Source organism: Ranitomeya variabilis, chromosome 4, assembly GCF_051348905.1.
Source record: "Ranitomeya variabilis isolate aRanVar5 chromosome 4, aRanVar5.hap1, whole genome shotgun sequence".
Lineage (NCBI taxonomy): Eukaryota > Metazoa > Chordata > Amphibia > Anura > Dendrobatidae > Ranitomeya > Ranitomeya variabilis.
In genome coordinates this window covers 521,103,788-521,247,966 of record NC_135235.1, presented here as the reverse complement: position 1 = coordinate 521,247,966, position 144,179 = coordinate 521,103,788, and the positions used below count along the sequence as shown (strand labels likewise).

Here is a 144,179-nt window from a genome sequence, read left to right as displayed (position 1 = left end):
TGCATTGTGTTTACCTGGTGAAGAGATCTCCTTTATTGCCTTCAGACGTAACATCACTCCTCCTGGTGGAAGAACGACATTACAGCAACGACCAGGACTCTGGGGAGCTGCATCTGTATAGAATAATCGGCTACACTATTCTATACAGCAAGAAATAACATCCACTAAAGTATACGGTCTTGGCAGGACAGTCCTGACATCCCTTGGGGAAATGTTTGATGTGTTTGGGCCGTATACACCAGGAGCTTTCCTGGCGCAAATGCAATTTGAATTCTCCCTAATCCCCCCCTTTTCTAATGGCAGATTTCCTCCATTCCTTCGCCCCTGCTCCTCTATAGTTCCTGTGCATGTGTTGGCATGGGAGCATAATACAGATAGTAAAGAGACAAATCTCCATAGAACAATGGCTTTCTATGGAGCTGTAATGGACGCTGTGTTTTCACTCAGGATCGCACATATATGATCTTGAGAAAAATTTTCAACAGTTACCACAGTCTGGATGGCTGCTTTGGCATCTGTTCATACCTGCCATGCACATTATTTTGTCCTTGGTATGGTCAATAGGAGCCTATAAAGTATGTTTAAAGGGTTTTTCTACTTTTAGGAAAGTGGACCCAAAATGCTTGCAGGCATGTACAATAACAAAGGCAGAGGTTACTTGCCCTTCCCTGTTCCAGCCCAGAGCATCCGCCGCCATCCTGGTCCCTGACTTTGTGCTGCAGCCGTGACGTCACGTAGACTTCATGTTGTAGCCAGTCGCTTGCGTTCAGTGGCACGTGCGATCTACATCGGCAGAGCGGTGACGCATGATGTTGCCGTGATGTTACCAATGCAGCCAAAACAGAGACCGGGGCAGTGGCGGAGAGGGGTGTACCATCCTCCTTTGTTTTACATGCCTGCAAGTGTTTTGGGTCCACTTTGCTGAAAGGGAATAAAAAATAAAGTATATGCTAAGTTTATCAAGATACAATATATTTTCAACTAGCATACGTCGTGGTGTGTACTGGGTCTTATTATTGTGACCCCCCTTGTCTTTATGTGATGGGCGAGGCATTCGAATATACTGTAATTCTTTCAGATCGCTTGGCATCACTGATTAGAGGAGCAATGGCTTCCCTTCAGCAGCTTCTCTGTAGCCGGAGTTGGTGCTCTTGTGAAAGTTTGGACTAGCTGTTTGGTATCACTGCTGCTCCAGACTGTGCTCTGAGGCTGCTTGCAGAGGTAACGATACGTCTGCAGCATGGGGAAAGCGCAGAGGGACTGAAAGTGGCCTAATCTAGATAGCTTCAAAGCAGTACCAGTGGCTTATGCATGTTACCTAAGTAACGGGCCTCTCTGAGACTGCAGGGTGGCTGGTAACTTTAGAAACGAGCTGTACACTATAAGATTAAAAATCTCGCCTTTCTTAAGAAAAGATTATTCTTAATAAGAGTTCATTGCTAAGTTGCTTGTTTTTACACTTGAGACAACCCTTTTTCCAAGCTGCTGTTTTTCTCTTTTCCCCACAGAAAGGAGTCAGTGTGGCCCGGTTTAAGCAGCACACGGCCCCGATCACCTCTGTTGAGTGGCATCCTACAGACAGCGGGGTGTTTGCCGCTGCTGGTGCTGATGATCAGATAACTCAGTGGGATCTTGCAGTGGAGAGAGATCAGGATCAGGAGGGTGACACAGAAGACCCTACTCTACAAGCCATCCCACCACAGCTGCTGTTTGTTCACCAAGGCGAAAAGGACATTAAGGAGTTGCACTGGCATCCACAGTGCCCGGGGGTCATCATCAGCAGAGCTTTGTCTGGTTTCAATGTGTTTCGTACCATCAGCGTGTGACGCCGTTCACCACCCATCACCATCGACAACTTGGCAACTTGTGAAGCAATCAGTGGTGTAAATGACACGACGGCCGGGTACAACTGATCTCTCATCTGTGGGTTTACTGAAAATTCACCAATAAGTGTGGTCTTTATATAAGTCTTATAACTAGTTGGGGATTTGGCCAGGTGCCCAAAATTTATCTAGAAAGAAGGCGTCTGCCTTCGGTCTTCTGCCTTGCATTGATGGATGCTTACAAACACTGTGTGTTTTCTTAAAGTCTTTTGGATCAGATGTAAGAGGGTGGTGCTGTTATGGACAGTAACACGCTGCCACTTTAAGAGACAGCACCCCCTTGTCTGGTGTGATGGAATGTTATGCTTCCCCCTGCTATAGACTGTGAAGTTGAACTGCCCTAGAAAAAGGGGATGAGTTGAGCCTGAACTGTGTGTGTGAGGTGAAGCTGCTACAGAGAGAACTTTGTGCTGTTTTCTACAAGAAAGGTCCCACAGCCTGGGACAGAGTGTACTGGTGAAAATTGCAAGACTTTTCCGGGTACAGCAAAGGTGGCTGTTCTGTGCTAGTTTGTGAAGCCACGAAGATACTGAGAAAGGGACTTACAGTTTCCAGGAGCATCCCTAGGACCCAGAAGCAAGGAGAAGACCACGTTTCACAGAGCTGACAGAAAGCCGGGCGCACCACCATATTAGACTGCTGGGGGCCCCCCTTGGACTGGATCTGATTCCCCAACATCACCGTGAGTTTGTTCCTGTTTGGTGCACCTGTTAGGGCCTAGTGTAGGCTTCAGTAGTCAGTACACGGCAGCCGTGTGGCCTGCTTAGTAAAGTCCAGGGAGGTTATATGTAGAGTAGCATCGTTATTTGTTTAAATTTGCTGGTTAGACATATTTTGAGTTGGAGCACCGTGCTATTTTAACGGGAAAGATAACGTTTATAACTCTTGTAAATTGTCTCTTGCCATTGCATACCCGTTTGCATCTTCCTCACCCACTTCATTCCTTGCCTCCCAATAAATCTACTCTTTGTTGTTTGCACCTCGTCTTGTGTACAGTAGTCTTCCTGCACCGTGGTGGTCCCCCGGCCATCGCTTCACAGATATGACCTTAAAATATATTGTTTTGTCTCTTTTCTATGTACTAGCATCCTTGATCAGTCTGACATGCTTGATTGCAGATTTCTTTGTGAACATGATGCTATTTAGAAGAAAGCACTGAAAACCTTAATGACTATATATATATATATATAATATATATATATATATTCAAAAAAAGAGGAACAGCACAAGTCTTTACTTATCCTTGCGTGCAAAGCCTCCAGGCAACCTGTCCAATGGTTATCCAAAGTCCACAAATTCAAAAAAGAATAAATTAAGAAAATGGATTTTTTGAATATATATATATATATATATATATATATATATATATATATATATATAAAATAACAAATAGAAAAAAACAAGAAGGCAGCACTCCAAATCCTTTTCAAGTGAAAAAGTGCATGGTTTATTAAAAACCCACATCTCTGTGCGACGTTTCGGCTCACTGAGCCTTTCTCAAGCAGTGGGTGTTAACAACAGTTGTGTTTTTATAGGCATAATCCACAATCATTTACATATTATAATAGTCATAAATATACATATTTGCATGATATCTTTCAAACTTACATCTTATCCAAAATCCTCTGTGCAATTCCTAACATATAGTAAAGTGCAATATGCTAAACTGCTGTAATATATTGCTCTCCACAGTTCTCTCATTAATAATGCTCTATTAAACTTCCTTCTGTAAAGTGTCACGTGCTGTAGTGTATATTATAATTTATATCTCTTACCCTGCTCCGGATTAAGCCAAACCACATGGAAGACGCTGCTTTTGCCGTTTCCGGCGTTCTATAATTCACACTGCGCATGTCACAGTATAGCTCTGCCCTGTCATGAGCTGTCAGCCAATTACAATGCATGTGCGGCTCTCCTCTCCTTGCGCACGTGCACTATTGTTTCATCCATATCGTGAATCCATCTTAGATGTGGCAAGGATTTGTTCTTATGTGCTGTTCCGTTTTTTTCTTATATATATATATATATATATATATATATATATATATATATACATCTATATATATAATTGTCTAAGGGTTTTTCCGTCTGTCTGTCTGTCTTTCTGTCTGTCTGTCTGTCTGTCCTGGAAATCCCGCGTCTCTGATTGGTCGAGGCCGCCAGGCCTCGACCAATCAGCGACGGGCACAGTATCGACGTAGATGTCATAATGGTTGCCATGGCGATGATGATGTCATAAAGGTTGCCTCGACCAATCAGCGACGGGCACAGTCTGCTGCGAATTCTGGAATCATCATTGTCCATATACTACGGGGACATGCATATTCTAGAATACCCGATGCGTTAGAATCGGGCCACAGTCTAGTATATATATATATATATATATATATATAATGATATGAGTCCATAGTTAGGCCTTGAAGGAGTTGTCCAGGTTCTTCACAAGTCTGCAGTTGCTCTGTGTGACTAAGGATTTTCTGGGCCAGGAGCGAGCATGTGACTGCAAGTATTTTTTCTTTACTTGTTAATATAGCACCATTAATTCCAGCCCTTTACAGACATTATCAAGTTTGTGATATGCAAACTACTGGCCACATTCCGACTAGACGTGCACCACCTTGTTCAGTACAAATCAATTGAGCGAGGCCACGAACGTCTAGTCGGAATGCATTGGAACCAGAGAATCCTCTGTCTTGCCACTGACACTGGAAAATTCATACATAGTGACTGCAGACTTTTGTGATAAACCTGAAAAACACCTTTTTGAAGTGTACTTTTTGGTTTTGTGAGAAAAAAAAAGAATGGCGTTGTGTCCATCATACCCCCTTAACGAATTAAGGTGTACCTACAATTTATAGAGCACTTATCATCGGACTCTTGCTGAGCCCCACAATGTACTTAAGCAACATTTAGGATCCACATGTTTGTCATTTCTGTTGCGATGAGAGCCTGCCTAAAGGGAATCTGTCAGGTCATTTTTGCATGTCATACAAATACTATCCTGAAATAGAGCTTGGGCAGCCTTTTCAGGATAAGTAACCTTTATTGCTGTATGTTGCCCTGTTGTGTTACTCTAAGCCCCAGAAAATGTATTTGTGCACCAGCTAACCAAGCATGTTTAAATGTCAAATGAATATTCACCCCTTCCCTCGCCCATAATCCCACCCACCCCTCTGCATCGGTGTCAGTGAATCAGTCAGACTGCCGAATTACTCACCCGAGGATTGCAACTTTCAATTTTCCAGGGCTTACAGCAATAAGTTACATATACTGAAAGGGCTGCCCAAGCCCTATTTCAGGATACTATTAGTATGGATGTAAAAACGACCTGACAGATTTACTTTCAATTGACAAGTGCGTGTCTTTAGAAGCATAATATACTGGTCACTACAACGTACAGGTCAGTACAACATCAGATTTGCAATTTTCACTCAGCAACATCCACCTCTGCTTGTTTCTGGAAAATGCCCATGGAGTCAAAATGGCCACTACATCTGTAAATAAATTCCCAGAGGGGTGTAATTTCCAAAATGGGGTCACTTGATGGGGAATTCTGTTCTTCTAGCACTTAGGGGTTCTGTGTATAGATTCTATGGATTCTGTAAACTATTCTTGGAAAATCTGCGTACCAGAAAGCAAATAGCGCTCAATCACTCCCAAGTCTTCAGATAGCTAAGTAGTACTGTACAGACACATGAATTTCCACATTCAGCAGAAATTAACAAATTTTGGTGCCCTTTTTAGCGATTTCAACGGTGACCAGAAAAATGCCCACAGGAAAAATGCCCACAGGAAAATTGCCCACAGGAAAAATGCCCACAGGAAAATTGCCCACACGGAAAATTGCCCACATGGAAATTTGCCCACACGGAAAATAGCCCACATGGAAAATTGCCCACACGGAAAATTGCCCACACAGAAAGTTGCCCACATGGAAAATTGCCACACGGAAAATTGCCCACACAGAAAGTTGCCCACATGGAAAATTGCCCACACAGAAAATTGCCAATTGCAGCATCACAAAGTTTCAGATCCATAATATTTGAGTTGCAAGGTGAAGAATGCCCACAGAAAATTGCCCACAGGCTGAATTATAGGTTAGATGCTCTGTAGGACAGGGGGATAGTATATGCATGTATACATGAGATGCTCTGCAGGGCAGAAGAATAATATATAATTATAGGTGAGATGCTCTGCAGGACAGAGAGTAGCAAAGACCTATAGGTTAAATGCTCTGCGGGATAGGGGAATAGTATGCAGGTATACGTGAGATGCTCTGCAGAGCAGAAGAATAATATATAATTATAGGTGAGATGCTCTGCAGGACAGAGAATAGCAAAGACCTATAGGTTAAATGCTCTGCAGGATAGGGGAATAGTATGCAGGTATACGTGAGATGCTCTGCAGAGCAGAAGAATAATATAGAATTATAGGTGAGATGCTCTGCAGGACAGAGAATAGCAAAGAGATATAGGTTAAATGCTCTGCAGGTCAGGGCGATATTATGCAGGTATACGTGAGATGCTCTGCAGGGCAGAAGAATAATATAGAATTGTAGGTGAGATGCTCTGCAGGATAGAGAATAGCAAAGATCATAGGTTAAATGCTCTGCAGGACAGGGGGATAGTATGCAGGTATACGTAAGATGCTCTGCAGAACAGAGAATAGTATAGAATTATAGGTGAGATGCTCTGCAGTACAGAAGAATGTCGGCAAAAATTGCCCACATAAAAAACTACCAACAAGTTTATTAAGAACAGTTTATTAAGGCGTTCTAATAACAACAATAACTTAAGTTTATTAAACAATCATTGTACACCTGGAAATAATTAGCTGCCGGGTGATTGTCCTTGACTTCCATGGGCTCCATTGAAATACAATACAGCACAACACAGGCAGCAAAGAAAATGCAGAATGGATTTCAACAAAGGTCTCTGGGCCCAGTTTACTTCTCCAGGTTCGGTTCACTCCCCCTAGTCCCAGAGTACGGATTCTGCTCTTAGGAGTTGTCATTCCACTGTGCTAACAATAATTCTACTCTCATTGTGGTGTGTCTGGGCCTAGAGACCCTTAGGCTATGTTCACACGCTGCGGATCCGCAGTGGGTCTGCAGCGGTTTTCCATGCGTTTACAGTACAATGTACTGTACAATGCACATGCTGCAGAAAAAAACGCGCGGAAACGCAGCGGTTTACATTCCGCAGCATGTCAATTCTTTGTGCGGAATCTGCAGCGGCTTTACACCTGCTCCATAATAGAAAACCGCAGGTGTAAAACCGCAGTGGAATCCGCACAAAAACCACGCTAATTCCTCTGTAAATCCGCAATAAATCCGCAGGAAAAACGCGCAGTTTTTGCCCTGCGGATTTATCAAATCCGCTGCGGAAAAATCCACAGAGGATCATTCTACGTGTGCACATACTCTTATTCAAATCCACTCTGCATTTCCTTCCATCCTGTGCCTGCCTGCACCTGCAGTATATGTGTATGATACATAACTAGGTAGGGTCTGTTCACTCTTACTCTTGGCAGTCATAAGTGGACAGGGAAGGAAGTGCAGGCGCCAGATTCACTGCCACTGAAGTCAATGGGAGAGCGGAGCTGCTATGGCACTTCCGCTCCTCTGACAGATTCTGACAGAATCTCACCTTTCTGCGGTGCCTTCTGGGATTCCAGAACCATCTATCTCAGCCAGCAGCACCCTGCTTTTGGTGGGCTCCCACTGAGATGATAATGTATTAGATCTGACCTGCAGTCCCATGTAACTCCACAGATAATAGAGTGATTCTTTTGTGAGCACTGATAGCAGTGATGGCTCCTCTGGATCACACTGCTGCTGGTTCTGCCTGTGCTGCTGTTCTGGGCTGGTGGGAGGAGTAAGGCAGAATCAGTGAGAGATGAGAGCAGACTACATCTATCTATTGCTGAGAATGACAGACTGCTGCAAACCACAGATCTTCAGCATGTTTGCAGTTTTGCACTAGGTCAGCTGTAAATCAAGAGTTGATCACACATCATGTGAACATCCTCACCTTTCACCTCAAATATCATAGATCTGAAACTTTGTGATGCTGCAATTGGCAATTTTCCATGTGGGCAATTTTCCGTGTGGGCAATTTTCCGTGTGGGCAATTTTCTGTGTGGGAAATTTTCCTGTGGGCATTTTTCCTGTGGGCATTTTTCCTGTGGGCATTTTTCCTGTGGGCATTTTTCAGGGAACCGTGTCAGGGCTCTTTATATCACTGAAAGCAATTGCAGATACCTGTACAAAATAGTATGGCAGGTGTGTCCAAATAAAGGCAAGACTACTCCACATTATTAAGCAGCCTACATTTTTTGCCAAAATGGGAAAGAAAAGGGATGTGTCGGCTGCTGAGAAGCAACAGATTGTGGAGTATTTAGGTCAAGGCATGACTACAATCAACATTGCCAAGACACTTCATCGTGATCATTGCACAATCACGAAGTATGTAGCTGATTCCCAGAACACACGTGTGCGTGCTGATAAGGAAAAATTGAGGACTCTTTCCAACAGGCAATTGCATAAGGTTAAAAGAGCAGCTGCAAAAATGCCTTGTTATAGCAGCAGACAAGTTTTTGAAGCTGCTGGTGCCTCCAACGTCCCCAGAACAACAAGATGCAGGGTCCTTCAGAGGTTTGCAGCTGTGCGTAAGCCATCCTGTCGACCACCTCTATCCACTGCACACAAGCAGAAACTGCTCCAGTGGGCCAAACGATACATGAAGACTGACATCCAAACTGTTTTGTTCACTGATGAGTGCTGTGCAACGCTCGATGGTCCAGATGGATGGAGTGGAGGATGGCTGGTTGATGGACACCCCATGAAAACACGGCTAAGGCGCCAACATGGAGGTGGTGGAGTAATGTTTTGGGCTGGAATCATGGGGAGAGAGATTGTCGGCCCTTTTATGATCCCTGAAGGAGTAAAGTTGAACTCCATAATCTATGTGGAGTTTCTAAAACAACACTTCCTGCCATGGTTCAAGAGGAAGAACCGTGCTTTCCGCAGCAAGATCATTTTCCTGCATGATAAAGCACCGTCTCATGCTGCAAAAAACACATCTGCATCTCTGGCTGCTATGGGCATAAAAGAGGACAAACTTATGGAGTGGCCACCATCTTCCCCTGACCTCAACCCCATTGAGAACCTCTGGAGCATCATCAAAAGGAATGTCTATGATGGCGGGAGGCAGTTCACATCTAAGCAACAGCTCTGGGAGGGTATTCTGTCCACATGCAAAACAACTGAAGCAGAAACCATCCAAAAACTGACAAATTCAATGGACAAGAGAGTTCAGAAGCTTATTTCGAACAAGGGGTCCTATGTGCAAATGTAACATCACCTAGAATAAAGTTTTCACTTGAAAACTGTTTGATTTCATTTTGTAATAAGCTGATAATGCTTATAACTTCACAATTGACCATTTTTTTGTTCAAAATAAAAAAAAGGTTGAAAACTCTGCTGTGCATAATAATTTGGAACATGCATTTTGAGTGTTTTATTTTTGTTAAAAAGATACTGTTTTCATAGGCAGTTTGTTCCAAAACATTGCAATTATACTAGAATAGTAGATGACTGGAAAATAACAATGACTGCAATTCAGATAGGTAATTTAGAGAAAATATGAGGAAATATTATTTGCATAATAATTTTGAACACAGTGTATGTTCTACTGTTTTATACGTCCCCTTCCTTTTTTTTTTCTGTACCCTTCCCACTCGCCTTTCCTCGCCTCCCTGGTTGGGAATGTCCTTGTTTGTATGTCCCTTTTTTGACTCAATAAAAATTTGATTGGTTAAAAAAAAAAAAGAGTGAGAGTCGACCCCCGACCGGAGCACCGTCATTGTTTATCTGGGGTTTGTTGAGTCTGAGGGACAAGGCTGTTCCCGCCCTTGCCTCCTTTGGGATAACTCCATCTCCCTGTTTTGCCTTTTCCTTATAATCCCTCTGTGAAGATTGATCACGGGGAGGGGGGGGGGAAGCATCTTCGCGTCTTATAGGATTTCTTTGTTCAGGGAGAGACTTCTTGTCCGCTGCCTTATCCAAGATATCTTCCAGAACGGGACCAAATACATGATGTCCCTGGAAGAAGATGCTGCACAGCTTGGACTTGGAGATGATGTCGCCCCCCCCCCCCCCCCCCAAGGATTTTAGCCAGAGTGCTCTCCTAGATGAGTTGGAGAGGATGGCAGCATTTGCGGCTACTCGGACAGACTCAGCAGAGGAAGTAAAAAAAGAGTAACCAACAGCACACTGATGACATACTTGACAAAGGCCATCTGGCCGAAACGTTGTACTTTTGTGATGGCAGAATAAAGACTTTTTTTGATACCTATCACCTGGAATGGATGCTGCTCCTTCTTTTTTCTATTGTGAGACTCAGCAGAGGAGTCGGCTAGGAACCCTGTTGCTTTTTGTAGCGGGGGTAGAGAGTCTAAAATCTCCTCTCTTGGGGTGCCCTGTGCCAAATGATCCTCAAGTTTGCGTAACCAGATGAACAAAGATCTGGCCACGCATGTTGAGGCTATGTTAGTCTTTAGTAAGTTCGTGGAGGAGTCCCAGGAATTTCTTAACAAGCTTAAGATCCATTACGATCTTACGATCCATTGGATCCTTAAGCTGGGTAGAGTCTTCAAAGGGAAGGGCTGTTTTTTTAGTTACCCTGGACACTTGTACATCCACTTTTGGGGTCTCCCATAAGGAGTTATCTCCGTCCAAGGGGAAACGTTTTTTTAGTTCTGAGGGGATACTGAGACCTTTTTCAGGGAGGCCCCATTCGTGTAGAATTAGATTCTGTATATTTTTATGTACAGGAAACCCTTTTTGATCTTTGGGCTTTAGACCCTCAAACATCTCGTCCTGTACCGTAAGTTTAACTTCCTCATCCTCCACCCCCATGGTGCCTCTTACTATACTGACTAGGTCACCCATATCCTCAGAATTAAAGTAATATTTCTTGTTCTCTGATTTAGGGGTGGTGGTGGAAGTGGAGCCCTCATTCTCCCAAACTTCCCCCAAACCCGAGGATTGAATCTCCCCAGAGTCTGAGTCGGACTCTACTGGGGCAGTTTTCCTCTTCTTAGGAGGAGGTGGTTGAGGCACCGGGATCTGGGAGAGGGTAGCCATGGAAGACTGGACCTTTTGTTTAATGAGGGATCTTATGCTATCCAAAAGAGAGGGCTGCTCAGTGCATAGGATCTCATCTGTACAAGACTGGCAGAGCTTTTTCCCATATGTAGATGGGAGTCTGGCTGCACACACTTTACACTTGGGGCTTGATCTTCTAGGGTCAGAGACATTTTCTCCCTATAAGCGAGAAACAAGGGGGTTCACTAAGCTGCTTGTAAGAATGTATATGGGATAGCCGGGGCCAACACCTGCTACTTACAGTAGGATTGGGTACGCTGGGTTCTGCAGATGCAGGGCAAGGGGGTTTGTCACCGTCCATGTCCGTTCACAGTCAGCGTCAGACAGGTCTTACCTGGTGTCTCCCCCATCCGGATCTTTAAAGGGGATCGAGGATCAGCATCATCTGTGCTACTCCTCCAATCCTAGCCCAGTTGGGGGGAATCCTTTCCGGAACGCCCCGGTATCTGCCCGCTGAAGGAACCGGCGGCAGGCGCACGTGCGGTCCATGTGGAACGCACAGGAAGAGACTGAAAGTGACGCACGTCCCACCAGAAGTGACGTGTCAAAGCGCCGAGATGCACCCCACCCTCCCCCGGCATGCCCCGACCGAGGACCGCTCCGTGGCAAAGGAGGAGGAAACCGGGGGGCTACCGTAGGCCCCCGGCATGCACGTCACCGCCCCGCTTTACCCCCGGAGGGGGCGCAGGAGAGGCGGGAAGGTCCCGAGTCCCGCCGAGGCTAAGAGACGGGAGCAGCACCGCAGGAGGAGAGACAAGCCCCCGACCTTGGCTGCCCGGCTTGAAAGGTAGTGTGTGGAGCTCCGATCGTCGGCCACGGCAGCCCCTTCAGATCCTCTTCACGCCCCATAGGGGACAGGAAAACACTGGTGGTTGCAGGAAGGGGAAGGGTATTTAACCTCTTTGTGTTCCTGTCCCCTATTAGGGCGGGGAAGACAACTTCCGAAGTGGCTGTCGTGGAAGGTGACTAGAGAAAGTGGAATAACACACTATCAAAAAGACGGATATAAACAAACATGGTATCCTGTCCCGCAAAAAATGAGCTGCCATACAGCGTCATCAGCGCAAAAATAAAAAAGTAATAGAGTAAAGCGCTGCAAAAATGATTATTTTTTATATAAAATAGTTTTTATAGTATAAAAGCGCCAAAACATAAAAAAATGATATAAATGAGGTATCGCTGTAATCGTACTAATCCGAAGAATAAAACGGTTTTATCAATTTTACCACACGCAGAACAGTATAAACGCCCCACCCAAAAGAAATTAATGAATTGCTGGCTTTTGTTCATTCTGCCTCCCAAAAATTGTAATAAAAAGCGATCAAAAAATGTAATGTGCCTGAAAATGGTACCAACAAAAACGTCATCTCGTCCCGCAAAAAAAAAAAGATGATTTTTTATATTTACGGCTCTACATTATAAACTTCTGTGAAGCACTTGGGGCTTCAAAGTGCTCACCACAGATCTAGACAAGTTCCTTAAGGGGTCTACTTTCCAAAATGGTGTTACTTGTGTGGGGTTTCCGCTGTTTAGGCACGTCAGGTGCTCTCCAAACGCGACATGGCGTCAGATCTCTATTTCAGCCAATTTTGCATTGAAAAGTCAAACGACGCTCCTTCCCTTCTGAGCTCTGCCATGCGCCCAAACAGTGGTTTACCACCACATATGGAGTATCAGCGTACTCAGGACAAATTGTACAACAACCTTTGGGGTACAATTTCTCCTGTTACCCTTGGTAAAAAAAACAAACAAATTGGATATGAAGTAAAAAAAATTTTGTGAAAAAAAAGTTAAATGTTCATTTTTTTGAAACATTCCAAAAATTCCTGTGAAGCACCTGAAGGGTTAATAAACTTATTGAATGTGGTTTTGAGCACTTTGAGGGGTGCAGTTTTTAGAATGGTGTAATGTTATGACCCCAATGGCAGAGGGTCTCAGGAATAAATACCAAGTCTGCAAACATAAAAAACCAGCTCATAGGGCAGTGGTAACTGGGCTGACCATATATCTAATCCTAGCACCACAAATAGAAGTAGCCGGGGAACGTGCCTACGTTGGTTCTAGACGTCTCGCGCCAGCCGGAGAACTAACTAACCCTAGAAGGGAAAAGAAAGACCTTTCTTGCCTCCAGAGAAAAGACCCCCAAAGTTGGATACAAGCCCCCAACAAATAATAACGGTGAGGCAAGAGGAAAAGACAAACATAAGAATGAGCTAGGTATTTAGCAAAGAGAGGCCCACTAGCTAATAGCAGAATATAGTAAGATAACTTATATGGTCAGCAAAAACTCTATTAAAATATCCACGCTGGATATTCAAGAACCCCCGAACCGTCTAACGGCCGGGGGGAGAACACCAGCCCCCTAGAGCTTCCAGCAAAGTCAGAAATCACATTTAGTACAAGCTGGACAAAAAATATAAGCAAAGCAAGTAACTCAAAAAACAAAGAAGCAGGACTTAGCTTAATTATGCAAGAGCCAGGACCAGCAGACAGGAGCAACAGAAGGATCTGATTACAACGATGCCAGGCACTGGACTAAGGATCCAGGAAGTTTATATAGCGACACCCCTGGACTAACTACCCAGGTGAGTGCCAAACTGAAGAAAGACAATCCCAGAGTCATATCACTAGTGACCACAAGAGGGAGCCAAAAAGTCTAATTCACAACAGTACCCCCCCTTAAGGAGGGGTCACCGAACCCTCACCAAGACCACCAGGACTATCAGGATGAGCAGCATGAAAGGCACGAACTAAATCGGCCGCATGCACATCAGAGGCAACCACCCAGGAATTATCCTCCTGACCATAGCCCTTCCACTTGACCAGATACTGAAGCCTCCGCCTGGAGAGACGAGAATCCAAGATCTTCTCCACCACGTACTCCAACTCGCCCTCAACCAACACTGGAGCAGGAGGCTCAACAGAAGGAACCACAGGTACAACGTACCGCCGCAACAAAGACCTATGTGTTATGACCCCAATGGCAGAGGGTCTCAGAAATAATAACCAAGTCTGCAAACACAAAAAAACAGCTCATAGGGCAGTGGTAACTGGGCTGACCATATATCTAATCCTAGCACCACAAATAGAAGTAGCCGGGGAACGTGCCTACGTTGGTTTTAGACGTCTCGCGCCAGCCGGAGAACTAACTAACCCTAGAAGGGAAAAGAAAGACCTTTCTTGCCTCCAGAGATAAGACCCCAAAAAGTTGGATACAAGCCCCCAACAAATAATAACGGTGAGGTAAGAGGAAAAGACAAACATAAGAATGAACTAGGTATTTAGCAAAGAGAGGCCCACTAGCTAATAGCAGAATATAGTAAGATGACTTATATGGTCAGCAAAAACCCTATTAAAATCCACGCTGGATATTCAAGAACCCCCGAACCGTCTAACGGCCGGGGGGAGAACACCAGCACCCCTAGAGCTTACAGCAAGGTCAGAAATCACATTTAGTACAAGCTGGACAAAAATAGAAGCAAAGCAAATAACCCAAATAACCAAAAAGCAAGACTTAGCTTAATTTTGCAAAAACCAGGACCAGCGGACAGGAGCAAACAGAAGGATCTGATTACAACGATGCCAGGCACTGGACTAAGGATCCAGGAAGTTAATATAGCAACACCCCTGGACTAACGGCCCAGGTGAGTGCCAAAGTGAAGAAAGACAATCCCAGAGTCATATCACTAGTGACCACAAGAGGGAGCCAAAAAGTCTAATTCACAACAGTACCCCCCCCTTAAGGAGGGGTCACCGAACCCTCACCAAGACCACCAGGGCGATCAGGATGAGCAGCGTGAAAGGAACGAACTAAATCAGCCGCATGCACATCAGAGGCAACCACCCAGGAATTATCCTCCTGACCATAGCCCTTCCACTTGACCAGATACTGAAGCCTCCGCCTGGAGAGACGAGAATCCAAGATCTTCTCCACCACGTACTCCAACTCGCCCTCAACCAACACCAGAGCAGGAGGCTCAACAGAAGGAACCACAGGCACAACGTACCGCCGCAACAAAGACCTATGGAACACGTTGTGAATGGCAAACGACACCGGAAGATCCAAGCGAAAGGACACCGGATTAAGGATTTCCAATATCTTGTAAGGACCGATGAAGCGAGGCTTAAATTTAGGAGAGGAGACCTTCATAGGAACAAATCGAGAAGACAGCCATACCAAATCCCCAACACGAAGTCGGGGACCCACACCGCGGCGGCGGTTGGCAAAACGCTGAGCCTTCTCCTGTGACAACTTTAAGTTGTCCACCACATGATTCCAGATCTGCTGCAACCTATCCACCACAGAATCTACCCCAGGACAGTCAGAAGGCTCCACATGTCCCGAGGAAAAACGAGGATGGAAACCAGAGTTGCAGAAAAAAGGCGAAACCAATGTAGCGGAACTAGCCCGATTATTAAGGGCAAACTCAGCCAACGGCAAGAAGGTCACCCAATCATCCTGATCCGCAGAAACAAAACACCTCAAATAAGCCTCCAGAGTCTGATTAGTTCGCTCCGTTTGTCCATTAGTCTGAGGATGAAAAGCAGACGAAAACGACAAATCAATGCCCATCCTAGCACAAAAGGATCGCCAGAACCTGGAAACAAACTGGGATCCTCTGTCAGACACAATATTCTCAGGAATGCCGTGTAAACGAACCACATTCTGAAAGAACACAGGAACCAGATCGGAAGAGGAAGGCAGCTTAGGCAAAGGTACCAAATGGACCATCTTAGAAAAGCGATCACATACCACCCAGATGACAGACATGCCCTGAGAAACCGGAAGATCTGAAATGAAATCCATGGAAATGTGCGTCCAAGGCCTCTTCGGGAAAGGCAAGGGCAAGAGCAACCCGCTGGCACGAGAACAGCAAGGTTTAGCCCGAGCACAAGTCCCACAGGACTGCACAAACGACCGCACATCCCGAGACAAGGAAGGCCACCAAAAGGACCTAGCCACCAGATCTCTGGTGCCAAAAATTCCCGGATGCCCTGCCAACACCGAGGAATGAAGCTCGGAAATGACTCTGCTGGTCCACTTATCAGGAACAAACAGTCTGTCAGGTGGACAAGAATCAGGTCTCCCAGCCTGAAATCTCTGCAACACACGTCGCAAATCCGGAGAAATGGCTGACAAGATAACTCCCTCTTTAAGAATACCAACTGGTTCTGCGACTCCCGGAGAGTCAGGCACAAAGCTCCTTGAAAGAGCATCAGCCTTCACATTCTTTGAACCTGGTAAATACGAGACCACAAAGTCAAAACGGGAGAAAAACAATGACCAGCGGGCCTGTCTAGGATTCAGGCGTTTAGCAGACTCGAGGTACATCAAATTTTTGTGATCAGTCAAGACCACCACACGATGCTTAGCACCCTCGAGCCAATGACGCCACTCCTCAAATGCCCACTTCATGGCCAACAACTCCCGATTGCCAACATCATAATTCCGCTCAGCAGGCGAAAACTTCCTAGAGAAAAAGGCACAAGGTCTCATCACAGAGCAACCAGGGCCTCTCTGCGACAAAACGGCCCCTGCCCCAATCTCAGAAGCATCCACTTCAACCTGAAAGGGAAGTGAGACATCAGGCTGGCACAAAACAGGCGCCGAAGGAAACCGGCGCTTCAACTCCTGGAAAGCCTCCACGGCTGCAGGAGCCCAGTTAGCAACATCAGAACCTTTCTTGGTCATATCCGTCAAAGGTTTAACAATGCTAGAAAAATTAGCAATAAAACGACGGTAGAAGTTAGCAAAACCCAAGAACTTCTGAAGACTCTTAACTGACGTGGGCTGAGTCCAATCATGAATAGCTCGGACCTTGACTGGGTCCATCTCCACCGCAGAAGGGGAAAAAATAAACCCCAAAAAGGGAACCTTCTGTACTCCAAAGAGACACTTTGAGCCCTTAACAAACAATGCATTCTCGCGCAAAACCTGAAACACCATCCTGACCTGCTCCACATGCGAGTCCCAGTCATCAGAAAAAAACAGAATATCATCCAAAACAGAATATCATCCAGATAAACGATCATAAATTTATCCAGATACTTCCGGAAAATATCATGCATAAAGGACTGAAACACTGAAGGAGCATTAGAGAGCCCAAAAGGCATCACCAAGTACTCAAAATGACCTTCGGGCGTATTAAACGCGGTTTTCCATTCATCTCCTCGCTTAATGCGCACAAGGTTGTACGCACCACGAAGATCTATCTTGGTGAACCACTTGGCACCTTTAATTCGGGCAAACAAGTCTGACAACAGAAGCAAAGGATACTGAAATTTAACAGTGATTTTATTCAAAAGCCGATAGTCAATACAAGGTCTCAAAGATCCGTCCTTCTTGGCCACAAAAAAGAATCCCGCACCAAGAGGGGAAGAGGATGGACGGATATGCCCCTTCTCCAGAGATTCCTTGATATACGAACGCATTGCGGTATGCTCAGGTACAGACAGATTAAATAGTCTACCCTTAGGAAATTTGCTACCTGGAATCAAATCTATGGCACAGTCACAGTCCCTATGAGGGGGCAGAGCACTGGACCTGGACTCGCTGAACACATCCTGATAATCAGACAAATACTCAGGAACTTCCGAAGGAGTAGAGGAAGCAATAGACACCGGCGGGGAATCCCCATGAATACCCTGACAGCCCCAACTTGACACAGACATTGCCTTCCAATCCAAGACTGGATTATGAGTCTGTAACCATGGCAAACCCAAAACGACCAAATCATGCATTTTATGCAGAACAAGAAAACGAATCACCTCCCGATGTTCAGGAGTCATGCACATGGTTATCTGCGTCCAAAACTGCGGTTTATTTTCTGCCAATGGCGTAGCATCAATACCTCTAAGAGGGATAGGATTAACCAACGGCTCAAGAACAAAACCACAGCGCTTGGCGAATGACAGATCCATAAGACTCAGGGCAGCACCTGAATCCACCAAAGCCATAACAGGGTAAGAGGACAATGAGCAAATTAAAGTTACAGACAAAATAAATTTAGGTTGCAAATTACCAATGGCGACAGGACTAACAACCCTTGTTAGGCGTTTAGAGGATGCTGATATAACATGTGTAGAATCACCACAGTAAAAACACAACCCATTCTGACGTCTATGATTTTTCCGCTCATTTCTGGTCTGAATTCTATCACATTGCATCAAATCAGGTGCTTGTTCAGACAACACCACCAGAGGATTAGCGGTTTTGCGCTCCCGCAAACGCCGGTCAATTTGAATAGCCAGCGCCATGGAATCATTCAGACTTGTAGGAATGGGGAAACCCACCATCACATTCTTAATGGCTTCAGAAAGGCCATTTCTGAAATTTGCGGCCAGAGCGCACTCATTCCACTGAGTAAGCACGGACCATTTCCGAAATTTTTGGCAATACACTTCAGCTTCATCCTGGCCCTGAGAAATAGCCAACAAGGCTTTTTCTGCCTGAACCTCAAGATTGGGTTCCTCGTAAAGCAATCCAAGCGCCAGAAAAAACGCATCAATATTTGCCAATGCCGGATCTCCTGGCGCTAGCGAGAAGGCCCAATCCTGAGGGTCGCCCCGTAAAAAAGAGATAACAATTTTAACTTGCTGAGCTGAGTCTCCAGATGAACGGGGTCTCAGAGATAGAAACAATTTACAATTATTCCTGAAATTCCTAAACTTAAATCGATCTCCAGAAAACAGTTCAGGAATAGGTATTTTAGGTTCAGACAAAGGACTCCTGGTAACAAAATCTTGTATGCCTTGCACACGAGCAGCAAGCTGGTCCACACTTGTAATCAAGGTCTGGACATTCATGTCTGCAGCAAGCACAAGCCACTCCGAGGTAAAGGGGAGGAAGAGAGGAAAAAAAAAAAAAAAAAAACTCAGAATTTCCTTTCTTATTATCCCACTTCTGCAATGCATTAAACATTCAATGTTGGCCTGGCATACTGTTATGACCCCAATGGCAGAGGGTCTCAGAAATAAATACCAAGTCTGCAAACATAAAAAACCAGCTCATAGGGCAGTGGTAACTGGGCTGACCATATATCTAATCCTAGCACCACAAATAGAAGTAGCCGGGGAACGTGCCTACGTTGGTTCTAGACGTCTCGCGCCAGCCGGAGAACTAACTAACCCTAGAAGGGAAAAGAAAGACCTTTCTTGCCTCCAGAGAAAAGACCCCCAAAGTTGGATACAAGCCCCCAACAAATAATAACGGTGAGGCAAGAGGAAAAGACAAACATAAGAATGAGCTAGGTATTTAGCAAAGAGAGGCCCACTAGCTAATAGCAGAATATAGTAAGATAACTTATATGGTCAGCAAAAACCCTATTAAAATATCCACGCTGGATATTCAAGAACCCCCGAACCGTCTAACGGCCGGGGGGAGAACACCAGCCCCCTAGAGCTTCCAGCAAAGTCAGAAATCACATTTAGTACAAGCTGGACAAAAAATAGAAGCAAAGCAAGTAACTCAAAAAACAAAGAAGCAGGACTTAGCTTAATTATGCAAGAGCCAGGACCAGCAGACAGGAGCAACAGAAGGATCTGATTACAACGATGCCAGGCACTGGACTAAGGATCCAGGAAGTTTATATAGCGACACCCCTGGACTAACGACCCAGGTGAGTGCCAAACTGAAGAAAGACAATCCCAGAGTCATATCACTAGTGACCACAAGAGGGAGCCAAAAAGTCTAATTCACAACAGTGTAACTTTTGGGTATTTTCTATCATAAAGACCCCTCAAAGTGACTTTAAATGTGATGTGGTCCCTACAAAAAAAAAAAAATGGTGTTGTAAAAATGAGAAATCGCTGGTCAAATTTTAACCCTTATAACTTCCTAACAAAAAAAAAATGTTGGTTCCAAAATTGTGTGGATGTAAAGTAAACATGTGGGAAATGTTACTTATTCAGTATTTTGTGTGACATATCTCTGTGATTTAAGGGCATGAAAATTCAAAGATGGAAAATTTTCCGTTTTTTTTTTCAAATAAAACACAAGTCATATCAAAGAAATTTTACCTCTAATGTGAAGTAAAATATGCCACGAGAAACCAATGTCAGAATCACCGGGATTCATGGAAGAGTTCCAGAGTTATTACCTCATAAAGGGACAGTGGTCAGAAATGTAAAAATTGGCCCGGTCATTAACATGCAAACCACCCTTGGGGGTTAAGGGGTTAAATAGGAAATCTGACTTTTTTTTTTGCTCTCTCCATTAATAACGGATGATTACAACACTGGGGCCAGTAAAAACAGACCCAAATCATGTTCTCTGGGGTCCAAGCTATTCCCGATAGTCGAGACCCCAGAGAAATTCCAACTCTGGGGGCGCTATACACTTATTTCTCAGCACCGTTGAAAAGCAGTGCTGAGGCATAAGTACCCTTAAATGCCGCCATTAAAAGGCGTATCGGCGGTCAGGAAGGAATATGAAAACCTAAAACAAACAAATATTCACGGTAGCAGAGTGTCAATATGCTAGTAAGTGAAACAATCACGTAGAAATAATATTGATAATCCTGCAACCAAGAAACCGGACACAAGTGTATATGAACAGTTGGAAATACACAAAGGAAAAAAAACAGAGCCGACCATAAAGTCCAAGGTGCGGATACATACTGCGAGTTGTCTCATAGTGAGGCCTACGTATATCTTAGGACAGGGGCAAGTCACAAAGTAGATAACTGCCTTGGTTGTGCATGTGATGTGATGATCAATCTTGTATGTCTGGAAGCCATCAGTAAGGCCGGGGTGGGGTCACACTTGCGAGTGCAATTCGAGTGTCTCGCATCAATACCCGGCACTGCCACCGGCACCCTGGACCGGAGCGTACGGCTGTATGTATTTCTATGTAGCAGAATGCTCCGGTCCCGAGTGCCGGCGGCAGTGCCGGGTATTGATGTGAGAGACTTGCGCGAGTTTCTCACATAGCACACGCAAGTGTGACCCCGGCCTTAGTAAAGGCACTAGTACATTCCACATTTGGACATGCCACACATCCGCTACAAGGAGAACAACCAGTATCTGGGAAAGGAAAATCATCCAAAAAAGTAGTCATAGGGGTTGCTGACTAATGACTTTTGACAAGGTGATCAGGCAGATTTCTGGCCCGACAGAATGTAATCTGGGGTTTGTCGGGTAAGTATTTAGCCAGTGCTGGATATGAGCGTAGAATGGGCCATGATTTTGCAAGGCATTGTCTCATGATGTCAGCTTGGGCACTAAATTTGGTGATCAATCGGACTTGCTTACTGGTATCAGGTTCCTTGGTTGAATAGAGAAGTTGATTATGTGAAGAGTGTGTAGCTCTATGGTAGGCTCTTTTGACTATACGGTGGATATAGCCAAAGTCATGGAATCTAGAACTGTGGTTCTGGCCGGTTTCTCAAAATCTTTTTTTTACTTTTTAATTTGTTGTGTACTTTCATATGGTTTTTCTGTTATTGTTACCAGATATAATATTTAATAAACTACTACTGATTTTTTTCATTACGCTTGGGACTTTATGGTCGTCTCTCCTCTCTGTTTTTTTCTCTGATTTAACCCCTTCCCGACCTGTGACACAGCGTATGCGTCATGGAAGTCGGTGCCAATCCGACCTGTGACGCATATGCTGTGTCACAGAATGATCGCGTCCCTGCAGGCTGGGTGAAAGGGTTAACTCCAATTTCACCCGACATGCAGGGACAGGGGGAGTGGTACTTCAGCCCAGGGGGGGTGGCTTCGCCCCCCCGTGGCTACGATCGCTCTGATTGGCTGTTGAAAGTGAAACAGCCAATCAGAGCAATCTGTAATATTTCACCTATGAAAATTGGTGAAATATTACAATCCAGCCATGGCCGATGCTGCAATAGCATCTGCCATGGCTGGAGACCCCGATCTGCCCCCCCCACCGACTGACGGCGGCGATCTGCAGCCGCCGTCAGTGTTCCGTACCCCTCCGTCCTGTCCTAAGCGCCTTCCTCTCCCATCCGACCCTCCCCCGTCCTCCCCTCTGCCCCCCCCCCGCTGTCCGATCGCACCCCCCCATACTTACCTAGTCCCGGTGTCCTCGGTCTTCTCGCATGGGCGCCGCCATCTTGGAAAATGGCGGGCGCATGCGCAGTGCGCCGGCTGAATCTGCCGGCCGGCAGATTCGTTCCTTGCACATTTTGATCGCTGCGATAGGTTCTATCACAGCGATCAAAATAAAAAAATAGTAAATAAAACCCCCCTTTATCACCCCCATAGGTAGAAACAATAATAAAATACTGAAAATATATTTATTTTTGTTTTTCTGTTAGGATTAGGGGTAGGGTTAGGGTTGCACTTAGGGTTGCACTTAGGGATAGGGTTGCACTTAGGGATAGGGTTGCACTTAGAGTTGCACTTAGGGATAGGGTTGCACTTAGGGATAGGGTTGCACTTAGGGATAGGGTTGCACTTAGGGATAGGTGTTGTGAATTCCGTTCTTGGGCTCCATCCTGTGGTTGCGAATGGTATTTTTGGGAGTTCTGCTCTTGGGCTCCCTCTGGTGGTTTCAAGTGGAACTTAGCAGCTGCATTCACTAATCGGTTCCCTGGCCTTTGTTATTTAACTGGGCTTTTGGCTGTAGTGGATGCCAGCTGTCAATGTATTTCCTGTGGATTCAGTCCTTTCCTGGAAGTTCTCTGTTGGCCTGTCCATTTTCAGCTTAAGATAAGTCTGCTAGTTTTTGGATGTTTCCCTGCTTATTACCTTCTGTTCAGTTTAATTTATGTCTCTTTGTCCAGCTTGTCATTATGAAATATTCCGGCTAGTTGGAAGCTCTGGGGTTGCAGATTTGCCCCTCCACACCGTGAGTCGGTGTGGTGGTTATTTTTTGTAAACTCTGCGTGGACTTTTTAGTTTTTATACTGACCGCACAGTAGCCTTTCTATCTCTGTCTATTTAGATAGTTTTGGCCTCCTTTGCTAAAAATCTAGTTTCATTTCTGAGTTTGTCATTTCCCTCTCCACTCACCGTCAATATTCGTGGGGGGCTGTCTTCCTTTGTGGGTTTCTCTGAGGCGAGATAGTTTTCCGTTTCCATCTTGAGGGGTAGCTAGTTCTTAGGCTGTGCAGAGGCATCTAGGCAGAGTTAGGTACGCTCCACGGCTATTTCTAGTGTTGGTGTCAGGAGTAGGGATTGCGGTCAGTAAAGTTACCACCTCCTCAGAGCTAGTTCATTATTTGTTTTACCCACCAGGTCATTTCAGTACCGCTCCGTAACCACCAGGTCATAACAGTACAGCTGGCCCACAATGTGTTAAATGCATCTCAAAAGAGGGAAGAGAAAGTTCTGAGTCATTGTTTTTTGTTTTTTTTGTTGCTTGTTTCGCCCTTTCTTTTCCCCTTGATTTTTGGATGGTGCAGGAGCTTGGTACTGATATGGAGGTTCAGGGTCTGTCTGCACGTGTTGATCATCTCGCTGCAAGGGTACAGAGTATTCAAGACTATGTTGTCCAAACTCCTGTTTCTGAGCCTAGAATTCCTATTCCTGATTTGTTTTCTGGGGATAGATCTAGGTTTTTGAACTTCAAAAATAATTGCAGATTATTTTTTGCTCTGAGACCCCGTTCCTCTGGTGACCCCATTCAGCAGGTGAAGATTGTTATTTCTCTGCTGCGTGGTGACCCGCAGGACTGGGCATTCTCCCTTGAGCCAGGGAATCCTGCATTGCTCAATGTAGATTCATTTTTTCAAGCACTTGGACTGCTTTATGACGAACCCAATTCTGTGGATCAGGCAGAAAAAATTTTGCTGGCTCTGTGTCAGGGTCAGGAAGCGGCAGAGATATATTGTCAGAAATTTAGAAAGTGGTCTGTGCTTACAAAATGGAATGAGGATGCCCTGGCGGCTATTTTCAAAAAGGGTCTTTCTGAAGCTCTTAAAGATGTTATGGTGGGGTTTCCCACGCCTGCTGGTTTGAACGAATCAATGTCTCTGGCCATTCAGATTGATCGGCGCCTACGTGAACGTAAGGTGATGCACCATATGGCGGTGTCCTCTGGGCAGAGTTCTGAGCCTATGCAATGTGATAGAGTTTTGACGAGAGCAGAACGGCAGGAGTTCAGACGTCAGAATGGGCTGTGTTTTTACTGTGGTGACGCTACTCATGCTATCTCTGACTGCCCGAAGCGAACTAAGAGGGTTGCTAGGTTGGTTACCATCAGTACTGTACAGCCTAAATTTCTCTTGTCTATTACCCTGATTTGCTCATTGTCGTCCTTTTCTGTAATGGCGTTTGTGGATTCTGGCGCTGCCCTGAACTTAATGGACCTAGAATTTGCCAAGCGCTGTGGTTTTTCCTTGGAGCCTTTGCAGAGTCCTATTCCCTTGAGGGGGATTGACGCTACGCCATTGGCCAAGAATAAACCTCAGTACTGGACACAGTTAGCCATGAACATGGCTCCAGCACATCAGGAAAATATTCGCTTTTTGGTGTTGCATAATTTGCATGATGTGGTTGTGCTGGGGTTTCCATGGTTACAGGTACATAATCCAGTGCTGGATTGGAAATCTATGTCCGTGACTAGTTGGGGTTGTCAGGGGATACATAGTGACATTCCTCTGAAGTCAATTTCCTCGTCCCCTTCTTCTGAAGTTCCTGAGTTTTTGTCGGATTTCCAGGATAAATTTGAGGAGCCTAAATCCAGTCCTCTGCCTCCTCATAGGGACTGTGATTGCGCTATTAATTTGATTCCTGGCTGTAAGTTCCCTAAGGGTCGACTTTTCAATCTGTCTGTGCCAGAGCATGCCGCTATGCGGACTTATGTAAAGGAGTCCTTGGAGAAGGGGCATATTCGCCCGTCTTCGTCACCGCTGGGAGCGGGGTTCTTTTTTGTTGCCAAGAAGGATGGCTCCTTGAGGCCCTGTATAGATTATCGCCTTCTCAATAAGATCACGGTCAAATTTCAGTACCCTTTGCTCTCTGATTTATTTGCTCGGATTAAAGGGGCTAGCTGGTTTACCAAGATTGACCTTCGAGGGGCGTATAATCTGGTCCGCATCATACAGGGTGATGAATGGAAAACAGCATTTAATACGCCCGAAGGCCATTTCGAATATCTTGTGATGCCTTTCGGGCTCTCTAATGCTCCATCTGTGTTTCAGTCCTTTATGCATGATATTTTCCGGGAGTATTTGGATAAATTTATGATTGTATATTTGGATGATATTTTGTTTTTTTCCGATGATTGGGAGTCTCATGTGAAGCAGGTCAGGATGGTATTTCAGATTCTTCGTGCTAATACACTGTTTGTGAAGGGGTCTAAGTGCTTTTTTGGAGTTCAGAAGGTTTCTTTTCTGGGGTTCATTTTTTCTCCCTCGGCTATTGAAATGCAGCCCACATCTGTGAAGAGCCTTCAGAAATTTTTGGGCTTTGCTAATGTTTATCGCCGCTTCATTGCTAATTTTTCTACTGTGGTTAAACCTCTGACCGATTTGACCAAGAAAGGTGCTCTGAGGCGAGATAGTTTTCCGTTTCCATCTTCAGGGGTAGCTAGTTCTTAGGCTGTGCAGAGGCGTCTAGGCAGAGTTAGGTACGCTCCACGGCTATTTCTAGTGTTGGTGTCAGGAGTAGGGATTGCGGTCAGTAAAGTTACCACCTCCTCAGAGCTAGTTCATTATTTGTTTTACCCACCAGGTCATTTCAGTACCGCTCCGTAACCACCAGGTCATAACAGATAGGGTTGCACTTAGGGATAGGGTTGCACTTAGGGATAGGGTTGCACTTAGGGATAGGGTTGCACTTAGGGATAGGGTTGCACTTAGGGATAGGGTTGCACTTAGGGATAGGGTTACACTTAGGGATAGGGCTGCACTTAGGGTTAGGGTTGCACTTAGGGTTGCATTTAGGAATAGGGTTGCACTTAGGGATAGGGTTAGAATTAGGGTTAGGGTTACAATTAGGGTTAGAGTTAGGGTTAGAATTAGGGCTAGGGTTGGAATTAGGGTTAGAATTAGGCTATGTGCACATGCTGCAGATTTGGCTGCGGATCCGCAGCGGATTGGTCGCTGCGGATTCGTAGCAGTTTTCCATCACGTTTACAGTACCACGTAAACCTATGGAAAACCAAATCCGCTGTGCCCATGGTGCGGAAAATACAGCGCGGAAACGCTGCGTTGTATTTTCCGCAGCATGTCAATTCTTTGTGCGGATTCCGCAGCATTTTACACCTGCTCCATAATAGGAATCCGCAGGTGAAATCCACACAAAAAACACTGGAAATCCGCGGTAAATCCGCAGGTAAAGCGCAGTGCGTTTCACCTGCAGATTTTTCAAAAACAGTGCGGAAAAATCCGCACACAAATCCACAACGTGGGCACATAGCCTTAGGGTTAGGGTTGGAATTAGAGTTAGGGTTGGAATTAGGGTTAAGACTAGGGTTAGGGGTGTGTTGGGGTTAGGGTTGGGATTAGGGGTGTGTTGGGGTTAGTGTTGGAGTTAGAATTGAGGTGTTTCCATTGTTTAGGCACATCAGGGGGTCTCCAAACGCGACATGGCGCCACCATTGATTCCAGCCAATCTTGCGTTGAAAAAGTCAAATGGTGCTCTCTCCCTTCCGAGCCCCGACGTGTGCCCAAACAGTGGTTTACCCCCACATATGGGGTACCAGCGTACTCAGGACAAACTGGATAACAACTTTTGGGGTCCAATTTCCCCTGTAACCCTTGGGAAAATAAAAAATTGCAGGCTAAAAAATTATTTTTGAGGAAAGAAAAATGATTTTTTATTTTCACGGCTCTGCGTTATAAACTTCTGTGAAGCACTTGGGGGTTCTAAGTGCTCACTACACATCTAGATAAGTTCCTTTGGGGGTCTAGTTTCAAAAATTGGGTCACTTGTGGGGGGTTTCTACTGTTTAGGCACATCAGGGGCTCTGCAAACGCAATGTGACCCCCGCAGAGCATTCCATCAAAGTCTGCATTTCAAAAAGTCACTATTTCCCTTCCGAACCCCAACGTGTGCCCAAACAGTGGTTTACCCCCACATATGGGGTATCAGCGTACTCAGGAGAAACTGGACAACAACTTTCGGGGTCAAATTTCTCCTGTTACCCTTGGGAAAATAAAAAATTGCAGGCTAAAAAATCATTTTTGAGAAAAGAAAAATTATTTTTTATTTTCATGGCTCTGCGTTATAAACTTCTATGAAGCACTTTGGGGTTCAAAGTGCTCACCACACATCTCGATTAGTTCCTTGGGAGGTCTATTTTTCAAAATGGGGTCACTTGTAGGGGAGCTCCAATGTTTAGGCACACAGGTGCTCTCCAAACGCGACATGGTGTCCGCTAATGATTGGAGCTAATTTTCCATTCAAAAAGCCAAATGGCGTGCCTTCCCTTCCGAGCCCTGCCGTGCGCCCAAATAGTGGTTTACCCCCACATATGGGGTATCAGCGTACTCAGGAGAAACTGGACAATAACATTTGGTTTCCAATTTCTCCTGTTACCCTTGGGAAAATAAAAAATTCCAAGCTAAAAAATCATTTTTCAGGAAAGAAAAATTATTTTTTATTTTCACGGCTCTGCTTTATAAACTTCTGTAAAGCAGCTGGGGGTTTAAAGTGCTCACTATGCATCTAGATAAGTTCCTTGGGGGGTCTAGTTTCCAAAATGGGGTCACTTGTGGGGGAGCTCCAATGTTTAGGCACACAGGGGCTCTCCAAACGCGACATGGTGTCCGCTAACGATTGGAGCTAATTTTCCATTCAAAAAGTCAAATGACGCGCCTTCCCTTCCGAGCCTTGCCGTGCACCCAAAAAGTGGTTTACCCCCACATATGAGGTATCGTGCACTCAGGAGAAATTGCCCAACAAATTTTAGGATCCATTTTATCCTGTTGCCCATGTGAAAATGAAAAAATTGAGGCTAAAAGAATTTTTTTGTGAAAAAAAAAGTACTTTTTCATTTTTACGCTTCCGAGCCCTGCCGTGCCCCCAAACAGTGGTTTACCCCCACATATGAGGTATCAGCGTACTCAGGACAAATTGGACAACAACTTTTGTGGTCCAGTTTCTCCTTTTACCCTTGGGAAAATAAAAAAATTGTTGCTAAAAATAATTTTTGTGACTAAAAAGTTAAATGTTCACTTATTCCTTCCATGTTGCTTCTGCTGCTGTGAAACACCTGAAGGGTTAATAAACTTCTTGAATGTAGTTTTGAGCACCTTGAGGGGTGCAGTTTTTAGAATGGTGTCACTTTTGGGTATTTTCAGCCATATAGAACCCTCAAACTGACTTCAAATGTGAGGTGGTCCCTAAAAAAAATGGTTTTGTAAATTTTGTTGTAAAAATGAGAAATCACTGGTCAAATTTTAACCCTTATAACTTCCTAACGAAAAAAAAAATTTGTTTCCAAAATTGTGCTGATGTAAAGTAGACATGTGGAAAATATTATTTATTAACTATTTTGTGTTACATAACTCTCTGGTTTAACAGAATAAAAATTCAAAATGTGAAAATTGCAAAATTTTCAAAATTTTTGCCAAATTTCCGTTTTTTTCACAAATAAACGCAGAAATTATCGACCTAAATTTACCACTAACATGAAGCCCAATATCTCATGAAAAAACAATCTCAGAACCGCTAGGATCCGTTGAAGCATTCCGGAGTTATTACCTCATAAAGGGACACTGGTCAGAATTGCAAAAAACGGCCAGGTCATTAAGGTCAAAATAGGCTGGGTCATGAAGGGGTTAAGGGTATAAAAGTCATTAGTGTGAAAATTGCAAACTTAATTTTTTTGGCCAAATTTCTGTTTTTTCCACAAATAAATGCAAGTCATATAGAAGAAATTTTACTGCTATCATGAAGTACGATATGTCATGAGAAAACAGGGGGCTGTTCCTCATCCTGCTCATCTGCTAAACTTTTCCTGCTTTGCTGTTGGCACATTAAAGCAAGCACCCGGTCTGGCACATGTGAAATACAGGCTTTCCACATTCATCAACCTACTCAAGGATATCTTTGAACTATACCTTCCAGACTTAACAAATCGCAGTACAATAGTACAATAAACCTCATTTCAAGGCAGAAACATTACTGTGTCCAACAGTTATTAGATATATGAAACAGAAATAGCTGTTGCTAAAAAACAATTTTTATAAAACATTAAGCTTAAGATTAATAGGGGTGCCCAAACTTTTTCATATAACTGTATCTATATATTCTATGTGTATATATCTATTCTATTTTGTCGGGTCTGGCTGTCATTTTAATGTACGTGGCAGATGAATTGCCGGCTTTTCAAATGACATCGGTGTGTAAAAATCGGACAGCACTTGCATGGTCCGAATGCTGTGCGATTTTTTTGCTCGCACACATTGACTTCTATTGCCAAATGCGATCAAAATTCTGATTACAATCGCAGCATGCTGCTATTTTTTTCCAGTCCGATTGTGATCTGATCCGACCTGGAAAAAACAAAATTTGCAGATGAACACACAATGATAAAATAGCATTGGTACGAATGTAATCCAATTTTTAATTGGTCTGCTTTTGTCCGATTTCATCGCAAGTGGGAACAAGCCTTTGGCTGTGGTCCCATTAGCGGAGGCACCCGATGATTCCCTCATGAGAGGGCACTGGATGCAATAAGCTAATGATACCTGGCTCCTGCTCTGCTGCAAGCGTGAGCCGAGTGTCAGTGCTCTGAACCTCTTGAACGAGCATCAGAGCATAGCTGCTTAGGAGGCTGAGATAGTAATTTCTCCATTTCCTCTCCTGCCGGCGTTAGCCGTAATCACATTGCACTCGGGTGATATCCGAGTGCAGTGTGATGTTTCACGAGCACCCATAGAATTATATAAGTGAGTGCTATCCGATTCTGGGGTGCAATCGTAGCATGTTGCGATTGCTTTCGCATGCTGAATTGGCATTAGAAAATTGCAGATGTGAGCTGCACCATACAGAAACATTGGGGCGAGTGCAATCTGATTTTTTATCGGATTGTACCCATCCAATTGCATTGCAAGTGAGAATGAGCCTTTATCTTGTTCCTCACAGGAGATAAGTCAGGTGTTCTCACCAGACAGTAAAGTAAGAACAACTGGCCGATAGCTGCATTCATATCCATGGAGAGTGTTGTCAGCAAAGAACAATAAATAAATAATGAAATCCCTTATATCTCATATTTATTCATAAATGTAAAAAAGGTAAAACTAAAATCAAACACGTACATAGTCATTCACAGTCTTCTGTTATAAAGGTAGATTTAAAGGGACACAAAGCCTATTTTATCTTAATTAGCAGTGTAGTTTATTATAATCTGTTACATTCCCACAATGAGCTTTTGGTGAGTTTTAGATGTTACAGATTTTCTGCATCTATTAAGTAAAATAGGTTACGGTACTTGCATTTTTTCAAAAATACAAAGCATAAAAAAAACAAAACTCACTGTGGGGAACGTAGCATTAATTCCCTGCAAACACCCAGTGAGAACATAAAGAGGCTCAGTGTAATGTTCCCCAATGGATTTACAAGCAAGTAGTTCAGAAAAATATCTGCCTCTATGAACACTATTATATCTTACAAATCTGTACATGCATGGCCCTTTAAGTGGACGCACTTAGTTGTTTAATCAGTTGTTTCATACATTTTATCTTATGATTCTGCCTTTGTGCCAGACGATGTAAACGACGAATTTTCTTCCTAAGCACGATGGTATCTGGGCTCAGAGCAGAGTAAGGGATATCACTGTCTGTGATGTTACATATCACTGAATAAGTATGGTCCATGTGTTCATCGGCTTTATCACTGTCCACATTACAGTTTTTGCTCTGGGTTTGGGACTCCTGATCATCCAAGGGGTTGCTGGCCATTGTCTCTGCAAAATGGTCCTGACGTCATCCAGGCTGTGCTGAGATGACCAACAATCTGGAAGGATGAAGACTGCACACCGATCTTCTTGATGCTAGCTTGAGGAAATTATATAGGATGGCTCACTAGAAAAGACAGATATTACAACAGTCGGTTACAATCGTAAGTAAGATTTTTAAAATACAGTTTTCCATGGTTGGAAACCAAGGAAACGGCAACTTCAAGGGGCTTGCAGTAATATTGATTGCCCATTGGAGGTAGAAGCTAGAAAAGACCGACTGCTGACCAGGACCCCTGCCTATCTGCACAGCACTTTAGCCAGATCGGGGCTAATAGGAGAATATTGACAGGACCTTAAAGGGAACCTGTCACCCCGTTTTTTCAGTATGAGATAAAAATACCATTAAATAGGGCCTGAGCTGTGCTGGACAATAGTGTATTTTGTGGACCCTGATTCCCCACCTGTGCTGCCGAAATACCTTACCAAAGTCGCCGTTTTCGCCTGTCAATCAGGCTGGTCTGGTCAAATGGGTGTGGTGACATCGCTGTTTCTTCCCCCAGATCTTGCTTATCTTTCCGTTGGTGGCGTAGTGGTTTGCACATGTCCAACTGCCGAATCCACTGCTCAGGTGAAGAAAAAGAGCGCGATCTGCGCTATTCCCCTGGTCATCGGTGGGGGCGGCCATCTTCCTGAGGCCGCGCGTGCGCAGATGGAGTGCTCTGCTGCACGGGGCTTCAGGAAAATGGCTGCGGGATGCCACGCGTGCGCAGATGGAGATCGCGGCGGCCATATTCCTGAAGCCGAGATGCGCACTGATTGACAGGCGAAAACGGCGACTTTGGTAAGGTATTTCGGCAGCATAGGTGGGGAATCAGGGTACACAAAATACACTATTGTCCAGCACAGCTCAGGCCCTATTTCATGGTATTTTTTATCTCATACTGAAAAAACGGGGTGACAGGTTCCCTTTAAGGTTCAAATTCCTTAGTGAGACAAAAAAAAAAAAAGAAAGTATATATATATATATATATATATATATATATATATATATATATATATATATATATATATATATATATATATATATATATATACACACATACATACATACACACACACACACACATACACAGTACAGAGCAATAGTTTGGACACACCTCATTTAAAGATTTTTCTGTATTTTCATGACTATGTAAATTCACACTGAAGGCATCAAAACTATGAATTAACACATGTGGAATTATATACTTAACAAAAAAGTGTGAAATAACTGAAATTGTGTCTTATATTCTAGGTTCTTCAAAGTAGCCACCTTTTGCTTTGATGACTGCTTTGCACACTCTTGGCATTCTCTTGATGAGCTTCAAGAGGTAGTCACCGGGAATGGTTTTCACTTCACAGGTGTGCCCTGTCAGGTTTAATAAGTGGGATTTCTTGCCTTATAAATGCGGTTGGGACCATCAGTTGTGTTGTGCAGAAGTCTGGTGGATACACAGCTGATAGTCCTACTGAATAGACTGCTAGAATTTGTATTATGGCAAGAAAAAAGCAGCTATGTAAAGAAAAACGAGTGGCCATCATTTCTTTAAGAAATGAAGGTCAGTTAGTCCGAAAAATTGGGAAAACTTTGAAAGTGTCCCCAAGTGCAGTGGCAAAAACCATCAAGCGCTACAAAGAAACTGGCTCACATGAGGACCACCCCAGGAAAGGAAGACCAAGAGTCACCTGTGTTAATTCATAGTTTTGATGCCTTCAGTGTGAATGTACAATTTTCATAGCCATGAAAATACAGAAAAATCTTTAAATGAGAAGGTGTGTCCAAACTTTTGGTCTGTGATATATATATATATATATATATATATATATATATATATACACACACACACACACACACACACACACACACACACACACCAGATGGTGGCCCGATTCTAACGCATCGTGTATTCTAGAATATGTATGTAGTTTATTTATGAAGATTTTAGAATAATGCAATGAATACACAGGATTCGGCCGGCTGGGCGCGTCCAATTAGTGAAGCGTGGTTTAAAATCCGCGCCAATTCGCGGCCGGACTGCGCCAGTTGCTGATTGTTCGCGGCCGGCCATGTAGTATATAGCACAGCCCGCGCAGTATATAGCACAGCCCGCGCAGTATATAGCACAGCCCGCGCAGTATATAGCACAGCCCGCGCAGTATATAGCACAGCCCGCGCAGTATATAGCACAGCCCGCGCAGTATATAGCACAGCCCGCGCAGTATATAGCACAGCCACGTATTATATAGCACAGCCATGTAGTATATAGCACAGCCACGTAGTATATTGCACAGCCATGTAGTATATTGCACAGCCACGTAGTATATAGCACAGCCCATGTAGTATATAGCACAGCAAGGTAGTATGTAACACAGCCCACACAGTATATAACAGCCCACGCAGTATAAAATACAGCCCACGTAGTATATAACACAGCCCACGTAGTATATAGCAATGTGGGCACCATATCCCTGTTAAAAAAAGAATTAAAATAAAAATTAGTTATATAATCACCTTCCGGCAGCCCCCGGATCCAGCCCAGGCCTTTAACGATGCTCCTCGCGACGCTCCGTTCCCAGTAATGCCTTGTGGCAATAACCCGTGATGATGTAGCGGTCCGTCATCTGGGGTCATTGCAGCAATGCATTCTTGGGACTGGAGCATCGCGAGGAGCGGGATAGGCTGTTGCGGACGCCGGAAGGTAAGAATAGAATGGTTTTTTTTATTATTATAATTTTTAACATTATATGTTTTTACTATTGATGCTGCATCAATAGTAAAACGTTGGTCACACTTACAGGGTTAATGGCAGCATTAACGGACTGCGTTACACCGCGGGGTAATGCAGTCAGTTTAACGGACTGCTGAAACACTATGTGAGCGCTGACTGGAGGGAGTATGAAAGGGGCACTGACTGGAGTGGAGTAGGGAGGGGCCAATTTGAGGCCGGACTGTGCCTGTCGCTGATTTGTCGCGGCCGGCTGGGCGCAACCAATCAGTGACGAGGGATTTCCGTGACAGACAGACGGAAGTGGACCTTAGACAATTATATATATAGATTCAAAAAGCAATTTAACATTTTTTCAAGAGTATAAAAAAAATACACATGAAAGTTTAAAGGGTTCTTAAGGAATAACATTTTGATGTAATGTCTGGTAAAGCACTGGCATGTACTAAGCAAAGTACAGGAGAGGAAAACCACTGATCTGTCATATGTTTAGTACTCGGCAGTAATCACTGAACTGTATGAGGCTGGGGGTTTCGTGCAGTACATTGCTTAAATCTGGTTGCTGCAGTGTTTCAGCTAATTGGAGAGGGTGTCAGACCCTCACTGATCTCTAATTAATGACTCATCTTATCCAAAGACATACTGATGGGGGATTTAGAATGTGAGCCCCAATGGGGACAGAGTTGATAATGTCTTTAAAACGCTGGCAAGATATTTTTTTTTATTTAACTAATATATATATATTTGTGCTCAAAAGTTTACATACCCCGGCAGAATTTTTGCCTTCTTGGCCTTTGTTTTGGGTTGTCATTATGATTTAAAAAGAGAAAACACAGTAGTTTGACAATAAATGGCTTCACCCAACCACTAACCATGAGTGGAGAAAATGTTTTGGTGTTATCATTCGTATTCTCTGAAAAAAGGCCAAAAAAGCGAAAATTCTGCCAGGATATGTAAACTTTTGAGCACAACTATATACAGTAGGTACGGAAAGTAATCAGACCCCTTTACATTTTTCACTCTTTGTTTCACTGCAGCTATTTTGTAAAGACAAAAAAGTTCTTTTTCTTTTTTTTTTATTAATGTACACTCTGCACCCCATCTTGACTGAACCCCCCTCCCAGAAATTTAGAAATTTTTGCAAATTTATTAAAAAAAGAAAAACTGAAATATCACATGGTCATAAGTATTCAGACCCTTTGCTCAGTATTGAGTAGAAGCACCCTTTTGAGTTAGTACAGCCATGAGTCTTCTTGGGAATGATGCAACAAGTTTTTCACACCTGGATTTGGGGATCCTCTGTCATTCTTCCTTGCAGAACCTCCCCAGTTCCGTCAGGTTGGATGGTGAACGTTGGTGGACTGCCATTTTCAGGTCTCTCCAGAGATACTCACTTGGGTTTAGGTCAGGGCTCTGGCTGGGCCAGTCAAGAAAGGCGAAAGGTCAGAGAGGCCCAGCGCCTGCACACTGCAGTACTTTGCTCTGCCCTCAACAGGGCAGACAAAGTATGCCTGCGCCGGAGCCGCAGTGTGCAGACAAGAAGAGGACGTCATCGTAAGAAGATGGGAGGCGCTCGACCGGACCGCAACGCCCATCGGACCGAACCGCAGTGGGACCACCCCTGGGTGAGTATAATCTAACCTCTTTTTCTCATCTTTCAGGATACATCGGGGGCTTATCTACAGCATTACAGAATGCTGTAGATAAGCCCCTGATGCCGGTGGGCTTAGCTCATCTTCGATTTTGGGGGTGACAGGTTCCCTTTAAGAAATAGCAGTTAACTGCAGTGGAAGACAAGATAAGGTCTGGAAGACCAAGCAAAATTTCAGCGAGATGCTCATAGAATTGCTAGAGAGGCATATCAGAACCCCCACTTTCTGCAAAAGACCTTCAGAAAGATTTAAAGAGAAAAAAGAGAAGTAACCAGCTCACCCAGGCTCCCAGCGTCCTGAAGAATGGAATTCAAGGGACCACTAATAGCACTGTGCAAAAAAAAAAAAAAAAAAGAGATGTTCCAGCTTCAAAAGGTATGCAAAAGTTTATTCCAATTAAAAAGATTCCATGGTGGAAATGGACACCGTAACACACACCATCTGTAAAAAAGCTGAAGTTGAAAAGAGAATGGCAAATACAAATGGATAATAATCCTAAACACACGTCAAAATTCATAATAAATTACCTCAAAAGGCACAAGCTGAAGACTTTACAATGGCCCTCACAGTCCCTTGATGTGAACATCATTGAAAATCTGTGGTTAGACCTCAAAACTCCAGTTCATGCAAGACGACCCAGGAATCTCACAGAACTGAAAGAATTTTCCAAGGAAGAATTGATAAAAATCCTTCAAACAAGAATTGAAAGACTAGGTTGGCTACAAAAAGCATTTCCAAGCTGTGATACTTGCAAAAGGGGGTGCTAGTAGGTACTAACCATGCAGGGTGCTCAAACTTTCGCATCAGCCCATTTTCCTGGACAAAAGTTGTTGGCACCCTCAACTTAATATTTGGTTGCACACCCTTTGGAATAAATTACTGCAAATCTGCAATCAAGTGTAAGGTGGCAGCTGGACAAGTCATTGATGGGAGGTATGTGTTCCTCAGGTGCCAAATCTCCGTGATGTAGGACCTGTAGAAGCAGGCTCCAGCACATATAGTGCTGAGAGGTGTTTTTATTAGCCCGGATTATGGGTCCGGGTTTTACGAGCAGCTGAAGGTTATCAGCTTCTAACTTACCTCCAGTCCAGGTCTTGGAAGGTCTGATTTAAGGCAGCTGGGGCTTTCTCACTCTGTGTGTTTTGGTGGGTGAGGAAGCCTTGCATGTGCTGCTCAGACCCTGCTGGAGTCTGAGAGGAAAAGACTCACATTCAAATGGCTGAGCCCGTGTGTTATATGGATTTGTTATTTTCCATTTTATTCTTGTGATACCTTTTATTAACCTGGAAGTGGCTGTTTTACTTTGTAACCCTGACGGTTTATGAACTTCTTTTAACAAACTGTATGTTTGTTTGGAACTAGGAAACATATGTGGTGGGGGGATCTGGCACTATGTGGTGGGTGTGCAGGGGGATCTGGCACTATGTGGTGGGTGTGTGTAGGATCTGGCATCATGTGGTGTGTGGGGGGATCTGGAATCATGTGGTGGGTGTGTGTGAGGGATCTGGCACTATGTTGTGTGTCTGGTCTGGTACTATGCATTGGGGGAATGGAGAAGGGGATCTGGCACTATGTGGTGGGTGTGTGTAGGATCTGGCATCATGTGGTGTGTGTGTGGTCTGGCACTATGCGTTGTGGGGGAAATGGAGAAGGGGATCTGGTACTATGGGGTGTGTGTGGTCTGGCACTATGCGTTGTGGGGGAAATGGAGAAGGGGATCTGGTACTATGGGGTGTGTGTGGTCTGGCACTATGTGGTCTGGGTGTATGTGTGGGGGAAATGGAGAAGGGGATCTGGTACTATGGGGTGTGTGTGGTCTGGCACTATGTGGTCTGGGTGTATGTGTGGGGGAAATGGAGAAGGGGATCTGGTACTATGGGGTGTGTGTGGTCTGGCACTATGTGGTCTGGGTGTATGTGTGGGGGGAATGGAGAAGGGGATCTGACACCATGTGGTCCTTTCTACCATGCAGATGTGAACACAACCTATTATATGCGCAGAACAGTGAAAATGAGAAGGAAGTTTCCGTCTGTGACCAGCACATATGGCGGCAGATAAGAAAAAAAACAAGTAGTGACAGAATAGCAACCAACAAGATGGCCACTTACCGTCCGAGCAGCGACATAACTATACGCCACCAGTAAAGTTTTTTCCGCCGGAAGTCACCACCTGCCTTTCTCTAGCAGGCACCGGGCCACTCTAGCCGTTCCTCCAGACTCTATGGCGCAGTTTCCGGCGGAAGTAAATAGATTGTCTTGTCGGTGTTTCTATGACAGTGAAAGTCTCTCTGTCCTGTCATCTCGCTGCTCCGGAGTCCCGGAAGCGAGAGTGAGGACTGAGGAGGAATGGCGGAGAGTCCGGCGGCTGAGGCGATAATTCTCCAGGGGGCGGTTGGGGGAGGGTTGGTCACCCACCTCAGCGGCCTTCAGCCCCCCGGCACCTCGCACCTGGCAACTTCATCCGTGTGGGACCCGACAGCCAGTGCTGACTGGGACAACGAGAGGGCGTCCGCGCAGTGTGTGCTGCGGATTAAGCGGTGAGAGGCCGGGTGACCCCGCTGTGCGTGGCGCCCCACAGTGGGCGGGGCATAGGCTGGACATGACCTTACTAATGACATCTATTAAAGGGTCTTCCTGGCAACAACCACCCCCATCATCCACTGCTGCCACCGGCTGATCACAGCAGCATGCTTAGCTCATTACTGGTGGCTGCCGTCTCCCTCACCTGGCAGGTAGTGCCCCCCATGTCACCCGCGGGCGTCTGCTGTTGAGCATACTGCCATTAATAGTACCGATATCCGTCACTTTCTGCATTATTATGGTATGTGTCCACGGGCCGGATTACATCCGGATTAGCTGCGGATTAATACGCTGCGCACAGCCGCAGCGTCCAGATGTTACAGCATAGTGGAGGGGATTTTATGAAATGCGAACACGCATCCGGCGGCCCTGCGTATACGGACATGCGGCGCGTCTTTTTAGAACATAGCATGTCTGTTTACCTTGTGGCGCCGCACCTTCGCCGCAAGGTAAATCACAGGGTCCTATGTGTGGGGTGCGGAGATTCCGGATGTGTGCAATGAACACTTCAGAATCACCGCGTGTACAGAAGGGGGCGGCGCTTTGGGCAGAGCGAGTCTTCCGCTCCGTCCAAAGCGCCTGCAATCCGGACAGTGGACAAATACCCTTACATGTAGAGCTTCTTCCAGCTGCAGAGCAAAGATGATTTATAGATTTCTGATAGTTGACATATTTCAAAATAAAAAATCCCCCCTCCCCCTTTCATTACATGGCAAAATAGCTTTGTTTTGCTGCTGTAATATGACTGACGCTAAGGCTATGTTCCCACGATGAGTATCCGGCAAGCTTTTGATGTTGCAGATTTTTTGCACTACTTTAACATTGATGCAATTTTTTAGGATCGGTCATGAATGTCTGATTGGAGGGGGTGCAGCACCCCTGATGATCCGCTGCTCTCGGTGTTTGAGGAGCCCAGAACTGCTCGGTTGCGGAGCTGCGCAGCACTGTAAAGTTGACAGCTGTGCTCTGCAGCTCCATAACTGGTCAGTTCCAGCCACAGTAAAGCTGATCGGCAGGGGTGCTGGGTGTTGGACCCCCACCAATCAGACATTGAGGACCTATTCCAAGCATAGGTCATCAATGTTATAGTAGACAACCTCTTTGTTAATTACGTTGTTTCATTGCAGATTTGAGTGCATTTTTTACGAGTCTTAATCACTCTTTTTCAACTGCGTTTTTTGTCTCCTTTTGGTATGTTATGTTTTACATACAGATGCTTTATTTTGGACACTTTCTGTTTTTCTTAGCTTGATAAAAATCATGTGCAGATTACTTATCTTATTTTTATCTTTAGATTTTCCACATTTCATTCAAGTCTATGGGAAAAATCCAGAAATAAAACCCATATTGACCGCAGGAGAATTGATATTACAGATTCCAAATTCAGAACCACAGTTCAGGTTCTGCAGCATAAAACAGCACTGTGTGCATGAGACTTAATTAATCCCATCCACTTTGCTGGATCTCTAAGAACCTATGTGTCCATGCACGAAAATACGCACCAAATACTCATTATGGGAAATTAGTGTTGCCTATGCCAGGGGTGCTCAGTTTATGCAATGTCTTCTGCCTCTTGGTTTTTCGCTTTCTATTTTATAACTGAATCTGAAACTTAGAATAGCGAGAAACTTTTGTTTCTTCTGTGGTTAAAGGGAATGTGTCACCTGATTTCTTACCATAAAGCATTACCATGGTGTTATAGTACTTGGCTTTCTCAACACATGCTCGGTAATCTGTGCATGTTGGCATTATGTGGGGCATGATGTGATAATAGTGCACACACAATATACTGCCAGTTAGTAACTCGCTTCTGGATAGATAAGACATGCTGTCCCACAGGCCGGGATGCGTCACTCTAAGATATAGCCGAGGGCTGCATTCAGCCTCTGTCACATTGGACATGAACGATGTATGTTGCTCTACTTTTCCTGTTGAATCAACAGAATCCTGCTTAATTGTAAAGAGCTGTGTAATTTTATGGCGCTATATAAATAAAAATAATTATTATAGAACCTAGGCAGAGCACCTTAAAACTCATCGTGGTCTGTGGGTGATATTTGGCCTGCAGCAGATATGTCACTGTGTTGGTATAAGGGTATGTGCACACGGTGCAGATTTGCCTGCGAATTCGCAGCAGTTTTCCATCAGGTTTACAGTACCATGTAAACCTATGGAAAACCAAATCCGCTGTGCCCATGGTGCGGAAAATACAGCGCGGAAACGCTGCGTCTTTTATTCCACAGCATGTCAATTCTTTGTGCCGATTCCGCAGTGTTTTACACCTGTTCCTCAAGGAATCTGTAATGCTGTAGATAAGCCACCGATGTATCCTGAAAGATGAGAAAAAGAGGTTAGATTATACTCACCCAGGGGCGGTCCTGGTACGATGGGTGTCGTGGTCCGGTCTGGGGCCACCCATCTTCTTACGATGACGTCCTGTTCTTGTCTTCACGCTGCGGCTCCAGCGCAGGCGTACTTTGTCTGCCCTGTTGAGGGCAGAGCAAAGTACTGCAGTGCGCAGGCGCCGGGCCTCTCTGACCTTTCCCGACACCTGCGCACTGCAGTACTTTGCTCTGCCCTCAACAGGGCAGACAAAGTACGCCAGAGCCGCAGCGTGACTACAAGAAGAGGACGTCAGCGTAAGAAGATAGGAGGCCCCAGACCGGATCACGAGCCCCATCGGACCGCAGCGGGACCACCCCTGGGTGAGTATAATCTAACCTCTTTTTCTCATCTTTCAGGATACATTGGGGCTTATCTACAGCATTACAGAGAGCTGTAGATAAGCCCCTGATGCTGGTGGGCTTAGCTCACCTTCGATTTTGGGGTGACAGGTTCCATTTAAAACTATTACATTGGTGGCACTGACCTTGGCCCGCAGGATGAGCGATATCCAGGCCCTGTCAATAAACCCTTCTTATTCGCAGGTATATGAGGAAGGATAGGATTATATTAAGACCTGATCCGGCCTACCTTCCCAAGGTAGCCTTAAAATTTCATAGGAGTCAAGACATTGTCCTGCCCTTCGTCTGTAATAACTTTAGGAATTCAGGGGAGGAAAAATTTCACAGTTTAGATGTTAGAAGAACACTGTTAGGCCGGGGTCACACTAGACCGTAATACGGACGAGTGCTATGCGATAAAAAATCGCATAGCACTCGGCACAATGTTAATCTATGGTGCAGCTCCCATCATCCGATATTTTCTCCACCGTATTTCGGATCCGAGGGAACTCGCAGCCTGCTGCGATTGTCAGCGTATCTCGGCCGAGACTCGCCAATGCAAGTCTATGGGTGCGAGAAAAAATCGGATTACACACGGACCATGCGTGTGCATTGCGAGAAATACGGAAGACTTCTCCAGGTGACAGGAAATTGAATCATCCATCATCAGGAAGCTTTGGAATGCTAATTTATGCCCCACGCTGGATTGCAAACCAGGAAGCACGCCTCCACGGAGTGTACTGTGTAGCAGCATGGCCAGACATATAAATGTGGAGATGCTGATTGCTCTGGTCCATGATAGACCAGAGTTATGGGACCAACGCGATGCACATTATGCTGACCGCGCACGAAAAGACGCAGCATGGAGGGCAATCTGTCGCCACATTTTCCCCGATTTTGATCAGCGACCTCAAGAGGTTCAGCAAGAAATTTGTAAGTACCATTCTTTACACAAAAAATGTGCTTTAACATTTTTGGAACGATAAAAATAGGCGTGAACACATCATATGTGGTGTGTTTTGGAGTGATGTAAATGTTCCAAGCTCTTGGTTGAGGCTACAAAAACATTAACAAGACACACCAATATGGTTCCAATATATTAGCTACAGTCCTTTCAGATCTTACCAAGGGAGTTTTAGGTCCCCTTAGGCTCCTGGGCCTGTGTGTGCTTGCAAACCCTGAACCTGTTGTAGTTATGTGATTGTGCAGCATGGTGGCTCACTGGATATGAGTCCTGGGTTAAAATTCCACCAAGGCCAAAAGATGCAGAGTTTGGATGTTCTCTCCGTGTTTGCGTGGGTTTCTTCTGGCCACTCCGCTTTCCTCACACAATCCAAAGACATACTCATAGGGAATTTATATTGTGAGCCACATTGGTGACAGCAATGATAATGTTTGTTCCAAACTGCCGAATATGTTATCGTTATGTAAAAATACAGATTCTTTCTTATTATTTGTTATCCCCCAAACAACTTTTTCTTCTTTGCAGTGAATGATGTCACTAGACGCTGGCGGAGTTGCCGGGATCAATACCGGCGGGAACGTCAAGTTTCGGGGCGGAGTGGTGATGCAGCACCCAAAAAAAGAAAATATCTTTATTTTGATAGGCTGAATTTTCTTGCCCCGGTGATGGAGCTCAGACCGTAAGTGGATGCATGTCCAAAAAACTTAGACACATCTTCTAATCGAATCTGTTTATAATTTTTGCCTCTCAAATCATTTTTGAAATACAGAACAGAGTCCAATCTGACAGAAAGAGAGACTGCATCTGACTCGGAGTTGGTGATTGACCCCATTGGTGAGGATTCCGAAAGGGCTGGACCCTCAGAGCAAGCACAAAGCAGCAACCAACCACAACCAGCAGCAGCGTCTTCTGCCACACAGGAGGCCAATCCAGAGGTTGAGGAAGGAGGCCAGAGCAGCAGTCCAACCTTGGCTCTGGATACATCACCACAGCCTACTACCAGACCAAACCGTGGTCGGCGCAGAAGGGTGGCTTCTAACACTGGCACCAGGAGGCAAGTGGATACAGGGGTGTTGGACTATTTGGCAAGGGCTGCACATGACGATGGGGAGGAAGCGTACTTCCGCAGTCTTGCCCGCTATTTACGCCCCATTCCACGTTCGCTCAGGCTGCGTACCAGAGGTTGTATACAAATTGTTATTGATGCGGCAACACCCCCAAACAACCCCATTCGTTTGTTCAACTACCTAGAACAGTGGCAAATGTCACCTACAAATGTTCTGGCAGTGCAAGACCTTCCAGAGGAACCCAACCAAACAGTTGCAGCACCCTCCTTGCCACGTATAGCTCCACCACACCAGCCTGCCCAAAACACCCACCAACAAACAAACAGGGCAATGAATGAATATCCATCCACTGCCCAATCTGACCACTTGAACAGACACATGTTTGGAGGCTGGTCCCACCATGTGTCTGCTCGACATGGCCAGATTGGGGGTTATGACCAAATGGGTCAATACAGTACACAGGACTTTATGCCCTTCTACCCTCAACATCCAGTTTTACCTCACACTCAGGAACGAAACGTGCAACAACACCCTTCATATATATCTGCCATACCACAGGTTGACAGTCTGGTTGGTCCACCACCTAGGCCAAGTTCAGCACATGCTGGACACCCGCCATCATCATCATCGCCACCCCCAACCTACCAGAACCTGTAAGTTCCGGCCCAAAAGTTTCAGCATGTCATTTAGTTTTGTTAATTTTATTATTGTGCGCCATTGGCCTGTTATTTTTTCATTTTGACTCTGGTTACTAGGCCTAAAATTACATATGATGTGAATATGTTTAGGCCAAATATATATATATGCTTGGAGCATTAAAATTGTTGCCCAAAATATGAGTGTTGTGTATTCTTAGGACTACAAAGGTGATGTTGCAACTTTCTCTTTTTTTTGGAAAGTAAAAGAAGATACATACTACACAATTCAAACATGAACATTAAGCTATTTATTACCTAACAATATAAAGAAAATTTAAATCACAACAGCATTGTCTTGCCAATCAGTCGCTCCCTCTGGTGACACAAAATAATTTGTTAACACATCTCGAACTTTTAGGCCTGAGGGCTGACGACGAGAAGGAAGAACACGTGGAGTAGGCAATACAGTATTAGCATAATCAATTTCATCAGCAGCAGATGATGGGCAATCATGTTTTCTAGTAAAGTTGTGAAGAACAACACATGCTTTGATTACACCATTTACATTGCCTTCACTCAGTTGTATTGCGGACTGAAGGACCCGCCATTTAGCAGTGAGAATGCCAAATGAGCACTCTACCAGACGGCGGGCACGTGAAAGGCGCAAATTAAAAATTCGACGCCGGTAGTCCAGGCCTCTCCGTGGATATGGCCTCATGACGTTCCGGGATAATTGAAACGCCTCATCTGCTACCATCATGTAAGGCACCACATCTAAATTTGCCCCTGGTAAGTTACTTGGGGGTGGGAGATCCAAATCATTGTTGCGCAGCCGCCGACCCATTAAGGAAGAACTGAAGACTCTAGAGTCTCCAGTTCTCCCATAGGCCCCAATATCTACAATTATAAACCTGTAGTTGCTGTCGACCAGGGCCAACAGCACTACAGAGAAAAACTGTTTATAATTATAGAATTGTGTCCCTGAGCCCGGCGGCTTACGCACACGGATGTGCTTTCCGTCAAGAGCACCAATACAGTGCGGAAACTGGCAGGTGTCCTGAAATCCTTGGGCAATCCGTAACCAATCGGACATTTTCGGCTCAGGCATCACCTCTTGATGGAGTCTTCGCCATATTTCCGTGCATGTATCCCGCACAATTCCTGAAATTGTAGATTTTCCAAGTAAAAACTCTAAATGCAGTGCCGCATATGATAGTCCAGTGGCAAGGAAGCTAAAAGAAACAAGATAATTTGTTTACCCGACAAAATTCAAACATTCCAGTGTTCTCTGTGGAAAAAATACAATTGTCAAAATAATATGCCAGGATTCCACAAACATTAAGGACATGCGATGGCTTTGATGTTCGATTTGCTCAAATATTCCAAATTTAGCCCAAATTACGTTGTTTTATGGCTGATATGACTAATTTTTAACCCCAGAAAAACTCATAGAAAGTCGGGGGTCGTCTTATATGACGGAAACTACGGGTATGTTGAAGTTTAGGAAACATTTAAGTAGCTATTTTTCACAATGGGCAATACCCTTAAACACAAATCTTTGTTGGGAAACAGAGGATTGATACATACCGTAAAGTAAGGATAAGGCGCTCCTCTGCACAAATTGATTTTCGCATCCTGGTGTCCTTCTTGGTAATCCCTGGTCGCAAAATCTCCAACAAAATATCAAAGGTTTGGATCCGCATCCGACAATAGTTGAAGAACTTGTCTGGATTGGTCCTCAGAGCAGCATACAGACGTTGGAAATGTCCTTTCTTGATCCGTTGCTTCATAAGTGGATGTACCCACATCCGTCTCCGCCTCCTCGGATCAACAATTACTGGGTATGGCTCTCCAAAACGTTGTGAAAGTACCCAGTTGTAAAGCACACGCTCTGTGGTGTTAAAAGTCAGTAGATCCGACATGTTGCTCATCAAGCAGAAGTGCACCAACACAAGCAGGGACTCTGCTGCCTTCATTGGTGGCTGCCACCTGTTTTAGGGCCCTTAAATCATGTTCTGGGTGATGATTTAAATTTCTTCAGGTGCCAAAACCGTTATATGTCCATTTTGCAAGCTTGCGTGAAAATCTCGGCATACGGATGCCATACGGATGTCACACGGATGTCACACGGATCATTTGATGCGAGGAAAACGCATCCTCGCACGGCACACGGATCACTGTTTTTGAAACATTTGTGCGATTCTCGGCCGTGAAAAACGGACCGTTTTTTTATACGTTAAGTGTGTCCCCGGCCTTAGAGTACATATCTATATTTAGCCAGTTGAGGAAAACCCAGTCCTTGTTTGTAGCCTTTAAAGGGAACCTGTCACCTGAATTTGGCGGGACCGGTTTTGGGTCATATGGGCGGGGTTTTCAGGTGTTTGATTCACCCTTTCCTTACCCGCTGGCTGCATGCTGGCCACAATATTGGATTGAAGATCATTCTTTGTCCTCCGGAGTACACGCCTGCACAAGGCAATATTGCCTTGCGCTGGCGTGTACTCCGGAGGACAGAGAATGAACTTCAATCCAATATTGCGGCCAGCATGCAGCCAGCGGGTAAGGAAAGGGTGAATCAAACACCCGAAAACCCCGCCCATATGACCCAAAACCGGTCCCGCCAAATTCAGGTGACAGGTTCCCTTTAAGGGTAGCGGAAAGGGGTATGGGGTATCAAAGAGTACCATTGCAAGATGGATGACGGAGGCCATTAGTTTAGCCTATTCTACTAGCGGTGCCCAGTTCCCGAGGGCATCAAGGCTCACTCCACCAGAGCAGTGGCGACCTTCTGGGCAGAGAAAGCGAAGGTATCGATTGATCATATTTCTAAGGCCGCTACCTGGTCCTCACTATCTACGTTCTTTAGGCACTAAAGACTGGATATATCCTCCTCTGCTGACTTATCCTTTGATAGAAGGGTGCTGTAAGCAGTGGTCCCTCCATAAGGTGTTTCATTTCTCCATAAATCTCTCAAGTGTGCTGTCAAGGGTGAACGGAAAACCCCAAGTTTACTTAATGGTAGCCGTTTTTTTCTAGAACTCATGACAGCACCTGTATTTTCTCCCTGTTTTTCTCGTCATATCGGTGTGCACTATAGTTGTCTGATTTGTCCTGGTGTGGTGGCAATCGGAGTAATTATAGTTTGTCAAAAATCATAGCTGCCATCAAGCCCTGGGATTCATAATGGAGAGGTGTCTATCAGACACCCTCATTAGTAACCCAATAATCAAAAGTAAAAACACACCCACAGCAATAATAAAACGTTATTTGAATAAAGACTCCCCCACACTATCCATCATTCTTCAATTTATTGAGAAAACAAAACGCCGTAATTCAACTAATCCAAAGTAGTTGAGCAATGGATACCTGAAAATCATAAAAAGACAGAAATAAAAAAAAAGAGACAGTGCCTCGTTCACCAATTTATTACCAAAAATGTCCCCCAAATCTGGCTCCAGCTATTGTGAATAGCAGTAAAGTGACCGCTATTGACAAGCACCGGGTAGTGACGAAAATGTTCATCAAACTTGCCAGGTTTCGTTGATTGCAGTGTGAGCCAGTGATGCTGATGAGCGTTGTCATCAGTACCCGGCGCCTGTGAATAGCGGTCACTTTACTGCTATTCACAGTAGCCGGAGTGAGATTCAGGAAACGTGGGCTACGTCAGAGCTTTGTGGGAACATTGTTAGTAATAAATTTGGTGAATGAGGGGATGTCTCTTGTTTTGTTTGGCTACGTTCACATTAGCATTGCGTCAGGCGCTGCCGCGGCGACGCATGCATCATGCATCCCCTATATTTAACATGGCATAGCACTTGCGTTTTGTGACGCATGCGTCACTGTTGTGCATGCGTCAGGGCGCAGAGGACGCTGCATGATGCAATTTTTTCTGCGCCAAAAACCATGCAAAAGTGGACGCATGCGTCACAAAACGCTGCGTTGTGCATGCGTTTACATTTGCGTTGTGCGTTGCGTCGCCGACGCTGCACCGCACAACGCAAATGTGAACGTAGCCTTTCTGTCTTTTTATGTCTTCCAGGCATCTATTTCTGGACTAAATCAGATTCTTTGGATTACGGCAGACCTGCATGGGATGTTTTTTTTTTTGTTTGTTTGTTTTGTTTTTATTGGTGAACGAGGGACCGTGTGGGGGAGTCTTGCTTCAATTAAAGGGTTTTTTTTTTTGATTACTGGGTTAGTAATGGGGTGTCTGATAGACACCTCTCCATTACCAACCCCAGGGCTTGATGACATCTATGATTTATCAAAAATCACAGCTGCCATCAACCCCAACTACCATTACTCTGATTGCCGCCGCACCAGGGCAATCGGGAAGAGCCAGGCAAAGTGCCAGAATTTTCCCATCTAATGTGATGCGCCAATTCTGGGGTAGCTGGGGGCTGGTATTTTTAGGCTTGGAAGGGCTCAACAACTAGGGACCTTCCAGCCTGATAATATAAGTCTGCAGCTGTCTGCTTTACCTTTGCTAGTTATCAAGCATAGCGGTGGATCCCACTTCGTATTTTTAAATTAAAGGGACTCTGTCACCTGAATTTGGCGGGCTATGTAAATGCCCTGTGTCCGGTCCGATGGGCGGTGTTTCCTCTGCTTGCATTCACCCCTTCCTTTCTCGCTGGCCGCAATATTTTCTGGAATTTCCGTATGTTTCTTCCGTAGTTCACGCGTGAGCAATGCAATCTTGCCTTGCGCACGCGCAGTATGCTTTGCCCAACTGCGGGCAAAGCCGAAAAGCATTAGTGCGCATGCGCCGACGCACTATGTCCCAGAACACAGCCAAATACTTCTGGGACATAGTGCGCGGGCGCATGCGCACTAATGTTTTTCGGCTTTGCCCACAGTTGGGCAAAGCATACTGCGCATGCGCAAGGCAAGGCTGCATTGCTCACGCGTGAACTACGGAGGAAACATACGGAAATTCCAGAAAATATTGCGGCCAGCGGGAAAGGAAGGGGTGAATGCAAGCAGAGGAAACACCGCCAATCGGACCGGACACAGGGCATTTACATAGCCCGCCAAATTCAGGTGACCGAGTCCCTTTAATACGTTAAATAAGGCAAAACACACTTTAATGCCACAAGGCAAACACTAAAGGGTGCAAGTTTATTATATGTGGGGGGCTTGTGAAATTGCTTCTACAGGATATCTATCTCTTTATACAAGATTGCTGTTTAAATAACATAGAGAATTACAGTATGTAAAATATTAGGTTAAAAACAGATTGCATATGGATGCCATACACACGTTAGCTGAGAAATCTCATTGTACTTGCATGACACTCTTCTTACTTTTCTGTATCAAAGCGATATATATATTTTTTCCTTTTAAATACAATCGTGTAACTACAGCTTTAGTACTAGTCACTGCCTCCATTCTACGGAATCTGAAGTTTAATCAGAAATTTTAATGGAGGTGCCCTCTTTGATATGGCCAAGAGGCTCAGTGCATTGCTCTGACCACTGGTTTTGCATGTCTCTGCCTCCCTCACTGATGATTGACAGCACTGGCTTGCCTGATCTTTCACTGGAGACAGTGCTCCCTCCAGGCAAGCCAGTGACAGTCAATCATTAGTGATGGGGCATGCAAAACAAGTGTTGCGTCGGAATGGTGCACTGGGCCTACCTTACCAAGGGGGCGCCAAGCATTTTAATTCGCAAGTTTGATTAAACTTCAATTTCGACTGAACAGAGGGAGCGAATAGGATATGAAAGGTGCATGTTATTTATTATTATTATTATTATTATTATATATATATTTTTTTTATAGGGACAATTTTCCTGCACGCTATTTGCTTAGTTTATGCTGTCAGTTTGGGCGACACACTCCCTTTAAAGCATATCTAGTGGGGTGTCATCTCTGGCACCTTCATCTAATTAATGCTGGCCTCTGATCCACGTTGTGTAAGAGATTGCCACATATACCTGCAGTAACAAGGGGCAGTTAGTCTTATTCTGATTGTTTCAAATTAAAATCTAATCTCCGGATAGTTGATAACTTGCTGGTCAGTGGTTGCCTGACTGTAGTGCCGTATCAGGATGGAGCTATACAGCACATGCTCGCCTCTGCTAGATTTACTTGCGTCTAGGACTACCGGAGATCGCCGAGTACTATGCTCAAACATTATCGTAGGCAATGGAGCATTTTTGAGTGTTTTTCTCAGGATCTGTGTGGGTCCAAGAGGCCAGATCACTACAATCAGCAAGTTATCACCGATTCTTTATAAAGATAAGATGATGCAATGATGGGAATAACACATTAAGGATAGAGCAGAGCCAGCTCTGTGGATATGCAAAAAAAACCCCATTTTATGTCTGTGCATTTTGTTATTCAGTGTTCTGATATTTCTTCCTATTCCTCCTTAGGGATATTATGTCAATTTATAAAGAGCCTCCTCCTGGGATGTTTGTAGTGCCGGATCCACATGACATGACAAAGGTACACATGACATGACCTCTTCTGTGCTTGTCATTATCAGTCTAAATGGGTTACAACTTATGCTGTTGCACTGCTATGTGTAGCACAAGTGGTTGGGTGATCGCAGCTTCTAATCCCCTAATAAAACTTTTAAATCCAGTAAAAAACTGTTTTTAAAAATATGAAAAAAAGTAAAAAAAACACAAGTTAAAATTTTAAAAAGTACACATTTGGTATTCCTGCTTTTGTAAAAGTCCAATCAGTTAAAATATAAAATAAATTAATCTGATTGGTAAACGACGCAATGAAAAAAAAATCAAAATGCCAGAATCGTGTTGTTTTTGGTCGCCACAACATTGCAATAAGAGGCAATCAAAACATCGTATCTACCCCCAAATAGTATCGATAAAAATTTCCTGGTGCAAAAAAAATAGCCGTCACATAGCCCCATGTCCCAAAAAATTAAAACGTCACGGGAAATGGAGACAAATGCTAAATTTCTTTTTCTTACAGATTTCTGAATTCTTTTTCTCTACTTAAATTAAAAAAAAAAAAAACTATACATGTTGGGTATCTGTATACTCGTACCTTCCTAGAGAATCACACTGCCAGGTCAGTTTTACCATAAAGTGAACAGGGTAAATAAAAACAAAAAAAAAACACAATTGTGAAATTGCACTTATTTTGCAATTTCAACACACTTAGGCTATGTGCACACGTTGCGGATTAGCCTCTGGAATTTTTTGTGCGGATTCTGCATCTCTTGGCAGAAAACGGAGGTGCCGATTTGATGCGTTTTTTATGTGGATTTTGTGCGGATTTACTGCGGATTTTGTGCAGATTTCTTGCGTTTTTACCCCTGCGGATTTCTATAGTGGAATGGGTACAAAAACGCTGCAGATTTGCACAACAGAAGTGACATGCTACTTCTTTTAATCCGCAGCATTTCCGCGCAGAATTTTCCGCACCATTAGCACAGCATTTTTTTTTTTCATTGATTTACATTGTACTGTAAATCACTTGCGGATCTGCAGCATTTATGCACGGTAAAAAACGCAGCGGATCCGCAGGAAATCTGCAACGTGTGCACATAGCCTTAGAATTTTTTTGGTAGAATGAATGGTGTCATTCAAAAGTGCAACTTGTCCCACAAAGAACAAGCCCTCATACGGCTATACCGACGTAAAAAATTAAAAGCTAGTTATGGTTCTCGGAAAAAAACCAAAAACAGAAGATGGCTGTTAGTTTTAATGTTAAAATATAACAATTATGATCCTTGTATTTTTCCCAAAAGCAGACATTGGGGCCAGCAGAGCCACCCCATAGTAACTAGATTGTTGGTGGGGATAGATATAGTCTTGTTTACATCCAAGTTCTGCTTCATCCTTAGTAATGGTGTAAACCCTTTTTTGTCTTGCAGATCCATGCACTTATTACAGGTCCGTTTGATACACCTTATGAAGGCGGCTTCTTCTTGTTCTTGTTCCGCTGTCCCCCCGATTATCCCATTCACCCCCCTAGAGTTAAACTGATGACAACTGGCAACAATACTGTGAGGTTTAACCCCAATTTCTATCGTAACGGCAAAGTCTGTCTGAGTATTCTTGGGTAAGAAACTGGTTGTAAGTAACTGTACTGTGGCTTGCCTCAAATTCCCTGGTTTGTACATACAGTGAGGGAAATAATTATTTGATCCCTTGCTGATTTTGTAAGTTTGCCCACTGACAAAGACATGAACAGTCTATAATTTTAAGGGTAGGTTAATTTTAACATTGAGATAGAATATCAAAAATAAAAGCCAGAAAATCACATTGTATAAATTCTATAAATGTATTTGCATTTTGTAGTGAGAAATAAGTACCGTATTTTTTGGATTATAAGACGCACTTTTATGATCCCCAAAATTAAGGGGAAAATGGGGGTGCGTCTTATAATCCGAACTCTGTTCTTACCAAGAGGACAATGCTGCGGGCCAAGAGCTGAGGGTGTTGCAGTGGTGGTCCTGCGGTGTGAGGTGGTGGTATGTCAGTAGAATTTTTGCTTTCTTGGCCTTTTTTCAGAGAATATGAATGATAACATCAAAACTTTTTCTCCACTCAAGGTTAGTGAATGGGTGAAGTCATTTATTGTCAATCTGTATTTTCTCTTTTGAAATCGTAATGACAACCCAAAACATCAAATTGACCCTGATCAAAAGTTCGCATACCCCATTTCTTAATAACATGTATTGCCCCCTCTAACATCAATGACAGCTTGAAGTCTTTTGTGGTAGTTGCGGATGAAGTTCTTTATTTTCTCAGATGGTAAAGCTGCCCACTCTTCTTGGAAAAAAGCCCCCAGTTCCTGTAAATTCCTGGGATATCGAGCATGAACTGCGCGCCTGAGATCTCCCCAGAGTGGCTCAATAATATTGAGGTCAGGAACCTGAGATGACCACTCCAGAACCTTCACTTTGTTCTGCTGTAGCCAATGACAGGTTGACTTGGCCTTGTATTTTGGATCATTGTCATGTTGGAACGTCCAAGTACGTCTCATGCGCAGCAGTATTTGCTGATAACGTGCTGCATTCATCTTTCCTTCAACCTTGACCATGTTTCCTGTGCCTTTGTAGTTCACACATCCCCAAAACATCAGCGATCTACCTCTGTGCTTTACAGTAGGAATGGTGTTCCTTTCATCATAGGGCCTTGTTGACCTCTCTCCAAATGTGACGTTTATGGTTGTGACCAAAAAGTTTAATTTTAGTCTCATCACTCCAAATTACCTTCTTCCAGAAGTTTTGAGGCTTGTGGCATTTGCGTAGTAATGGATTTCTTCTGGCGACTCGACCATGCAGCCCATTTTTCTTCAAGTACCTCATTATTGTGCTTCTTGATACAGCCACACCTCTAGTTTTCAGAGAGTCCAATATTTCAGCTGATGTTATTTGTGGGTTTTTCTTTGCATCCTGAACAATTTTCCTGGCAGTTGTGGATGACATTTTTGTTTCTGTCTGACCGTGGTTTTGTTTTTACAGAGCCCCTGATTTTCCATTTGTTAATCACAGTTTGAACACTGCTGACTGGCATTATCAATTCCTTGGATATCTTTTTGTATCCCTTTCACAGTTCAACTACCTTTTTTCTGTAGATCCGTTGACAAATCTTTTGCTTTCATCATGACTCACAATCCTGAAATGTCAGTGGCTGGATGAAAGATGCAAGAGTCTGTCTGCATCCCAGAAACTCACTCAGCTTTTATGCACACGCGCTGATTACAAGCAAACAGGTCACAGGTGAGGATGGTACCTTTAGTAGCCATTCAAACCTATTTGTGTCAACTTCTGTGCATGTTATCAGGCCAAATTCACCAGGGTGTGTGAACTTTTGATCAGGGTCATTTGGATGTTTTGGGTTGTCATTATGTTTTAAAAAGAGAAAACAGAGTAGTTTGACAATAAATGGCTTCACCCAACCACTAACCATGAGTGGAGAGAAAGTTTTGGTGTTAGCATTCATATTCTCTGAAAAAAGGCCAAGAAAGCAAAAATTCTGCCGGGGTATGTAAACTTTTGAGCACAACTGTATTTCCCCCACTGTAAGTATAGTAGTGAAAAAATGGAGCCTCCAGAACCAGAAGTCTCACAGATCGCCCATCATTGGCCAATGATAAATGTCTTTACCAATACTGCAGTTTTCTTCCCCAGTACTTGGACAGGACCTGCATGGAGTCCAGCTCAGAGCTTGTCTTCAGTGCTCATCTCTATCCAGTCCCTAATGACAGAAAATCCTTATCACAATGAGCCTGGATTTGAGCAGGTACTGCAAACCCTTGGATCTGTTTCTTGACTCTAGGACTAATGAATGTACCGTACTTGTAATATTTACTTTCTGCTTCACTTTAGGAACGACATTCTGGAGACAGCAAGAACTACAATGAGTGCATTCGTCATGAGACCATAAGAGTGGCAGTATGTGAAATGCTGGAGGGAAAGTGCCAGTGTCCTGAGGCCTTACGGTGGGTCCTTGTATTCCAGTGATTCCTATAACACTGCAGTGTAAAGTACATACATTCACTGCTGCTATCAGCAATACGTTATTGTAGGGAGACACAATAAAGGGCCCTCATCAAGTGTTTGTGCAAGGTATTTGATTTTCATTTTATCATTGATCGGTATGAGGGAGTTTTTGCGGGATCAGATGTATTTTTAGTGGCTCCTTTTTAGAATATGTCACCTGAAGCGACATGTACGCTTTACATTTGTTTCTATTTGAGGTGGAATAGTTGTTTTGGGGACTTGAATAGCATATCATAGTTTTCATTTGATGTGATTTTATTTTTTAAACTATTTGATAATTTATACTGGAATTTATATCTTTGTATTATGTTTTCATTGAAATTTACATGGACTGGAAAATGTTGCCCAGATAGGATATATAATCTCTCTTCATATCCTTGCATAACTAGCTAAATCTGTTGCTGTGAAAATATGGTTGAGACCCTGTGTAATAACTGTCAGCCGCAATCTTTGCTACCAAGTTTTACCATAAACAGTACCAATTTGATACTGCTCTTGGAAAGGTTATGGTAAAGGCCTGTCTATACAGGAATTTTTAGCCCCATCCTGGCATACTACATGCTGTTATTTTCTATTTCAGGTCCCCATGTACAGTGCTGTCACCATTATTGGCACCCCTCATTTTTTTTCATAGACAGTATATCGTAAGATATAAATAGAAATGTACCATAGTTGTATCATCAGGATTTTTTAATTAGTGGTCCAAAATAATACAACAATAAAACATTGTTTTTCAACTTTCATGTTGCAATTTCAAAGAAACAGCATAGCATATGCAGCAATAAAGGCACCCCTAATTCATACTTGATTGCACAACCTTTGGCATTGATGACCGCCTCCAAACGTTTCTTGTAGCCATCAATAAGCTTCTTGCACTTCTCAGCTGGTATTTTCTCCCATTCTTCGTTTGCAGTTTGTTCAAGCTCTTGAATGTTTGCAGGGTTTTTTTTCCCAATGGCAGGTTTCAGCTCACCCCAAAGATTTTCAATGGGATTGAGTTCAGGAGTTATTGCTGGCCATTTTAAAAAGTCCTTATCTTTTTTTTTTTTTTTTTTTTTTTCAACTATTCCTATATAGTTTTGGATGTGTACTTTGGGTCATTGTCTTGCTGGAGAACCCATGATCTTGGACTCAAACCAAGTTTTGTTTACACTGGTTAGGACATTTCACTCTAAAATCTCTTCATAATTCTCATGATTTCATGATTCCTGTGATATGGTCAAGGCCTCCAGTACCAGACGCAGCAAAGCAACCCACAGCATTATGTATAGTCCACCATGCTTAACTGTTGGTAGGGTGTTCTTTTCCTTATAAGCTTATTGCGCTATCTGTAAACAAACTGTTGCTTTGCATTGCCAAAAAGGTCCATTTTTGTTTCATCTGTCCACAGGACATTTTCGCAGAAGGATTGTGGTTTGTCAAGGTACTTTTTGGCAAAGATCAGTCATTCCTTTTTGTCTTGTCTACAGCAATGGTTTCTTCCTTGGCCTTCGTCCATAAAGCTCTACTTGGCTTAATGTGCAGCATACGGTACTTCTTGAAACCATGACCCCAGAATGTTCTATGCTGGCCTTCAGGTCTTTGGATGTTTGATGTGGTGTTTTTTTTCCCACCATTCTCACGAACCGTTAAAGACATCTCTTGCCAATTTTCCCACATGTCCAGGGAGGTTCTTGACTGTTCCATGCTTGGCAAACTTTTTAGTAACATTGCGCACTGTTGAAACTGGGATACCAAGGTCTTTGGAGATGGCTTTATACCCATTGGAAGTCTTGTGTTTGCTAATAATAGCAGTTCTGATGTCCTTAGACAGCTCTTTTGTTTTCACCATTGTTACAAAGGAAAAGGGCCTACTATGTGTGGCTTTTTAAAGCCCTGAAGTCATCATTCATTGGCTAATTCATGTCACATGGGCATCGACCATTAATCAGAGGGGATTCTCACTTACGACTTACCACAAGTGAAACAAAATGTTTCCATATTAATTTAATGTAAAGGTTTTTCTATTTTCCTCCCATTGTTTTTTGTTGTCAATTATTATTATTTGCTCTTTTGTATTTAACACGAGTGTTCTATACAAAAAAAACCTGTTTCACTTGATTCATTTTTTTCAGGAGACATTCCACATTATGTACTTGGCAGCTGGGCCCACATCATACCCAGCAAATGCTGGCTGTGTTACAAATCTGGCATCTGCCTGTAAATATAGTGACTGGAGCCTGCTCCAGTTGCTGCAGTTTTAGTACTTAAATGCTACAATCAGTTACTGATAGTGATATTTAACCCCTTAGTGACAGAGCCAATTTGGTACTTAATGACCAGGCCAATTTTTACAATTCTGACCACTGTCCCTTTATGAGGTTATAACTCTGGAACGCTTCAACGGATCCTGCTGATTCTGAGATTGTTTTTTCGTGACATATTGTACTTCATGTTAGTGGTAACATTTCTTCGATATTACTTGCGATTATTTATGAAAAAAATGGAAATATGGCAAAAATTTTTAAAATTTTGCAATTTTCAAATTATGTATTTTTATGCCCTTAAATCAGAGAGATATGTAAAAATAAAGTTAATAAATAACATTTCTTTATCGCTTCATTGGGGGACACAGGACAACCATGGGTGTGTAGCGCCCCCACCGCCGCAGGGCCGTAGGGGCTACCCGGTACCGGGCCTCTGAGTCTCTGCTCTGGGGTTGTCACGGTGGCTAGGCCCGGTCCGTGACCCTGCCGAGGGGCGTACAGTGATAGATATGATGTAGATGGTGGTGATGAGGCTGTAGTGGTGCAGTGCAGTAAATAACAAGGACACAAGGTTGCAGTCTCTTTACCTCTTTACTGAAGATCTCTGGGTCCTCAGTCCAGAACACGGTTCACCAGGCTGCGCAAGTCCGGCCGGTCCAATAGCACCTCCAGAGTTCTCTTCACAGGTGGAAATCGGTGCCTTCCTTCTAGCGCTATGTGTTGTGGTCCTTCCCTGCTGTGCTTACAGAAAGTCCCCCACAACTGTTGTGTCTGTTTCTTAAGTTCCCTCACAACTCGATTAGATGATGTTCTGCTAATCCTCCGTCCCTCCCTGTTGTTCTGGTTGGGACAACACCCGTTTGACGGGTAGGCTCGGAGCTCTTCCGGGACCCTAGAGTCGCCCCTCTCCACAAGTTGCCCCCCAAGACTGCATAGGTGATTAAAGTTAGACAGCCCGCCTTAGACTGACTGTCCTGCCGCTGTTTGGAGTATTGCTTGAAGCTGAATGTTATGATACTCCCTCGGCGTTCCGGCCACCGGTAGTGCGCCTCAGTAGGATGTTGCTTCGGTCTTACAGCACGACTCCTACTGGTATTTCTCCTTTTGCGTGATCTCGCTTCTCACTCAGCACAATCTATCTCTCTTCTAATCCTTCCTTGGGCACCGCCGCTACCCGGAGCAGGCACGGTCCCGTTACGTTCGTTCAAGTTGCCAAGCCTCTGTCAGGATCCCACCCCTGACAGAGACCCTACTGTATCTTCCCCTACAACACCCTCTGCCACAAGGTGTTGCCTGGTTCCAACCCAGTCAGCTTTCTGATCTAACTTCCTGCCTGACCCCCAGTTTACCCACTATGGTGGGGAGTGGCCTAGTGAATAGAACCCTTAGCTCCCCCCGGAGGCCCGACTGTGAAATGTATTGGTGTCTGTGATACCTGATCAGATGAACTCCTTCAGTGCCATCAGATGCACCATAGCTCCCCATAGTGGCGGAGCCACAGTACTGCAACGACCAGGACTCTGGGGCGCTGCACTCCCCCCTGGTTAAACACAGTACTCCGGGACTGAGAAGAAAACAACAATACAAGTCAGCAAAAAGACATACAGTTTTGTTGAGTGCAATAACAATAAGTATACTTAAACAGAGCTTCCCTTTATGGGAGGTAAGGACACTTGAACGTTACAAACATGGTTAGATATCATAGCAACATGCTATAAATAACTTTTCTTACCCAACCGGGTATTCTACTAAGTGCAAAATTGTTGAACAATAATTTAACATTGCCTTTAAGGACATACACTCTAAATCCACTAAAGACCTTCCTATAATCACATTATAAGGTAATTTAACTTTTCCATTCTCCTTCTATAAATCTGCAGGACCGCCTATCCTAACGGCACCAGACCTACTGCCTCTCCTTTCTATGCAGGACCGCCCCGTTCAGCCCGGGCCTACTGCCTTTTCCACTACTATACACAGTATAGAGCATAACATTACTTTCAGTTTAAGAGCACTGAGCCATCTCTACATGACTCCTATGAGGACTCAGGGTTTACCTTCTATCCTAATTATCTATCAACGTTATCAACCATTCTCTTTATATAACATCAAATCTTCTCATTATCTTTCTCACTAACATGCATGCTGGACACCACGTCTACCCCTACGGGCCCACTGCATCCTTCTGCTATCTTTCACTTTTTCTTTTCAGAGAACATCATCAGCATTTCTTCACAATTAACTAGTTGAATACATATAACTTACTCATGTAAACATTATCATCACTTTCTTTCGTCAAAACATTATTGCTACCTGTCTTAAAGCAATATCATCGTTTAAGTGCGACAAATGAACATCCCCTTTAAGAGGGGACCAAGTCTCTATGAGGTAGCGCGTCTTCTCAAGCTACCAGTCCATACTCAGCAAAGGTTCCAGAGTGGTATCTTCACAAAGAGTCCTTCTTTAAGTAAAACCAGTAGGGAGCACCTTTAATAAGGTGCAAACTATGTACAAAAAGTTCGTATCATGCACTGTTCATGATTTCAGCAGTTCTTTTCAACTAAAAACTTGTGCAAAAACTTTGGAAAAACAAACAAAAACAAAACAATAGGGATCCCGGGTCAACAGAAGGATCCCCTTAAGAGTTAACCCTGAACGGGTTTAGCAGCAAAACAGTAAAACAACAACTATTTACATTGCTCAGTGTATCGAGGTTTATTCTCCCAAGTCTGGGGGCGGCTTCCGTGAGCACCGCCCTCCTCCCGCCACCACATAAAGGGCGTCTGCACCCCGGATTGGGGTCTGGGTACTCACGGTTCTCCTCGGAGTGATGGTCCGTAAACATTTGGCACACAGGGAGATTGGGGCAATGACCGCTGGTCTCAGTGAATCATCGGAGGATGGTACGGTCACTTCTGGCTTGTATCTGCGCACGTGCAGGGCATACCACCCCTTATCTCCCCAGTGGCGAGTGTACCGAACTCGGTCTCCTGGGTAGAGATCCCGGCCTGGGTGTCCCTCAATGAGGTGCGCCTCTACATCCCGCCGGTTGACAAACACTTCCAAGGCAAGACCGGGCTCCTTAATGAAGCCCCAACCCCCCTGCAGCCGGAAGGTGCTGATCACGCCATGGCGCTGCGGGCCCCAGTTCTCCTCAGCAGCCTGCCTGACCTGGGCTTTGATTTGGAGGTCCTTCTCCCGCTCAGCCTGACGCCGGAGCTCCTTCTTGCGGGCCCACTCCTCTTCTTGCTGGCGCAGCTGCTGGCGGTATTCCCTCTGGCGGATGACCTCAATACTCTCCCCTTCCTCCTGGGCATCCCCTGGAAACCCCATCAGGTTGGTGGTGGCCGCGCGGGTCCACTTGAAGGTTACCCATTCTCCCTGGAGCTGCGGGGGCTGCTTGATGGGTCGCAGGGGGCTATCGGCTGTCTGCAGGGTTTCCCAGGGCCTCTCGCACTCGATGCGGCTACACACCCGTCCGGGTGGTCGTGGTGGGGGCGAGTCTAGATCCACCAGCAGGGGCTCTTCAATCGCCACGCCAGGGTTGGCGCCGTTACCTGCTTCCGCCGCATCTCCGGTGCCGGTCTCCTCTGTGGTCGGCTGCGGGATCGATGCTTGGTGCGGGTGCGGCTCCTCACTAGAGATGGTTGCTCGCTGACAGAGACTCCGGAACTGCCGGCAACGCTCCTCCACCTCTGCCCCGAGGATCTCCTGATTAGCGCAGCCTGGTACGAACTCCGTCGGCTCCCATTGGCGGGGCCTGGTACGGGTCTTCTCTCCCTCTCCGGGGTGACTTCCGCGCTCCATGCTGCCAATCGGATTCTGCCTCGTGGCATCCAGAGGCTCTTGCTCCTCCCCGTCCGGAGGACGGCCTTTCTCTCCTCCACCATCCCACACTAGGAGGCGGGCCCTTCTCCTTGATGGGCATATTTTTTGAACATAGTAGTATCTGTGAGGGGTGGGCTCCATCTTCGCGCCGCTCTTCCAAGCCACGCCCACGATGACACGCCCCATGTTCCCTGCGCGCCACATAGTACTATCATGGCGACGGTTTTGGCGGGGAATGTCATAGCACAGTCTTTGCAACATAATACTGTCTTAGCACAATAAATCTCAGTTCCAAGGCACACATGACCTGATTCTTCAGGCTTAAGTAGATCCTGTTCGTGACGCCAAGTTGTAGCGCCCCCACCGCCGCAGGGCCGTAGGGGCTACCCGGTACCGGGCCTCTGAGTCTCTGCTCTGGGGTTGTCACGGTGGCTAGGCCCGGTCCGTGACCCTGCCGAGGGGCGTACAGTGATAGATATGATGTAGATGGTGGTGATGAGGCTGTAGTGGTGCAGTGCAGTAAATAACAAGGACACAAAGTTGCAGTCTCTTTACCTCTTTACTGAAGATCTCTGGGTCCTCAGTCCAGAACACGGTTCACCAGGCTGCCAAGTCCGGCCGGTCCAATAGCACCTCCAGAGTTCTCTTCACAGGTGGAAATCGGTGCCTTCCTTCTAGCGCTATGTGTTGTGGTCCTTCCCTGCTGTGCTTACAGAAAGTCCCCCACAACTGTTGTGTATGTTTCTTAAGTTCCCTCACAACTCGATTAGATGATGTTCTGCTAATCCTCCGTCCCTCCCTGTTGTTCTGGTTGGGACGGCACCTGTTTGACGGGTAGGCTCGGAGCTCTTCCGGGACCCTAGAGTCGCCCCTCTCCACAAGTTGCCCCCCAAGACTGCATAGGTGATTAAAGTTAGACAGCCCGCCTTAGACTGACTGTCCTGCCGCTGTTTGGAGTATTGCTTGAAGCTGAATGTTATGATACTCCCTCGGCGTTCCGGCCACCGGTAGTGCGCCTCAGTAGGATGTTGCTTCGGTCTTACAGCACGACTCCTACTGGTATTTCTCCTTTTGCGTGATCTCGCTTCTCACTCAGCACAATCTATCTCTCTTCTAATCCTTCCTTGGGCACCGCCGCTACCCGGAGCAGGCACGGTCCCGTTACGTTCGTTCAAGTTGCCAAGCCTCTGTCAGGATCCCACCCCTGACAGAGACCCTACTGTATCTTCCCCTACAACACCCTCTGCCACAAGGTGTTGCCTGGTTCCAACCCAGTCAGCTTTCTGATCTAACTTCCTGCCTGACCCCCAGTTTACCCACTATGGTGGGGAGTGGCCTAGTGAATAGAACCCTTAGCTCCCCCCGGAGGCCCGACTGTGAAATGTATTGGTGTCTGTGATACCTGATCAGATGAACTCCTTCAGTGCCATCAGACGCACCATAGCTCCCCATAGTGGCGGAGCCACAGTACTGCAACGACCAGGACTCTGGGGCGCTGCAGGTGTATGCTGCTGCTGCTGCTAGGAGGCTGACACTATGCAAAAAAGGAAAAAGGCGTAGCTCCTCCCTGGCAGTATACACCCACCGACAGGCACCAAGCACCTCAGTTTGTGCTTAGTGTCTGTAGGAGGCGGACCTGGATCTTCAGATCCGCTGCTAATCTTGATTCCTTTACAGGTTTTGTTGTTTTTATTAACATTTTGGCTTTTCTTTTTCAGATACAGCATTCAGGGATTCAGGGTGCAATCTTTCACCCTGCCTCCCCAGGAGGGCGGCTGAGCGAGCAGTGTGGTGTCATCCGCATCACAGCTCTCAGACCGCCGGCAGGACATTATCCCCTGTCACCCTCCCAGGTGCTCCAGGGTCTTTATGGTGGCGGTCCTTGCCAAACAGTCCCCCTCACCCCTCTCCTCGGAGAGGGCTGAGAGGAAGACGGTGGTCACCAGCGGTGACCGTCCCCCTTGTTTTGGGTTCGAGGCCGTCTTCTGGACGAAGGATTCTGTTCCAGCGACCCCTCTCTCATCGGGCCCCTGGTCGATCCTCTCTCCCTCTACCTGTGGAACCGGAACATGCAGGTACCAGCGCTTCAGCAGCCGCTCCCCCGCAGCAGTATTTCCCTGTCTAAATGTACAGTGCTTTCACACAGTCACAGCCGTTTTTACTTTCACTTTCACGCTGCGGCCGGCCATGCCCCCTCCGATAGGCCACGCCCCCTCCTTTTTCGGCGCTCTTTTCCTCCTCCACTCAGAGGGGTTTTTACATCCCGGCACACCCTTCCCTTTCAGTGCGGCCCTATCAGGAGCCTTGGCTTATTCCTCTCAGTACAGCACCGCCCCTTCTTCTCTGCTGGCACTTCCTGCTTCAGCAGCTCCATGCACAGGAGACATCGTGTGTTGGAGGACACGGACAACTCTGCTCTGCGGTGCGGTAGGATTGCAAAGCTATATTGGCCCCGATCTCGGTATTATCCATACCACTGTAGGCCCTTTAGTCTTTTCTGTAGTATAGTGCTGCAGAATATCCTTATGTCCAACTCTTCTGTAGCCTCCCTTACCAAACCTACCATAACTCACTACGCCTGTGCTCGTTGTAAGATAAAGTGGTCTGTAGGCCAATCGTCACCTCTCTGCCAGTCCTGCAGTCCTCCTGCCATGTCTGCCCCGCAGGAAGCTTCCGAATCTCGGGATGGGGGCGCTCTCCCTCCCCCCTGAGTGGGCCGTTGCTATCTCGCAGTCGGTCTCTGATTTGACTAAGGTATCTCAGTCCCTGGTCCAGGCGCTTGAACGTCTTCCACAGCCTTCAGCCACCAGCGCTCCGACCGTCTTCCATGGCGAGTCGGCCGCACCTGACCCTGAACCACAGGGAGACAAATCAGCCAGCCGCTCTAGAAAGAGGACTCTGTCTGGCTCTTCGTCTGGTTCTCCAGGTCCCTCCGCAGTGCTCAAGCTGCTCTCCTCCTCCCAATTCCCCTCTTCGGAGGAGGACATTGGGTCTGATGTGGATTCCCAGTCCGGTTCTGACTCCGATTCAGACTTCTAGCATGCAGGCTGTCGTAGATAGTCTTATTTCGGCTATATCGCTAACCCTCAAACTAAAACAAGACGAGGTTTCCCCCCAGGATTCCTCTGTCTCCTTTAAGCGGGTGAAGCGTCCCTCTCGCTCCTTTCCTACCCATGAGGAGTTTGAGTCTACCCTGTCTAAACACTGGGAACATCCTGAAAAACGTTTTTCGGGTAGAAAACATCTGGACGTGCTCTATCCCTTTAGCGCCGATCTTCTCTCCAAGTGGGCTGAATCTCCCAAGGTCGATCCACCGATCTCCCGTCTTTCCTCCAAGACTGTTCTCTCCTTACCGGACGGCGCGTCGCTTAAGGACGCATCGGACAGACAAATTGAGGCGCTGGCCAAATCAGCTTTTGAGGCAACAGGTGCTTCCCTCTGCCCCAGCTTTGCTTCCACATGGGTGGCTAAGGCCATATCTGCCTGGGCCAAGATTCTCCGCCGAGGCATTTTGGCTTCGGCCTCCCCTACCGAGCTGGCTGACCTCGCCGACCAGATTAACCACGCAGGGAAATATCTTCTCACTGCCTCCTTAGATGCAGCAGCCTGTTCAGCCAGGGCAAGCAGCAACATTGTCGCTATGCGCCGCATTCTTTGGCTCAAAGCATGGAATGCAGATGCTACTTCCAAAAAGTCTCTCACCAACTTGGCGTTTCAAGGTTCCAGGCTTTTTGGCGCTCGTCTGGATCAAATTATCTCAGACGCGACTGGGGGCAAGAGTACCTCTCTCCCCCAGTCCAAGCCAAAACGCTTCTTTAACCCAAACGTTCCTCGAACATTTCGCCCCTTTCGTCCGTTTGCAGCTTCAGATTCCTCTTCGCAACAAAAGCGACCCGCTACCACGGGTGGACGTAGAAAACCCTCTTACAAGCCAGCTCCCATGTGGAGATCCAGGGCTCCACCTCCCACGTCTTCCGGACCTCGTTCCAACAGATACCGTTCCAAGTGACGGGTCGCCCCCACCTGGGAGTCTTTCCAGGGTGGGAGGCAGGCTTCTTCTCTTCAAAGACACCTGGCTGTCAGTGATCAGCGACGCCTGGGTCAGAGAGATTATCACCTCCGGGTACAAGATCGAATTTTCTACCCTCCCGGAAAATCGCTTCTTTCTCTCTCGCCCCCCAAAGCAACCGTCCCATTTACCCGGCTTGCTTCAAGCCGTAACGTCTCTGGTCGCCGCCGGAGTCGTAATTCCCATTCCTTCCGAAGACCGTTTTTGCGGGTTCTACTCGAACCTTTTTGTAGTCCCAAAGAAGGACGTGTCTCTTCGCCCTATCCTGGATTTGAAGCTTCTGAACCGCCACGTCCGACCTCGCCACTTCAGAATGGAATACCTGCGGTCAGTGATCGCCGCCATGGAACCCGGGGAGTTCCTCTGCTCGGTCGACATCCAAGATGCGTACCTTCATGTCCCCATCTGCGTACGGCATCAGAGATTCCTTCGGTTTGCTGTCGGGGACAATCACTACCAGTTCACGGCTCTCCTCTTCGGTTTAGCGTCTGCCCCCAGGGTCGGGTCTTCACCAAAATCATGGCGGCGGTCATGGCCCTCCTTCGTTCCAGGGGGATCCTCATTATCCCCTACCTGGACGATCTGTTGATCAAGGGGTCCTCTCGTCTAGACTGTGCCCACAGTCTCCAGGTCTCCCTGGGCACCCTGACCCGTCTCGGCTGGATTATCAACCGGACCAAATCCTCTCTGATTCCATCCCAACGACTGTCCTTCCTGGGCATGGTGTTCGACACGAACTTAGCTCGGGTCTTCCTCCCAGAGGACAAGTTCTCAGTACTCCTCAAGGCGGTCCGCCTTCTCAAACGCCCAGCCCCTCAGTCACTTCGTTTCTGCATGGGCGTCCTGGGAAAGATGGTGGCCTCCATGGAGGCTGTTCCTTTCGCCCAGTTCCACACCCGCCCCCTCCAACTATTCCTCCTATCCACCTGGAACAGGTCCTTGGACTCCCTGGACCGTCCCGTCCACCTTCCTCTCCAGGTCCGTCAGTCCCTAACCTGGTGGACGTTGTCCTCCTCTCTCCTGAGAGGAAGATCATTTCTTCCCTTTCAGTGGCAGGTCATCACCACCGATGCCTGCCTTCTCGGGTGGGGAGCAGTCTTCCGACAACACACGGCTCAGGGCCATTGGACCACCCAGGAAGCTCTCCTTCCCATCAACCTTCTGGAGATCAGGGCAATCTTCCTTGCGTTAATCCGCTGGCAGTCTCTTCTGTCGAATCTTCCCGTCCGCATCCAGTCGGACAACACCACGGCCGTGGCGTACTTAAACCACCAGGGCGGGACTCGCAGTGGCCAAGTAATGGCAGAAGTGGCAAAGATACTTCGGTGGGCGGAACGCCACGTTCCGGCCATATCAGCCGTTCATATCCCCGGGGTCGAAAACTGGGCAGCCGACTTTCTCAGTCGCCAGGGCCTAGCAGCGGGCGAGTGGTCTCTCCACCCCGCAGTCTTCAATCAAATTTGCCTCCGCTGTGGTACGCCAGACGTCGATCTTATGGCGTCCCGGATGAACCACAAGGTCCCTCAGTTTGTCGCCAGGTCCCGGGATCCTCTTGCCGTCAGCCACGACGCTCTGGTAATTCCATGGTCCCAGTTTCAGTTTCCCTACCTGTTCCCACCCCTCCCCTTGATTTTAAGGGTGGTAAAGAAGATCAAGTTGGAAGGGATTCCAGTCATACTGATAGCGCCGGACTGGCCAAGGCGGCCGTGGTACACCGAGCTCGTAAACATGCTCGAGGACACTCCTTGGAGACTCCCGGATCGGCCAGATCTCCTCTCGCAGGGACCTCTCTACCACCAGAGTTCTCAGTCGCTGAGTTTAATGGCATGGCTGTTGAGGCCGCAGTCTTGAAAAACTCTGGTCTCTCTTCCCAGGTCATACAGACCATGATCAGAGCCAGAAAACCGGCTTTTTCCCGTATCTACCATAGGTACTGGAAAGCGTTCTTTTGCTGGTGCGAAACCAATTAAGTTTTTCCAATGTCCTTTTCTCTTCCGGATCTTCTCGGTTTCCTCCAGTCTGGTCTCGATTCGGGCTTATCCCTCAGCACACTCAAGGGACAAGTGTCCGCTCTGTCGATTCTCTTCCAGAGTGACCTTTCCTCCATTCACCAGGTTCGGACTTTTCTACAGGGAGTTGCGCATATCGCCCCTCCTTTCCGTCCTCCCTTGGGACCTTAACCTGGTCCTTGGCGCTCTTCAGGCTGCTCCCTTTGAGCCTCTTCATGACGTGCCCTTTTCCCTTCTCTCTTGGAAGGTCGCCTTCCTCATTGCCATTACATCCATCAGGAGGGTCTCCGAGTTGGCAGCCCTGTCATGTCGTTCCCCTTTCCTGATTCTTCATCAGGATAAGGTCATTCTTCGACCGTTTCCTGAATTCCTTCCCAAGGTGGTCTCGGCTTTCCACATCAACGAAGACATTGTCCTTCCATCATTTTGCCCTTCTCCGGCTCATCCTTTGGAGAAGTCTCTTCACAAGCTTGACATGGTCAGGGCCATTCGGGTCTATCTTTCTAGAACCGCTCCCTTCCGTCAATCCGATTCTCTCCTCGTCGTTTCTGAAGGTCGTCGGAAGGGCTTTCAAGCGTCTAAATCCACCATTTTGCGCTGGATTCGCTTGGCAATTTCAGAATCGTACCGTGTTCATGAGGCACGTCCTCCCCCGGGGGTGCGAGCTCACTCCACCAGAGCTGTCAGAGCTTCTTGGGCTGTTCGCCACCAGGCCTCCGCCTTACAAGTTTGCAAGGCCGCAACCTGGTCATCTTTGCACACGTTTACGAGGTTCTATCGGGTTCATACCCAAGCCTCGTCCGATGCAGGTCTTGGTAGGAAGGTACTGCAGGCGGCGGTCGCACACCGGCCGACCTGAGACCTTTTCTCTTTTCCTTTCTACCCACCCTTTTCCGGGACTGCTTTTGGACGTCCCATGGTTGTCCTGTGTCCCCCAATGAAGCGATAAAGAAAGAGGGATTTTTGGTACTTACCGTAAAATCTCTTTCTTGGAGCCTTCATTGGGGGACACAGCACCCTCCCTACTGGTTTGTTCTGGTACCGTGTTTGGGGCCTGGAGACCCTAGTTGAGTTGGTACTTTTACTGTTATGAGTTCTGTCGCTTCTCCTACTGCTTTTTGCACTAACTGAGGTGCTTGGTGCCTGTCGGTGGGTGTATACTGCCGGGGAGGAGCTACGCCTTTTTCCTTTTTTGTATAGTGTCAGCCTCCTAGCAGCAGCAGCATACACCCATGGTTGTCCTGTGTCCCCCAATGAAGGCTCCAAGACAGAGATTTTACGGTAAGTACCAAAAATCCCTCTTTCCCACATGTCTACTTTACATCAGCACAATTTTGGAAACAATTTTTTTTTTGTTAGGGAGTTATAAGGGTTAAAAGTTGACCAGCAATTTCTCATTTTTACAATACCATTTTTTTTAGGGACCACATCACATTTGAAGTCATTTTGAGGGGTCTATATGATAGAAAATAACCAAGTGTGACACCATTCTAAAAACTGCACCCCTCAAGATGCTCAAAACCACATTCAAGAAGTTTATTAACCCTTTACGTGCTTCACAGGAACTGAAACAATGTGGAAGGCAAAAACTGAACATTTAACTTTTTTTTGCAAACATTTTACTTCAGAACCATTTTTTTTTATTTTCACAAGTGTAAAAACAGAAATTTAACCATAAATGTTGTTGTGCAATTTCTCCTGAATACGCCAATACCCCATATGTGGGGGTAAACCACTGTTTGGGCGCACCGTAGAGCTTGGAAGAGAAGGAGCGCCGTTTGACTTTTTCAATGCAGAATTGGCTGGAATTGAGAATCGGATGCCATGTCACGTTTAGAGAGCCCCTGATGTGCCTAAACAGTGGAAACCCCCCACAAGTGACCCCATTTTGGAAACTAGACCCCTTAAGGAACTTATCTAGATGTGTGGTGAGCACTTTAAACCCCCAGGTGCTTCCCAGAAGTTTATAACGTAGAGCCGTGAAAATAAAAAAATCGCATTTTTTTCTACAAAAATGATCTTTTCGCCCACAAATTTTTATTTTCACAAGGGTAACAGGAGAAATTAGACCACAAAAGTTGTTGTGCAATTTCTCCTGAGTACATCGATACCCCATATGTGGGGGAAAACCACTGTTTGGGCGCACCGCAGAGCTTGGAAGAGAAGGAGTGCCGTTTTACTTTTTCAATGTAGAATTGGCTGGAATTGAGATCGGACACCATGTCGCGTTTGGAGAGCCCCTGATGTGCCTAAACAGTAGAAACCCCCCACAAGTGACCCCATTTTGGAAACTAGACCACTTAAGGAACTTATCTAGATGTGTGGTGAGCACTTTAAACCATCAAGTGCTTCACAGAAATTTATAAAGTAGAGCCGTGAAAATAAAAATCCTTTTTTTTTTTTCCTCAAAAATGATTTTGTAGCCTGCAATTTTTAATTTTCTCAAGGGTAACAAGAGAAATTGGACCCCAAAATTTATTGTGCAATTTATGCTGAGTAGGCTGATACCCCATATGTTGGGGTAAACCACTGTTTGGGCGCATGGCAGAGCTCTTAAGGGAAGGAGCGCCGTTTTGGAATGCAGACTTTGATAGAATGGTCTGCGGGCGTTATGTTGCGTTTGCAGAGCCCCCGATGTACCTGAACAGTAGAAACCCCCCACAAGTGACCCCATTTTGGAAACTAGACCCCCCCAAGGAACTTATCTAGATGTGTGGTGAGAACGTTGAATGCCCAACTGCTTCACAGAAGTTTATAATGCAGAGTCGTGAAAATAAAAATAAAAACTTTTTTCCACAAAAAAGATTTTTAAGCCCCCAAATTTTTATTTTGACAAGGGTAACAAGAGAAATTGGACCCCAAAAGTTGTTGTCCAATTTGTCCTGAGTACACTGATACCCCATGTGTGGGGGGGGGACCACTGTTTGAGCACATGGCAGAGCTCGGAAGGGAACGAACGCCATTTTGGAATGCAGACTTTGATAGAATGGTCTGCGGGCATTATGTTGCGTTTGCAGAGACCCTGATGTACCTAAACAGTAGAAACCCCCCACAAGTGACCCCATTTTGGAAACTAGAGCCCCCAAGGAACTTATCTAGATGTGTGGTGAGAACTTTGAATGCCCAAGTGCTTCGCAGACGTTTATAATGCAGAGTCGTGAAAATAAAAAATATTTTTTTTTCCACAAAAAAGATTTTTTAGCCCCCAAGTTTTTATTTTCACAAGGGTAACAGGAGAAATTGGACCCCAAAAGTTGTTGTCCAATTTATCCCGAGTACACTGATGCCCCATATGTGGGGGTAAACCACTGTTTGGGTGCATGGCAGAGCTCGGAAGGGAGGGAGCACCATTTGACTTTTTGAGCGCAAAATTGGCTGTGACGTTTAGAGACCCCCTGATGTACCTAAACAGTGGAAACCCCCCCAAATCTAACTCCAACCCTAACCCCAACACATCCCTAAGGCTTCTTTCACACTTCAGTTGTTTGGCGTCAGTCAGCTCCGACATAGTGACGGATCGACGGATCCGTCACAATTGTTGAGAAAACGGTTCTAACGGATCCGTTTTTTTGACGGATCCATTACTTGGGGGTTGTCTGGGAAAAGTATCTACTTTTTGGAGCATGCGCAATTGAAAAAGCGGATTGAGGCGACGGATCCGCCGAAATGACGGTAACGACGGATCCGTCGCCCATAGGCGGCCATTCTATGGAATGACGAACGCGACGGATTCGTCGCGAACCGCAATTTCGCCGCAGATAAAAAATGTTACAATGGCCGTCAATGTCTAGATGACGTCTGCCAAATCTCGACGGATCCGTCGCATGGCGGATGGAACGGACGACCATCCGCCACAATCCGTCGCTAATGCATGTCTATGGGAAAATAGCGGATCCGCCCCCCAAAAATGGCAGATCTGCTATTTGACGAAAATGGCGGTTTCAGACTGACGCCAAAAGACTGAAGTGTGAAAGAGGCCCTAACCCTAATGCCAACCCGATCCATAATCCTAATCACAACCCTAAGGATAATCGCAACCCTAACTCCAAAACAACCATAACCCTTATCAGAACCCTAAATCCAACACACCCCTAATCCTAATCTCAACCCTAACCTCAAACCTAACCCTAATCCCTATACACCCCTAATCCCAACCCTAACCTTAACCCTAATCCCAAACATAACCCTAATGCCAACCCTAATCCAAACCCTAATCCCAACTCTAACCCTAACTTTAGCCGCAACCCTAGTCCTAACTTTAGCCCCAACCCTAGTCCTAACTTTAGCCCCAACCGTAACCCTAACCCTAACCCTAAATTTAGCCCCAGCCCTAACCCTAAATTTAGCCCCAACCCTAACCCTAATTTTAGCCCCAACTCCTCTCTCCTGCCGGCCGGCAGATGGCGGCAGAGAGCGGGCGCACTGCGCATGCGCCTGCCGTTTTCTTTCCATAGGAAGAAGCCGGCCGGCAGGAGAGGACGCAGGAGGACCCAGGGACACCGGTAAGTATGATAGGGTCCCCGAATCCCCCTATTTCTCTGTCCTCTGATGTGCGATCACATCAGAGGACAGAGAATTACACATCGCTTTTTTTTTTTTTTTGCGGTCGCCGGTAAACAGTTAATTACCGGCGATCGCAAAACAGGGGTCGGTAAAAACCGACCCCGATCATGTTCTTTGGGGTCTCGGCTACCCCCAGCAGCCGAGACCCCAAAGATCTCCCGGGTGCCGGCCGGCGGGCGCACTGCGCATGCGCCCGCCATTTTTTTGCCGGAAGAAGATGGCGCCCATCGGGAGCCACGAGGAGCACCGGGGGAGACAGGTGAGTATCGGGGGCGATCGGGGACCCCATTTCTCTGTCCTCTGATGTGCGATCACATCGAAGGACAGAGAAATTAAATGGGAAATCGCGTTTTTTTTTTTGTTTGTTTTTTTTTTGCGACCGCCGGTAAACGGTTAATTACCGGCGATCGCAACTCGGGGGTCGGTAAAAAAAAACCGAATCATGTTCTCTGGGGTCTCGGCTACCCCCGGTAACCGAGACCCCTGAGAAAATACGACCCTGGAGGGCGCTATTCACTTTTTCCACAGCGCCGTTAATTAACGGCGCTGTGGTTTAAGTACCCTTAAGCGGCCGCCGTTAAAAGGCGTATCGGCGGTCGTTAAGGGGTTAAATGTCATCAGCCCCCCTTGATGTGATTGTGGGAGACCAGTGGGTTGTCATGGCAGCTTGAGGCCCTCATTGCTATCATCTTTGTCCTCCTGAGAAGAGAACCTAACTTTTGTCTATATATTGCAATATAGTAGTGTTTCTGTATAGAGCACAATCAAATGAAGTGATCGCAGGTTCAAGTGCCCTAAATGGGCTAAGAAACAGGGTGGATTGATTTAAATCACGCCGATTTAAATCATGATTTAAATCACGATTTAAATCAAAAGATTTTTTTCTATTTAAATCGGATCGATTTAAATCATGATTTTAATCATGATTTAAATCACTGATTTAAATCAAAAGGTTTTTTTTAATATAAATCACGATTAAAATGAGAAGTGAGAGCAGTGCGCATGTGCGCCCATAGTTACACGGACGAAACTAGGGGCAACGATCTAACGCCAGGGTGAGGGGGGGACCCCAAAGTAAGTAAAAATCTTTTTTGTTTTACTATATGGCAATAGGTAGGTGTTTAAAAGCAGCATGTCTTAATTGTATAAACTATTAATAGCCTCCACATTTTGTTCATACTGCCCCTTTAATTCCACACTTCTAGCTTGGTTTCACTTTTGGTTTAGTTTCTTTTTCCATTCAGTTGACATGCCCAAACTTGTTGGATAGTCAGCATCCTACAGAAACCTCTGGAAGAGCATGGCATTGTGAATGTTACACATATACAGCCTTTATTCTACTGAGTTAAACAACTCAGCTTTATCTCATGATGGAAGAACCTTTGGATGGTAAAATATTTTCCTCAAAAAGCAGTTTATTGAAAAAAATCCGATTTAAATCAAAAAAATCCGATTTAAATCAAAAAAATCCGAATTTTTTTTGATTTTTTTTAAAAAACATTGATTTTTATCCACCCTGCTAAGAAATGGTAGTAAAAAGTAAGGATTTTAATCCCATCCCCCCTTCCTCCATTAAAAATAATAATAAAAAGCATATTTTCTTTTGCTTCATATGTAAAAGTCAGTTCTTCAAAAATGTAAAACAAGCATGAGCAATAAACAAAGTAAACAGAGGAAAAAAAATGGTAACCCCAGAACTGCACTTTGATAGCCACTCTTGCCTTAAAAAAAAAAAAAGAAAAAGAAAAATACCAAAAAAGCGATCAAAATGTTGTATATTACCAGAAGGTTATTAAAACCAAGCCCTCATTCTGTTCAATTGATGGAAAAATAAAAAACATTACCATATCAAAAATGGTGACACAAACGTTGTTGTTGTTTTACACCTTTGAAAAAAATGTTTTTCTGGATCGCTTCTTTGGGGGACACAGGAAACCATGAGAATATGCTTCTGCAACTAGGAGGTTGATGCTAAGCAAAAAAAGTTAGCTCCTCCCCAACAGTATATACTCACCAACTGGCATAAAGCTAATCTGTTTTAGCTTGGTGTCAGTAGGAGGCAGACATGGGTCTGCACTCAGACTCGTTTCTACCTTAGGTTTGTTGTTTTTTTATTAATGATTTCCATTTTGCAGGTTCAACTTGTGACTATGGGTGACAGAGTGGAATTTGTCATTCTGTTCTCTCCTCTAAAGACCAAGAGCATAGTGTGGGATTGTGTCGCTACTGTTGTCTCCCTGGTCTATCCGGTAGGACCCTATCCCCCTAACACATCAAGCGTGCCCAGGGCATCCACATAGAGGGAAAGGCGAACTGTCCTTGACATCACCCCCGGGCCCGCTCGCCCCTAGAGCCAGACGTGTGTAGTGGTAAGACGGGCCCGTTACTGTCACTGACCTTCTGATGCCAGCCCGAGGATATGCGTACAGCCGCCCGATGGTTTACACCCAGGTTCTCTATGTCCGGCTTCTACCTCAGGTGTGCAAAGAAGTGTTCCGGATCTTGAGGACAGGTGTTCTCCGACCAGGCAGGGGGCTCCTTTAAAAATATATTAACATCTAATTCACAGCCATGCAGGAAATAATGCAATGTCGCCTTCCATATAACAGCGATCCCCAGGTGATGGGGAAGCAAGATCAATCAATCTCGTGTCTACCACTTTACCCTTCTAGTATGCCACCCTAGGAGCCCCCCACAGCCCGAAATGAGAGTGCGCATCCCCCTGAATGGGCTGCATCTCTCTCCCAGTCAGTACCTGACCTCACCAAGGTATCCCAGACCTTGGTTTCGGTCTTAGAACGACTGTCCAACCTTGCCTCCAACACGGGACCCCCGATCGGTCCCCTAGGTACTTTACACACTGTGTCCCCTCAATCCCAAAAGGATACACCACACAGGTATTCCAGCTGTTCAAAAAATTGTGCCCGCACTAGCTCATTGTCTAGTTCCTCATCATCCTCTCCGTCCTTCAGGATCGCAATCCCCCCACCCCCCACTCTTTGATACACCAGTTGCGCAGGAGTCAGATCCCCAGTTTGAGTCAGATTCTGATCTAGACTCCGAAAAGATCTCTAAACTACAAGATATAGTAAATATTCTGATTGTAGCTGTTAATCAGACCCTTAAAATGAACCTGTCAGCAGGATTTTGCTAAATAACCTACAGACTCTGTCAGGTTGGCAGTGTTTAAACTGATTAAAATGATACCTAGGTTGAAGAAATCTGTCTTGTGGATCCAGCGTAATCAGTGTTAGAAGTTTGCAACTAATGAGATACCAATGCTCCAGGGCAGGACTGTAGGCAGTCTTATCTTCCTGCTCTAAGGGTACCGTCACACAGTGCCATTTTCATCGCTACGACGGCACGATTCGTGACGTTGCAGCGTCGTATGATTATCGCTCCAGCGTCGTAGACTGTGGTCACACGTTGCAATACACGGCGCTGGAGCGATAATTTCATGACGTATTTGCGATATAGAAGCCGTTGGTTACTGTGCGCACATCGTATACAACCTGTGTCACACGATGCAATCATGCCGCCACAGCGGGACACTTGACGACGAAAGAAAGTTTCAAACGATCTGCTACGACGTACGATTCTCAGCGGGGTTCCGGATCGCAGTAGCGTGTCAGACACTACGATATCGTAACGATATCGCTAGAACGTCACGAATCGTGCCGTCGTAGCGATGAAAATGGCACTGTGTGACGGTACCCTAAGCTAGAAAAGGCATGAAGAGACCTGCCCACAGGCCGCCCCGAAGCACAAGCATGTTCCTCATCACAGAGACAGACCGTTTGTGCTTCGGATGGATTTCTTCACCCCAGGTATCATTTTAATCAGTTTAACACTGCCAACCTGACAATGTCTGTAGGTTACTTAAAAACATCTTACTCTGAGCAGACTGTATCATTCCAAAACTCTTTTTCCTTCCTGAACCTTCGCCAACCACGAGGAGTTCACTGGAATCTTCTCTAAGGAGTGGGAACACCCAAAAAAGCATTTTAAGAGAAGAAAGCGCATGGACGTATTGTATCCTTTTTTTAATTTGATCTGCTTCAGAAATGGGCTTCCTCAGTGGACCCCCAGTCTCCCAGCCCTCCACTAACAGTATCCTTCCTCTTTCTGATGCAGCCTCCTTAAAGGAGCCCTCTGACAGACATAAACTTAAGCCTTTGCCAAATAAGCCTTTGAAGCCACGCGTTCGGCCCTCTGCCCTTCCTGCGGCATGGGTATCCAAGTTGGTTTCAGCCTAGGCAAAACACCTCTACCAGGGTATCCTGTCAGCCATGCCCTTCCGAACAGGCAGACCAAATCGGTCACTCAGGGAAGTATCTCCTCAAAGCCTCTCGGTGCAGTCACTTGTTCCTCCCTGGCAGCCAACAATATCATCACCATCAGCAGGGTCTTACGGTTGAAGTCGTGTAACGCAGACACGGCTGCCAAAAGGTCCCTCGCCAGCTTTCCCTTCTAGGGTTCACATCTTCTTGGAGAAGAAATAGATAATTTCCAATACCATTTTGGGGGTAAAAGTACTTCACTCCCTCATCAGAGGCCTAAGCACTTGCCTCCTAAATGTCGCACAGTACAGTTTTGTTCCTTTTGGAGAATCAAAGTCCAGACCAGTAACCGACAGGACAAATCTCAAGCCCATTGAGAGAGAGAGGCTTTCTTTCAAGCCAGTTCCCACCTGGCACTCATGAGCCCTCCAGCATGACGGGCCATTTCCACCTGGGAATCCTCTCAGGTTGGGCAGACGTCTCCTCCAATGGTTACAAGATAGAATTTTCTACATTCCCTCATTTTTGTGAGTCCCACCCACCAAAGAACCTTTCCCTCATTCCCTGTTTTTTCAAGGCCATCAGCCTCCTCTTTGAGGCAGGGGTCATCGCCCTTGTTCCTCCACCAGAACTCTATTTGGGTTTTATTCAAACCTGTTCGTGGTTTCAAAGAAGGATGGCTCATTCGCCCGATTCTGTATCTCAAGCTATTGAACAAACCTATGCCACTTCTGAATCGAGTTACTTCAGTCTGTGATGGCTTCCATGGAACCCAAGGAATTCCTATGCTTGGTAGATATTAAAGATGCCTACCTACTCATTCCCATTTTCCCCTATCAGAGATTTCTTTGGTTCGCATTACAGCAATCCCACTTTCAATTCACTGCACTGCCGTTTGGTTTAGCCCGCAGCATCGGGGTCTTCACGAAGATAATGGTGATGGTTATGGCTATTCTCCGGAGCAGAGCCATTCTCGTTGCCTTTTATTTAGATGACCTTCTCATCAAGGCTGCGTCTTCCCCAGCATGTCATGAGTCTACAGATCACTATGGACACCCTCACCCGTCTAGGCTTATCGACATCCCAAAGTCGTCTTTGATTCCAGTCCAATGTATTGTTTTTCTTGGCATGCTGTTAGGCACCGCACGATCAAGAGTTTTTATGCCCAGAGAGAAACACTCTGTTCTATCACGTGGGATTCAGGAATCGTCTCTTCCCAGCAACATTCTGGAACTTGGGGCAATATTTCTTGCTCTACTTCACTGGCAGAATCTTCTCCTTAACCATCCGATTCGGTTCCAAACCGACAGTGCCACTGTGGTGGCATACATAAACCATCAAGGAGGAACCCGAAGTTGAGCAGTATTTTCAGAAGTGATGCAGATTCTGTTATGGGCTGACCAGAATGTACCGATGACCTCAGCAGTACACATTCCAGTAGTGGACAACTTGGCCGCCAAATTTGTTAGCCGAGAAGGTCTCGCCACTGTCTTGTGGTCCCTGAATCGGTCAGTCTTCCACGAGATTTGTCTCTTATGGCGGACTCCCGACGTCGATTTGATGGGTGTCCAGACTGAACCACAAGGTTCCTTAGATAGACTCCAGATAACGCGCCCCTCTAGCAATCGGCTTTAAAGCCCTGGTAATTCTTTGGTCCTAGCTCTCGCTCCTGTACCTGTTCCCTCCCTTGCCACTGATCCCCAAGGTGATCAAGAAGATGAAGATGGAGGGAGTGCCCGTCATTCTCATTGCTCCAGACTGACCCAGAAGACCCTGGTACGCATAAGTAATCAACCTCTTCATGGACACTCCGTGGAAACTCCCCAGACCTTCCAGACTTTCTCCGATAATGTTATTCAGATCATGATCAGGGTGAGGAAGCCTTCTTCCTCCTGCATTTACCACCGTACGTGGAAAGGCTTTTTACGCTGGTGTGAAACTAACCAGACCTCCCCATTGGTCTTTCATTTGCCATCCATTTTGCACTTCCTACAACCAGGCCTGTCTCTCAGCTCTCTCAACTGCCAGGGTTCTGCCATTTCTATCCTCTTTCAATAGAATTTAGCATCTAGCCTGCAGAACAGGACCTTCCTGCAAAAAGTTGTGCACTCCATTCCCCGACTACCGGCCTCCGGTAGAACCTTGGGACCTCAGTCTAGTGCTCGAGGTTCTTCAGGAGTCGCCATTTGAACCTCTGTGAGAAATTTCAGTTTCCCTCCTTTCCTGGAAAGTTGCTTTCCTGGTCACCATTACTTCTATTAGACGAGTTTCTGAATGCGCAGACCTCTCTTGTCTTTCCCCTTATCTAGTGTTCCACCACAAGAAGGTAGTATTAAGTCCGATCCCATCCTTTCTCCCCAAGGGTTTCTGCATTTCACCTCAATGAGGACATTGTTCTTCCTTCTTGGTCCATGCCCTTCCTTCTTTTTGTACATGCCCTTCTCGTTCTCCAACAGTCTCTAAACAAGCTGGACCTGGTAAGAATCTTCTGTCTCTACCTTCTCAGGACAGCACCCATCAGACGTGCGTACTCGCTGTTCATAATTCCCTAAGGCCCTCGAAAAGGTTTGGCTGCTTCAAAGTCTACCATTGCTTGCTAGGTTTGTTCTGCCATTGTGGAAGACTGCTGACTATGGGTCCGAGCTCCTTCACTTAGGGTCACCGCTCACTCCACTTGTTGGTGCCTCCTGGGCTGTCTGCCACCAGGCATTGGCCTCACAGGTTTGCAAGGCTGCTACATGGTCTTCCATTCATACCTTTGCCAAGTTCTACAGGGTTCACACCTACGGCTCGATGGATGCAAACCTTGGTAGAAAGATCTGCAAGCTGCAGTGGCCTGAGCTCTGACTTGAGGGTACTACTTTTACCCACCCTTGGGACTGCTTTTGGACGCTCCATGGTTTCTTGTGTCCCCCCAATGAAGCGATAAATTAAGATTTTGGGTACCTACCGCAAAATCTTTCTCTGAGCCTTCATTGGGGACACGTCACCCACCCTTGTTTATTTGTTTTATTTATGTTATGATTGTTGTATTCTTGTTGTTTCTCCTACTGCTTTCTCACTGATTAGCTTTATGCCTGTTCTTAAGTATATACTGTTGGGGAGGAGCTAACTTTGTTTTGCATAGTGTCAGCCTCCCAGTGGCAGCAGCATATACCCATAGTTTCCTGTCCCCCCCCCCCCCCCCCCCCCAATGAAGGCTCCAAATAAAGAGATTTTATGGTAGGTACTCAAAATCTTCTCCATTTTTCAGTTCTTAAAATCAGAAAAAAATAACCTATAAGTTTGGTATTACCGATATTTGTACTGACCTGGAAGATCATGCTGCCAGATTGTTTTTATGGGCTCATTGTGCAGTAAAAATTATGTCAGATTGGCATTTTTTTCGTTAATTAGCAGCATCTGGATTTTCCAGTACAGTAAATGGTAAAATGAATGGTGTCATTTATAAATACAAATCATCTCACAAAAACAAACCCTCATACGGCTATGTAATGGAGAAGTAAAAAAAAGCTTATGGCTCATGCTAGGAGGAGGAGAAAAACTAAAGAAACTAAATGAAAATTGGCCTCGGCTGCCAGGGGTAGCCAAGTCGATCAACTATGAATCATATAGCAACTGTATATGCCAACCATAATGCTAACATCCTATAACACATAGGGCATTTTAAAAGTGTAGAAGTCGAGCACCACCTCTCCACTCCTCCAGTGACCCCATAGGCTCAGAATTTCCAAATATCTACCTTACTGTATTAAAATATGCTTCTAAGCCAACTGTAGTGACCATCTTAATGTTTTAGTATGAGATATTTGAGAAGTGTCTTATGTCAAAGTATTTTGTTTCTTTTCTTTCTTTCCTTATTCTAGGAGTGTAATGGAAAAATCCTTCTTGGAATACTATGACTTCTATGAAGCGGTTTGCAAGGATAGATTTCACTTACAGGGACAAAGCATGCAGGTGAGTTGTCTGGTATTTATGTAAAGTGGTGGAGGTGAGTATCCTCTGAAGATTAGTTTGTCACAACCATATGTTACTTGGCTGCAACAGAACCACATTAAAGACAATCTGTCAGTATGATCAACCCCCTAATCCCTTAATATGGGCATATAGGTGGTAGAAAGCTGAAAAAATGATACCTGAGATCCGATGACTTATTCTAGAGAAAACCATGTTTTTCTTAATATGTAAATAGGTTTTAAGATTTGTGGGCCGGACACTGATCTGAATGAGAATCTGCCTCTAGAGCTTATTTTATATGAAAGGGGGAATTACCAGTGTGAGACATAATGACTGATAGTCTGCTCTCTGGATGTACATGTCTCACACTTGTAACTACCCCTTATAGATAAAATAAATTTGGAGGCAGATTATCAGGGAGATATGTGTCCAGAAATGTATAATTTTCTTACATATCTATGGTAAACTATAGTATCCATGCAAGGACAACATCTGCAAGGAGTTTGTACTGTATATTCTCCCCGTGTTTGTGTGGGTTTCCTCCGGGCACTCTGGTTGCCCCAATGGGGACAGCGATGACAATGTGTGCAAACTGTAAAACGTTGCGGAATATGTTAGCGCTATATAAAAAGAAAGATTATTATTAGGTACATCTATCTGTTGTAAGGAGTCCAGAAATGAACAGCAGGTGTTTGGCCAAATGAAGAATCATTTAACCCCTTAGTGACAGAGCCAATTTGGTACTTAATGACCGAGCCAATTTTTACAATTCTGACCACTGTCACTTTATGAGGTTATAACTCTGGAACGCTTTAACAGATCCCGCTGATTCTGAGATTGTTTTTTCGTGACATATTGTACTTCATGTTAGTGGTAACATTTCTTCGCTATTACTTGCGATTATTTATGAAAAAACGGAAATATGGCGAAAATTTTTAAAATTTTGTATTTTTGTGCCCTTAAATCAGAGAGATATGTCACTAAAAATAGTTAATAAATAACATTTCCCACATGTCTACTTTACATCAGCACAATTTTGGAAACAAAATTTTTTTTTGTCAGGGAGTTATGAGGGTTAAAAGTTGACCAGCAATTTCTCATTTTTACAGCACCATTTTTTTTTAAGGGACCACATCACATTTGAAGTCATTTTGAGGGGTCTATATGATAGAAAATAACCAAAATTCAAGAAGTTTATTAACCCTTTACGTGCTTCACGGGAACTGAAACAATGTGGAAGGAAAAAATGAACATTTAACTTTGTTTTGCAAACATTTTACTTAAGAGCCATTTTTTTTTATTTTCTCAAGTGTAAAAACAGAAATTTAACCATAAGTTTTGTTGTGCAATTTCTCCTGAATACGCCGATACCCCATATGTGGGGGTAAACCACTGTTTGGGCGCACCGCAGAGCTTGGAAGAGAAGGAGCGCCGTTTTACTTTTTCAATGTAGAATTGGCTGGAATTGAAATCGGACACCATGTCGCGTTTGGAGAGCCCCTGATGTGCCTAAACAGTAGAAACCCCCCACAAGTGACCCCATTTTGGAAACTAAACCCCTTAAGGAACTTATCTAGATGTGTGGTGAGCACTTTAAACCCCCAAGTGCTTCACAGAAATTTATAAAGTAGAGCCGTGAAAATAAAAAATCCTTTTTTTTTTCCCTCAAAAATGATTTTTTTAGCCTGCAATTTTTTATTTTCTCAAGGGTAACAGGAGACATTGGACCCCAAAATCTGTTGACCAGTTTGTCCTGAGTACGCTGATACCCCATATGTGGAGGGGGGGGCACTGTTTGGGCACCCATCGGGGCTCGGAAGGGAAGGAGCGCCGCTTGGAATGCAGACTTTGATGGGATGGTCTGCGGGCGTCATGTTGCATTTGCTGAGCTCCTGATGTACCTAAACAGTAGAAACCCCCCACAAGTGACCCCAGTTTGGAAACTAGACCCCCAAAGAGCTTATCTAGATGTGTGGTGCGCACTATGAACCTCCAACTGCTTCACAGAAGTTTATAATGTAGAGCCATGAAAATAGAAAAATCATATTTTTTCCACAAAAATGATCTTTTCACCCCCAAATTTTTACTTTCACAAGGGTAACAGGAGAAATTGGACCCCAAAATGTGCAATTTATGCTGAGTAGGCTGATACCCCATATGTGGGGATAAACCACTGTTTGGGCGCATGGCAGAGCTCGGAAGGGAAGGAGCGCCGTTTTGGAATGCAGACTTTGATAGAATGGTCTGCGGGTGTTATGTTGCGTTTGCAGAGCCCCTGATGTACCTAAACAGTAGAAACCCCCCACAAGTGACCCCATTTTGGAAACTAGACCCCCCCCATGGAACTTATCTAGATGTGTGGTGAGAACTTTGAATGCCCTAGTGCTTCACAGAAGTTTATAATGCAGAGTCGTGAAAATAAAAAATATTTTTTACTCTGTCGCCTCATTGGGGGACACAGGACCATGGGTGTTATGCTGCTGTCCACTAGGAGGCGACACTATGCATAATCTGAAAAAGATTAACTGTGGCTCCTCCTGTGCAGTATACACCCCTGGACGGCATCAGCCTTCTCCAGTTTTTGCTTAGTGTCGCATAGGAGGCACACCTAAAAGATTTTTACTCCGTTTTTTCCGACGGGATTACAGATGAAGAAAAGAGGGTCTCCTGTGAGACTCCCGGCATGGCTCCTTCCTTGGCCCCCTATTATGGGGTGCCCAGTTGAAGTAGAGATGGCTATTCCCCATGTTGCTCCTTCCCCAGTCCCTCGGGTGCTGGTTCGAAGTCGAGACCCCCCCTCCTTCCCCAATTCCTTTTCGTTTCTGGGTTGAGGTCGAGGCGAGGATAAAGGCCCCTGAAGGTGACAACAGCACCCTCCCTATCCCCCCTCTGGGGGGGTATTAGGTTGAGACACCTCAGGTAGGGCCTGTACAGGCAGCACTCTACAGCTCCCAGCAATGGGCCAGCACACTGCGCCTGCATCCAGGGACCCCAGCCCAGCTGCGGGCTCCTGTTGGGGCCGGGGGGAGTGCTGGCAGGCATGGCACATACAGACACAGGGCTCCCTGCGCCCCTGTCTCTGCGGCAGCACCAGCTCTATCCTGCCTCAGGGAGACCCCTACCGGGCTCCCCCTTCCGCTTATAGCCCCACCGCCATCCTGCCTTTAAATCCGGAGGGGTCCGGTTCACATCAGACCCCCTTCCGGACTTTCGCGCCGGCCTGGAGCCCTTCTGGGCCTCAGGCATCTAATTTAGGCCCCGGCTTCGGCCTAGCTGAAGCTGCCGCCTCCTCTCCGCCCCCCCGGCCCGCCCCCCGTATGACAAATATGACACTCTACAGTGTCATAAAGGGGGTGGATCGAGACAGAAAGGGCGCGTTTTTACACAGCCTTGCCGCCTTTTTCCAGCTCTCCGCCCCCTTCTCCTCCTTTCCTCTCTGTCTCAGCAGCCATTTTCGGCTGCAGATTAACCCTGCATCTCCCGGTCTGCAGGACCAGGCAGCCAGTCTCCGGGGGGCACAGGACTGTGGATCTTCGGCGCTGGACCTAGGGGCACACTGGTGGGGTAAGATCACAGCTGGGTTTTTTACTCAGCTGTGAATCCATATTACCTATAAGGCTCCCCTATAGGTTTCTCTACCCCTGTAAGGTCCTCTGCTGGCAACACTTCTGCACTCTGTGCACTATGCCGGGCTCAAGGTCCAAGAGAACCAGGCAGAACTGCTATTATGCATTCTGCACAGACTGCAGGACCGCTCTCCCCAGTAGTAGCACGTACCCGCATTGTCAGAACTGTATACAAACTAATGTGTCAGAGCCCCTGCCAATGCCTCGGTGTCTAATGCCACGCCGGAATGGGCTACTCAGATATCGGAATCTATGACGCAGTCTATAGATAACCTAACCTCCACATTGCTTCAGGCTCTGCAGGGTCATGCCCCGGCTATGACCGTTACCCAGCAAAGGGAGAGCTTGACCCTGGCACATCCACGTCTAGGTCAGGACGCAAGCGGACCCATTGATCAAGTCCATCTGCGTCATCCCATAGCACACGGTCATCCCCCTCTAGGGAGAGACACCGTAGCTCCAGGTCATCTAGACCGTCCCATTCCAAGGACAGACAATGCAGATCTCCGCAATCCCCGACCAGAGAAGGCCTCCTCCCCAGCCCACTCAGCAGGGGACGCCTCAGTGATACACAGGATTCGGAAGGCATCTGTGACTCTGACTCAGACAGAGACACGGAGGGGTCCCTGATCCCAATCCCTCCTAGCAATACAGCGCTAGTTGAGGACATAATTTCATCCATCGGGTGCTGGACATTTCTGATCCGCCACCAGAGGCCCCAGAACATAAGATTTCCTTTGAAGGACCTCTGAAGCCGCCTAAGGTTTTCTCTAACCACCCAGAGTTTAAGGCGATCCTTAAAAAGCAGCTCTCGCAGCCTGAGAAAAAAATTCGCTAATCGCAAATATCTGGAGGCGAGGTACCCCTTCCCACAGAAGGACACCAAGGAATGGACAGATCCACCTGAAGTGGACCCCCAGTCTCTAGGCTAGCAGCACAGACCCTCCTTTCACTGCCAGATAGCTCAACCCTCAGGGACGCAGCAGACCGGCAGGTAGAACGCATGGCTCGTTCAATTTTCGAGGCAGCAGGGGCATCCCTGGGTCCCGCGTTCGCCTCAGTTTGGGCTGCCAAGGCCATTCTGGCCTGGGCAAAGAATTTACAAGCTCTCCCAAGCATCCGCTCCTGAGCTGTCGGACCAAGCGGTTCAAATAGCAGTTGTAGCAGACTACATGCTCCATGCAGCTCTGGATTCAGCAAGGGGAGTAGCGGGGATAGCATCAAACGCCATCACGATTCGGCGTATCCTCTGGCTGCGGGAATGGAAAGCGGACGCAGCCTCAAAGAAGTCACTCACGCACCTCCCCTACCTCAGTGGGAAACTTTTCGGTGAACAGTTGGACACTATGATATCCAACGCCACTGGGGGTAAGAGTACTTCTCTTCCCCAACTGAAACCTAAACGCACTTACAAGAAGCGTAACCAAACTCGATTCCGATCCTTTCGGAATTCCTCCGGCTGGTCCGTCTCGCGTCCAGCACAAAATCGTAACCGTTCCCCACGCAGGGACAACTCCACGATCGACGCAAAGGTCGGACAAGACCTGGCAGTCAAAAGCAGGCCAGCCTAAGCCCAGAGGAGGAAAATCTCAGACTTTCTCCTCATCATGACTCACGGACTCCGGAAGACACCACACCAGTAGGCGGCCGACTTTTGCTCTTTCATCAAGTCTGGCTGCCTTTTACAGAAGACAGGTGGGTCATGGAACTAGTGTCTTCCAGATACAAAATAGACTTCACCTCCAACCCACCGGACCGATTCTTCCTCTCTGTCCTCCAAAAACCGCCAGCCAAGACTCGTGCCTACCACCAAGCGGTCTCCTCGCTTTTTCAAGCAGGAGTCATAGTACCGGTACCCACGACCGACCGCTTCCGAGGGTCCTACTCCAATCTGTTCGTAGTTCCCAAGAAAGGAGGCAGCGTACGGCCCATACTAGACCTAAAACAGCTCAACAAATATGTACGGGTCCGTCATTTCCGCATGGAGTCCCTTCGGTCCATCGTTGCGTCCATGGAGAAGGGAGAATATCTCGCCTCCATAGACATACAAGACGCATACCTGCATATACCCATTGCACCTGCCCATCAGAGGTTTCTCAGGTTCGCAATAGACCAGGACCACTACCAATTCGTGGCTCTCCCTTTCGGACTCGCCACGGCTCCCAGAGTGTTCACCAAGGTCATGGCAGCCACCATGGACGTCCTGCACTCCAGAGGCATAGTAGTCGTTCCATACCTGGACGATCTACTTATCAAGGCTCCCACCTTCAAGGACTGCGAGCTCAGCGTCTCAATCACAACCGATACTCTCAGTCGCATGGGCTGGTTAATCAACCTACAAAAGTCATCACCAACCCCGAGTCAGTCCCTGACCTTGCTCCTTCCCAAGGACAAGGCACTGGCTCTCCGACTAGCAGTTCGCACCCTCCTCCGCAAACCCCCTCGATCTCTCCGGTTTGCCATGAGAGTCCTCGGCAAGATGGCAGCAGCAATAGAAGCTGTCCCATTTGCCCAGTTTCACCTCAGACCTCTCCAACTAGCCATTCTCAAGTCCTGGGACAGGAATCCCTTTTCTCTCGACAGGGAGTTCCAGCTAACGTCGTCAACCAGGAAGTCCATGCAGTGGTGGCTCAAGCCAACCTCGCTAGCAAAGGGGAAATCCTTTCTCACAGGTCAATGGAAGGTTCTGACCACCGACGAGAGCCTGACGGGTTGGGGTGCGGTGCACCTACACCACAGGGCAAGTGGTCCCCAGTGGAAGCGACCATGCCCATCAACATCCTGGAAATTCGTGCCATCCTTCTGGCATTGAGGGCCTTCCGTCACTTACTGGCAGCCTCTCACATCAGAATACAGTCGGACAATGCCACGGCTGTGGCATATGTGAATCACCAAGGGGGGACCCGCAGTACCCAGGCGATGCGAGAAGTGTCACACATCCTCCGCTGGGCGGAGGACACAGGGTCGGTTCTTTCGGCAGTCCACATTCCGGGTGTGGACAACTGGGAAGCAGACTTCCTCAGCCGACAAGGAATAGACTCTGGAGAGTGGTCTCTCCATCCCGAAATTTTTCAACAGATCTGTCTCCGCTGGGGGACCCCGGATGTGGACCTAATGGCATCCCACTTCAATGCCAAGGTCTCCAACTTCATGGCCAGAACACACGATCCGCGGTCGCTCGGAACAGACGCTGTGGTTCAGGACTGGACCCAGTTCCAGCTTCTGTATATTTTTCCACCTCTCCCCCTGATATCCAGAGTGGTGAGGAAGATCAAACAAGAGGGAGTTCCAACCATCCTAATTGCACCGGACTGGCCCAGACGCACATGGTACGCCGACATCGTACAACTCACAGCAGATGCCCCCTGGCGTCTCCCCGACCGCCACGATCTTCTATCACAAGGCCCGTTCTACCACCAGAACTCAGGGGCTCTCAATTTGACGGCGTGGCCCTTGAGACCTGGGTTCTAACCCAGGCAGGGCTCTCGACGGATGTCATTGGAACCATGATCAGAGCACGGAAACCAGCGTCTGCCAAGATTTATTACCGTACCTGGAAAGCTTTCTTTACCTGGTGCGAATCTCGTGGCCAGATCCCACTCCCTTATTCCCTACCCAAAGTACTTGGTTTTCTCCAATCGGGTCTGGAGGCCAGGCTGTCATTGGGCTCGCTTAAGAGCCAGGTGTCAGCCCTCTCAGTGCTTTTTCAAAGGCGCATTGCTACCAAGCCGCAAGTAAGGACTTTCCTTCAGGGGGTTTCCCGATTGGTTCCCCCCTACAGACGACCACTAGAAACGTGGGACCTCAACCTGGTCCTGACAGCATTGCAGGAACCACCCTTCGAACCCCTTAAGGAGGTCCCGCTCCGCCTTCTTTCCCAGAAGGTGGTTTTCCTGGTGGCAATCACCTCGCTACGCAGGGTGTCTGAACTGACAGCACTCTCCTGCAGACGGCCCTTCCTGGCTTTTCACCAGGACAAGGTAGTTCTTTGTACGGTCCGATCCTTCCTTCCGAAGGTTGTGTCCAACTTCCACCTCAATGAGGAAATTTCACTACCATCCCTTTGTCCGGTTCCGGTTCATAGAGTGGAGAAGGCTCTGCATACGCTTGACCTTGTCAGGGCATTGCGTATATACGTGTCTAGGACTGCGTCCTTCCGGAGGTCTGATTCTCTTTTCCTCCTTCCGGAAGGCGGCCACAAGGGTCTGCCAGCTTCCAAAGCTACCCTTGCCAGGTGGATCAAATCCACCATACAAGAGGCCTACCGCCTTAAGAATTCTCCTCTTCCAGCCAGTATTACGGCACACTCTACACGGGCGGTAGGGGCCTCCTGGGCCATTCGGCACCAAGCTTCGGCACAACAAGTGTGTAAGGCGGCCACTTGGACTAGCTTACACACGTTTACTAAACACTACAGGGTTCATACCCAGTCCTCAGCGGACGCGAGCCTGGGTAGATGTGTCCTGCAGGCGGCGGTGCCCTAAGTATAGGGGCCTGTCTGCACAATATTCGTCCATTGCTTCCCACCCAGGGACTGCTTTAGGACGTCCCATGGTCCTGTGTCCCCCAATGAGGCGACAGAGTAAAGGAGATTTTTGTGTACTCACCGTAAAATCTCTTTCTCTTAGCCTCTAATTGGGGGACACAGCTCCCACCCTGTTGCCCTTTCCGGGCCGTTGTAACTGTTGAGTTCTCATATTGTTTTCTTGAGCTCGTACATAGTTGCCTTCTTACAGGCATAATTATGTTATTCATGTTACATAGTTGCCTTCTTACAGGCATAATTATGTTATTCATGTTACGTTCCTCCTACTGCTTTTGCACAAAACTGGAGAAGGCTGATGCCGTCCAGGGGTGTATACTGCACAGGAGGAGCCACAGTTGATCTTTTTTGAGATTATGCATAGTGTCGCCTCCTAGTGGACAGCAGCATAACACCCATGGTCCTGTGTCCCCCAATTAGAGGCTAAGAGAAAGAGATTTTACGGTGAGTACACAAAAATCTCTTTTTTCCACAAAAAAGATTTTTTTGGCTCCCAAGTTTTTATTTTCACAAAGGTAACAAGAGAAATTGGACCCCAAAAGTTGTTGTCCAATTTATCCCGAGTACGCTGATGCCCCATATGTGGGGGTAAACCACTGTTTGGGCGCACGGCTGAGCTCAGAAGGGAGGGAGCACCATTTGACTTTTTGAGCGCATAATTAGCTGTCATGTTTGGAGACCCCCTGATGTACCTAAACAGTGGAAACCCCCCAATTCTAACTCCAACCCTAACCCCGACACACCCCTAATCCCAACCCGATCCATAATCCTAATCACAACCCTAACGATAATCACAACCCTAACCCCAAAACCCTAATCTCAACACTAACCATAACCCTAATCAAAACCCTAAATCCAACACACCCCTAATCCTAATCTCAACCCTAATCCCAATACACCATTAACCCTAATCCCAACCCTAATCCCAACTCTAACCCTAACTTTAGCCGCAACCCTAGCCCTTACTCTAAATTTAGCCCCATCCCTAACCCTAAATTTAGCCCCAACCCTAACCCTAAATTTAGCCCCTAACCCTAAATTTAGCCCCAACTCCTCTAGCTGCTGGCCGGCAGATCATGGCGGGCGGCCGGCAGATCATGGCGGGCGCCCGCCATTTTCTTACCGGATGAAGAAGCCGGCGGGCAGGAGGGGACGCAGGAGGACCCAGGGACACCGGTAAGTATAACAGGGTCCCCGAATCCCCCTATTTCTCTGTCGTCTGATGTGCGATCACATCAGAGGACAGAGAATGACACACCGCTTTTTATTTTTTCTTTTTTGCGGTCGCCGGTAAACAGTTAATTACCGGCGATTGCAAAACAGGGGTCGGTAAAAACTGACCCCGATCATGTTCTTTGGGGTCTCGGCTACCCCCGGCAGCCGAGACCCCAAAGATCTTCCGGGTGCCGGCCGGCGGGCGCACTGCGCCCATATTTTGGCCGGAACAAGATGGCGGCGCCCATCGGGAGCCACGAGGAGCACCAGGGGAGGCAGGTGAGTATCAGGGGGCGATCGGGGACCCCATTTCTCTGTCCTCTGATGTGCGATCACATCGGAGGACAGAGAAATGAAATGGGAAATCGCGGTTTTTTTGTGGTTTTTTTTGCGACCGCCGGTAAACGGTTAATTACCGCCGATTGCAACCCGGGGGTCAGTAAAAAAAAACCCCGAATCATGTTCTCTGGGGTCTCGGCTACCCCGGGTAACCAAGACTACAGATAAAATATGACTCGGGGGGCGCTATTCACTTTTTCCACAGCGCCGTTAATTAACGGCGCTGTGGTTTAATTACCCTTAACTGCCGCCGTTAAAAGGTGTATCGGCAGTCGTTAAGGGGTTAAATTACTGCTGTTTGTTGCTCCAGATAAATGTAAATGTTGTATTACATGTATAAATGCACCTCGCATATCTCATGACTAACATGTATGAACCAACGCCATTTATATTGGTAAGGAACAGCATTCTTATTTTCTCTTCTCAGTGTAGCAGGTTGCAGTGCACTAATTTCCTTTCTAATCTCTGCCCTTATATCTGCTGTGGTGTGACGCTATCTCGTCACATTGTTTCCACAGTTCCCCTGTGATATTGCTGTTTGCGCATATGCACAGGAACCACCGAGTGGGTTAGAGAAGAGGATTTCATAGTTTAGTGGACAAGTGTGACCACCAGATTGGAACACCAACTGGATTACAAAACAAAGGCTATGCCTGAGGGGCAGGTAATGACAGGCTATTAAGGGGGCTTGATCCAAGAGAATAGCTTTGCAGGAAGTAAAGAGATTGAGCTACAAAGGACTGAGGTAAAGTTATATTCTCTGATGAAGACCCTTAGGACTGTTTGGGACATCTGGAAGAATGACTACTTGTATAAGAAAAGGTGAGCGCTTCTTGAGACCATTAATGTGTGGGAGGAACTTTTCATCCAAGTGAGTAGTGGGCTCACTCACAATTTTGACTAAGAACACTGCTATGAATAAAGAATGACATCTAAACCTCCTCCAAGGGTCAACACTGTATTGAGTCTATGCAAAAACATTATGTATTTGTCATTAAAAGTTTACAAACTTGTGAAATGCTTATAATTCTACTTCAGTAACCAGAGAAACATCAGACTTTGTGAAAGTCCAAATTTTTATCAGTCTCAAAACGTTTAGCCATGGGTGTATGCAGTTTGTGTTGAGAAATCTGGTGACAGATCTGCTTTAATCTTGGAGACCAAGGTGCAATATCGCACATAATCTGTCACCAAGTGTGGCACCATTTTCAAAAGAAAGTTGTCATGTCTAAGATCTGAAAAGGAGTGCTATAGCTCTATAAAAAAAAAAAAATTAAAGCCTGATTGTTATGCTGATACTCTTTAAAACTTATTACCTGGTTACTGTTTTATTTGTGGCATCTAACAGATTTTGCTGCTCTTCTAGGACCCATTTGGGGAAAAGCGAGGACACTTTGACTACCAGTCTCTTCTCAGTCGTCTACAACTTATCCATCAGAGAGTGCGGGAAAAACACCGGCGTGAGACAGTGGATATAGACTCTGACTCCAGCTCTTCTGAGACAGACCTGGACACTCAAGGAAGTTTAAACCCATAAGGTATGGGACTGTAAGGCATAGAGTACTGAGTGGTCATCACATCAGACTCTAGCGGTGATGCTGGATAATAAGACTTTGAGCACAAAGCCACTTATGCTTTTGGCGGCTATATGAAAGTAGAGTCGGTGAATCTCTCGGCCAGTGCTATGGAAAGATGATCTGTGGTTGATTTATACATAACACAGTAGTGAGGCTTGGACTGATGGAGCCTGGATCAGATGTGAAGGCAGCACATTCACGAAACCTTATGTTCTTTGTGAAATGGTCATTTATCAGCCCAGACAAGCCAAAGAGTTCAATTCCAGTCAAGCCCAGCCACAGGATTAATCGCAGAACAGACGCCACAACTCACCATCTTTTATTTTATCCCCTTGCTTCCCCGTCCCAATACCAGCACTTTGTCTTTTACCTGACAGCTTGTGTCCTTACATCTGTTACAACCATAGATTTCCTGCAGGAATAAAGTAAGGACCTATGTACTTTTTTTATTCTGATGTTTTTGTATGGTTTCTTCTTGTAAATCTGGGTAAGCAATGTTAATGATTGTAACTTTATGAAACCCGTGCAGAATTCATTGTGGCTCTTCACATCTGTGTGATGCATAAGACTGTTCATTTCAATAGAAGGAAAATCTTTTGTGATCGACTTGTAACAATAATTATGATTATAAAAGAGCAGATGCCAAGATGTGAAGAAAGCCGTAGAAAAGCTGGTCCTGACATTAGCACCCAATCAGCTTGTGGCAATTCTTTAACTTGTTCAGGATTAGTCTTCCAAAAGTTTCCATGATTGTCCTCCAGATGTTGTAAATGGCAGGTTTTAAGAATACAACAAGGTCCAGAGCAGTTTCTATGGAGCATGCTCAATAAACTGAAGTCATCTGACCCTTCCTAACACAAAAACAGATGTTCTTGCAGATGTGAAACAACGATAGTTTCTGATGTTTGCTTATTCTTGTGTCAGATCATGTCAAGTGCCTAGTGAGTGCTCTACTGAGCTATAGCTGCCTGGTGAGTAGCATATTAAAGGGAAGCTGTCACCCCGTTTTTTCCGTATGAGATAAAAATACTGTTAAATAGGGCCTGAGCTGTGCATTACAATAGTGTATTTTGTGGACCCCGATTCCCCACCTATGCTGCCGAAATACGTTACCAAAGTAGCCGTTTTCGCCTGTCAATCAGGCTGGTCTGGTCAGATGGGCGTGGTGTCTTCCCCCAGATCTTGCTTAGTTTTCTGTTGGTGGCGTAGTGGTGTGCGCATGCCCAAGTCCAGAATCCTCTGAACAGGGGAGGGAAAAGAGCGCGATCTGCGCTATTCCCCTGGTGATCGGTGGGGGCGGCCATCTTCCTGTGGCCGCGCGTGCGCAGATCGAGATACGAACTCTGCTTCAGGAAAATGGCCGCCGCGATCTCCATCTGCGCACGCGCGGCATCCCGCGGCCATTTTCCTGAAGCCCCAGGCAGCAGAGCGCTCGATCTGCGCACGCGCGGCCACAGGAAGATGGCCGCCCCCACCGATCACCAGGGGAATAGCGCAGATCGCGCTCTTTTCCCTCCCCTGTGCAGTGGATTCTGGACTTGGGCATGCGCACACCACTACGCCACCAACGGAAAACTAAGCAAGATCTGGGGGAAGACACCACGCCCATCTGACCAGACCAGCCTGATTGACAGGCGAAAACGGCTACTTTGGTAACGTATTTCGGCAGCATAGGTGGGGAATCGGGGTCCACAAAATACACTATTGTAATGCACAGCTCAGGCCCTATTTAACAGTATTTTTATCTCATACGGAAAAAACGGGGTGACAGGTTCCCTTTAATCCATCTTAAATGAGGAATGGATTGCTGTTTTGTTGTAAAGTATTTGTCGTTGGTGCCCTGTGATTTTGGATTGAGATAATTAAGAAATCTTGGATAGGTCCTTAAGGCTGGGGCTTCACAGGGACTTTGGCCTCGACACCTGTTGCGCAGCCAAAGTTTACTAGGTGTGGCTGCATCGTTGCAGAAGAATATTGGCGATTTACTTGTCGTAGTATCCTCGGAGTCGCAATGTGACTATATTCACTTGTATTATGCTATGATGTAACAGCGAAGCTAGCAAACTTTGGCCGTGTGACAGATGTAGCTGAAAAGTTGTCTTGTAGTCGAACCCTTAACATTATTGATACCTTCTGGGGGCTTTTTTCCCCCTGCATTTTTGCTAAAATAATTTTTGCAATGTTTCCTTAAAATTATTGAACAATTTAGCTTCTAGAGCCTCTATGTATCATTGTACATAGACTGATAAAATAGTCCGCCAGTCTGTGAGCTCATGTGACAACATGTTCCTAGAGACTGTCACTGAATCTCAGAGAAGGATGCTGTAGAGACAAAGGCCCTGGTTCCAGCGATGCCACTGGGCTGCTTGCTGTAGTTTTGATAAAACATTGATTTTATCAGCAAAAGATTATCATTAGAGGGCTAGTAAACCTGCTGCCAAGTAGTCAGACATATTCATAAGCTCTGTATTACCCCGTCCTCATCACTGTTTGGCAGCTTTCTGCCTATGCACAGTGTATACAGGAAGTAGACAGGGTTATACAGAGCTCAGCATTCAGAGAACTGCTGTATCTACATTAGATAACAGTGGTTTTATCAAAATGGCAATAAGCTGCTCAGTAAGTGACACATGACTGGTAACAGGTTCTCTGCCCATACAGTATGCTGCTCTCAGATGGGATCGGAAAAACCTGATGAGATTCCTTTTTAAATGCTCATATTCTTTCTCCTATAAGATGTTCTAGACTGATTTATTATTAAGTTAAAGTTACTCTTATTTTAAATCTAAATTGGCTCCCCAAAATAGTCTTGGTCCCATGGCCTCAGGCAGAAGACCACCTCCATGAGCAGAGGCATACAAGCACTGGAATTTGCTAGGAACACCTCATTATTACCGCAAACATGTACACTCATTCGCCCCAGCAGGTGGACGTGCAATTAAACATGTGAACATACCCTCATGGACCGTTTTATACATATTCATTGTGTCTAGACAGGTTTTGTTTATTATTTTTTATGTCTGAGCCCATAACAAAATTGTGAGCAGGTCTTGGGGATCCTTGGGTAAAAAACAAACAAAATAAAAACTATTGTGTGCTGGAAATAATCAGATTAGTTCTGGCAATAGTTTGTGACTGTTCACTATCATGCTAGAAGCGACCACCTGTGCACAAGGCAACACATGAAGCTCTTTACGTCAGCCATAGGGTGGACATGGACAATGAACACAGAGTGCAGATGTGATCATCATGGTGAAAAATACAAGAGGCACCATGCTGATCACACTGCCGGGATCCTGCCCTGGTTGTGGCTTGCATGTACAGGCCAGACCTGCTGTGTGTCGATAAATGCTGGCTGCGGTGATGCTGGAAGTAATTATGTGATCTGTAAGAACGGGCATTTGCTCAGTAAGGCTATGTCTACAGGCGCACCAGCCGCTAGCATTCTGCTATGCAGAGTAAAAATGACTTTTTTTTTATGTAGCAGTAATTAATGTGTGAATAATCTACAATCGCAATTGAGAATTAATGATAACCAGAGAAATAGGCTGATTGAATGGCTCCATAGTTTTCTGTCCAAAAATGCTGTTTGTCATAGTTCTGTCAAGCGAATAAGCTGAAGTTCTCTGCTATGGTAATATGGACAAATTCCACATCATGCAAGGGTTAACTAAACAGTGGTGCAACTTCAGGTTTCTGACCCTTCGATTGCATATTTCTCTCATAATTCAATTATCTAATGCCATTTGGTTTGTAGGTAAAGGGTATTCTGGTTTCAGCAAATACATATTATATCCCAGGATCTATAGTGGGTGGGGGTAATAATGTCGGCATGTCATAAGCTAGTCTTAACATGATGGCAGATGGAGCAAGATACGCCTCGCTTATTAGGAGGTGCAATCTCAATTTTGAATTATGAAGATTTTCTTTATCCTTTTACACCAATTTCTGGTGTATAGTAAGTATGATAGGGCTTTCCCGCTAAGCCCCCTCTGGCAGTAAAAAGTTGGTGAGAAAAATACAGGAAAACTGTGCAAATATTGTATATGCCATCATGCCCCCCGAAGTGAAAATTGTAAATCCATTAATCCCACCCCCACAATATTTGGATTTACTGTTTGTATCGGTTCCTCAGTTTAAGATCTTGGCTTGTGGTCACAATTTAATTCCCAAGGGTTAAAAAAAACCAAGCTGTTCATGTTTTGGGCACATAGGTGCGGTGCTCAGTACAGTTATCTGCTGTGTTTTGCAGGAAGCTCAGTGATCATATGTCCAGGACAGATCTTTATTCCCTGGAAGTAAATAAGATTCAAATTGGCAAGCAGTGATCTTGAACACAGCTGGGAATTGATCTAGAAATTACATTAACAATTTTACCATTTACAGTATACATGCTGTAGGTTTACAGCTCTAGAGAGGAGGAAACGCTGCCTAATCATGCATATCTCAGTCTGGTAAATGACAGCGCAGGTATGTCCTGACATTGTGCTGGTCTAAAATGCTCATTTGTGTGTGTTTAGTAAAGGACATATCGGTAATGACACGTGCAGCTTTGATTGGCTGAAGAATTAATTTCCAACTTTCATCACTATTTCCTTCCATATTTTTAAAGGGAACCTGTCGCCCCCCTCAGGCGTTTGTAACTAAAAGAGCCACTATTGCTGCATTCTGACAAGGTGGCTCTTTTAGTTATGCTCCCTGCACACGCTGAAATAAAGGCTTATAAAATGTGCCTCCACATACCCTGAAATGGTCCCGGGACAGGTCTTTCCCTCCTAATCAGACACAGCACAGGCGTCGCCGCCTCTTGCTTTATTAGCGTCCCTGGCGCCTGCGCTGTAAGTTCGAAGGGCAGCGCAACTGCGCATGCCCAGAAAAATACTTACAGCGCAGGCGCCGGGGACGCTAGTAAAGCAAGAGGAGGCGGCGCCCGGCATGACGCCTGTGCTTCGTCTGATTAGGAGGGAAAGACCAGCCCCTGGGACCATTTCAGGGTATGTGGGGGCACATTTTATAAGCGTTTATTTCAGCGTGTGCAGGGAGCATAACTAAAAGAGCCACCTTGTCAGAATGCAGCATTAGTGCTGCACAAGGTGGCTCTTTTAGTTACAGATGCCTGGGGGGGGTGACAGGTTCCCTTTAAACACATGACATTCAAGAACACTGCTCGCTTCTGTTATGATGTTCATTGCAAATCATGTCAGAGGATTTTGTTACAGGTACGTGGATGAAACAGGTTCAGTAATTTTGGTAAATCTGAATCTTCTATAAACTGAATAAAGAAATTCCTGTCTGAATCTGTGCTGGAGTCGAGTTATTTTGTCATCTGTTCACTGTGTTGATAGGGTGAATAGACATCGCCGTCCCCTGCTGCATAGCTATATACATCCCATATTGTACATAGGACATGACATAATAAATATTCCAAAATTTTATTTATAGAAAGTATATTACATTGATACATAAGATTGCTCTTCATCCAGGCTGTGTGGAACCAATGGCTGCTAAAGGCCCAGTCCCCCAGGTTGGATTGCATACATTGCTGGGTACTTGCAGCTCCTCAAAAACATAAGAAACAGAACTGGCACTCTGCATATATCCAGATCACTGTCTGTACTGGTTCCAGAGATGGGTGCTGCAGACTCGATGACCTCTGCTCAATTGCAGTACATCTCAACCACACTTACTGCCCTCTGGGGAGAAAGCTCCAGGAGTCCGATATGAACAGGTAGAGAAGTGCTAAGTTATAGGGAAGAGATACATGTACCCACTGCAGCCCATGTCTGCTACACCCCAGCAAGTCATCATCACTAAGAGGCTTCTCTTTGCAGTAGATTGTAAGTCTGAGGTAGTGGACATTTCTGGTGTCAGGAACGGGGGTCATGGTGCCTCCACTGTGTTCTCATCAGGGGTAATCTGTTGAGAATAGAGTTCAGAAAAGAGAGCTGGCAGCCAGTATTGGGGCTCCCCTGCTGCTTGTGAGTCAATCCAGGCCAGTCCTTCCTTAATCAAATGCTCCTGGAGGAGGGGACACAGTAATCACAAAAACATTAGTTACTTCACTTTTTTCTTTTTAATTAAGGGACTTGAATTCCCACCAGGTAGCATACTTGTCTTAAAACATGGCATAATATGCACTTGTTTTAATGAGCATTCAACTGGAGTAAAATTCACTTTATCTAGTCCTCCCTGTGCCAGATAATTCAATCTATATACAGATCTGAGATCAAATTTAAGCCAATTTCTTGCATAAATTATAGTGTATGGCCTCTAAAATGTACTATCTAAAAAGCCAATACCACTAGGAAAATGGCAAATAATTGCACAATATAGTGTTCACTATGCCTTCGCTATCTTGTTCCAAACTTTGCGTAATGAGTACTATGTTCACACAGGGTAACCTCCATGCAGATTTTAGTCCTAAAATGGCCAATTTCTTATTAAAAAATGATGATATTTTCACACATAGAACATACTGTACCTTTTAAGAGAATTGAGTTTTGTATATCTCATATTGTGGATTTCACAACAGAAATATTGCATCAAATAAGAGTTGTGGTATCTAACCTAAATAGTAGCACTAAACATCTGTGGTTACCGCCAAAAGCGGGAGGAGACCGGAAAATCTGTTCTCTTTCTTGGGGTCAGGTCATGTTGGATCCTGTTTGACAAAAGGTCAAAAGCAACCAGAACAGACTCCAGGAAAGAAGTGTTTCCTAATATAATCATCAAAAAAGGTATTTGATGACAAGTAAAAAAATCAATTTTATCATTAATAGCATTGTGGTACACTCTACAGCAGTCCCATAGGGTGAGCAATGCCACAATGAATATAACATGGAAACCGGGGCCCCAGGAATAAGCCTTGCCAAACTGGGGGATGGATGGTAATGTGAAAGGGATCAGCTCTACTCGTAGACCTGTAGGCATCCACAATCGCAGAGCAAATTCACTACAAAAAGATTGCACTGTAGCTGGTAAAACTGATACACCACCTGGGATCATGAAAGGAGGCTTCAGCCAGAAGTATCCCAATAGCCCTGACCAATTCAGACAATGCAAGTAACCCTCCAGAAAATCGGAAGAAGTGGCAACTCCCTGCTTATGAACAGTCAAGAGCAATAGAAGATGTAAAGGTCAGAAACCTGTTGCAGGAGGAAATCAATTTCTACCCTCAAAATAAATTGAAAAAAGACAAGATCCTAAGAATTAAATATATGAAGTGATGGAAGCTGTCGCTCATTCAAACCGAAGACTACTTTCAAATACAGAGATAAATCTTGGCAAACAAAAGACTTATGGGCCTTAACCAGGATTCAGATAACCAAGTCACAAAAGATTCTTGAAATTTAGAACCTTGGCATCCACAGCCAAGTCAAGAAAACATAGCTAAGGTAAAGAGGAAAAAAAAGAAGCAAACCCTGAGAAAGCGGTCATATTGAAAAGGAAGGTGAGCCAGGTCGACATGAGGCTCAGTGAGACCAGTCTAGAGCAATAAGTATCACTGGAATGCAGAGGCATACCATTCACTGGAGAGAGAACAAAATTCACACCCCAAGTAGTTGACTTGCTCATGCACCACTAATGTCTATGGGTCTGGAAACCTAGCAGATTAGCTGGAGTCTTGTGATTGAGACTGGATACAAGAGATGCGTGTCAAGATTACTGCACTGATGGAAATTTGGAGGAATACCGCCACAAAAAGAGACAACCCTACTAGATTTAGGGGTTCTTCGATGAGATGACACGTGGCCCAGTTATTTACTCTGGGGATATGAACTATGGAAACACTGGACCCGAAGGCTTCACTCTGTTGAAAGCCCTGCTGCTCTTAAGCTGGCTGGATTCAGTTACTTCGATGTTGCAGAAGAACAGATGCCTACAGCAATAGAATGCACAGATCGTCCCAATGGCTGAACCATGGTACTGGTCAGAGCCGTCAATCATCAGCACTGCTACTAGGTAAGTAAGAAGCTGGGAGGCAGGGAAGTGGAACGCTCCTGAAGCACTATGTTGAAACAATTGCTTTAATACTGGTTCATGCAAATGCAGAAGGTAATATTTGGTGGTGTGATGGCAAGCTGAAAAGGTTAATGTCTCCGAGCATGACCTTTACCAGTAGACTGTCCAGGTGGGTGAGCAGCACTCATCCTTCCCAAACTGAAAAGAAAACCGCACCTAGGCATTAAATGGTAGCAGAATGATATAAAGAAGTTATGGTTTCTTTCTTCAGTGTAGTAACAAAAACACATACACTTGGCTACTCTGGGCAACAGTGATTATTGGTGCCTCCCTGTTGCAAATCTACATTACAGAAAGAAAATGTTACTACAAAGTCTGATGACAACACTCACCAGGACATGTTTAGCTCTTTCCTTCTCCCAGTTCAGACTTGATTTAATTTCGCTGACTGTAACATAGCCCTTTTTCTGCAGGGGGAAAAAAATCATTTAACACACAAATCACCTAAACATAGTCACTGTACGACAGTTCCAAAGCCCAGGATTTTACCCCTCGGAGGTCAGATGGGGGAAAGCTTTACATTCTTACCTGTGCTGGATTCCCTAATGTTTCCACATAGACATTGATGGGAAAGCAGCATATCTTACCATCTCCTAGAGAAATTCTGCTGTACTGGCTCCAGTGTAAATAAGCAGAACAAAGGGCCAATGAGTCTCTCAAATGCTGTGGTCTTATCAATATAGATCCTATAAATCCAGGAACAAGGACGCATTCATCCATGTGGCTGCTCCTGGTACTACAGCTCAGATCCATTCACTTAGACCCTCAGCAATCACACGTGTGTGACCTTGTCTAATTTTCTAGGAATACCAAATTCACCAGACATATAATTTTAACACATTTCTGCAGTGCCTTTGATAAATTTGTAAATTAATTAACGCAAATGGGCATTAACAGATTGGCTTTGTAGCAGGCGGCAGCTTATTTTCCTTTCAGCACAAGAGTGTTCACTACTCTAAGCCAGTTATGGGTAACTCACTCTTTGTTTGCATTTTAAAGCTAGAAGTTGTCCATTTCATTTTGTAGTGTCTGTGTACAACATGCACCAGGAAAGCGCTTGGCACATACATCAAACATACCTGTAGGGCTCCGTTCACCTAATGGAGGCCAAAAAAAAGTGTCCTTAAAGGGGTGTTCTTAAATTTAAGTTATACCCCATCCATGGTATAGAGAATAGCTTTCTGATTGCTGGGGGTCAGACCGATCGCAAGAACCAGGGCTCAGAGCCCCGACTGAGTGGAGCAGAGGTTGATCATGCGCATTGAGGCTCCATTCATTCTCGATGGGAGCTCCAGAGATTGCTAAGTGCTGCATTAATCCGATCTTCGGTAGTCCTACTAGAATGGATGGAGAGGCTGAGTACATGATTGACTTCAGCTCCTTTCAGTGCCCCGGTTCTCAGGATCTGTGAGGGATATGGCGGTTGGACTCCCAGCAACTGGAAAGTTAGTTCCCTTTCTATCCTTTACATAGGAGATAACTTTCCAACTTTAAAGAAGAGCATGCAAAAATGATCGTAAGATCCAGAAGGATGAATGCAGCGATAATATCTGTATGAAATCTATAAACCACCAAAAACTGAATGTCCTTACTGACCTCCGCCAGCTGTAAGACCACCGTGTGATCCATGTTCAGCTCAGCAGGAACTGACTGCACCAGATATGTTCCACCCACTGGGATGATACCAAAACCGCTACCGAGGACTTTTAATTTTTTAATTGCTCTGATGATGTCATCCCTGAAAGAAGAAAAGACTCAAGAAACTAATACACTCTTTGATAGTCTCTGTAAAGTATTTAACAGCTTTTTTCCCCTATGAACACTGCAATAGCTAAAGGGTAAGGCTACTTTCACACTAGCGTCGTGCCGACGCAACGACGCTAGCGTTGAAAGCGCCGCACAACGGGGGCAGCGGATGCAGTTTTTCAACGCATCCGCTGCCCCATTGTAAGGTCCGGGGAGGAGGGGGCGGAGTTCCGGCCGCGCATGCGCGGTTGGAAATGGCGGACACGACGCACAAAAAAACGTTACATGTAGCGTTTTTTTGTGCCGACGGTCCGCCAAAACACGACACATCCGTCGCACAACGGATGCGACGTGTGGCAATCCGTCGCAATGCATCGCTAATGCAAGTCAATGGAGAAAAAACGCATCCTGCAAGCACTTTTGCAGGATGCGTTTTTTTCTCCAAAACGACGCATTGCGACAGAGGCCAAACGACGCTAGTGTGAAAGTAGCCTAACTGGCATTTAAAACATTTGACATGTCATAAGTTTTGGTTAGTGAAGACCCATGTGCTAAGACCCCACCACCCCGATTGCAAAACTAAAGGGGCAGAGGCACTCAGTGGACAAGCTTACATTTTGAATTACCGTACATCATTCACTTTGCCATATAATGTACTGAAAAAGCTGGATAAAAATTCAAAGTAGGATGAACTGAACAGATAATTCCATTTTTTTTTTACATTTTTTTTATGCCATTCATTGTGCTGTAAAAAACACGACTGTTCTGGTCACTGCGATTACGACAATACCAAAGTTACAAAATGAAGGTACTTAGTGTGCAAATTGGCCAATTAATTTGTACCCACCAATCATGACAGTTTGTAGGCTTTTTCGCCTGGGAAAGGCATGTTTGATATTAGGTCTAGGGTCCTTCCTGAGAAAGGTCGCCTTGTCGTGGCTGGTTGGGCAATTTGCGTGCTAAGCACCTTCATTTTATAAGTATATTTTATATAGCTATAATGCATAACATATTTCGTATATTCAATGTTTGCATACGTCTTAGAGCTAACACAATCCTGCTGTATTCTTTCGTTTGTATATTACACTGGTCAACAGCATTTTTGGTGCCAAAGATATTTCATCGAATTTAGGGTATTTTTGGGGTGCTGATTCTGAATATGTCATCAGTTTTGCCAGATTGGCTCAAGTTTTTGAGATTTTTGGTATCTTATTTATAGCACTTGTTGGTAAATGCGACGCATCATCTCATTAATTTCTTTGGATTAGTACTTGAACTGAGCAGTTCTCAATATAGTTTTGTGTTAATTAGTGTTCTAAAAGTTTGTTCATAGCTTGATTTTTGCACTAACTTTATGTTGTTGTCTGTTTTCCAGTGAAAAGCATGAACTCATCAAGAAGAAGTTGTCTTAACGATCCAGACTCATTCTGTTACATTTGTGGTGAATACACACTGCCAAAACATAGAAGAAACATAACAGACTTCGTAAAAAAAGTGTATTTTGCCTATTTTGGGGTTATGCTTGGGGACCAAGACAAGTTTTGGGCACCACACATAGTGTGCAAAGCATGTATCGAATTATTACGAAAATGGAGCAAAGGACAAAGAAAAAGCTTCAAATTTGGTGTTCCAATGGTGTGGAGAGAGCCAAAAAATCATCATGATGACTGTTATTTATGGTAAACACAGGTACAGGCACATCTTCACAATGAGGGACAGGCCTTCTTGCAGATTCCATGTTACTCCCATTTTCGTTTCTTATGCTTATTGAATCCTTGTACTTGCACTGCACAGAAATAACAGTCATCATGATGATTTTTTGGCTCTCTCCACACCATTGGAACACCAAATTTGAAGCTTTTTCTTTGTCCTTTGCTCCATTTTCGTAATAATTCGATACATGCTTTGCACACTATGTGTGGTGCCCAAAACTTGTCTTGGTCCCCAAGCATAACCCCAAAATAGGCAAAATACACTTTTTTTACGAAGTCTGTTATGTTTCTTCTATGTTTTGGCAGTGTGTATTCACCACAAATGTAACAGAATGAGTCTGGATCGTTAAGACAACTTCTTCTTGATGAGTTCATGCTTTTCACTGGAAAACAGACAACAACATAAAGTTAGTGCAAAAATCAAGCTATGAACAAACTTTTAGAACACTAATTAACACAAAACTATATTGAGAACTGCTCAGTTCAAGTACTAATCCAAAGAAATTAATGAGATGATGCGTCGCATTTACCAACAAGTGCTATAAATAAGATACCAAAAATGTCAAAAACTTGAGCCAATCTGGCAAAACTGATAGCATATTCAGAATCAGCACCCCAAAAATACCCCAAATTCATTAAAATATTTTGGACACCAGAAAAAAAAATTTTTTTTTGTTGACCTGTGTTATATAGGCTTAGCAGCTTGCACCTGTTCACACTTCATTCTGATAGAAGGTGATGGTCAGATTTTGTTTTTTACTAATTTGGGGTACATAAGAAAATTTTGATTGTTTTTTAATATAATTTTCTTTTATGGGAGGGTGACCAAAAAACGCAATTCTGTCATTCCTATTTTTAATTTTTATAGTTTAAAAGATACGACTTTCACAAACTCTGCGATACCAAGTATGTTTTTTTTTTTATTTTTAACAATGAAAACAAGGGGAGGGGGCAATTTTATTTTATATATTTCAAAAAACTTTTTTTTTTTTTTTTTTTACACTTAATTGTTTAGTCACCTTAGAGGACTTGAACCTGCAATTGTGTCATCATTTGTACTGTACACTGCAATAAAACAGTATTGCAATATATAGGAAAAATCATGGTCTCATATGAAGATGGCAGCCATGGAGGCATTGGCCGGTCCCCACTGATAACCTGCGATCGTGTTGTGGGGGCCGATTGGACCCGATAGGCTAGAGCACCAGCATCTGATCCATTTAAATTCCATTGTCAGAGACTGACTGCATCTAAATAGTTAACAGATGTCAGCTATGTAACCTAGCTGGCATGTACAACATGAGGAGACCACACAGGGAACCTTGCCTGAGTCACATCAATGTGGAAAAGGGTTAATATACACAACCTGCTGAACACTGGGATTTTTGGAAAACAGACACTAACATCTTCAATACCGTACCTCTTGTGGTGACTGCTATATATTTAAATAATTGAAAAAAAGGTATATTAATCATTTTTCCCAAATAGCACATATTAATTATTAGAAATCATACACAATATTGGGGCAATTACTCTCCTAAAGTAATAATTAAACTGATATGCTGATAAATACTGATATTTCTAGCGACCCCGCGTCATGTGAAGGCTACTCACTGGCTGACGTCCTGAGCCAGCTTCCCTCTTCCTTTTAATACCTGCTGGTGGAGCTCAGTCAGGGTTATCAGACCTAGGAGCAAATAATTTACAAGTAAGAAGGCTAGAGGGGGAAGATGCTGGGTGAAAGAGGCAAGAAATACATCTCTGCACTGCTCAATGAAGATTTACACAGCAGTAAGTGGATCATACTATAAAATATAATGTGGCACTCTACGCTCAGATATTCTAACTTGTCAAAGAAAAGGTTAGAAATTACATTAGGGGTTTATAAGCATCTGCATGGCAAAGTGGAGCCTTCTGCTCATATATGGCAGGATCTGGCCTGTTTTATAGACTCACTTGTCCATAGATTGCAATGGGAGAATTGGTTTACCTATTTTTATTCATGAATTCACCAAGAGAGAATCACCAACATGGTGAATTATGTCACCATTCCTTCATAATAAGCAGTGAATCAGGATAAAATGTAACAGAATATTATTTATCAGTCATGTAACAAGCTGGCCCTGTGTATTATGCTGCCCAAATGATACAGCTGCAAGAGGAAGACATAGCTGCTTGTAAAAGGTTAATCTGCAAAGGAAGGAATCTTCAGCCTGTAAAGAGTTATTCTCAGTCTCTTGCTACATACTGTACACAGGTAGCCAGTCGCAACACAATGAGAAGGCTGTGACAGGGTTTACCTCATTTGCTATTTTCCTACTGCTCCATAATACAAAGGAATCTATCTTACATCTCTTCTTAGATAACTGGATCCAATATATAGGAAAACAACAGCACAGATCTCCTCCCGTCTCTGTTTTTTTCATGTTGCACACTCCCTTTCTGCATCCACACAGTGGAATCTCCCAGCTCAAAAGCAGGAAATCTCAGAGAGCTGTCAAAAGAGTGACACACCAGAGAACCCCAACATTGTGTTTTTTAATTTACAAATGAGGTTATCTGGGTTTGGCTAAACATTTTCAGTCACACTGTGTGACTGCAGACTGCCTAATCATGACATTGTGCATGTTCTCGCAATTCCCTGGTATTGCCAGTGCGAGTGGTTGGTCACGTGACCGCATCTGTAATTTGCATGCTTATAGTCACATACCAACTAGATTCCTTCGCTTCTCTCAATTCTCTTCTATTTAGAGAAGTTGAACAAGTGTAGGTGGCACGTGACAACAAGTATCATATACTCGTCACGTGGGATCACACTGGGAATACTGGAGAATCGTGACAGTGTGCGGCAGTCTGCAGTCACCAAACCTTTTGAAAATAAACTATACTGTGTATTCTCTAATAGCCCAGCAGTAGGTGGGGGTAGGGTGTTAATTGACTTGGGCCTATACAGACAAGCCATTATTCTGTTGTTCCAGCCTTGCACTAACCAGACTGATTTGCCCATACACAATCCCTGCCCAACGCTTACCTCCATTTTGGTGCTTTAGAGCCAGGCATACTTCTACTATCTGTACACCAAGCTCATAGTAGAAGTCTCCGACACCCAGCATTTCTGACCAGAAGCCTTTACCCGCTGAAAAACAAACACAACAGTCGCTCTATTAGCACATCTTCTAGAAAATAACATAGATGATTAATAAACTAGGTTATGGGGTGAAGTGGGGACATTATCCATCTCGTGCTATAATACACAAAATTCCCAAGCAGTGTATAGAACTCAGTGGATGAAGGAACCAGTAGCAATGGATACTACAATCTACTAGAACTCACAGGCGAGGGGGTCCACTCCAATTGTGGCGCACATATCTTGGAACTGAACTCGGAACTGAGGATTCTTGCGAATTTCCTGCTTGTGTTTACTGGCAAAGTCTTCTAGATTTGTTTTGAACATTTCTAGCTGCTTAGACATCTGCAATAATGAAAAGATAGAGAGATTCACAACAAGAAAAATGATTGTTAATAACAGTATTAGACAAGCACAATTCAATATTTAGATCAAGCTTAAAGGGGTCATGACATAATCACAACCGCCAACACAGGTCCCGAGTCCCTCTTTTAATGGAGCTAATAAATGGTAAAATATGTGCATTGCCACTTAGACTGCACGTGGCTAACTCAGTTAGTATCTTAAACTTTAAGTGAAGGAGTACTGCACATGCTTGACCACTACTCCAGTCCAACACGGAATTGGGGAATGATCTCATGATCAGCGGGAACGTTAGTGATCAGCAAATTATCACCAATACCTCTCTAAATAAGTGACTGTCTTCACTACAGACATGTGGATTACGACTAGTATATCTGTGATTTATTAGGGTACGTGCCCACGATCAGTAATCACTGCGGGTTTGACACTGCGTACTTATGCAGCCTCAAACCCGCAGCGGCCAGATGTTACAGCATAGTGGATGGGATTTCAAGAAATCCCATATCCACTATGCATCCACGGACGCCTGTGCTTCACCGGCCGAGACTGACATGTGGCGCGTCTCTCCAGACCTTGGCAATTTCTCTTATGGAGACGCTGGTCTCCAAGAAATTTCACCAATAGAATGTATTGAATGTGGTGAATCTGCACGGTTCAGTGAAAACATGTGGATTCACCTGCCTTCAATAGACAGCAGCGCTTTGGACACAGTGAGCATACACTGCGTCTAAAGCGCTGCTATATCCGGATCGTGTGCACATGGCCTCGGTCAGAACTATTGTGAAACCTGCCAAATGTGAGAAAAGGGTGGCATAAGTGCTAGGAAAGTGTAAGGCTATGTGCACACGATGCGGATTTGCTGCGGATGCGCAGCGGATTTTTCCGCGCAGAAATGCTGCAGACCCGCACTGTGATGTACAGTATAATGTTATTCTATGGGAAAAAAAAACCTGTGCGGAAAGATCAGTGCGGAGTTGCTGTGGATTTCAAAGAAGTGCATGTCACTTCTTTTGTGCGGATCTGCAGCGTTTCTGCACACCTCCATGATAAAACTCTGCAGTGGCAAAAACCGCAGAAAATCCACACAAAATCCGCATCAACTCCGCATAAAAACCGCGGTAAATCCGCAGCTGCGGATTCTGCCAGGAGATGCAGATTTTGTGCAGAAAATTCTGCACTACTTTTCCTACGTGTGCACATAGCCTTATTGGTAGCACTTTAATCTCACATGATGCAGGGCTCTGCCGACCTCTTTTATGTTCCAAAATAACCGAAAACAGAACTAAGTAAACAGTGTTAAATCTACAATAGCAATGCAGAGTCACAACTTAGGCAACGTTCCGTATTTTACATCAGTATTTGGAAGCCAAAACCAGGAGTGGAACAATCAGAGGAAAAGTATAATAGAAACACATCACCACTTCTGTACTTATCACCCACTCCTGGCTTACACATACTGATGTGAAATACTGACCAAATACTGACCGTGTGAACGTGGCCTTATACACATTTCCCACAGAAGACTTGAAAGAAAATACAGTTTCGGTCACCTGTACAAGCTGGTCCTCGGCCAGGACAGTCCCTCGCTCCTTGTACTTGGCCTGGAGAAAGGTTATCAGAATCTTTACAGTTATATGTAAAATTGTACAATACATTTGCTTCCAAGTTAATGTAAAAGATCATCCATCCGCACAATGCAACAGCACTAGGTCACATAGATCAGTGACATTAGCAAACCCCACCCCCCATACATATGTATACCAGGATAGGCAGAGCATACAGGAAAGTAATAGGCCGCTGCCTAAAATCTGATGCCACTGATCTCCTTAGAACAAATGATTGAGAATGATGCGGTCGCTTCGTGGACAAGAGGAGACCTAACATGGGTAATTAACCCTTGATTTATCTATGCATACTTTATGCTATTCATGCTTGATACATTGTAATGGTTTTAGCAATGCATGTTGGCACTAGACATGGTGGCGATTACAGGTGGAACTGATTAATCTTGGTACTGACAAGTGACTGTTTGTTCCACCTGTTTATGTTACATTGGTTGTATGCATTGCTTTCCACACGTATATGTAATTTTTTAGCATATGTCGACTTGATCCACCCTGTGACTGTTACTTTTTTTGGGGGGATCACACTATTTTATTGCATCCAATTATATATATTTATATTTAGTCTATGTGGTAAATGTCTACCTTTAATAAAACATTTATATTTTGAGATACATTTTGACTCATGTTCTCCTCATATTTGATTGATTCTTTTGAGTCTGTATTTTTTTATATTTTTGATTGTATATATACTGGTGATTTATATAATCAATTGATTGAGAATGATGTTCACTTAAACCTGGTAGCTGATGGTCCCGATGTGTATTATGTCTGACCGGCCCAGTTTGTGATCCTTCGGAATTTTATCTGTGCATCTTAAAATTATCCTTACGTGTAGGAGTGGAGGCACTCACCAGTACACCTGTATCCGGCTTCACACAGTCAACATTGACAGTCCAAGTTTAGAACATGATGTATGGACTGGCCTAAACTCAACAGCCCCATTGGCATACATGGGGCTGTCAAGTTTGCATCAAGAGACCAGCGGCCGGTCTGGATGGACTCGGACCATGAATGTCAGATATATATAGGCACACTAAGGGCACAGAAAATATGTAGAGCAAAAAAAGGAATAAAAGTTGCCCTTAAGGGGTACACTGGACATCACAGAACTCTGCGTATTTATGACTGTGCCTGGCTCTTACATGTTTATTGTTATGCTGCATTATTTAGTTACCTTGAGCTATGGAGTGCACCATTTGTCCCTGATTTCCCCTAGGAGGTATGCATCTTACAGGATTTTGTATTATAATCTACACCTGCGTTTTATACCTCTTTAGGAGGCATCAGAGACAAAATCCCAGGTGTGTCTGTTTTTTTATCCATTCATCCCGCATCCTTTTGTATGTTATAATGATTTGCACTATGCACTTTACCTATTGAAAACTTGAATTATCTACCTCATTGAACTACTCAATTTGCAGTATAGGCCATGGAAGAAAAAAAATGTTTATGGGATGTGATATACTCTGCATTGAAATTTCCAGGACACAAATCTAGAATACTCTTTGTCCAGTGTTTGCTTTTTCCATCTTCTCCATGGTCTGCTTTCATCTCCAACTATTATATATTTTAAAATTATGTGATTTAATAAAATTTATTTACTTGCTTTGCAACTTTTATTGGAGGGCTTCCTTTTTTTGCTCTAGATAGTTTCTGGTTTGCATTACGGTCATCCGTATTTACACTTTAGGGCTATTCTTTGTGACACTGAGGGCACAGTCATGCAGCCGTATAAATGGGACCAAGATCAGACAGCAATGCTCGGACAGGCTGTGGCTCTCCTGACCTGAGCTTGACCACTGCATAGAAATACATGAAGCTGTCACACTTGGGTCAGGAGGGCAGCCAGCCAGTCCATGCACTGTGTTCCGATTTACACGGCCATATTACTGCGCCCTAACAAGAACAATTCCGGAGTAACTGCCAAGATTTCTCTCACTCAAATTCCTTTTGTGGCGCTGAATTAAACTGCACCCTATATGCAAATTGAGTTTCCTAAACTATGCAGCTCCATCCATGGCCCTTTAGTATATAAACTGCATTGAATGCACCCAAATGGTCCCCAAACGACCAATCAGCTAAGGAGAAAGCTCAATTGGCATAAAGAACCTCATTTCCTTGAAGCCTGTATTCGGTTTGGGGCCCAGTGTTGTGTAGTAGAACAATCTTCTTTCATCCCCCATCAGCAGTGGTGCACACCCCTTTTCGGTCAGTGTGCCATATTGTCCTAATGTTTTCATTTAAGGGGGTGCAATAAAAATTTTCAAGTATATAATAAGGGCTTTTTTTTTTGCAGATCCAATTGTACTGTGTAACAGGATCATCTTGGGGTTCATAGATCTTAGCCTACAAAGTTTAGGGAGTACTGCAATAACAAAGCAAAGTCTTGTGCATTTTTTATGCTGTTTACTGGGAAATGGGAGGGTAAATAACACTAGAAAAGAAAAAAAGGGCGACCGACTGCAGTCAGCGACCGACCATAGTCAGCGACCGACAGCAGTCAGCGACCGTCAGCAGTCAGCGACCGACCGCAGTCAGCGACCGACCGCAGTCAGCGACCGACCGCAGTCAGCGACCGAACGCAGTCAGCGACCGACCGCAGTCAGCGACCGACAGCAGTCAGCGACCGAACGCAGTCAGCGACCGACCGCAGTCAGCGACCGACCGCAGTCAGCGACCGACCGCAGTCAGCGACCGACAGCAGTCAGCGACCGAACGCAGTCAGCGACCGAACGCAGTCAGCGACCGACAGCAGTCAGCGACCGAACGCAGTCAGCGACCGACCGCAGTCAGCGACCGACCGCAGTCAGCGACCGACCGCAGTCAGCGACCGACCGCAGTCAGCGACCGAACGCAGTCAGCGACCGAACGCAGTCAGCGACCGAACGCAGTCAGCGACCGACCGCAGTCAGCGACCGACCGCAGTCAGCGACCGAACGCAGTCAGCGACCGAACGCAGTCAGCGACCGAACGCAGTCAGCGACCGACCGCAGTCAGCGACCGACCGCAGTCAGCGACCGACCGCAGTCAGCGACCGACCGCAGTCAGCGACCGACAGCAGTCAGCGACCGAACGCAGTCAGCGACCGACCGCAGTCAGCGACCGACCGCAGTCAGCGACCGACAGCAGTCAGCGACCGAACGCAGTCAGCGACCGAACGCAGTCAGCGGCCGTCAGCAGTCACCGACCGACCGCAGTCAGCGACCGACAGCAGTCAGCGACCGAACGCAGTCAGCGACCGAACGCAGTCAGCGACCGACAGCAGTCAGCGACCGAACGCAGTCAGCGACCGACCGCAGTCAGCGACCGACCGCAGTCAGCGACCGACCGCAGTCAGCGACCGACCGCAGTCAGCGACCGAACGCAGTCAGCGACCGAACGCAGTCAGCGACCGAACGCAGTCAGCGACCGAACGCAGTCAGCGACCGACCGCAGTCAGCGACCGAACGCAGTCAGCGACCGAACGCAGTCAGCGACCGAACGCAGTCAGCGACCGAACGCAGTCAGCGACCGACCGCAGTCAGCGACCGACCGCAGTCAGCGACCGACCGCAGTCAGCGACCGACCGCAGTCAGCGACCGACAGCAGTCAGCGACCGAACGCAGTCAGCGACCGACCGCAGTCAGCGACCGACCGCAGTCAGCGACCGACAGCAGTCAGCGACCGAACGCAGTCAGGGACCGAACGCAGTCAGCGGCCGTCAGCAGTCACCGACCGACCGCAGTCAGCGACTGTCCGCAGTCACCGACCGACCGCAGTCAGCTACCGACCGCAGTCAGCGACCGACCGCAGTCACCGACCGACCGCAGTCAGCGACTGTCCGCAGTCACCGACCGACCGTAGGCAGCTACCGACCGCAGTCAGCGACCGACCGCAGGCAGCTACCGACCGCAGGCAGCGACCGGCATTGTTGGTGTGTCGGTACCTAGAAGCAGAGACTAATGCTAGCGGTATTACTTATACCAGGCGGAGCCCATTTACAAATCATTTTCATCCTTTGAACAATCCCTTTAACTCTAAAACCATTAACAAAATCCTTCTGGACACAAGTGCAGGGTATAATAGCAGACTGCTCATTACTTGGAAGTATGAGGACATTATAAGCACCGGGCTACAGGAGCTGACAGGTTGCTATGGGTGACCGCACTACTCCTCCTCTGCAGACATTTTTAATTACTATTTCCCATACTGGGTGGCCTTGTGTTGGGCTGATGACGTCACTGGACACAACCCTATGCTTTACAGACTTGTCAGCACTGTACTGGGTAACAGCGGGCACAATACGAGCCTCCCTCACGTTTACACATTGATTACATGCGGAGAGCCCATGCCCCGGTTATCCCCAGCCCGTTCACCTCCGCCAGCTTCTTCTTGGCAATCGCCCCCGCTCCCACCCCTCTCCGGTGCATCTCTACGGCTCACAGCTTCACTTCCGCACTGTGTGTACGTCACCAGTGCGCGACAGGGCCACTCGGTGTGACGTCATTCTCAGCCAATAGATTGTAAACGCTAGAGGGAGCTAGAGTTTCAAACTCTCTTACAAAAGTGTCCTTTGTTCTTCGCACAGCTGTAGTGTGGCGGCCATCTTTTTGAAGACCAATTAATGACCGTCTTCCAGTAACTATTACTTTATTGACGACATTTTATAATGGCGTGTAGCTTTTGTTTTTCTTCGTATAGTCCTCTGGAGTCATGAGCAGGGCTGTCGGATGCTGTTAGTTACTGTCGCTAGCATTTTTATGGGGAGCCGTGGTTGCAAGGATATTTCATTACATTTTTAAAACTATCCAGAGAAAAAGTTTTGTCTTCGCTTTTCTGCACCTATCTAGTAAATTAGATTACTTGCATTTTTTACAGACATTTTGTCGTCTTTTTGACGCTGCAGGTTTTATCGATAGTCGTGCAGATTACATGAGTTTTTGATGCATTTTAGCCGCGAAAACTCGCTAAAATCACATGTACGTTTTTTACCTATAATAATAATAATTTTATTTCTATAGCGCCAACATATTCTGCAGCACTTTACATCTTAGAGGGGATTTGTACAGACAATAGACATTACAGCATAACAATAATCACATAAATCTACAGATACCAAGAGGAATGAGGGCCCTGCTCGCAAGCTTACAATATATGAGGAAAAAGGGGAGACATGAAAGGTGGATGGTAGCAATTGATCCGATCAGCCATAATGTAAGAAATCGGGTGTTCATATAATGCTGCATGAACCGGCTACCAACCAGTATGTGTAACAGTACAGACACAGAGGGCTATTAAATGCATAAACCGTATGAGAACATGATGCGAGGAACCTGATTATGGTGATAATTTTGAATGGGTAACACAGGGATCGTTAGGTTAATGCATTGAGGCGGTAGGCCAGTCTGAACAAATGCGTATTTAGGGCACCCTTAAAACTGTGGGTATTAATGATTAATCAAATTAACCTGGGTAGTGATTTCCCCCAAAAAAATTGGCGAAGCACGTGAAAGTCTTGGAGACAGGAGTGGGAGGTTCTGATTATTGAGGATGCTAACCTCAGGTCATTAGCAGAACGGAGGGCACGGGTAGGGTGGTAGACTGAGACAAGGGAGGAGATGTAGGATGGTGCTAAACCGTGCAGTGCTTTGTGGATGAGGGTAATAAGTTTATACTGAATTCTGGAGTGGATGAGTAACCAGTGCAATGACTGGCACAAGGTAGAGGCATCGGTGTAACGGTTGGTGAGGAATATGATCCTGGCAGCAGCATTCAGGACAGATTGGAGCGGGGAGAGTTTGTTAAGAGGGAGGCCGATTAGTAGAGAGTTACAATAGTCCAGACGAGAATGAATAAGTGAAACAGTAAGAGTTTTTGCAGAGTCGAAAGTAAGGAAAGGTCGAACTCCAGAAATGTTTTTGAGGTGCAGATGACAAGAGCAAGCCAGTGATCGGACATGAGGGGTGAATGAAAGCTCTAAATCAAATACGACCCCAAGACATCGGGCATGTTGCTGGGGAGTAATGGTAGAACCACACACAGAAGTGGCAATGTTGGGCATAGGTAGGTTAGTAGAGGGAGTAAACACAAGGAGTTCAGTTTTTGACAGATTCAGTTTCAGATAGAGGGAGGACATGATGTTGGAGACAGCGGTAAGACAGTCACTGGTGTTTTCTAAAAAAGCAGGCGTGCTGTCAGGAGAAGAGGTGTGTAATTGGGTGTCATCAGCATAGAGATAGTACTGGAACCCAAATCTACTGATATTTTGCCCAATGGGGGCGGTATACAAAGAGAAGAGGAGGGGGCCTAGGACTTATCCTTGAGGAACCCCAACAGTAAGGGGAAGATGAGAGGAGGAGGATCCACCAAAAGATACAATGAAGGAGCGGTCAGAGAGGTAGGAGGAGAACCAGGAGAGAATGGTGTCCTTGAGGCCAAAGTAGCGGAGCATAGTGAGGATCCACAGTGTCAAATGCTGCAGAGATATCCAGGAGAATTAGCGTGGAGTAGTGACCATTACATTTAGCTGTTAGTAGATCATTGGAGACTTTAGTGAGGGCAGTTTCAGTAGAGTGTAAAGAGTGGAAACCAGATTGAAGAGGGTCGAAAAGAGAGTTATCTGAGAGATAGCAGATAAGACGGGAGTGGACCAGGTGTTCAAGTAATTTAAAGATGAAGGGAAGATTAGAGACAGGTCTATAGTTAGTGGCACAGTTTTGGTCGAGGAATGGTTTTTTAAGTAATGGATGTATGATGGCATGCTTAAATGAGGAGGGAAAGATACCAGAAGAGAAAGAGAGGTTGAATACTTTAGTTAGGTGAGTGGTGACAGCAGGGGAAAGGGACTGCAGGAGATGTGACGGAATATGGTCACTGGTTCAAGTAGTAGGGTGAGAAGATGCAAGGAGCCTGATCACTTCTTCTGTGACTGCTCAAAATCAGAGAGTGAGCTAGATGCAGAGTGGAAGGGAGGACAGTGCATGGTATGAGGGGATTGGGAGAAAATTTCCTGTCGGATATGGTAAATTTTTTATTTGAAGTAATTGGCCAGATCATCAGCGCAGAGATCCGTGGTTGGGACCTGCACTCTTGGGTTGAGTAGGGAATGAAAAGTGTCAAAGAGAAATTTAGGGTTATTGGATAGTGAGGTGATGAGGGTGTTGAAATAGGTTTACCTGTGGCTTTTCTGCATCTAATGCAAGTCAATGGGGAAAATCCACAGAGGAAACTTAGCGAACCCACAAGAGAAACTGACATGTTGCGGATGTGAAGAACGCACAGCAGGTTAGTTTACGTTGAGTGAAAAAGCATAGTGGGCAGATTTCTATAAATCCCATCCACTTTGCTGGAGCTGTAAGACGCTGCGTTTTTGAAGCAGCTAAAATATGCAGCATTAAGAATTCACCAAAACCTCATAGTGGCCACAGCCTTAAAATGCAGAAGTGTTCCTTGTAAGTCTGCACTCCAGCGCTCCGCTTCAGGGATCTCCACTGTACCATCCGTACAGTCACCTGACCCTGCAGTTAGTCATTGACCGGTCAAGTGAATATATGGACGTGACCTTATTACCGTATATACTCGAGTATAAGCCGAGATTTTCAGCCCATTTTTTTAGGCTGAAAGTGCCCCTCTCGGCTTATACTGAAGTCATTGTCCCAGGAGGTCGGCGGGGGAGGGGAAGCTGCAGCTGTTCATCATACTCACCAGCTCCCGGCGCATCTCTGCATGTCCCTGCTTCTCCGGCGCCCGCAGCTCTTCCTGTGTTCAGCGGTCACGTGGTACCGCTCATTAAAGTAATGAATATTGACGCGACTCCACTCCCAAAGGGGTGGAGCCGCATATTAATAACTTTAATGAGCGGTACCAGTGACCGCTGAACACAGCAACAAGCTGCCGGCGCCATCACATCGGAGAAGCAGGGACCGCGACGGGAGGGTGAGTATAACGGGAGGTGAGCCATGCGATATTCACCTGTCCCCGTTCCACCGCCGGGCTCCGTCTTCCGTGTCCTCTGGCTGTGACGTTCAGGTCAGGGGGCGCGATGACATGTTTAGCGTGGCGGTTAAACGGGGACAGGTGATTATCGCAAGTGCCGGTGTCCCCGCCTGCTCAGGACAAGAGGTGAGTATGTCATTTTTTTTTTTAATCGCTGCAGCAGGATATGGGGCAAATGTTTCTATGGAGCATCTTATTGGACCATAATCAACCTTAATGCAGCATTATATGGGGCAAAAGTTTCTATGGTGCATCTTCTGGGGCCATAATCAACCTTAATGCAGCATTATATGGGGCAAATGTTTCTATGGAGCATCAAATGGGGCCATAATCAACCTTTATGCAGCAGACTGTGGAGACCTGGGTGACGTAACCAGTGCCTTCCCCCTCCCATCACTCCCGTAATGAAACACACACAGTCCTAGGTGGGTTGAACAGGTCGGTCACAGTTTTATTAATTAAATAAGCAGAGAAAGGGCAATTACATATCGTAACGGGCGCTCGCGCCGAGCTCCTGTCCGTGATCGACAGGGGAATTGGCCCAGCGAGCGGCTACGACCTTTGCCCTCCTCCACTTTTTCCGCTGTGACTTAATAAAGGTTACTAGGGTTAGTTATATCACATACGTATATACATTTTTATTTTTTTTTTACGTAAAATATTACAATAGCATTTACAAATTTACATCATCCCGCAGGTTAGTACCATCTTTAGCCTTTAAAAAGGGAGGGAGGGTGGGACAAAAGCTTCCAGGTGTCCGCCGGGAGGAAAAGAGAAAGTTCCCGGCCAGACACCTGGATTTAACCCCTGTAGGAGTGGCCGTAGGACCCCTCCCCTCCAGTGACCACTGGCCGGCTGGGGGTCTTCTAATTAGTGCATCACTAAGGGGGAGTGATGCTAGGGGGGAACTGGCACTGACAACCTTTCCGTGCTGCACTATCTAGGTGCTCCCCAGTCAGAGACGCGCACCTTATACAGTACCGCGTCTGCCAGACTGTGGAGACCTGGGTGACGTAACCAGTGCCTTCCCCCTCCCATCACTCCCGTAATGAAACACACACAGTCCTAGGTGGGTTGAACAGGTCGGTCACAGTTTTATTAAATAAGCAGAGAAAGGGCAATTACATATCGTAATGGGCGCTCGCGCCGAGCTCCTGTCCGTGATCGACAGGGGAATTGGCCCAACGAGGGGCTACGACCTTTGCCCTCCTCCGCTTCTTCCGCCACAGAGGATCCCGTGTGTTACCTACGCGGGACTCCGACCCCACCCAACAATGTTAGGGCCTGTTCAACCCCGTCCTGTAAACCAGACAGAAAAATATCGAGGCCAATGTCCGTTAGGTGAACTCCGTCCGGTCTTAATTGTGGCGTGTTATCCCCTTGTAGGTATTGGTGACGAATCACGATACCACCTCTTCCTCTCACATATTTTCCGATCCGAGCGTTAAATTTCACCCTTGTCCGCTCTATGGCTTTTTTATCTCTTGCACCGCGCCAAACGGCCCGTGGTGTTATCTCTGACCACACCAGTATCATGTTCCTGAACAGACTGCTGAACCGTTCCGTATCCGTTGTCACCCATTTGTACAACTCGGCCACCTTTTGTTTGCCCAGGTCATTGCCACCCGTGTGTAACACCATTATCACCGGGCGTTCCGCCATCCTTGCTATGACAACCATCTCCTTGAACACCTGTTTCCACTGGAGGCCTCTGATACCCCTCCAGTTAACTTGTATTCCCGGGATGTAAAGATTTGTTCCTCCTGGCCGCAGTTTGGCCCTCTTTTCGGCCCAATATATGTAGGAATCTCCTACCACCCAAACTTCAACCCCTGTAAGAGACAACACATGTTAATTAAGCAAGTCGGGTCTTATGTATCTGGCGAAGCATGCGGACTTCCAACGACCCATTCGCTGCACTTCGGCCTCTGACACTCCTGCCTTAGCTGCCTCTGTGGCCGCCCCTATCCGGAACGAATGTGTTCCGTACTCCTTTGGATTTGCGCCAGTTTTTTCCAAGCATAGCTTGAACATTGCCTTGAATTGGTACTTGGTCAGAGGGGCCCCGTCCGTATGAGTGAAGAAAAATCTACCAGCATGTCTTATTACGGCGTATCTTTTCACCATTTTTAGCGGGCAAGCTGGGCCCTCTGTAGAGTTAACCAGGACCCATGTGCCCCTCCCGGTGGGATCGCATTTGGATTTTCTAACCCTGATGCGCAGGGCGTCGCGGCATATTACTATGTCCTCATTAATTAGGCCTCCTTCCGATGCGTTTTTTGACCGTGGTAGCCAATCACTAATACGCAGTGCTCCGAAAAAGACGGTCGCAAAAGCTGCCGATATGAGGGCCACCTCATATTGCGATGAGCAGATTGACTGGGATATCGCAATTAGGTCCTGCAATAGTCTCAGAGAAATGGGGCGGTGACATTCTTGGCTTGGCTGAAGCCTTTTCCAACCTTTTATGGCTTGTCTTATGCAGAAGGATTTAGTTACGTCTACCCATCCCAATAATTGAAAGAAAAATGCTAGCCCCGATAATTTCCGTTGTGCCGAGGTGCCCGACGCCCCGCCTTCCCTCATCCGTAATAGGAAATCAGTTGTCACTGCGCTTCGCGCTCCGTCGCTTTCGTCGACTGGCCTACCCTGAATTAGTGAGCACCACTCCTCCCAAGCCTTACCATACACCTGCCAGGTAGCTGGCGAAACGGAGGCCCGGATTAAGGGCATCAATGACTGGCCACTGTGTCCCACAGGGACAGTGGACACAGAATACCCCGGGGTTGCGCGTTGGGCTGCTGGATTCTGAAAGCCTGCCAATTGGAAAATAACAATGGGTTAATGATATTATCATCTACTTCCGCCACCACGGTGGCTCTACACCAAATATTGTTTTCTAGGCATATCAGCGCTAGCCGGCGCAAGAGAGCGAGTATGGGCAGGGATGAAGAAGGCATGTGATTTAGCCTCTTCGCCGTTTTCGCATTTTTTGTTTGGAAACGAATGTTCGTGTTTCTCAACTGATCGGCCCATATCTCCAGCGCTGCTACTACCGCAAGCAATTCCCATAGGGCCGGGTCTTGCCCCCACTTTGTTGTCGTCCATCTCTCTGGCCAACCAGATTTGCACCATTGGTTTTTATAAATTGCTGCAAAACCCTCTTTTTTGTTCCACTCTATTGTCAGCCCTAATTCCTTGCTTGCGATCTCTCTAGCCATAACGCACGTGTGACCGTTGTTTGATTGTAGGAACGTTTGCCATACTAGCAGATCTGCTTTTAGCGAACGAGTGAGCCTAATTCTATGGCCGGGCTGAGAAGCGCCTTTTGTTGCCAAAGATAGTCTGCGCGAGAATGCTCTGCCGACCGGCATTACGCGGCAGGCAAACGTCAGTAGGCCCAATAATGCCTGCATTTGCTGGAGGGTTACCTTGTTAACTTCACGAAAGCCTTTCAACATTTGCTGGGTTTTTAATATTTTATCCTTTGGTAAGCGGAAAACCATTGAAGTGGTATCTATTTCGATGCCCAAGAAAGGCAATACATTACATGGTCCCTTCGTTTTTTCCGGTGACAATGGCACGCCGAATTCGAGTGAGATAGATTTGAATTTTTCTAGTAGATCGGAGCAGAGTTTAGACTTTCTGGGGCCGACGAACAGGAAATCATTGAGGTAGTGAATTAGGGATTTACTGCCCGTTTCGTACCGAACTACCCAATCTAGGAATGTGCTGAATAGCTCAAAATAGTGACATGAGATGGAACATCCCATCGGGAGGCACATGTCGAAGTAATAGAGCTGGTCCACTTTGCAGCCCAGGAGGTGGAAACTTTCAGGGTGCACGGGTAGTAAACGGAATGCCGATTCAATGTCGGATTTGGCTAGCAGGGCGCCGGGTCTGGCTGCCCGGACTAATTCCACCACCTTATCGAAAGACGCGTATGAGACAGAGGCTTCTTCTGGGGAAATTGCGTCATTAACCGAATCGCCCTTTGGGTGAGATAAATGATGGATTAGGCGGTATTTACCGGGTTCCTTTTTTGGTATAATGCCTAGCGGTGATATTTTCATGTTTTTGAAGGGGAGTGACTTAAAGGGGCCTGCTATTCTACCCAACTCTACCTCCTTTTCAATTTTTTGTCTAAGTATTTTCGGGGAATTCGCGAGCCGATTTTAGGTTATCGGATAGGGTTGGCGTTCTTGTTAGCCTAAAGGGAATAAAAAACCCATCGGAGAATCCTGCTTGCAGCTGCTGAGCCGCTTCCTTATTGGGGTAGAGCTTTAGCCAGGGGGCCATCGCGGTGACGCTCACTTGGGTTCTGCCGCGTAGGCGCTTTGTAAGGCTGACGAGTGCACCTTGACGCTGGGTGTCCCCCCCGCAAGCGGAGCAATCATGTCTGAATTTGCATAATGTGTGGAAACGGCAGTTTCCCTCGTTGCACAACCAGCAGGCCCCGGGTTTTCGCACGACCACTGAGTTTTGACCTGCGGCTGTGGAGTAATTAGTGGTCGTGGACGAAAAGGGGGGCTGCTTTTGGGACAGCATCAAACGCAACCATACATCTGTTGCTTTAACTCCCCAGCCTAGATCGGGATGTAGGGCCAGACGCCTGCGGAACTCCTCGTCATATCGCCGCCAGGCTGAACCACCGTGCGACTTGTATGAACTATATATCATGTCCTGATATATAAACAATTCGGAGCAGCGTTCCGGATGTTTCTGGCCCATAATACAGCCCAATACTGCGAAGGCCTGGAGCCAATTATTCATGGTTAATGCAATTCTTGATCTCCCCCTATCGAAACCCCTCTCGTTAGCTTTTTCCACCGTTTGTTGGTCCGCTGATAACAGCGACCATATGTCAATATAATCGTTGCTCCAGATTTTCAGTCTAGTTTCCTGATCTATATGAGCGCCCAGCGGGCTGATCCCGCAGAAGAAGGCGTCTTTGTGTAGATTAGCGGATTGTGGTGTTGTATTGTTCACCACCTTTCCGCTCGAGTGTGATAGCTGTAGGATTAATTCCTTTACCGCTGAAGTTAGCTCCATTTCTTGTAACATTTCCTTGCCACCCTTGGAACACTCACCGGTGTGTGACTCTGGAAGAGTGTACTCCAATCCTGGAGGAACCCCCGCAGATGTTGACGGGGTGATGTCGCAGGACGGGGAAACTTTGGCTCCCGCTACAGCGTGGGACTGGTCAATGTGCTGAGTATCGTGCGTTGGAGCCCGATTACAACCACATAGTGGCAGATTACTGGCTCTGTCTTCGGCGACTGCACGGTTCTCCCCGGCTGAAAGCCCTAGAGGGTGCGCGTGATTTTGAAGTTTTGTCGCGTGCCCGATGACTCCTATCCGGGCTCTGCGATACATCGGACCCCTCGGATGATGCTGATGACAGCCATCCTGAGGCCCGCGATCTGCGGCGGCTCCTATGGGAGCTGTGTCTGCGTCGGTGACGGGAGGGGCGTTTAGAGGGGTAGCGCGAATGGCGACGGGAGTTATCGGAGGAAGATTGGGAGGACGTGCGGCGTCTACGCCTTCGTCCGCCATTACTATGCGGTGTCATGGGAGGGATTCTATCAGTAGCCCGAAGGGGATATTTGGCCATAGACGGTCCTGTAGTGCTACTTAGGAGGGGGGGCGTTAGGAGGCCACCGTATTCGGCCCCATTACTGGGATTTAACAGAGCAGCGGCTATCGGATAATTTTTATTGGGCATATGGGCGGTGTGGGGCGGTGCAAATGTGTCCGTGATTGGTGCCGTTAACAAAACTTCACAGTAATTTTTGTTGCGCAGCTGTTGAGCGCCTTGATCGGTCCTTGCGGACCGAACAATGCGCTCCTCAGCTGCCCTGTAACCTGTACTGCCCGACCCCTGATACCCCCGTGCAGGCAACAGTGCTGCGTCTGTCGGGGGTATGCTGGAGGTCGGACCTGGTGAGAGATCTGCGCACTGATCGGTCAGATTCGACCGATCAGAGCAATCGGGGCTGCGTGGCATTAATGCCAGCCTCCCGATTACCCCCTGCGGGCGGTGTATATGTGCCCGCAGGGAAGGTAATGGAGGACTGGCCAGCGCTGCCATCGCTGGGGAATTGCGGTGACCGGAAGTCGGGGGCGGGGACCGGAAGTGCCCGGCCGGAGCCTTTGCAGAGCCCCGGGCCGACACCGAGGGAGCAGGAAGCCGCCGGCTGCAGCGAGGCGGCGAGGACGCCCCCTCCCCTACCTGGAGACGCTCCGGGGCGCGGGGTAAGCGGGCGGATCGCCTTCCCCCCCGGCGCCGCCGTCAGCGTCCCTGGAGCGGCCGGGGAAAGGGGGGATGTCGCGCAACGTCTGGCGCTACCAGGCTTAGCCCCATCAGCCCGTGACGGAGCCCCCGGCGCCGGACGCACACCGCCACCCCCCGCCCCTGCAGGAGCCTGCACGGACGCCGCCAGCGATGAGACGCAGCCCACCCTCCGACGTGTGCGACGCCCGGCCCTGCCCCGCCTCCTTTGTGAGGTCCCCAGGCCCTCTGCAGCCGAGAGCCCCGGTGCCTGCAGCGGCGCAGAGAGGGGCCTCTGCCTACAGCTCTGGGCCACTCCAACCTCCGGTCCCCCGGGTGCTGGCGTTCCGGAAGGCAGCGAAGGTGAGCTAGACTCGAGGGGACCCGGGGGCGAAGGGGAGAGGGAGGCCGGACCTAGGGGACCCGGGGGCGAAGGGGCGAGGGAGGCCGGACCAAGGGGACCCGTGGGCGGGGGGGTGAGTGAGAACAGATCAGGGGGACCTGGGGGTGAAGGGGTGAGGAAGGACAGGTCGGGAGAGGGCCCAGGGAGGTGAGCCCTGACGCCGGTAAGAATGGCCTGAAGCCATTGCTCACCTCTCTGTTCCACCCCTTTCAGCAGGGCCTCGACCAGGGGGTCCGACATAACTCCAGAGATGCAGGGGGACAAAAGCTTCCAGGTGTCCGCCGGGAGGAAAAGAGAAAGTTCCCGGCCGGACACCTGGATTTAACCCCTGTAGGAGTGGCAGTAGGACCCCTCCCCTCCAGTGACCACTGGCCGGCTGGGGGTCTTCTAATTAGTGCATCACTAAGGGGGAGTGATGCTAGGGGGGAACTGGCACTGACAATCTTTCCGTGCTGCACTATCTAGGTGCTCCCCAGTCAGAGACGCGCACCTTATACAGTACCGCGTCTGCCATTATATGGGGCAAATGTTTCTATGGAGCATCTTATGGGGCCATAATCAACCTTAATGGAGCATTATATGGGGCAAATGTTTCTATGGAGCATCTTATGGGGCCATAATCAACCTTTATGCAGCATTGTATGAGGCAAATGTTTCTATGGAGCATCTTATGGGGCCATAATCAACCGTTGTGCAGCATTATATGGGGCATATTTTTGTATGAAGCATCTTATGGGATCAATCATAAACTTTATGGAGCGTTATATGGGGCATATTTTGTATGGAGCATCCTATGGGGCCCATCATGAACTTTATGGAGCACTATATGGGGCTCCTGATTCAATATGGATATTCAAAAACACTTAACCTACTGATGTCTCAATTAATTTTACTTTTATTGGTATCAATTTTTATTTTTGAAATTTACCAGTAGCTCCTGCATTTCCCACCCTAGGCTTATAATGAGTCATTAGGTTTTCCCAGTTTTTTGTGGCAAAATTAGGGGTCTCAGCTTATACTCGGGTCGGCTTATATTCGAGTATATACGGTACTTCTGTTCTGGAGGCATAGGCAATATAAAGATAGGGCTATGTGAGCGGCAACCAGGGCCCGCATAGGTGTCTGCTTTAGCGCTCCCTGACCATCTGCATCACATATATACATACATATACCTGCCTGGGCTCCCTAGCCTGACTGACCCAAAACCAGGAAATCCTCCTGTCTTACCCACAGTTGGCCCCTCCTAAGTTAACTGTTACTGTTCCTGAGTTCCTATCTCTAATCTGTGTGCTATAATGCCCCCCTCTAGTGGGTAACCCAGACTCTTAGAGCTAGTTAAAATGTACAGAAACTGGCCAATACCCCATCACCATTTTTTTTTTACCAAAATTTAGAAAATTTAAGTGAAGCGACAGTTTAATAAAGAGACACAAGTCTCCTTTAGGAGCCTCTAAAAGCCAGCAATGGTGCTTGTCCAGCTCCGGACAATGTAAAGTGCTAACAAATTTATAAGCCCTAACTAACAATTTGTGAACAGACATATATGCTGACAAGGAACAACTGAACGCTGGACTGGACGTGGTTGCTGACTGTTGTGTCTGTGCAACTGCAGGTTGTGGGCAAGAGGCATCAGCGCCTCCTTCCTGGACAGCAAATTGGGAAGGGTGTAACACAGGGGAATATAATTACTCCATGCATTTAAATCAGGTACATAAAGCACCCATCCGGAGTTACTTCATTGATGCAAGAAATGCAATTTGTAAAACCATAACAGACCTACACAGTGTCCTGATGGCACCGAAAAATGCTATGTTGACAGCATGGAATCTCATTTATTCAGGAAACTTTTTTGAAAGTTTTTTTCCTCTTATTACAGTATATTGCAGTCATCATATTGTATATCACTGTGTACTTACAATTGTTCATTTTGCTTTTCTACCCAGCTAATTGTTCTCATTTCCATTAGCTCTATATCACGTGATGTAGAATTGTAGTTCTAATGATGACTCATGCAGGGAAGAGAAGCTTCCTGTTTCTACATAGAGCTTAGAAGGATTCAGCTAGTCTGTTTTTACTCACTTGATGTCATAGACCTAATAGAAAAGAAAATAATTAACTGGGAAGAAGGGAAAAATGAAGGGCAGAAGGGAAAAATGAGCAATTTTAAATTACACAATACCGTATAATATGATGATTGCCATATAATAAGAGGAGTGCGTTTTAAAATGTAGTTTCCTTCAGGTGACACATTTTGTGATGCCGTCAGATATTATTGCTTTTCTTCTAGAGTTTATTTAGGTGTCTGGTTCATGTAGGAAACTGGGCTCATAAGATGTGTTTCTCTTCAAGAACTGCAATGAGAAATCATATCTATCCCCTTATATGGATACATTTTGGTCAATGATTTTTAAACGATTTTTGTAATTTTTTTGATAACGATCTACATTTTTACCATAAGTGGAGTTTTTGTTTGAAAGGATTGAAAAAGATCAACATTTTCCAACTTCTACCTATTTGACAGTGAAAAGTGGACAGCATTATGATGTCACACGGATAGCGTCAATTTATCTATAAAAAAGCTGGACATGTTAGCATGCCCATAGACTATAATGAGTACTTGTTTATAATGGATAGAACCAGGCTCGGACTCGCCCACCAGAGAACCGGAGGATTCTCCGGTGAGCCCAGGCACTGACACTTGCTGGCATACTGGCCAGCAGATGCCTAGGGCCCCCACTGCTTCAAGGGCCCCCACTGCTCCAGGGGCCCCCAGCCAGTGGCTATGGGGCCCCTGAGTCAAGGGGGCCCGCCCTGTGCCAGCCTAGCAGCAGCTGGAGACAGGATCATGTCCCCGCTGCTAAAGCAAAATGAATATTCACGCTTCCCCACGCCCCTATAGGCGTGGAGAGGCGTGAATACCATTTATCTTTAATGGCGGGCAGCGTTAGCCGCAGGCTGCAGCTAACACTGCCCGCATGTAAAGTCCCACCACCACACCACACACACACAAAGCACTGCACCACATACACACGCAGGCACACAGACACACAGCGCAGCACATCCCGGCGTCCTGCTTCCTGTCTGAGACAGCCCAGCTGGATGACATCTTCATCCAGCGCGCTGTCGGCAAGGAAGAGGCTGCCTGGATGTGCTCCTACTGCGGGGAGGTGAGCTGTGGTGTGTGTGTGTGCCTGCGTGTGTGTATGTGGTGCCGTGCTTTGTGTGAGAGAGTGATGCGGTGCTTTCTGTGTGTGTGTGTGTGTGTGTGTGTGAGAGAGAGGGGTGGTGGGGAAGGACAATGATATTGGGGGAGGCAATGATGCAGGTGATGGGCAATGATGGCGGTGGGGAGGAGACAATGATGGAGGTGATGGGCAATGATGGTGGTGGGGGGATGGCAATGATGGTGGTGGGGGAGACTGTGATGGAGGTGATAGGCAATGATGGTGGGGGAGGCAAAGATGGAGGTGATGGGCAATGATGGTGGGGGAGGCAATGATGGAGGTGATGGGCAATGATGGCAGTGGGGGGAGGCAATGATGGAGGTGATGGGCAATGATGGAGGTGGGGGAGGCAATGATGGAGGTGATGGAGAGGGCAATGATGAGGGTGGTAGGGGAGAATGATAAGGGTGGTGGGGGAGAAGGCAATGATGGAGGTGGTGATGATGACAATGATGGGGGTGGAGAGGGGCTGCATTATACTTTATGAGGGGGCTACATTATATTCTGTGGGGGGACTGCATTATTCTCAGGGACTACATTATATTCTGGGGGGCTACATATTACTACTATATGAGGGGGCTACATTATACTCTATGGGGGGCTGCATTATATCTGTGGTGGGGCTGCATTGTTCTCTCAGGGGACTACATTATATTCTGGGGGGCTACATCATACTATATGAGGGGGGCAGCATTATGCCCTATGAGGGGGCTACATTATATTCTGTGGTGGGGCTGCATTATACTATATGAGGGGGGCTGCAGTATACCCTATGAGGGTGCTACACTATATTCTATGGTGGGGACTGCGTTATACCTGACGGGGTTGCATTATATTTTGTGGGGTGCTGCATTATATACTATGAGAGGGGGCTGAATTATATTTTATGAGGGGGGCTACATTATATTCTATGAGGGAGGCTACATTATATTCTATGAGGGGGCTACATTATATTCTATGAGGGGGCTACATTATATTCTATGAGGGGGCGACATTATATTCTATGAGGGAGGCTACATTATATTCTATGAGGGGGTGACATTATATTCTATGAGGGAGGCTACATTATATTCTATGAGGGGGCGACATTATATTCTATGAGGGGGCGACATTATATTCTATGAGGGGGCGACATTATATGCTATGAGGGGGCGACATTATATTCTATGAGGGGGCTACCCCTCTATGATTCTACCCCGACCCCTGCTACATAATTAAGACGTGTACTACCTTATATTATACCCTGATAGTAGCGTGTTTTACCACACAATTGATGGTCTTGTATTTATTTCTTTGTAGCTACATAGTGGGCCCAAGAATGATTTTCTCTGGTGAGCCCAAGGTGCTCCAGTCCAACGCTGGATAGAACACTATGAGAATATTGGATGAGTGAAAATGATCTAATATTTCTTTATCTTATACTCATCATCGATTACAGGCTGTTAATAGCCAACAGCTGCATTCACAATTTTACAGAATAAATAGCAGTAATCTGCCAGCAGTAATTTCTGACTCAGTGCCTTGAGGTTTAGATTATTGATACTTAGAATAGGCCAGTATTATCAGATCAGTGGGACTCTTCACACCCCATAAAGATCAGCACAAGTGCGGTTAGAATGAGTCACAGCACTTGTGCAAGCACTACAACCAGTGTCGGTCTGAGGTGAAAAGGGCCCACCAGTAACATTGACTTTGGGGGCCCACTTTTCAGATGCATGCAAATATTATACTACCTTCGTTCACAAATTTACCTATTTCTCTATATAATAATAAACTGGGTAGCGTGGTTAATGAATGATGAGATGCTGCTTTTTTCTGTACAGAGTGAATCAAGTGAATTATGCCAAGTACTGCCCATACAGTATGGTTGGGGGCCCAGAACTACACAGGGGCCCACCGGGGAATTCCCCTGTTACCCTCTGGGCCAGTCCGAGCCTGCTTAGGGCGGCGCACGCTCCCCATTGAACCTGTTCTGTCTGAATAGGTACCAATATCCACACTGTCAGTGAACCTGATCCTGTCCTTCCTGACACTCCGAGTTGTTGACCCCTGGGGTCATCTGCTGCAGCATCGGGGACTGCCCTAGAGTGGTATCTGGCAGAGACCTGCAGCACAAAGCTAACCTCACCATCAGAAGCTCTAGTGAAGAATCAGGTAGCCGCTTAGTTACGCCCCTCCAGGGTAAGCCCAGCCTGTTTTGCAGTAGGTCCACACCCACCAGCGTGACACGTCATCTGATACATATCCGGGTCAGAACCCCGGAGATTCAACATGTATTGCAGATCTGTCATATTTCCGGCAGCATTCTCCTCCACCAAAAGCGCTTATGGATACAATTCATAAGACCTATCTGTTTTATATAGTTTTATAGTGTTTTTGCCTCTGTGTGCCGTTTTATTATTCCATCTTTTGTAACCTTTTTAAGCATTCTACTATTAGCTTTTTTATTTAATAAGTTTGTCCCTCATTGCACTAACGCAATCTTAAGGAGAGAAAATATCTTGGTTGTGTTACTTTGCAGCCTAAGTGCAAGTGATAAACCATTCAGGAGTTTGGGAAAGCTGGTGTGCATGTGTACCAGTGTGTGTTGCCAAGTGCTTGCTTTTTACTGTCCTATTAAATTGGTGAGTGGTGGCGGCGTAAGATGCGACGTGGATGTGGAGTCTGTCTGTGGGGTGAGCTTAGCTCATTGTTGGCCTATTGTGATAGGTGAATGGAGCCCACCTTTACCTTCGAATCCGAGGCTCATATGAGATGAGCTAGTGGTGTTCGTGACAGGTTTAATGGAGAAAAAAAGGTATCGCGCCATTTTTCAATCACCATAAATAATCTGTTCACTGTTATTGGATGGATGAAATATTGCTGCTACCTCCAATGCTGGAGGTTGGGAGTTTGAATCCCGATGAAGACCAGACTTCAAGAAAAGAATTAGTGATTTAAATAAATGTAAGTATGTACAGAGCAGAAATATGCTGACCCATCCCCTGGAGATAAGAGATGATAAGGAGGAACTACTGAGCAATGCAGAAACAGTATGGCAGGAGGCGAGACATTGCAGACAGAGAGTGAGTGAGTGAAAGTTGGGATGTAGCCCTGATCTCCAGGGAAATCGCTGGATCCAGGACAGTTGGGAGCTAACCTATAACAGCAGCTAAGAGGGAGAATTAGGGAGGTGAGCAGATAACTGCTGTGTAGAAATCAATGGGCTGGAGAGAGGTGACTGATATGTTAAGATTAACCCCTCTCCTAGATTATAATATATATAGCTCTGGCAAAAATTAAGAGACAACTGCAAAATGTTCAGTTTGTCTGATTTTTTCCTTTATTGGTATATTTGTGAGTAAAATAGAAATTGTTCTTTTAGTCTATAAACTTCTGACATGTCTCCGAATTTCCAAGCATTAAATTTTGTATTTTTTTTCTGACAAAGAAAAATGGTCAAAATAAAAAAAAAAAACACTGCTTTCAGACCTCAAATAATGCAAAGAATACAAGTTCATAATCATTTAGAAACAACAATACTAATGTTTTAACCCCTTCGTGCCATGCGCCGTACTAGTACGGCGCTGCCGGCACTGCATTAGTGCCAGCCGCAGTACTAGTACGGCGCCCCGATCACCGCGGTCTCACGCTGAGCGCCGCGGTGATCGGGTGCGGGTGTCAGCTGTATATGACAGCTGACACCCCGCAGCAATGCCCACGATCGGCGCTGTCGCCGATCGCGGGCATTTAACCTCTCTGATGCCGCTGTCAATAGTGACAGCGGCATAGAGGGGGATCGCGCAGGGACGGGGGCTCCCTGCGCTCTCCCACCGGAGCAGCGCAATGAGATCGCGCTGCTCCGGTGACCTGGAAGGAGTCCCCGGATCCAAGATGGCCGCGGGACTCCTTCCGGGTCATAAGATGACCCTGCTTGCCGGCGTCTGCTGAGAATCCTCATAGCAGGCGCCGGCAAGCCTGTGGAACGTGCCTGTCACATCGGTGATCAGACAGAGTGCTGTGCACACTGTCTGATCACCGATCTGTGATGTCCCCTCCTGGGACAAAGTAAAAAAGTAAAAAAAAAAATTCCTAAATAAAGAAAAAAAAAAAAATATATTCCCATAAATACATTTCTTTATCTAAATAAAAAAAAACCACACAATAAAAGTACACATATTTAGTATCGCCGCGTCCGTAACGACCCCACCTATAAAACTATATCACTAGTTAACTCCTTCAGTGAACACCGTAAAAAAAAAAAAAAAAAAAAACGAGGCAAAAAACAACGCTTTATTCTCATACCGCCAAACAAAAAGTGGAATAACACGCGATCAAAAAGACGGATATAAATAACCATGGTACCGCTGAAAACGTCATCTTGTCCCGCAAAAAAAAAGGCGCCATACAGCATCATCAGCAGAAAAATAAACAAGTTATAGCTCTCAGAATAAAGCAATGCAAAAACAATTATTTTTTTATATAAAATAGTTTTTATTGTGTAAAAGCGCCAAAACATAAAAAAATTACATAAATGAGGTATCGCTGTAATCGTACTGACCCGAAGAATAAAACTGCTTTATCCTTTTTACCAAACGCGGAACGGTATAAACGCCCCCCCCTAAAAGAATTTCAGGAATTGCTGGGTTTTGTTCATTCCGCCTCCCAAAAATCGGAATAAAAAGCGATCAAAAAATGTCATGTACCCGAAAATGGTACCAGCAAAAACGTCAACTCGTCCTGCAAAAAACAAGATCTCACATGACTCTGTGGACCAAAATATGGAAAAATTATAGCTCTCAAAATGTGGTGATGCAAAAACTATTTTTTGCAATAAAAAGCGTCTTTTAGTGTGTGACGGCTGCCAACCATAAAAATCCGCCCAAAAAACGCTATAAAAGTAAATCAAATCCCCCTTCATCACCCCCTTAGTTAGGAAAAATAATAAAATTTTAAAAAATATATTTATTTCCATTTTCCCGTTAGGCTACTTTCACACTAGCGTCGGTACGGGGCCGTCGCGCTGCGTCGGCCCGACATACCGACGCATACTGTGCAAGCGCCGCACAACGGGGGCAGCGGATGCTGTTTTTCCACGCATCCGCTGCCCCATTGTGAGGTGCGGGGAGGTGGGGGCGGAGTTCCAGCCGCACATGCGCGGTCGGAAATGGTGGACCGTCAGCACAAAAAAAGTTACATGTAACGTTTTTTGCTGCCGGCGGTCCGCCACAACACGACGCAACCGTCGCACGACGCTTGCGACGTGTGTCAATACGTCGCTAATGTTAGTCTATGGGGAAAAACGCATCCTGCAGATGACTTTGCAGGATGCGTTTTTTCGCCAAAACGACGCATTGCGACGTATGCAAAAAAACGTTAGTGTGAAAGTAGCGCTAGGGTTAGGACTAGGGTTAGGGTTGGGGTTAGGGTTTCAGTTAGAATTGGGGAGTTTTCACTGTTTAGGCACATCAGGGGCTCTCCAAACGCGACATGGCGTCCGATCTCAACGCGTTTGTTTGCGTTAAAAACGCATGCGTTTTTATAGAAAAAAACCAGAACACACACTGAAAAGTCACCCACCACCATCAAGGTGATAAAGGGATCCAAACCCTAACCCTAACCCTACCCCTAAACTCATCCCTAACCGTTTAATGAACATTTTCTGACAGTCATAGTGCCACGTATTTCAGTGCCACGTATTTCAGTGCCACGTATTTCAGTGCCACGTATTTCAGTGCCACGATATTTCAGTGCCACGATATTTCAGTGCCACGTATTTAAGTGCCACGATATTTCAGTGAAATACGTGGCACTGAAATATCGTGGCATTTACGTGAAATACGTGGCACTTAAATACGTGGCACTTAAATACGTGGCACTTAAATACGTGGCACTTATATACGTGGCACTTAAATATCGTGGCATGTACATGAAATACGTGGCACTTATATACGTGGCACTTATATACGTGGCACTTATATACGTGGCCACTGAAATATCGTGGCACTTATATACGTATATACGTATATACGCATATAAACGTATTTCAGTGCCACGTATTTCAGTGCCACGTATTTCAGGTTAGGGTTAGAGGTAGGGGTAGGGTTAGGGGTAGGGTTAGGGTTTTTTGGTTTTTTCTTGTTTTCTTGTGTTTTTCTATAAAAACGCATGCGTTTTACCGCGATTACATGCGTTTTTTCACACATGCGTTTTTTAAAAAAACGCATGCAGATAAAAATGCAAGTGTGAAACCAGCCTTACCCTTGGGAAAATAAAAACATGGGGGCTAAAATATAATTTTCGTGGAAAAAAAATATTTTTTATTTTCGCGGCTCTGCGTTATAAACTGTAGTGAAGCACTTGGGGGTTCAAAGTTCTCACAACACATCTAGATAAGTTCCGTGGGGGGTCTAGTTTCCAATATGGGGTCACTTGTGGGGGGTTTCTACTGTTTAGGTACATCAGGGGCTCTGCAAATGCAACATGACACCTGCAGACCAATCCATCTAAGTCTGCATTTCAAACGGCGCTCCTTCCATTCCGAGCTCTGCCATGCGCCCAAACAGTGGTTTATCCCCATATATGAAGTATCAGCGTACTCAGGACAAATTGGACAACAACTTTTGTTGTCCAATTTCTCCTGTTACCCTTGGGAAAATAAAAATGTGGGGGCTAAAATATAATTTTCGTGGAAAAAAAAATATTTTTTATTTTCATGGCTCTGCGTGATAAACTGTAGTGAAACACTTGTTGGTTCAAAGTTCTCACAACACATCTAGATAAGTTCCGTGGGGGGTCTAGTTTCCAATATGGGGTCACTTGTGGGGGGTTTCTACTGTTTAGGTACATCAGGGGCTCTGCAAATGCAACATGACACCTGCAGACCAATCCATCTAAGTCTGCATTTCAAACGGCGCTCCTTCCCTTCCGAGCTCTGCCGTGCGCCCAAACAGTGGTTCCCCCCCATATATGGGGTATCAGCGTACTCAGGACAAATTGGACAACAACTTTTGTTGTCCAATTTCTCCTGTTACCCTTGGGAAAATAAAAATGTGGGGGCTAAAATATAATTTTCGTGGAAAAAAAAATATTTTTTATTTTCACGGCTCTGCGTGATAAACTGTAGTGAAACACTTGTTGGTTCAAAGTTCTCACAACACATCTAGATAAGTTCCGTGGGGGGTCTAGTTTCCAATATGGGGTCACTTGTGGGGGGTTTCTACTGTTTAGGTACATCAGGAGCTCTGCAAATGCAACATGACACCTGCAGACCAATCCATCTAAGTCTGCATTTCAAACGGCGCTCCTTCCCTTCCGAGCTCTGCCGTGCGCCCAAACAGTGGTTCCCCCCAATGTATGGGGTATCAGCGTACTCAGGACAAATTGGACAATAACTTTTGTGGTCCAATTTCTCCTGTTACCCTTGGGGGAAAAAAAATTGCGGGCTAAAACATCATTTTGTGGAAAGAAAAAATGATTTTTTGATTTTCACAGCGCTACATTCTAAACTTTAGTGAAACAACTGGGGGTTAAAAGTGCTCACCACACATCTAAATAAGTTCCTTAGGGGGTCTTCTTTCCAAAATGGTGTCACTTGTGGGGGTTTCCACTGTTTAGGCACGTCAGGGGCTCTCCAAACACGACATGGGTTCCGATCTCAATTCCAGCCAATTTTGCATTGAAAAGTCAAATGGCGCTCCTTCCCTTCCGAGCTCTGCCATGCGCCCAAACAGTGGTTTATCCCCATATATGAAGTATCAGCGTACTCAGGACAAATTGCACAACAACTTTTGGGGTCCAATTTATTCTGCTACCCTTGGGAAAATAGAAAATTTGGGGCAAAAATATCATTTTTTGTGAAAATTAATATTAATTTTTTTTTACGGCTCCACATTATAAACTTCTGTGAAGCACTTGGAGGTTCAAAGTGCTCACCACACATCTAGATTAGTTCCTTAGAGGGTCTACTTTCCAAAATGGTGTCATTTGTGGGGGTTTCCACTGTTTAGGCACGTCAGGGGCTCTCCAAACACGACATGGGTTCCGATCTCAATTCCAGCCAATTTTGCATTGAAAAGTCAAATGGCGCTCCTTCCCTTCTGAGCTCTGCCATGCGCCCAAACAGTGGTTTATCCCCATATATGAAGTATCAGCGTACTCAGGACAAATTGCACAACAACTGTTGGGGTCCAATTTATCCTGCTACCCTTGGGAAAATAAAAAATTTGGGGCAAAAATATCATTTTTTGTGAAAATTAATATTAATTTTTTTTACGGCTCCACATTATAAACTTCTGTGAAGCACTTGGAGGTTCAAAGTGCTCACCACACATCTAGATTAGTTCCTTAGAGGGTCTACTTTCCAAAATGGTGTCACTTCTGGGGGTTTACACTGTTTAGGCACGTCAGGGGCTCTCCAAACACGACATGGGTTCCGATCTCAATTCCAGCCAATTTTGCATTGAAAAGTCAAATGGCGCTCCTTCCCTTCCGAGCTCTGCCATGCGCCCAAACAGTGGTTTATCCCCATATATGAAGTATCAGCGTACTCAAGACAAATTGCACAACAACTTTTGGGGTCCAATTTATCCTGCTACCCTTGGGAAAATAAAAAATTGGGGGCAAAAAGATCATTTTTTGTGAAAATTAATATTAATTTTTTTACGGCTCTACATTATAAACTTCTGTGAAGCACTTGGAGGTTCAAAGTGCTCACCACACATCTAGATTAGTTCCTTAGAGGGTCTACTTTCCAAAATGGTGTCACTTGTGGGGGTTTCCACTGTTTAGGCACGTCAGGGGCTCTCCAAACATGACATGGGTTCCGATCTCAATTCCAGCCAATTTTGCATTGAAAAGTCAAATGGCGCTCCTTCCCTTCCGAGCTCTGCCATGTGCCCAATCAATGGTTTACCCCAACATGTGGGGTATCGGCGTACTCAGGACAAATTGTACAACAACTTTTTTGGTCCAATTTCTCCTGTTACCCTTGGTAAAATAAAACAAATTGGATCTGAAGTAAAAATTTTGTGAAAAAAAAGTTAAATGTTCAATTTTTTTTAAACATTCCAAAAATTCCTGTGAAGCACCTGAAGGGTTAATAAACTTTTTGAATGTGGTTTAGAGTACCTTGAGGGGTGCAGTTTTTAGAATGGTGTCACTTTTGGACATTTTCTGTCATATAGACCCCTCAAAGTCACTTCAAGTGTGAGGTGGTCCGTAAAAAAAATGGTTTTGCAAATTTTGTTGCAAAAATGAGAAATCGCTGGTCAACTTTTAACCCTTATAACTCCCTAACAAAAAAAATTATGTTTCCAAAATTGTGCTGATGTAAAGCAGACATGTGGGAAATGTTGTTTATTAACTATATTATGTGATATAACTCTCTAATTTAAGGGCATAAAAACGAAAAATTTGAAAATTGCTAAATTTTCATAATTTTCGACAAATTTCTGTTTTTTTCACAAATAAATGCAAGTCATATTGAAGAAGTTTTACCACTATCATAAAGTACAATATGTCACGAGAAAACAATCTCAGAATCACCAGGATCCGTTGAAGCGTTTCAGAGTTATGACCTCATAAAGTGACAGTGGTCAGAATTGTAAAAATTGGCCGTGTCACTTAGGTGAAAACAGGCTTTGGGGTGAAGGGGTTAACTCAGGAAGAGTTCAGATATCAATATTTTGTGGAATAACCATGAATTTTAATCACAGCTTTCTTGCGTCTTGGCATGCTTGCCACCAGTATTTCACACTGCTTCTGGCGCAAAAATTTAAGCAGTTCTTTGTTGTATGGCTTGTGACTATCCATCATCCTCCTGATTACATTCCAGAGGTTTTCAATGGGGTTCAGGTCTGGAGATTGGGCTGCCCATGACAGGGTTTTGATGTGGTGGTCTCTTAATTTTTGCCAGAGCTGGGCAGAAACTAGTAGTAAAACTCCATGAAAACTGCAAACTTTAATTGTGATTTTTTTCATGTTCATGCTGTCTAACTAAAGCATTTTAATAACATGAGAATACACCTTTAACCTGGTTCTCACTGAAACATGGATGCAGACAGACACCACCTCCACTGCTGTTCTCTATTATGATGGCCTAAGTTTTTCTCATACCCCAAACCTGAGAACAGACAAGATGGAGGTCTTGGTCTACTTCTTTAATAAAAATGTCCTCGTCATGTCTTACTCACTTTCTATCCCGTGTCATTCCCACTCATTGCTGGACACTTCAACATCCACATTAATATCCCACTCTCCCCATCTGACATTTTTATTTAGGCCGGGGTCACACTTTCGTGTACAATGCGAGAAATTAGCGCGAGTCTCTTGCATCAATACCCAGCACTGCCGCCGGCACTCGGGAGCAGAGCGTGCAGCTACATGTATTTCTAAGCAGCTGAACGCTCCTATCCGAACTGCCGGCGGCAGTGCCTGTAATTGATGAAAGAGACTCGCACGAGTTTCTCGCATTGCACACGCAAGTGTGACCCCGGCCTTAATCCCTAACTTCTCTCTATGCCCATCACAGCTTACAAATGTTTATACACATTAAAACATATATTAGAAATGGTAGTCTTCTAACTTTGTTCAGTACATGATTTTGCTAGCTCTCCTCTCCCACTCTCTGACCACAACTTTTGTCAAAATTTGTCACCTCACTCAGGACACACTTACAGTATGTACCACATAGGAATTTGCATGCTATCAATAACCAGTAGTTTATGAAGAATTTGCATTGATCGTTGGCCCTAGTCTCCTCTCTCTCATGTTCTGATGTATCTTTGACTGGAAAGTGTCCTTGTTGAAGCCACCCCCCCCCCCCATGCACACACACACACAGGCCCCCCAGGCATACGCAACTAGTATCCTGCACAAACAACTAGTACCCTGTCACACGCTGCAAGCACATTTTCTCCAGCAGTGCTCTAAGTGTGCTGAACATCTATGGAGAAAATCACTTTCGGCAGAAGATTTTATCCATTATGCTCAAAACATATTAGTCTGCTCTTTTTTACCACCCTCATCACCACACTATCTGAGAATTCAAAAGGACTGACACTTTTCAATTCCTTCTCAGTCCTTAAGTGCAGACCCCTATCACCAACTCCAGTGCTGACAATCTGGCTACGTTAGGGTGCCAAGGAAAAATGAACTTTGCAAATTAGTCTTACCCCTCAAATTTGTTCCTTTTGGCATAAGGATTCACCATGTAAAATATGTTGACATTAAATTTAGATTTACCACTTGCTCAAGGCATGTGAATTATTCCATGTTTCTCATTTTCCACAATATTGTACACACAATAACCACTCAGTTTGTCATCATATCTTTAACTGGATGTACTATTTATAATTCAAAAAACCTAGAATGGCAGTAAGCATTCTATTACAGAAAAATATGCATTACACAATTATGTACATTGTACATGTATCAGTACTTAGTAGCAGTGTAGCAGTCAGTTCAGTTTTTCGCGTAAATATAATTAATCTGATCGGTAAATGGCATAACATACCATACATAAAGCGGGATATGCATGACGATAAGTGCTAAACAAACATTGAAAACTACAATATGATGTGCCATTGAGCAACCAGTAAATGATAACTAATCTTAAAAAAAGAAAACTATAAAATATCTATGACCAAAAAGGAACAAAATTAGGAGGTAAGACCTTCAAAAACTTGCTATTTAATTTTTACTGTGCATTTCCTTGGCACCCTAATAACCTCTCATATATTTTGGAGCAGACAGAGGTTCTGTGTGATAAGTCTAAAATAAACAAGCGCTATTGCTACTAATCCTAATCTGCTGATATTGGTGCGTGCACTATGAAGTCAGCCATTATGGTTTCTGAGGAGTAAATGTTCAGGAAATACCAGAAAGCTGATTATTTTTTATATGAAGGTTTTATTGCCTTACATTGCATTGTGAATACATATTGAATGCTGGCCATATATTAAAGCTGCAAATATTTCCACTGTCTCTCCAAAAACCGGAACTGAACTGGATGATGCGATATTAATTAGGGGAATCTGTGGAGGAAAAAAATTTAACAATTAGAAAAATGTCCATCCCATCTCCTTTCTCCTTACTAGTTCAAATGTTATCAAAGGCAGGAGCAGTCATCAGTGTTGTTACAGTGAAAAATATAGGAAACCTGATCAACCAATTTGCATCAGATGGATCTGTTGGGTTTCTTTTGGATCTACTTTAAAATAGTTATACCTGTCATGACCATGATAAAGAAGACGTGTCTCCTCTCGTGATGTGTCTGATCTAGTAAATACATTAGTTCATTCTTTGCTCACAACTCTGTTATTCCTTCAAGAAATTTTTGAGTAAGTTGTAAGCTGGGGTTTGCCATTTCCTTGGCGATAATGGTGTATTCCTACCCAGTCTGACACTCTCACCACTGATTGGATAGTGTCAGAGTGTGCATGGGCATACCCCAAATTGGCAACTCCCAGTTGACAATGTATTCAAGATTTTCTTATAGGAATGGTACAATGTAGAGATGGAAGAAAATAAATGTTATGCTATGGAGAATGCAATAACTTACTACAACAGACTTGTAAGGAGAGCTGAAAGGTCCTCTTTAAAGGGGTTTTCCATCTATGAAAAGTGATGTCAGTGAAGCATTAATATTACCAGTGACTTGTTATTTATGTAAACCATGGTTCCTGATATTTGGAGGAATACTCTGCGTGTATATATCCATAGTTCCACAGTATATTCCTCCAAATTTCATTACTTCTGAACCAATTTCCTCTGCCTTCACAGATGTTTTGAAACATGAAGGGTAACCTGTAAGGGCACATTCAGACATTTTGAATTTTTCACATATGAAAAAAATCCTAGTTTAATCAATTGTTTTGTTCAGTTTCATCAGCTTCTTATCAGAATGTCATTCAAATTTGGTCTCATCAGTTTTTCTTGGATGAAAAAGTTATAATCATAAGGCTGCCGTCACACTAGCAGTATTTGGTCAGTATTTTACATCAGTATTTGTAAGCCAAAACCAGGAGTGGTTTTATAGTAAAATGTATTCTTCTATTTGCGCCTGTTTTTTTGTCTGCACCAAATTTGTGCCTTACTGAAGTCTATTTTAAATGTGTTCACTTGTTTTTTTTCTAGTTTGCCATTGTGGGTCTGATGAAGGGCTTCCAGATGTTTTTTCCTAATTTATAATTTACACCGTTTTAAATAGTGATGAACTGGGCCCATAGTGTGACATATTATCCAATGCACCATTATTCTGATTAGTTAAACAGATTAATACGTCTTAGTGATATAAAACCCACCTAGCATTGCATAAATCCATTGACATGAGTAGATCCAAGGTTTGCTGACACACTGCTGCGTTCACATCATTCTGAACACTGTAAAGAATCAAGAGAAACAGAAGCAAATAAAAGTACATATTGTCTATTCAGGCAATTCCTCCAATGTGAGGTATTCTACAGAATACGGATTTTCACTAATTTACCTGTTCATTTGTCTGTATTTCAAGATCCATGGCATAAATTTCTTACTTCCTTCAAAACCATCCATTGATTCGGTATCCATATTAAAGTCCGGAATTTGGAAGTCCACCTGTCTTTTGGCAAAGTCAGAAATATTGCTATGGAAGAGAATGGATACAAGTCCGAGGGTGTCAGGGGTTATAATAGCTTTAGAAGAAATAAGCACAATAGTTATTTGGGCACTAACATTTTTTTATCATTATACGGCACATTAAAACCACATACACCATCCGTCCGGGGATGGAAGCCACTGCTATAGTAATAAAGTAATGTCATGCGTCAGGATTCGAACACTTGATCCTGTGGTTGGCATCTCTTTCGGCTGAGCCACAGTAGATACACCTTTTTTGGGGGTTTGGGTGATTTAGTTCTGTTTTGGGTAACCGGTGTTTTTCATTTACTCTGTTTGTCTGCCCTTCATCTTTCGGGTGCAGCTTTATGTCTTTATGTAACTTCCCATGCTGGTGATAGTATTTGTTGGGTTAATTCACTTTGCTGTAGTTTAAATGGTTGCAGTTATTTCTTGTGTGAGTAACACCCTTTATTCCTTAGGGATCACTGCTCTAGCAATACTAGAAGCTGCTAAGGGTTTTCAGAGTAAGCCACCAACGAGTTGTGGTACCATTGCATTATCTTAGGGTGTCAACCTCTGTGGTCAGGCAGGAGCAGACCAAGGTCAGAGAAGGGTTTTTGAACAGGGTTCTATCAGGTTCATGTATTTGTCTCCCTGGTTTTGTACGCTACCTGTGTGAATGTGCTTTAGCAGTCATAACAAGTAACTGCTCAGTTACCAGCTGGTTGAGTTAAGCAAGGGGAAAATGTTGTAAATTGTAAGTAAACAGTGCCATATACTATGGTGACTGCAATATATTAAGAGGAGAAAAACTTTGATGGAAGAGCTTCTTTAAACTTGCCTAGAGAAAAGGTGGCAAACAAATGATTCAGGGTGCAGCAATGGTGGTTATCTGCCTGGTATAACAATACAGATCCAATCAAGTGAATGAGTCTGTACTGCAATTCCTATTAGGGTATGTGTCCACGATCAGGATGGCCGGCGGTTTCGTCGGAGTGGCAAACCCGCTCCGCCCAAAGCTCTGCCCCCTTCTGTAGACACGATGATGCCGGATGTGTTCATTGCACACATCCGGCATCATCGCACCCCACACATAGGGCCCTGTTTTACCTTGCGGCGGCGCAGCGGCGCCGCAAGGTATATGGACATACTGCGATCTAAAAAGACGCGCAGCATGTCCGGAATCGCAGGGCCGCCGGATGTGTGTAAACGCATAGTGGAGATGGGATTTCATAAAATCCCCTCCACTATGCTGTAACATCTGGACGCTGCGTGTTTGACGCTGCGGCTCTACGCAGCGTCAAACACGCAGCGTTTCCTGAACGTGGAAACATACCCTAAGGCTTTGGTTTATCTGTTGTGTAGGAAAAAGTGTCGCTTGCGATTGATAGGGACCCAGAGTTTGGACCTCCAATGATATATTATCGTGGGGAGAAAACATATTCAACGCACTATATTGAGAGTAAACAAAACCTAGTGAAATCTGCACTAATAAAACCCTACTGCAACTTCAAAATATATGTGTGCTTGGGGGGACATGAAAAGGACTCTCACTACTACTGCATTACAAAAAAGAGGGTGAGAGATTGCTCCATGATCATGAAAAGCAGAAAACCCCAGGTGTTTCTGCCCTTTGTAGCAACACACAGCACCATAATGATGGACCTATATTCTATACAGCCATGGTGTTATTGGTGAAGACAAAATAACAAGGATTTGGAATATTCATTATGTAAAACAAAACTTAACATACTCGCTTTTCTTCACTCTTCGGCCCAGTAGCCAGTCCACAAAATTCTTTTTGAGCATGTTATCAACTGATCTGCTGTAGTCATTGGCTAAAGTAGCCTCCGAGTATCGTCTTTGGACGGGCTGTGCCACCTCACTGCTCCCTGATGCCCTACAAGAGAGAGAAGTGTTACATTTCTAAAGTCAGTTACCACTTTACATAGGACTGCAAGTAGCTTTCTGTCTATATCAGCTTCCAATGAATGGTTTATCTGTTATACACATAGGCTTTCCCCTTTCTATCATCTAGGTCTTCCTGGAAGCTAATCACAATGAGAACCCACCTCCTCCCATTGCTGTCACATATGACCTCTTATCAATTATCGATTGATTTTAACATAATAGCATAGCAGTTTTATTTTATAGCTTTAACAGTTTTTGTTCAGGTACTTTATTGGCAACTTTTACCTTATATTTGTTTCTTCACAATGAATCGTGTGTAAGGCAATAAAGGTGAGAAAGACAGCTAAATATTTTGCAGCCATCATTTTGTTTCTAATCTGCATAGAAGAAGTCATTTGTTAGCCATTATACCGCCATATAAAATATTTAGATCACACAATGCCAACCTAATACTGCCATATAGTGCTTATATAAAACCACTGTTTTCCAATGATATCACACAATGTAATGCCTTGCATCACCAACAGCGGTGATCTGATGGAGTAACTTTCTACAGAACATACATGAAAGGACAAACACATACTCTTATATCTTCAAAGAAAAAGTACCATGTCCAGAAAAAATCTGGATCAGCATTATACAGGAGCGGACATGGTCTCTTATAGGGCAGGTAAGATGACAAGTCAAGAGAATTTAAAGAGTCATGGATGGGAAAATCAGAATAATGGAGTAAGCAGGTGTAGATTAAGATTATGCGTCTAGCATTAGTCCTTGTACATCTACCACCAACAACCCTACCAATATTCCATTAGAACCCCCATTGTAATGGTGTACACCAATGGCGATTAGTGAGGAGGACGCCATCTTGCTTACCGTGAGCAGTGTCCTGTACTCCTGACTCGCTTGGTGAATAACACAAGTTTATATACCCCATGACATATCCCTATTCGCTGTCCAGGAACATGCCAGCTGTACAAGAATTGGACTCATTATACATGCTTCATTAGTACCAATGGAGTCAATCGCACATGAAGCACAGGCTCTGATGTACCGTAATTAGCTAATGTAAATCACCAGGTGATGTTAATAAAGGGGATTTCTGAATGGAAACCTTTTACCAGAAAAAGGTCTCTTAATCGTACTAATCAATTGATAATAATGGATGCTTCATTGACCTGATTGAAAGCTGTTTATTACATCAGAGAAATATGCGAGGAGGGCAAGTCTGGCTGATAATCCTCAAAGACTAATTTGATCACAGTTTCCAAAGGTTCACATAAAATATATGTTGGCAACATTATTGTCTAGTTAATATGATCTTTTGTTATGTACCTTATTAGGGATGCTAAGCTAAAAGTCAGGCCTTTATGTGCTGGGGGACCACAAGTGACCATAAAAAACAGCAAAAAGAGAGAAAACATTTTAATGGCTACAGTGTAATATTCCGTGAAGGAGTGCTATAGGGATACTTACACTTTCACTTCCTTTGCACCTGATCTTGGGTGCTCTTTGTAGCTGTACCCTTCAGAATATGGTTGTCTTTCATGGATGCTAACACTTATCTGCATAATAAAACAACTACACATAAATCTAATTTCAAAAATCACTTGCGCTTAGGTGGGTTATCCTAAGACAACCTTATTTTTACCTTATTTACCCATCATTTCAACAGTAAACCTCTGCAACCCTTATCTTTGTCAAGAATGAGGGGCCCCAAATTTCCTTTCTTTGGCGATGAGAGCATGATTAGCCATGCACTGTCCCTCTACATAGGGATAAATGTGATAGCTGGAAAAGACCAATGAGCGAGTCTGGCTACCTTAAAGGGAAAAACACCAAAAAACAGGCAAAGGTGCTTACCTGTCTAGGCCTCGAGACAAATGCCCTACCAGGGTTCAAAAAGAACCTGAAGACCCACCTCTTCCAACAAGCGTACAACCTGCAGTAACCACCGATCTACCAAACCACTGCACGACCAGCTCTACCCTTGCCTACTGTATCCCTTGTAGATTGTGAGCCCTCGCGGGCCGGATTCCTCTCTCCTCCTGTACCAGTTGTGACTTGTATTGTTTAAGATTATTGTACTTGTTTTTATTATGTACACTCCTCCTCACATGTAAAGCGCCATGGAATAAATGGCGCTATAATAATAATAATAATAACTAATACCTTACATATTTTGATATGTTTTGTGCACTTTACTTATTTTTCAGGGTGCAGTTGGGCCCAGATAGCTCTCTAACCTGTGGCCTCTGTTAACACGGGATGCATTATAGTTAGTGGAGTGCCCAGCCTGGGCCTAGGGGTTACTTGGTACCGGGTCCGGTTGTCATTAAAGGGGTGGTAGCGACCCGGTCCGTAGCTCTGGGCATCCAAATTAAAAGAAAGGTCTTTAAAAAGGTTATTAGAAATAAGAATGTTCGTGACGCCACCTGTGGTATTCGGTCAGGGGTGACCGACACTGCTTAATGGGGGTCCTCTGGGGAGTGATGGTACAGCAGCAAGAATGGTATGGCTTTCCACAGGTGAAGCTGGGTAACAGGTGTTTGTGGGGTCCGGTCGGCCTGGAAGCGATTATAGATCCCCATTTCAGGTGAGGTTGTAAGCCTTCCTGAACTGTAAGGCGAGTCCCTGGCTGCCTATGACTCCACACAAGGTCCTCTCTTTCCCTGTCCTAAGACAGTACCCACATGGTAGGCAACGTGAGCCTTTGTACAGGTGTCTCTAAGATGACTCCGGGTTCTGTATGTTGCTGTACCTTCGGGTGTGGGTGCGGAGAGAAGACCTGAAGTCTTCTGCCCTCTGGTTCTGCTATGGGACATACAGTTCCACACACCCTCGGGTTCCCGGTGCCCGGTTCCTGCACTTCAGCATAGAAGGAGCCCAGTCGCAGCTCCCTTCCAGCTCCTTAATTTTCCTGTGTTTCTTCTCTCTGGCACATTCTACAGATGCAACGCTGTCTGCTTCTCCTCTCTGTCCTGAAGCTGCAGCACCATGTGGCTGCACAGCTCCAGCTTTCCTGCTCACTCTCCTCTCTCCTCCAACTGCCTCTCTCACTGTCTGCTACAGACTCGCTTCTCCTCTGGTCTCCCAGGACCAACTCTCTCTAACTCCTCCTCCAAGCCAGAATATATATCTGGGGAAGCTCCGCAGAAACTGGGTTCTGAGCTCCCCCTTCTAGCCTGGAATCAGAACATGTTGCAAGTATGTACCACCTGTTAAAGGGATCCTCCTCGCTTCCAGGCATGGCATCAACCTCCCCAAAAGAAAGGCAACCCCAGTGTAACATGCGGCTTAATGCAAAAAAAGAAGTTCTAGGAGCCATGTAATACTACGTGGCTGGGCAATATACTACGTGGCTTGGCAATATACTACGTGGCTGGGCAATATACTACGTGGCTGGGCAATATACTATGTGGCTGGGCAATATACTACATCACTGGGCAATATACTATGTGGCTGTGCAATATACTATGTGGCTGGGCAATATATTACGTGGCTGGGCAATATACTACATAGCTTGGCAATATATTATGTGGCTGGGCAATATACTACGTGGCTGGGCAATATACTACGTGACTGGGCAATATACTATGTGGCTGGGCAATATACTACGTCACTGGGCAATATACTACGTGGCTGGGCAATATACTACGTGGCTGGGCAATATACTACGTGGCTGGGCAATATACTACGTCACTGGGCAATATACTATGTAGCTGGCCAATATAGTACGTGGCTGGGTAATATACTACGTGGCTGGGCTATATACTACGTGGCTGGGCAATATACTATGTGACTGGGCAAAATACTACGTGAGCTGTGCAATATACTACGTGGGCTGTGCAATATACTACGTGGACATGCATATTCTAGAATACCCGATGCGTTAGAATCGGGCCACCATCTAGTTAACAATAAACAACAACTGTCATTATTTGTTTGTTCCCCTCCTTTTTCTCTTCTAGGGCAGGTTTTCAGGTCTGCAACCTCCTGGTTGAGAATAGTGCTCTCTGGATGCCACAACAGGTGACTCAAATGGGGACAGTCCATCAACTGGGGTTTGTGTTGCTTGAGTTTGTACTGCAGTTTCATCTGCTATATCTGGTTTAGCATGCTTTCCTGGGCATTTCATTACATTTATGGTATAGTATCCTCTTTCACCTTGGAGCCAGGTGAACATCACCTGATCTCCTGGGTACAAGTCACGGTATGGGTGTCCT

General features: G+C 45.5%; 5 protein-coding genes and 1 long non-coding RNA gene across 11 annotated transcripts in view; 3 read left to right on the top strand and 3 right to left on the bottom strand.

Annotated features, from left to right (window-relative positions):
* Positions 1-2,054, top strand: part of LOC143769098 (glutamate-rich WD repeat-containing protein 1-like) — a 3,482-nt gene extending 1,428 nt beyond the window's left edge. The window contains exon 2 of the mRNA XM_077257676.1: positions 1,509-2,054. Coding sequence (XP_077113791.1) covers positions 1,509-1,826 — 318 coding nt within the window. The 3' untranslated portion in view covers positions 1,827-2,054. The remainder of the gene's footprint in view (positions 1-1,508) is intronic.
* Positions 2,055-30,168: 28,114 nt separating this feature from the next.
* Positions 30,169-37,532, bottom strand: LOC143765485 (uncharacterized). Of its 5 annotated transcripts, none has more exons than XR_013213402.1 (4): positions 37,397-37,532; positions 35,816-35,941; positions 35,569-35,740; positions 30,169-30,995 (listed from the first exon to the last, which is right to left on the bottom strand). It is a non-coding gene; the product is annotated as an uncharacterized LOC143765485 (long non-coding RNA). The 5 variants fall into 5 exon arrangements; XR_013213400.1 differs by having other exon boundaries at positions 35,569-35,729; XR_013213403.1 differs by lacking the exon at positions 37,397-37,532 and adding an exon at positions 36,067-36,142 and having other exon boundaries at positions 35,569-35,729; positions 35,816-35,977.
* Positions 37,533-37,633: 101 nt separating this feature from the next.
* On the top strand, positions 37,634-90,455 carry UBE2Z (ubiquitin conjugating enzyme E2 Z). Of its 2 annotated transcripts, none has more exons than XM_077252189.1 (7): positions 37,634-37,824; positions 49,640-49,712; positions 51,112-51,299; positions 53,377-53,488; positions 53,575-53,687; positions 78,610-78,700; positions 89,790-90,455. In XM_077252189.1, exons 1-7 carry the CDS (start codon positions 37,634-37,636, stop codon positions 89,958-89,960), a joined length of 939 nt encoding a protein of 312 aa, XP_077108304.1. In that variant the 3' UTR covers positions 89,961-90,455. The 2 variants fall into 2 exon arrangements, with proteins under 2 accessions (XP_077108304.1, XP_077108305.1); XM_077252190.1 differs by lacking the exon at positions 37,634-37,824 and adding an exon at positions 37,941-38,019.
* On the top strand, positions 42,109-43,393 carry LOC143769097 (uncharacterized). The gene is made up of 2 exons (XM_077257675.1): positions 42,109-42,233; positions 42,324-43,393. The coding sequence occupies exons 1-2, from the start codon at positions 42,220-42,222 to the stop codon at positions 43,276-43,278; spliced, it is 969 nt and encodes a 322-aa protein (XP_077113790.1). The 5' UTR covers positions 42,109-42,219; the 3' UTR covers positions 43,279-43,393.
* Positions 90,456-95,418: 4,963 nt separating the features above from the next.
* On the bottom strand, positions 95,419-111,058 carry SNF8 (SNF8 subunit of ESCRT-II). Its single transcript, XM_077252188.1, has 8 exons — positions 110,951-111,058; positions 106,521-106,571; positions 104,814-104,952; positions 104,512-104,616; positions 103,095-103,167; positions 99,619-99,760; positions 98,355-98,429; positions 95,419-96,018 (listed from the first exon to the last, which is right to left on the bottom strand). The coding sequence occupies exons 1-8, from the start codon at positions 111,002-111,004 to the stop codon at positions 95,881-95,883; spliced, it is 777 nt and encodes a 258-aa protein (XP_077108303.1). The 5' UTR covers positions 111,005-111,058; the 3' UTR covers positions 95,419-95,880.
* A 25,278-nt stretch (positions 111,059-136,336) lies between these two features.
* Positions 136,337-140,873, bottom strand: GIP (gastric inhibitory polypeptide). Its single transcript, XM_077257674.1, has 6 exons — positions 140,830-140,873; positions 140,242-140,333; positions 139,799-139,945; positions 137,936-138,070; positions 137,751-137,828; positions 136,337-136,481 (listed from the first exon to the last, which is right to left on the bottom strand). The coding sequence occupies exons 2-6, from the start codon at positions 140,319-140,321 to the stop codon at positions 136,472-136,474; spliced, it is 450 nt and encodes a 149-aa protein (XP_077113789.1). The 5' UTR covers positions 140,322-140,333; positions 140,830-140,873; the 3' UTR covers positions 136,337-136,471.
* Between the last annotated feature and the right edge of the window lie 3,306 nt (positions 140,874-144,179).

What these genes read in the sequence shown, in the direction of transcription:
- UBE2Z (XM_077252189.1), top strand. Translation starts at nt 37,634, where the DNA reads ATGGCGGAGAGTCCGGCGGCTGAGGCGATAATTCTCCAGGGGGCGGTT. An exon ending in CAGTGTCCTGAGGCCTTACG is followed by an intron (nt 53,688 to 78,609) that starts GTGGGTCCTTGT and finishes TCCTTATTCTAG; the next exon opens with GAGTGTAATGGAAAAATCCT. An exon ending in TACAGGGACAAAGCATGCAG is followed by an intron (nt 78,701 to 89,789) that starts GTGAGTTGTCTG and finishes CTGCTCTTCTAG; the next exon opens with GACCCATTTGGGGAAAAGCG.
- GIP (XM_077257674.1), bottom strand. Translation starts at nt 140,321, where the DNA reads ATGATGGCTGCAAAATATTTAGCTGTCTTTCTCACCTTTATTGCCTTA. An exon ending in TGTGAAGAAACAAATATAAG is followed by an intron (nt 139,946 to 140,241) that starts GTAAAAGTTGCC and finishes TCTCTCTTGTAG; the next exon opens with GGCATCAGGGAGCAGTGAGG. An exon ending in AAATACAGACAAATGAACAG is followed by an intron (nt 137,829 to 137,935) that starts GTAAATTAGTGA and finishes GATTCTTTACAG; the next exon opens with TGTTCAGAATGATGTGAACG.
- SNF8 (XM_077252188.1), bottom strand. Translation starts at nt 111,004, where the DNA reads ATGCACCGGAGAGGGGTGGGAGCGGGGGCGATTGCCAAGAAGAAGCTG. An exon ending in CCGAGGACCAGCTTGTACAG is followed by an intron (nt 104,953 to 106,520) that starts GTGACCGAAACT and finishes TCATTATTGCAG; the next exon opens with ATGTCTAAGCAGCTAGAAAT. An exon ending in TGGTCTTACAGCTGGCGGAG is followed by an intron (nt 98,430 to 99,618) that starts GTCAGTAAGGAC and finishes TTCCCCCTGCAG; the next exon opens with AAAAAGGGCTATGTTACAGT.